The 113,387-nt window shown below is 39.0% G+C and overlaps 1 protein-coding gene and 1 long non-coding RNA gene across 6 annotated transcripts; one reads left to right on the forward strand and one right to left on the reverse strand.

Annotated features, from left to right (window-relative positions):
• Window positions 1-25,023: 25,023 nt before the first annotated feature.
• On the reverse strand, window positions 25,024-85,797 carry TAB3 (TGF-beta activated kinase 1 (MAP3K7) binding protein 3). 5 transcript variants are annotated; one of them, XM_032756703.2, is made up of 11 exons: window positions 85,648-85,797; window positions 68,915-69,017; window positions 64,987-65,071; window positions 64,636-64,739; window positions 56,998-57,189; window positions 51,307-52,753; window positions 49,975-50,135; window positions 43,752-43,845; window positions 40,165-40,248; window positions 31,231-31,332; window positions 25,024-29,051 (listed from the first exon to the last, which is right to left on the reverse strand). In XM_032756703.2, the coding sequence occupies exons 5-11, from the start codon at window positions 57,097-57,099 to the stop codon at window positions 28,903-28,905; spliced, it is 2,139 nt and encodes a 712-aa protein (XP_032612594.1). In that variant the 5' UTR covers window positions 57,100-57,189; window positions 64,636-64,739; window positions 64,987-65,071; window positions 68,915-69,017; window positions 85,648-85,797; the 3' UTR covers window positions 25,024-28,902. The 5 variants fall into 5 exon arrangements, with proteins under 5 accessions (XP_032612594.1, XP_032612596.1, XP_032612597.1 ...); XM_032756705.2 differs by lacking the exon at window positions 40,165-40,248; XM_032756706.2 differs by lacking the exon at window positions 31,231-31,332.
• Window positions 31,798-36,234, forward strand: LOC116811589 (uncharacterized). The gene is made up of 3 exons (XR_004370495.2): window positions 31,798-31,944; window positions 32,371-32,469; window positions 36,183-36,234. It is a non-coding gene; the product is annotated as an uncharacterized LOC116811589 (long non-coding RNA).
• Window positions 85,798-113,387: the final 27,590 nt, after the last annotated feature.

Below are 113,387 nucleotides of genomic sequence, written 5' to 3' on the forward strand. Positions count from 1 at the left end.
TGCCTTGTGCCTTGCCTTGCTATGCCTTGTGCCTTGCCTTGCTATGCCTTGTGCCTTGCCTTTCCTTGTGCCTTGCCTTGCCTTGCCTTAGGCCTTGTCTTGCCTTGCCTTCTGCCTTGCCTTGCCTTACATTGCTTTGTACCTTGCCCTGCCTTGCCTTTTGCCTTGCCTTGTACCTTGTCTTGCCTTGAGCATTGTGTTGCCTTTCCTTGCCTTGTGCATTGCCTTGCCTAGCCTTTTCTTGTGCCTTGCCTTGCCTTGTGCCTTGTCTTGCCTTGCCATGCCTTGCCTTGTGCCTTGGCTTGTTTTGCCATACCATGCCTGGTGTTTTGCCTTGGATTACCTTGCCTTCCCTTGCCTTGTGCCTTGCCGTGCCATGCCTTGCCTTGCTTTGTGCCTTGCCTTGCCATTTTTATTTGTTGTTGTTGTTGTTTTTGTTTGTTTTGCTTTGCCTTGCCTTTTGCCTTGCTTTGTGCCTTATCTTTCCTTTCGCCTTGCTTTCAGCCTTGCCTTGTCTTACCTTACCTTGTGCCTTGCCTTACCTTGCCTTGTGTCCTGGCTTTTCTTGCCTTGCATTCCCTTTTGCTTTGCCTTCTTTTGTGCCTTGAGTGGCCTAGCCTTGTGCCTTACTTGCCTTTCCTTGCACCTTGCCTTGGCTCGTGCCTTGCATTGACTTGCCTTGTGCCTTGTCATACCTTGCCCAGTGCCTTGCCTTGCCTTGCCTTGTTTTTTGCCTTGCCTTGTGCCTAGCCTTGCTTTGCCTTGTCTTGTGACTTGCCTTGCCTTGCCTTTTTCCTTGCCTTTCCTTGCCTTGCCTTGCCTTCTTTTGTCCCTTCTCTTCACTTGCCTTGCCTTGTGCCTTGCTTTGCTTTATGATTTGTCTTGCCTTGCCTTGCCTTGCCTTGTCCTGTGCCTTGCGCCTTGCCTTGCCTTGCCTTGTGCCGTGTATTGCCTCGACTTGTGCCTTGCTTTGTGTTGCCTATTGCCTTGGTTTCCCTGGCCTTGCCTTCTACCTTGCCTTGTTCTGCCTTGTTCCTTGCCTTTTGCCTTGCATTGCCTTGACTTGCGTCATGCCTTGTTTTTTGCTTTTCCCTGCCTTGTGCCTGGCCTTGCCTTGCCTTGCCTTGTGCTTTGACTTGCCTTGCCTTGTGCATTGCCTTGCATTGCTTTGCCTTGTGGCTTGCCTTGACTTCTGTCTTGCCTTGCCTTACATTGTCTTGCCTTGTGCCTTGCCTTGCCTTGTCTTGTACATTTCCTAGAGTTACCCTGCCTTGTGCCTTACATTGCCTTGCCTTGTGCCTTGCCTTTCCTTGCCTTACCTTGTGTCTTGCCTTTGTTTGTCTTGTGCCTTGACTTGCTTTTTCTTGCCCTGTGCCTTGCCTTGCTTGTGCCTTTTCTTAGGTCGCATTGCCTTGTGCCTTGGCTTGCCTTGCCTTGTCACTTTCCTTGCCTTTTTTTGCTTGTGCTTTGCATTGCCTTGCCTTGCGCCTTGCCTTTTGTTGCCTTGCATTATGCCTTGCCTTGCCTTGTGCCTTGCTTTGCCTTGCTTTGTGCCTTGCCTCGTCTTGTGCTTTGCCTTGCCTTCCCTTGAGTTTTGCCTTGGCTTGCCTTTCCTTGTGCCTTGTCTTGACTTGCCTTTCCTTGTACCTTGCCTTGACTTGCCTTGCTTCATTTTGTCATGTGCCTTGCCTTGTTGTTTTCCTTGCCTGACCCTGCCTGGACTTGCCTTTATTGCCTTGCCTCGTTCCTCGTTTTGCCTTGTTCTTTGCCTTGCTTTTTGCCTTGCCTTCCCTTGTACCTTGCCTTGCCTTGCCTTGTGATGCCTTGCCTTGTGCCTTGGCTTGCCTTTCCTTGTTTCTTGCCTCTCTTGCCTTGCCTTGCATTTTACTTTTCATTGCCTTGCCTTGTGTTTAGCCTTTCCCAGCCTTGTAACTTGCCTTGTCTTGCCTTGCATTGTGTTTTGCCTTGCCTTGCCTTATGCCTTGCATTGCCTTTTGCCTTGCCTAGCCTTGTGCCTTTCCTTGTCTTGTGCCTTTCCTTGTCTTGTGCCTTTCCTTGCCATGTGCCTTGCCTTGCCATGTGCTTTGCCTTGCGTTGCCTTGTGCCTAAGCTTTCCTTACCTTGTGACTTGCCTTGCCTTATGTTGTATTGTGCCTTGCCTTGCCTTGACTTCTGCCTTCTCCCTTGCCTTGACTTGCCTTACCTTGTGCCTTGCCTTGCCTTGTACCTTGCCTTTTTTTGCCTTGTATCTTGCCTTTCCTTGCCTTGTGCCTTGCATTGACTTGCCATGCCTTGTGTCTTGTCTTGTGCCTTGCCTTTCTTTTCCTTGTGTCTTACCTTGCCTTGTCTTGTGCCTTGCCTTACCTTTCCTCGTGCCTTCCCTTCCCTTGCCTTGCCTTGTGCCTTGTCTTGTGTCTTTCCTTGCCTTGCCTTGTGCCTTGCCTTGCCTTGCACCTTGTATTGACTCAGCTTGTGCCTTGCTTCGCCTTACTTTTTGTTTTACCTTCCCTTGCCCTGCCTTCTACCTTGCCTTGCCTTGTGCCTTGCCTTGCCTTGCTTTGTACCTTGCTTTGCCTTGCCTCGTTTTGTCTTGCAGCTTGCCTGACTTGCCTTGTGCCTTGCTTTGTGTTGCCTTGCCTTATCTTGCCTTGGCTTGCCTTGTGCCCTTGAATCTCCTTGCCTTGCCTGGAATTGCCTTGTTTGGAGCCTTGCCTTATGCCTTGCCTTGCCTTGTGTCATGCCTTGTGTTTTGCCTTGCCGTGCCTTCTGCCTTGCCTTGCCTTCTACCTTGCCTTGCCTTGTGCCTTGGCTTGCCTTGCCTTGTCCCTTGCTTTGCATCACTTTGCCTTGTGCCTTGCCTTGATCTGCCTTGTGCCTTGCCTTGCCTCGCCTTGCCTTCCCTTGTGCCTCGCCTTGCCTTGCACCTTACTTTGATTTGCCTTGTGTTTTGTAATGTCTTGCCTTGTGCCTTGCCTTGCCTTGCCATGTGCCTTGTGTTGCGTTGTGCCTTGCCTTGTGTTGCCTTGCCATGTGTTTTGCCTTGCCTTGTTTTGTTCCTTGCTTTGCCTGGCCGTGCCCTGCCTTCTGCCTTGACTTGCGTTGCCTTGGCCTTGCCTTGTGTTGCCTTTCCTTCTGCCTTGCCTTTCCTTGCCTTGCCTACCTTATCCCTTCTTAGCCTTGCCTTGCCTTGTGCCGTGCCTTCTCTTGCCTTGCTTTGTGCCTTGCCTTGCCTTGGTGCTTGCTTTGCCTTGCCTCGCCCTTTGTCTTGCCTTACCTTGCGTGGTGTCTTGCCTTGCATTGCCTTGCCTTGTGCTTTGCCTTGCCTTGCTTTGTGTCATGGTTTGCCTGGCCACTCCTTGTTTTGTGCCTTGCCTTGTGTTGCCTTTGGACTTGCCTTGCCTTGCCTTTTCTTGTGCTTTGCCTTCTGCCTTGCCTTGCCTTGCCTTTCCTTGTGCCTTGCATTGCCATGCCTAGTTTTTCTTTATGCCTTGCCTTGCATTGTACCTTGCCTTGCCTCGCCTAACCTTGCATTGTGCCTCGCGTTGCGACGTGCCTTGCATTGCCTTCCCTTGTGCCTTGCCTTGCCTTGCCTGGTCTTGCCTTGCCTTGTGCCTTGTCTTGCCTTGCCTTGCCATGCCTTGTGCCTTGCATTGCCTTACCTAGCCTTCCTTTGTGCCTTGCCTTGCCTTGTACCTTGCCTTGACTTGCCTTGCCATGTACCTTGCCTTGCCTAGGCTTCCATTGTGCCTTGCCTTGCCTTCTGCCTTGTCTTGTCATTGCCTTGCCTTGCCTTGTCCCTTGGCTTGCCTTGACATCCCTTGTCCCTTGTCTTGCTTTGACTTGTGCCTTGCATTGCATTGCCTTGCTTTGTGCCTTGCCTTGCCTTGTGCCTTGCCTTGCCTTGTGCCTTGCCTTGCCTCATGCCTTGCCCTGCCTTGCCTTGCCTTGTGCCTTGCATTGCCTAGTTCTGCCTTTGCCCTTGCCCTTGCCTTTGCCTTGCCCTTGCCTTGCATCTCATTCTGTCACCCAGGCTGGAGTGCCTGGGTGGTGTCATCATGGCTCACTGCGGCTGAGCCTCTGGAACCCAAGCAATTCCCCCACCTCAGCCTCTTAAGTAGCCGGGGCTACAGTTGCATGCTACCACACCCAGCGAATTTTAAAATTTTTTGTAGAGACAGGGTCCCACTATGTTTCCAAGGCTGGTCTCAAACTCCTAGACTCAAGTTATTCTTGTGCCTTGGCCACCCAAAGTTCTGAGAGTACATGTGTAAGCCACCGCATTTGGCTTCCCTGTTGTTAATTAATTCATGACTGATAAGAATTTATCTGGTGCTGCTTAGAGAACAAAAAATTGTAGAACAGTTCTATTTTTTATCTGAAATACTTGCATGTTGAGATGCCGTCCACATTTAGCCATTTAATACATAATATTGGTTAACATTTTATCAAGGAAAGCCTGCCCTAGCACCAATAGAAAAAAATGAAACAACAAACGGATGGGCTGTTAGATCTTTCAAAACTGTTTATGGGCCAGGTGCAGTGGCTCAGGCCTATAATCCCAGCACTTCGGGAGGCGGAGGCAGGAGGATTGCTTGAGCCAGGAGTTCCAGACCAGCCTGGGCAACATAGCGAGATCTGTCTCTGCAAAAATAAAAAATTAAAAACAGAAAACACTAGCTGGTCATGGTGGTGTGCACCTATAATTCTACCTGCTTGGGAGGCTGAGGTGGGAGGATTGTTTGAGCCCAGGAGTTTGAGGCTGCAGTGAGCTATGATTGCACAGCTGCATTCCAGCCTGGGCAACAGAGCCAGACCCAGACCCTGTCTCAAAAAAAAAAAAAAATGCTTAGGGAATAGTGCTCATATTGTTTCATCATTATTTGCTTGAGAGAGAATTAAAACTGGGATATTTTTGAAGAGAAATGTTGAAGGTTCACAAAAAGTACTATTATTCTTCAATTTATTACTACTTTCTGGGTGGTAGAAAAATAATCTGATAAATATTTCAGAAATTTTCCTTCAAACTTATTCATTATTCATTTAATTCAACATTCTTTTAGTAGATATTTATTGAATGCTTAGAATATGCCAAGCACTGTTTTAAACTCTTGGGACTCATTAGTGCAGAGTGGACATCCTGATTGTAAAAGGCTCTCAGCCTCCCCTCACACACCGCAGCAACTGTCTTTTAATTACTCTAGATTTTATTGTTCCTTTTGCCTCTGCATAAATATCCATGTGATACTGAAATGGTAAACATCTACTGTCCCTAATGAGACTCCAGTATCCAAGACTAAATCCTCCTTTTTAAAGAAGCAGAGTGTTTTCCTTTAGCTGCTGTGAGAAGGATTTTATAGCTCACCCTGGCATTTTTGGTAGGAAGAGAGCACTTCTAGAATGATTATGACTTGGAACACATCTTCCTTATACTCTATGATTTTTTTTTCCTGAATCCCACCATCAAATATTCTCTGAGCTATAGCAATCTTAGTTAAAATTTTTCCTCTTCACCAAAAAACACAAACTGTGTATCAAGTTCAAAGTGAGCAAAACTGATTGGTGATAAAGCAATGGTTACCCTTTCTGGAGAACTAACTCAGATGGGTAACAAAAGAGCCTTCTGAGATGCCTGAAATATTCTATATCTTGATCTGGTTGAGTATATGGGCATCTATATATGTAAAAATTTTCAGGCTGTACATTGAAGGTGTGTGTACTTTTATATATCAGTAACTTAAATAAGAAAATAGATTCTTATCCTCTCTCATTAAAATAACTCATCTGTTGCTCTCTCTCCAGTTTTTCCATTTATTTTTTCATTTTAATTTACATGTTTATTTTCAAATATCTCTTGAATATTAAACTCTTTAGTTTTTCAGCATAAATTATTAGTAATTAAAGTCCCTGGCATGAGAAAATTGTAGGGATTCTGGTCTAAGTTGTAATTATGTGGAGAATAAAGTAACAGAAACTCACATATAGATCACAAACAGAAGGCATACTCTTACGTTCCGTAAACTTGAACTCAGAGGTTTCTATTACTAAAAGGAAGATGTGGAAAATGAATCCTGAAGGACAATTAAGGGCTATACTAGACCAAGTATTTCTGGGAATTCTCAAGATCCTTTACCTGTGTCCACAGTTCTGGTGGATAAAGGGCTACCATGGCCAGATAAGCTGGGATCCCACTGCTGAACCTCTCTGTCCCCCAAGCTGAAGTTCGCAGCTGTGCCTTCATGTCCATCCGCGATGATTTCAAAGTTTCTTCACCATTTACACACACCCCTTTAAAAATAAGAGAGCACAGGGCACTTCCTCCGTCTTTCTCAGTAGTATTAATAGAATGATCCTAGAATGGGGTACTTGGGCCTAGAAACACTGCAGAATGGGGTTCCTGCATGCAGGCTTCTCCCTTAGGGCATAGCACACTTCCTTAGTGGCCCGGGCCAGGGCTGCTCTGGCACTGTTGGACAACCTGTGTTGTCCTCATACTGGGGTCAGAACCATCACTGCCTCTCAATCCTCCACTGAGACTGGCTGGCTGTATTAAGCTTCTCTTTCCTTTGTGACAAAATATCTCAGTGGCACTACCATTCATTCGTGAAATATGACTATTGTCAGCTCCCCATCCCCACCCCCAACAATCTTCTTGACTTATTGACTCAAGTATACCAGACGTTCATTCAATCGAGTCTTTTTTTTTTTTTTTTTCTTTGAGACAAGGTCTGGCTCTGTCACCCAGGCCGGAATGCAGTGGCACAATCTCGGTTCACTGCAACGTCTGCCTCCTGGGCTCAAGCCCTCCTCTCACCTCAGCCTCCCACGTAGCTGAGACCACAGGTGTATACCACCATGCCCGGTTAAATTTTGTAGACATGGGATTTCGCTATGTTGCCCAGGCTGGTCTCAAATTCGTGAGCTCAAGTTATCTTCCTGCCTCGTCCTCCCAAACTGCTGGGATTACAGGTGTGAGCCACTGCACCCAGCCTCAATCAAGTCTTTATGAAGCTCCCATTATTTGCCAGGCAATACGTACGACTGTATATGTGTATAGAAAAAACCTCATTTGGAGACATGAGTTTTTCTTTTGTCTTAAATTGCTCCTCAGCAGTGTGTAAAACAAGGGCTAGCATTAGGTAGAAAGATGTGGCTTAAATCTACTTAACAGAATATTCAAGTCCCAGCTCCATGTCAGCAAAAAAAAATGCTCAACCACTTTTTTTTTTTTTTTTTTTTGAGATGGAGTCTCACTCTGTCGCCCAGGCTGGAGTGCAGTGGCGCGATCTCGGCTCACTGCAGGCTCCGCCCCCCGGGGTTCACGCCATTCTCCTGCCTCAGCCTCCAGAGTAGCTGGGACTACAGGCGCCCGTCACCTTGCCTGGCTAATTTTTTTGTATTTTTAGTAGAGATGGGGTTTCACTGTGTTAGCCAGGATGATCTCCATCTCCTGACTTTGTGATCCACCCACCTCGGCCTCCCAAAGTGCTGGGATTACAGGCGTGAGCCACCACGCCTGGCCGTGAATTTTTTTTCATTTGATCTGTTGTGTCAAAAGCACAAACAGCACAAAAGCTATCAAAATTTAAAGGGTTAATGATGTAAGTACTTTAAGCCAAATATATTTTGATGACCATGTGACTCAACCAAATCTACGACTCACTTTCAATGCAGATACACTTAAAAATCTCAAAAAGAGACCCACTTTAGCAAAGTCAAATTTTCATGACAATTGCTTTACATCCATAGAATCTCAGGTATTTCACCAAAGTAGATGGTGTATGGCTGGTCCTGGTGGCTCATGCCTGTAATCCCAGCACTTTGGAAGGCCGAGGCAAAGGGATCTTTTGAGCCCAGGAGTTCGAGACCAGCCTGGGCAACATGGCGAAACTCTGTCTCTACCAAAAATACAAAAAATTAGTTAGGTCTGGTGGTGCGTGCCTGTGGTCCCAGCTACTTGGGAGGCTGAGATGGTAGGATCCCTTGAGCCCGGGAGGCGGAGGTTTCAGTGAGCCAAGATTGCACCACTGCACTCCAGCCTGGGCGACAGAGTGAGACCCCCCATCATAAATAAATAAATAAATAAATAAATAAATAAATAAATAAATAATAAAGTAGGTGGTGTTATCAGGAGGTCAAAATCCTAGTCCTCAGACATTTTAAAGTAAAAACTTTTGCTACTCTAGTCCAGTGGTTCTAATTCCTGTCTGGAGATCAGGATTATTAGGGAGTTTTTAAAACATTGATTCCTGGGTCCCAACAGCTATTCAACTTCTGAGTTAGGTGGCCTAGGGTGAGGTGGGAACAAGATCTAGTCATGTAAAGCATGACTGTACCTTAGATTGGGGAATAAAAATCTGCAGCTCACATTGGCTTAAAGATAATACAGGACATAAAACAACAATCCATCCATCAACTGAAATTGTATAACTCTAGCAATCTTAGGGGGCCCAATCATCAGGCAAACATCCTTCAAGATCAAACTAAAGACAAAGGGCACCTGCTCAAAAGGGTATAAAATCTCACGTTTCTGTGGCAGAGATAGGCATCTTCCATTCCATTGCTGGAGATATGTGGGGCTCCCTCAGAGAAGACTTAGAGACCAGAAATGAAATCAGTAGGTCCTTTTGTCAAAATACCCATTTGTAAGAGTTGCGTAGAGCTCAGGAGCATAAAAAAGCACTACAGGGTGGGCCCAGTGGCTCACACCTGTAATCCCAGCCCCTTGGGAGGCCGAGGCAGGCAGATCACTTGAGCTCAGGAGTTCAAAACCAGCCTGGGCAACATAGTGAGACCTTGTCCTTACAAAAAATGTAAGAATTAGCTGAATGTGGTAGCATGCGCCTATAGTCCCAGCTACTCAGGAGGCTGAGGTGCCTGACTTCATAGAGTTATGAAACTCACCTGCTACCAAAACCTGCCTGATCCTTCTTTTGTAAACAATCATAATCATTTTTAGTGTGGTTTTAAAACCATGGACTTCTCCCATAATTTAAAATTTTAAACCTATGTTTTTGGTGAAACAGCTCAAAAGACCCTAAAAATCTGACACATTTTAATTAGTATTTCATTACTTCCTTCTGAATCATGAGAGTTTTTCAAAACTATGTCATTTAAACCAGGGTATGGTGGCTTCTGCCTATAATCCCAGCTACTCAGGAGGCTGGGGTAGGAAGATTGCTTGAGCCTAGGAAGTTGAAGTTGCAGTGAGCTGAGATGGCACCACTGCACTCCAGCCTGAAGGACAGAGTGAAACCCAATCTCTTAAAAGAAAACTAAAAACAAAATGATGGAGTTCAAGTTTATGGTTAAACTTCACCAGCATGGCCAACATGGTGAAACCCCGTCTCTACTAAAAATACAAAAATTAGCTGGGCATGGTAGCAGGTGCCTGTAATCCCAGCTACTTGTGAGGCTGAGGCACAAGAATCTCTTGAACCTGGGAGGCAGAGGTTGTAATGAGCCTGAGACCACACCACTGTACTACAGCCTACACAACAGAGTAAGATTCCATCTCAAAAAAAAAAAAAAAAAAAAACTGCCCTGTTAACAAATGTTAAGTATATAATATAGCATTGTTAGCACTATGCCCTAGAGACCTCCAAAACTTAGTTTGCATAACTGAAGCTTTGTACCTTTTAACCATCACTTCCCCATTTCCTTGTTCCCCTAGCCCCTGGCAACTGCTATTCTACTCTGTGCTCTATGAGTTGACTTTTAGATTCCGCATGTAAATGAAATCATATAGTATTTGTCTTTCTGTGCCTGGCTTATTTCTCTTAACCTAATACCCTCCAGGTTCATCTGTATTGTTGCAAAGGGCAGGATTTCCTTTGTTTTTAAAGTAGAATAATATTCCGTTGCGTGTACCTGCCATAATTTCTTTGTAACATCAGAAAGCTATATTTCTTAATAGCATTTGCTATATGTGTGTCTATATACACAGTTTTACATCTTCAGTATACATTGCTTCATTCATTTGAGCTCCCTGGGAGAGGGTATGTAGAAGAATTAATTTCCAATTGGGGAGGTGAAGCATTGTCTATAAGAATTTTTATCAGGGCACACGTAATTCTGGGAAAAGTGGAAGTCTTAGCAGATAGGGTCCATCTGCCTTGTGCTCTATGTTTCTCTAAGAATGAGCAAAGATTCATATTCTTAACAGCAAAAATACATGCAAACTTGAACTCCATCGTTTTATTTTTAGTTTTTTTTTTTTTTTTTTAGAGATGGGGTCTCACTCTGTCGCTCAGGCTGGAGTGCAGTGGTGCAATGTCAGCTCACTGCAGGTTCAACCTCCTGGGCTCAAGCAATCCTCTCACCTCAGCCTCCCGCATCGCTGGGATTCTAGGCAGAAGCCACCACACCCAGGTTTTAATGCCATAGTTTTTAAAAACTTCTATGATTCAGAAAGGAGTAATGAAAGAGTTACTTTTGGTATGATGTTGAGGAAATCTCTATAATTGGGCTTAGAAATAAAAGTGGAAATTAGATTATGATTCCATTGTATTAACGTAAGTTTCACTTAGGCCTAATTTAGATTGTTGAGAGTCAGCATTACAGAGCATATATATATATATACACACATATATACATATATATATATACACACATATATACATATATATATATACACACACACATATATATATGTATATGTGTGTGTATATATATATAAAGGTTTGTAGCAGCAACATTGTGAAAACTAGAAGGCCTAGTCTGGATGCAACATTCAACATATCACTTTTGAGAACAGGTTTAATGGTTTGGGTTGCCTAAGGTAACTTGAAGTCCTTACAAACTTTTGATATTTAAACTTTTATCTTTTAAAATAATTGTAGATTCACAGAATGTAACAAACATAGTACATAGAGTCCCATGAACCCTTCTCCCAGTGGTAACATCTTTTATGACTTTAGCATAACACCATGATACTTGATATTAAAAATGGTTTCAGTTCATTCAAGGTTCGTAGCAAAGGAAACAAACGGGCCAAGTAATTTCATCTGAGATGTAATTTTATCTAGCCTCCACTGTGGAAGATTGCCTAGAAAAAGAATAGTGGTATGCTCTTTTGAGATAAATAACCCTTAGTCATGTAAAAGGTGGTAATTCGTGTATGCAAGAGAACTATTCATTAGTTAGAATATGGTTTAAGGCTCATCTGCCTGACATTTAACAAAGTGCATAATGGTTAGCTGATCAATCTGGAGTCCCCACAACTTCATATATCCTCAATTTTAATTGAGAGTCTTTTATATTCGGTTGCCTATAATTAATGTGACAATCCTTAAGTCACATAATATATTCAATTCTGTAGAATAAATTGCACTATTCTAAGAGATTATGTGGCAGTTTAAAATCTAATGAGACTCTCACACATTAATATTTCAATATAAATAATCATTAGATTCACTATTTGATATCTGCTTAATTGAAATGTATATGAATATTTTGACAAAGCAGCTTGTCCATATGGATGGATTTAAAAGAGCTAAGATTTCCAGTATCTTTTTTTTTTGACCACTTTATTAAGGTATGATTGACATCTAAAAAGCTACACATATTTAATCTTGATGAGTCTGGGGATAAATATATACCTGTGAAAGCATCACTGTCAAGGTCATCAATCTATCCAAAAGTTTCTTCGTGTGTGTGTGTGTGTGTGTGTGTGTGTGTGTGTGTGTTTTATGAGACAGGGTCTCACTCTGCCGCGTAGGCTGGAGTGCAGTGGCACAAACCATAGTTCACTGCAACCTCAAACTCCCTGGGCTCAAGCAATTCTCCCGCCTCACCCTTCCAAGTCCCTGGGACTACAGGCACACACTACCACACCTAGCTAGTTTTAATTTTTTTTTTGTAGAGACAGGATCTTCTTATGTTGCCCAGGCTGGTCTTGAACTTCTAGCCTCAAGCTATTCTCCTGCCTCAGCCTCCCAAAGTGCTGGGATTACAGGTGTGAGCCACCATTTCTGGTTGTTTGTTTTGTGGTAAGAACAAAACATAAGATCTGCCGTACAGATCACTTGAAGTCAAGAGTTTGAGACCAGCCTGGCCAAGATGGTGAAACTCCGTCTCTACTAAAAATACAAAAATTAGCTGGGCATGGTGGCAGGCGCCTGTAATCCCAGCTACTTGGGAGGCTGAGGCATGAGAATCTCTTGAACCTGGGAGGCAGAGGTTGTAATGAGCTGAGATCGTGCCACTGTACTTCAGCCTGCAGGACACAGTGAGACTCCATCTCAAAAAGAAAAAAAAAAAAAAAAACTGCTGTTAACAAATGTTAAATATGCAATACAGTAGCACTATGCTCTATAGATTTCCGAAACTTGGTTTTGTATAAGTGAAACTTTGCACCCTTTAACCATCACTTCCCCATTTCCTTGTTCCTCTAGCCCCTGGCAACTACTAATCTACTCTGTTTCTATGAGCTTGACTCTTTTAGATTCCACATATAAATGAAATCATGCAGTATTTGTCTTTCTGTATCTGGCTTATTTCTCTTAATGTAGTACCCTCCAGGTCCATCTACATTGTTGCAAAGAGCAGGGTTTTTGTTTTTGTTTTTTCATTTTTTTTTGAGACAGAGTTTCACTCTTGTCACCCAGGCTAGAGCAATATGGCAGGATCTCGGCTCGCTGCAACCTCCGCCTCCCGGGTTCAAGTTATCCTCCTGCCTCAGCCTCCTGAGTAGCTGGGATTACAGGCGCCCACCACCATGCCTAATTTTTGTATTTTTAGTAGAGACAGGGTTTCACCACATTGGCCAGGCAGGTCTCAAAGTCCTGACCTCAAGTGATCCTCCCACCTTGGCCTCCCAAAGTGCTGGGATTACAGGCATGAGCCACTGCGCCTGGCCCCGGATGTGGATATGCTAGTTTCCAATAGTAAACATGAATTGCTTTCAGGTTTCACATTTAGGTACAAAGAAAAATTATTTACCTTCTGAATGGGCACAATGAATGAAACACTATATTAACTCCTCCATTTGTGTTAAGCTCATTTTTTAAAAATACCCATATTTCTGCAAGGATAAGCATACACATATACTACATCTTTTTATGCCATATGAATTCCTATGATGGTGTTTTATTTTTGTTTTAGGGTATAGCCTGGACTATTAATGGTTAAGGATTCTATCTATGAAATCCTTGTTCCACCTACCACCTACTTGCTTTGTCATCTTCTACAAATTGCTTTATTTCTCTCAAATTCAGGCACCTCATTTTAAAAATGTAAATGATAATAGCACTCTGCCTCATTGAGTTGTTGTGAAAATTAAATGAGTTATTACAGTCAAGGCACAAAGAATAGTGCCTAGCATATTCTAACTGCTAAAAAGCTGTTAGCTATTATTATCATTATGCTATAATTACTATTTTAAAACTATCATTATTACAAAACATATGATGCAAACTGACAGAATTGATGGGCGAAATAGACAGTTATGCAATAATATTTGGAAGCTTCAGTACAACACTTTAAATCTTGGATAAAATATCTAGACAAAAGACCAATAAAGAAAGAGGCCTGAAACATTAAACCATCTAAGCCTAACAGACATATCTAGAACATTCCATTCAACAACAGCAGAAGGCACATTCTTATCCATTGCACATGGAACATTCTTCAGAATAGACCATATATTAGGCTTTACAAGTCTCAGTAGATTTAAAAAGAGTGAAATCATACAAAGTATCTTCTCTGACCATAATAGAATAAAATTAGAAATCAATAAAAGAAGGAAAACTGGAAAATTCCCAAGTATGTGGAAATCAAACAAGAACAACCAATGGGTCAAAAAAGAAATCAAAAGAAAAATTAGAAAATACTTAGAGATGAATGAAAAGTAAATCACAACATTTCAAAACTTATGGGATGCGGTGAAGGCACCCTCAGAGGGAAATTTATAGCTGTAAATGCCACTACTTGGCCAGGTGTAGTTGCTCATGCCTGTAATCCCAGCACTTTGGGAGGCCAAGATGGATGGATCACTTGAGGTCAGGAGTTCAAGACCAGCCTGGCCAACATGATGAAACCCCATCTCTACTAAAAATACAAAACTTAGCCAGATGTGGTAGTGCATGCCTGTAATCCCAGCTGCTCAAGAGGCGGAGGCATGAGAATCGCTTGAACCCAGGAGGCAGAGGTTGCAGTGAGAGCCAACATGGTGCCACTGCACTCTAGCCCAGGAGACAGTGAGATTCTGTCTCAAGAAACAATAGCAAAAACAAAAACAACAACAAAAACAAAAACAAAAACCACACAACGAAAATCTTAATAGCCTAACTTTACGCCTTGAGGAACTAGAAAAAATAGTGAATTAAACCAAAAGCTGGCAGAAGGAAGGAAATAATAATGGTTAGAGCAGAGATAACTAAAATAGAGTATAGAAAAACAAGAGAGAGACAATGAAAACAAAAGTTGGTTCTTTGAAAAGGAAAAGAAAATGGACAAACCGTAAGCTAGACTGACAACGAAAAGAGATAATATCTAAAATCAGAAATGAAGTTGGAGACATTATTACTAATATTACAGAAATAAAAAGGATTGTGAGAGAATACTATGGACAATTGCACACCAAGAAATTAGATAACCTAAATGAAATGGACAAATTCCTAGAAACACACAGGTTACCTAAGGGACTCAAGAGGAAATGTAATTTCTTATACTTACAACAGATTGAATGAGTAATCAAAAACCTTCCAAAAAGGAAACATCCAGGACTACATGGCTTTAGTGGTCAATTCTACCAAACATTTAAAGACAAATTAACACCAATTCTTCTCAAATTCTTCCAAAGAACAGAAGTGAAGGGAACACTTCCTGTCTTATTCCATTAGGCTAGCATTACCTTGATACCAAGCCAGAGAAAGACATCACGAGGAAATTACTGACCAGTATCCTTACAAATATAGATGCAAGAATCCTCAACAAAATACTAGCAAATTGAGTCCAAGAGTATATTTAAAATATTGTACACCATGACCAAGTGGGATTTATCCCAGGAATGTAAGGGTGGTTCGACGTAAGAAAAGTCAACAATGTAATACATCACATTAACAGAACAAAAGAAAAAAACATCTCAATTGATGCAGAAATAACATTTGAGAAAATCTAATACCCTTTCGTGATAAAAAAAAAACAAACACTCAAAACTGTGCATAGAAGGAAACTTCCTCAACATGGTAAAGGGCATTTATAAAAATTTCACAGCTAACATCACATCCAAATCTCATGCTCAGTTGTAATCCCCAATGTTGTGGGTGGGTTGGGGGGGGATGATGGGAGATAATTTGATCATGGGGGCAGATTTCCGCCTTGGTACTTTGGTACCGTTGTCATTATAGTGAGTGAGTGTGTTATCGTGAGATGTGGTTGTTTACAAGTATGTAGCACCACCTCCCCCTCTCTGTAACTCCTGTTCCAGCCATGTGAAGTGCTGGCTTCCCCTTTGCCTTCCACCATGAGTAAAAGCTTCCTGAGGCATCCCCAGAAACGGATGTTGCCATGCCTGTACAGCCTACCGAACTGTGAGCCAATTAAACATCTTTTCTTTACAAATTTCCCAGTCTCAGGTATTTCTCTTTTTTTTTCTTTTCCTAAGTTGGGGGACTTTTTCACTAGAATCTCTCTCTCTCTGTGTGTGTGTGTGTGTTTTAAATTTTTATTTCAATAGGTTTTAGGGGAACAGGTAGTATTTAGTTACATAGATAAGTTCTTTAGTGGTGATTTCTGAGATTTTGGTGCACCTATCACGTGAGCAGTGTACACTGTACCCAGTGTGTAGTCACCCCGCACAGCCTTTCCCCTGAGTCCCCAAAGTCCATTGTTTCATTCTTACACCTTTGCATCCTCATAGCTTAGCTCCCACTTATGAGTGAGAACATACAGAGTTTGGTTTTCCATTCCTGAGTTACTTCATTTAGGATAACGGTCTCCAATTCCATCCAGATTGCTGTGAATACCATTATTTTGTTCCTTTTTTTGGCTGAGTAGTATTCCATGGTGTGTGTGTGTGTGTGTGTGTGTGTGTGTGTGTGTGTGTATCACAGTTTCTTTATCCACTCATTGATTGATGGGCATTTGGGCTGGTTCCATATTTTTGCAGTTGCAAATTGTGCTTCTATAAACATACGTGTGCAAGTATGTTTTTCATATAATGACTTCTTTTCCTCTGGGTAGATACCCACTAGTGGGATTGCTGAGTCAAATGGTAGATCTATTTTTAGTACTTTAAGGAATCTACACGTTGTTTTCCATCGTGGTTATACTAGTTTACACTCCCACCGGCAGTGTAAAAGTGTTCCCTTTTCACCACATCCATGCTTGCATCTATTACTTGATTTTTAAAATTATGGTCATTCTTGCAGGAGTAGAGTGGTATTGCATTGTGGTTTTGATTTGCATTTCCCTGTCAGTGATATTGAGCATTTTTTCCATGTTTGTTGGCCATTTGCATATCTTCCTTTGAGAACTGTCTATTCATGTCCTTATCCCACTTTTTGATGTGATTTTTTTTTCTTGCTGTTTTGTCTCAGTTCCTTGTAGGTTCTGGATATTAGTCCTTTGTTGGGTGCATAGTTTGCGAAGATTTTCTCCCACTATGTGGGTTGTCTGTTTACTCTGCTGATTATTTCTTCTGCTGTGCAGAAGCTTTTTAGTTTAAGTCCCATCTATTTTTCTTTGTTTTGTTGCATTTGCTTTTGGGTTCTTGGTCATGAAATCTTTGCCTAGGCCAATGTATAGAAGGGTTTTTCTGATGTTATCTTCTAGAATTTTTATGGTTTCAGGTCTTAGATTTAAGTATTTGATCTACCCTTGGGTTGATTTTTGTATAAGGTGAGAGATGATGATCCAGTTTCATTCTACTACATGTGACTTGCCAATTATCCCAGCACCATTTGTTGAATAGCATGTCCTTTCTCAGGTATTTCTTTATAGCAATGTGAGAACGGGCTAACACTAGGCCAGTTGAACAAAGAGCCCAGAAATAAATCCTCATATTTACAGTCAATTGCTTTTTGACAAAGGTGCCAAGGACATATGGGGAAAGGGCAGTTTCTTCAATAAATGGTGGTGGGAAAACTGAATATCCACATACAGAAGAATGAAATTCGATCATTATCTCACTCTACATAAAAATCAACTCAATGAATTAAAGATTTAAACATAAAATCTGAAAGTGTGAAACTACCAGAAGAAAATATAGGGAAAAAGCTCCATGATATTGGTCTGGGCAATGATTTGTTTTGAATATCTTCCCCCAAACACAGGCAACAAAAGGGAAAATAGACCAAGGGATTATATCTAATTAAAAACCTTCTGCATAGCCCAGGAGACAATCAGAATGAAGAGACAACCTGGCCGGGCGTGGTGGCTCACGCTTGTAATCCCAGCACTTTGGGAGGCCAAGGCGGGCGGATCACGAGGTCAGGAGATCGAGACCACGGTGAAACCCCGTCTCTACTAAAAATACAAAAAAAAAATTAGCCGGGCGTGGTGGCGGGCGCCTGTAGTCCCAGCTACTCAGAGAGGCTGAGGCAGGAGAATGGCGTGAACCCGGGAGGCGGAGCTTGCAGTGAGCCGAGATTGCGCCACTGCACTCCAGCCTGGGCGACAGAGCGAGACTCCGTTTTAAAAAAAAAAAAAAAAAAAAGAATGAAGAGACAACCTATGGATGGGAGAAAATTATTTTCAAACCATACATTTGATCAGGGGTTAATATTCAAAATACATAAGGAATTCAGGCAACTGAATAGCAAGAAAACAACCCAATTAAAAATGGGGAAAGGAACTGAATAGACCTTTCTTTCTCTTTTTTTTTTCTTTTGAGACAGAGTCTCACTCTGTTGCCCAGGCTGGAGCTGGAGTGCAGTGGCATGATCTCAGCTCACTGCAACCTCTACCTCCCAGGTTCAAGCGATTCTCCTGCCTCAGCCTCCCAAGTATTTGGGATTACATGCACGTGCCACCACACCCGGCTAATTTTTGTAGTTTTTAGTAGAGACAGGGTTTTGCCATGTTGTCCAGGCTGGTCTCGAGCTCCTGGGCTCAAGTGATCCACCTGCCTCGGCCTCCCAAAGTGCTGGGATTACAGGCATGAGCCACCGCACTCGTCCTCAAAAAGATGAAAGATAAATGTTGGTAAAGATGTGGAGAAAAGGGAACCCTTGTACACCATTTGTGGAAATGTAAATTGGTACAGCCACTATGGAAAACAGCATGAAGGTTCCTTAAAGAATCAAATATAGAACTACCTTGTGATCCAGCAATACTACTATTGGTTATATCTGAAAATATGAAATCAGTATGTCAAAGAGATATCTGCACTCCCATGTTAATTGCAGCACTATTTACAGTAGCCAAGATATGGAATCAACCTAAGTCTCCATCAATGGATAAATGAATAAAGAAAATGTGCCATATATACACAATGGAATACTATTTAGCCTTAAAAAATAAGGAAATCCTGTCATTTGTGACGTGGATGAACCTGGGGGATATTATGTTAGGTGAAATAAGCCAGGCACAGAAAGACAAATACCACATAATCTCCCTCATATGTAGAAGCTAAAAAGGCAAATTCACAGAAGCAAAGAGAAGAATGTTGGTTACCAGAGGCCGGGGAGTGGGAAGATTGGGGAGATGTTGGTCAAAGGATGCAAAATTTCAGTTAGGAGAAATAAGTTCAAGAGATGTATTGCACCACCTGGTGACCATAGTTAACAATATATTGTATTCTTGGCCAGGCCCAGTGGCTCATGGCTGTAATCCCAGCACTTTGGGAGGCAGAGGTGGGAGGATCACTTGAGGCCAGGAGTTCAAGACCAGCCTGGTCAGCATAGTGAGACCGCCCCCCATCTCAAAACAAAACAAAGCAATATATTGTGTTCTTGAAAAATGCTGGGAGAGTGGATGTAAAGTGTTCTCACCATAAAAACGATAACTATGTGAGGTAATGCATATGTTAATTAGCTCAATTTAGCCATTCCACAATGTATACATATTTCCAGGCATCATGTACATAAGACAATTTTTATCAATTTAATAATAAATTAAGGGAAATAGGATGTGGTATGAGGTGCTTTTACTTCAGTGAATGAAATTTTTACAAGAGATATTTATGTCTACTAACAGATATTTTAGTCATTTCATACCCCTCACAAAGTCAGCATAAGTTGTTGCAAAAAAAAAAAAAAAAATCATCTCCAGTTCCCAGCTAGCCACAAGAAGGATCTGTTGTAAAAGCCTGATTATTGATAACAGGTCCTTAGTCCCAAGAGGAAGAGTCAGTGTTAAAGCCATTTCAGAAACTTTAAAATCCATAGTTTCTGATTCACGACTTTTCTGTATGGAATCTTATTCACTCCAAGCATGATATGATCCTCTGTACTGAAGTCTAGAGTTTTGTCTGTTCCAGAATGAACTTTTGTTCTTTACATTTTTTAATATCTTTGTAAGAATTTTTGCATCATCAATGGTCTGTCTTATTGATGGGATTCAAAGTGTTTGACTTCTGAAGAAATAGAAGTTTTGCCACAAATGCTTTGTATAGTTTTTCACCTGTTTGTTTCAAGTATGTGTGATAAGAGAATTAGGGGCAATAAATACCACCTTCTGGGTGTGACACACGTAAGGCTTCCTTTAATACGCATGCAAACCTGACAGGTCGGTTTGCTACTGGGTTAGGCAAATCTCTGTCCACTCCTCTTTCTTAGACATATGGCTTCTCTCCACTAGGTGCCTGTATTAGTCTGTTTTCACACTGCTATAAAGAACTACCTGAGACTGGGTAATTTATGAAGGAAAGGGGTTTAATTGACTCACAGTTCCACAGGCTTAACAGGAAGCATGGCTGGGAGGCCTCAGGAAACTTACAATCATGGCGGAAGGCAAAGGAAAAGCAAGCAACTTCTTGGTGGCAGGAGAGAGAAGAGAGTAAATGGGGAAGTGCTACACACTTTTAAAACTCACATCAGATCTCTAAGAACTCACTATCATGAGAACAGCAAGGGGGAAATCTGCTCTCATGATCTAATCACCTCCCACCAGGCCCCTCCTTCAACACATGGGGATTACAGTTTGACACGAGATTTGGGTGGGGATATAGAGCCAAACCATATCAGTGTGCTCGCGTGAGTATTGAGACTGCTAGAAGTTGCAAATTGTAAATCACAAATATCACATTTACAGGGTTTTTTTTCCTTACCGTGATACATGTGACTATGGGTGATTACCTGGCAAGTTTGAGCTAAGCCTTTATCACATAATTCACATTTGTAAGGCTCCTCACCCATATGAGTTCTTACATGAGTTTTCAGCTGGTTACAATGGGTATATACCTTTCCACAGATGTGGCCGATACGGAGTTTGACCCCTTTATGTATAGTCACATGCATTCTTAAGCTGCTGGCTTCTAAGAACACTTTCTCACACTTGTTACACATCAGCTTGGCCTTGGAATACTTCTGATCCAACTCTTTCCCCAGAGCTCTCCAGCTCATAAGGACTCTTGACACTGGCCATATTAGACAGAGTGTTCTCTCAGACTATAGCTGGGCTACAAATTTTGACATTTCCATTTCACTGTTAGAGTTTGCATAGAGACATCTTGTGTTGGAAACGTATTTCCCACAAGTGACATCAACTACAGTTCTGAATTATTTCTTTGTGCAACAACTTCTATTATGAGTGTGGACAATTCATTTACATCTAGAAATAATTCAGCATTTGCACAGTATAAAACATTACTGGGATATGGCACTATTTTCTCCTGTTCTTTGGGAGCTGAAAATCTTTTTAGTTTGAGATAATGTCTTTGCCACGGGCTCTTGTTGAGGAGTCACCTGAACTAAATCTGACATTGTTTTTATTCCATTTTTTAATTATTTAGAAGAGCTTTTTCTTTTAATTTTCAGGTGGCTTGATTTTAGTTATTTTTAGATTTGATGCCTTACAGTCAGAAAAGTGTGGCCTGTTTAATTCTGTTTTAGAAATTGAGGTTTTCTCGATTTTTTGGGGGGGGTGGTAAATGTTTGGACATTTGAAAGAACAGTTGGTTATTGGGAGGTATAAAGTTTTATTAGAGTAGATTTAACCAAACTGATAATATTCACTATTTGTCTGTTTTGCATGTTCCTTTATTTGGCCTTCATAGGTAAGATTTCTTCAGTCCTCCTGTCCCATGTTTCTTATATCTTTGTTGCTTCTCCCCTATCTGCTGTGTTTGTTTTTTCTGATATTCCTTATTGCATCTCCTGAGTCTAGATTCGCATTTATTTCTTCTATAAGTCAGCTCCTCATCTCAGTATCCCTTTCCTCTGAATTCTAGAATCTCTATTGACTCAGTTCTCTGAACTTCACTACCTGTATTTGTATTTTAGAGTTTTAGTAAAAATTAGTTTTCCTTTGAAGGAAACTTTTTTGATCTGATTGTTCCTTTTTGAGATACACAACATTGTCGTAAATTTTGTTTGGAATTCAATTTAGAAATTAAGGTTTTCTCTTTCCCTTCTGTAGAATGAGATTCTTTTTTTCAGAATGCTACATCTTCATGTACATTTGATTTTTAAACAATTTTAAATACCATGTGGGTCACATTGTTTAAATCTTTTAATATCTTAAGCAAAAGTTGTTCTACTTCTGTAGTCTTATTTTTCTTGGTTGGAAATTACTAAAAGTATTAGAAAGATCAGGAGGTTCAGTGCTTTGCTAAGCATTTCTTTTCAGCCAGTCAGTAACAGGCATCAATGGGTGCTGTTTTAAATATTTATTGTGGGGTTGAAAACTGCTCCCTGGAATCCTCATCTGGGCCAAGCAAGCTTTTCCTCTATGTTCATTGTGGCAGCTTGAAGTTACTTGGTGCCTTATGCCGCTTAACTAGGTGGCCAAACCACTCCCATTAAATGCTTTCTGTAGTGAACTGTGGTGCCAAGTGAGCCAGAAAGCAAATGCTGTAATCTACATGCTTCCTGTCCAGCACATATATCCCTTCCCATTTGCCCACGGCTCAGAGTTTGGGGGTCTTCATGGGTTCTTTTGAGGAGTCTCATAGACTTGGTTTGCAGGTTGACTTTCACTGATGGCTGGAATTGTGTGCTGGCTGACACTGGTTGCTACTGCCCTCCATACATCCCCATCTGCTTCCTGTAATTTCTGACCCTGAGAGCCTATTCTCCAGTCCTTAAAAATGCTTTTGTTAGTTACACCAGTGGAATTTGGGAAGAGAAACTCAAATCGTAATCTTAAAATCGGAGTCTTCCTGCCACATGTGACCATTTGATTCACTGTCAAAGTGTACAGAGAATGCAAGCTATTTCCATATGCTAACCCAATTTTCTCCTCCCCCAACCCCAAATACCTTCCATATATCTTTTTCTGAATCTTGCACACCCAAATCAGACCAAATGATTTAAAAGAAAACAGAATTGGGGGATAGCATTTAGAAATCGCTGTAAATGTTAGCAGTTCTTGATCAAGGGGATGGAATTGCCTGAAAACTACCTCAGTCCCCAGGAATAAATGCACATATAAGTCAAAAGAAAACAAATTAATATAGAATGTAGTAACTGGCATTTTGTTCCTACCACAGTGCAAAACTCTAGAAAGCTAGGCAGCACCACTTTTCTTGCACAATATATTATCACTGTGATGTCATGAAAGGGTGGTCAAAAGCACACCCACCAATGTTCAAGAGGAGGACAAGTGAGATGGTTTGACTGCTCTGAGAATAAGGAACTTGCAAAACAAAATCTCACTCACATATTCTATTAATATCTTTGAAATCTCCATCATAAAACATTACCTGGTCAACATTCTAGAAAAAAGGCCAAGAGGACAAAGTCAAGTCAGGAAGTCTTTGGAGGAATGCAGGTGGGAGACACACTGTGCATCTCCTACACAACAGTCCTCCAGTCTTCTGTGTGGAAAACTGAGCTGGGTAATGCCTGAAATCATTATACTGATAGTGGGATTAAAGACTAATTATGGGCCAGGTGCAGCGACCTATAATCCCAGCACTTTGGGAGGCTGAGGCGAGCAGATGGCTTGAGCTCATGAGTTCGAGACCAGCCTGGGCAATATGGCAGACCTCTCTACTAAAAATACAAAAGTTAACCGGGCATGGTGCCACACGTGTGTAATCCCAGCTACTTGGGAGGCTGAGGTGGGAGGATCATTTTAGCTTTGGAGTTTGAGGCTGCAGTGAGCCAAAATCGTGCCACTCACTGCACTGCAGCCTAGGTGACAGAGTAAAACCCTGTCTCAAAAAAAAAAAAAAAAAATCAGATATGTCTCTGAAAATGAGCACCACAGTGAACCATTGTTGTGGTAACCAAACAGACTTTAAAAGGGACAACCCAGGATGTGGGGAACAAGGGGAAGGGAAAAAAATACTGCACATACTATTTAAAAAGTTGTCTTAAAAATTATCTTTGACATTCTATGCATAATTGAACTATAAGATATGGTGGAGGATAACTCAGTAGTAGATGAGGAAATTCCCCTATAAAAATATTCCGAGACTGGTAAACATAGCAAGGCCCCATCTCTACAAAAAAAAAAAATAAGCTGGGCATGGTGGTGTGTGCCTGTGGTCCCAGCTACTGAGGAGGCTGAGGCAGGAGGATCACTTGAGCCCAGGAGTTGGAGGCTGCAGTGAGCTGTGACCATGCCACTGCACTCCAGCCTGGGTGATACAGTGAGATCTTGTCTCAAAAAAATCCAGTTAACACATGACTGGGTTTCTGACAGAGACTATGTGAATGCATATAAAGACTTAAGAGACATAATCAATTTCATGTACTCTATTTAGGCCCTAATTTGGATAAGCTTGTTAAAAAAATCCATGAAACTATTAGAGAAACTTACCACTGGATATTCAATGTTTAAATTATTAATTTTGATAAGTGTACTCTGCTTATGTTGAAAGTTTATTTACTAATGAATTGATATAATGTCTGGGATTTGTTTCAACATAATCTAGGGGGAGGTGGGATGAAAATACAGATGAAATAAGAATGCTTATACATAGATAATTTTGGAAGCTGGGTAATAAATGGGGGATCATTATTCTCTACTTGCGTATGTTTGCAATTTTTCATGTGTTAAAACAATGTAGTAGAAACGACTTTTTTTTTTTGAGACAGTTTCGCTCTGTTGCCCAGGCTGAAGTGCAGTGGCACAACCATGGCTTACTGTGACCTTGGCCTCCTGGGCTCAAGGAATCCTCCCACCTCAGCCTCCCGAGTAGCTGGGACTACAGGCCTACGCCACCATGACCAGCTAATTTGTGTATTTTTGAATAGACAAGAGTCTCACTATGTTGCCCAGACTGGTCTTGAACTCTGGGCTTAAGCGTTCCTCCCACCTCGACCTCCCAAAGTGTTGGGATTACAAGCATAAGCCACCGTGCCCAGCCTGGAAATGATTTTGAATTTAAATATGCTTAATCACTGAAAATGTTACCTACTATAATTCATTTGTGGTAATTTCTGTGTAAAAGCTGTAAAGGTTTACTACAGACCCTAACAAAGTATCAGAACATTATTTGCCTCTGAAATGACAAGGATTTTTTTAAAAAAGAAAACTACATATTCTTTTGTAAATAACATTCTAAAGTGGAATGAAAGGAAGTTCCTAACATATTCCAACTTTTATGTAAAACCTGCTTATGTATAATTTTACCAAATTTTCCAATTGGAGTAATGTGCACTTAATACCCCAAATCTTACATGTTCTAATAAAGGAAGGCAAATGTGATGATTACGTTTGAGACAGCATATTTCAGTCCAGAAATATGAGTGCTGACATTAGAACTAATTTGATACTGTAAATTTCTAACTACGCAGAAAAGATGCAGAATGTAGTGTTTGCTTTCAGTTTATTTATTTTGCAGGAATCTTTGACTTTCCGAATATGTACTGTTTGGAGGTACGATGCATGCAGAGCCTTTTAAAATGCCTTTGTACAATTTCATCTCAAAATGATTTCATTCACAGCATACACAGAAATCTAAAAGAGACATGGTATTTACAAGATTTAATAAGTTTTTTGCTGCTTTAATGAAGAAACTGATCAATTCTTTTACAGTAGGGAAAGAAACATGGACATTGGGTATCATAAATAATTCAGAATTGTTCAGTCTCAAAGTAACTTTTCATGGCTTTAGAAGTAAAATTGAGTCATCATTCTATTAATCTCTGAATGCCCAAGCCATGCAGAATCTACTTGTATTAAATATTTGGGGATGCAAATAATACAGGAAAAAAAGTCTGGTGAATGTGAAAACGTCATCAGAATTAACTTTTACAATAGGCAAATACTGTTAATTCTTTCGAAAAGATACAGTAGTGGTGCAACACAGACAGTGCCCAATTTATTCTGATTTTTAAAAGTAACATTTCAGTTGTCATTTTTCTTTCTCTACAGGTAGATATACAGACACACACGGTAACATGGACTCATTCAAGGTCTAACAATGGTACAATATTAAAATAATTCAATTTTTAACTATAAAGGGACATCTTCACATTCCAGGATACATCATTGATATTTTTAGAGGACAATTCTTCTATGCCTTATATTCTTTTTGTTTATACTGTCAGAAATACATTACAATTACCTCTTAAAGACTATATAAAATTGAATTGCCACAGAAGGTTGGATATGAACCCTAGACAACTGTGACAAAGCAATGACAAAATTTAAGGAAACAGTGATTTATTTGCATAATTAAAAAGTACTAAAATTGAGACCAGCTCCTTAAAAATTAAACTGCTTATCACACTTCCCATTTCTTCCAGGGAAATAAACAAATTAGCAACACTTTCCCCACCATCATTATTAATTTGCTCTAAAACTACATTTTTACAATGCATTTCTTTGTTTCTTTAAAGCCCCCTGCCTCTACTCTCTTCCAAACAAAGTCAGTATCAATTCAAAACATTTTACAATGCTTAAAAAGTTTCTGGCTCCTCTATTACCATTTTAAACTTTTAAAAACTACTCCAAAATTTAAGGGGCAATGTACTTTAACAAAATAGCAAACGTGCTTTCTAAAATCTCAGTTTACAAAATAGCGAAATAATGTAAAATGTATAGTCAGGCCTATATGTTACCAGATACATCAAACTAGTCATTTTAAAGAAGCAAACCTCTTACAAGAAACAAGAAGTGCACCAGCTGATCCAGCTGGCACCTCAGCAGCCAGGCATCATCCGATTTATATCCTACCACTTCCATGCCAATTGTCTGTACATACCAACTGACTACAAGATCCTTTTGAAAAGGCACCTTGAAAGTTGGGTGAATTCTTGTTCAAACTGGTCATAGGCAAAAAGCAGTCTACATATGGGACACAGTTAAACATACCAGATTTATCAGTGTCAAGTCATTTTGCCTATTTTAAAACTGAATACAGCTTATGTTGGCATATGAAACGTGCACAATTAAAAATTAACGTACAAAACGTCCTTAAAATCAATCTGATACCGCATACCCCACCCTTTACATCTATCCAATAGACTGTTTGCTCTCTTTTCCTGGCAGGTGAAAACAATGATTGACTAGGTATATCACCAAAGGATTGAAACCATGCATCTACTGTATTAACAGCTTATTAACCTTGATGTATTTTCATGCAATAGTTTTAAAGTCATCTACATGGTTTTATAAAGCATCAGACTGTTTTCGGACATGCTACTTTCATTCTCAACTGACAACTGCCAAGTTAATTGCCTCCACTTCAGCATATCAACTATGAATACTGGTAAACCTTTTAGCTAGGACACCAAGCAGTATGTATATATATATTTTCCCCTAAATTGTAACTTAAAACCAAGTGGGGTTGACCATCACTAAAGAGATATGAAACCATACAAAGGCAAAGGCATATTACAGAACAGTAGGACGGCTAGACTGTTATTGGAGACAGAGACCAGTGTTACAAAAACCTTTAAAGAACGTTGTTTTGGGGACCATGCTTTTAAGCCCATCTGCTTTCTCACCGTTATTTTCACAGTTTTGCCACAGTTGTTGTGTGAGAGATGTTTTTATCAGTGTTAATTACCACGCTTCCTTTGGGAGACTAGTGGATGTATTTTGGGGAATTTTTCACATATGAAAAAATGTTTTCAAAGCTGTAGGCAGAGTGTGAAATGATTCTGATGGAAAACTATGATGAGTTATTATGCCTTTGGTTTCATTATGCTATTAAGAGCAGCTTGTTTTTCCAGGTCTGCCAGAGATTACTGCTAAATTAGAAGCGGGGCGGGGTGTGTGTGTGTGGGGGTGTGTGTGTGTGTGTGTGTGTGTGTGTATGGGGGTTGGGGGAGAAACCTGATGGGAGCGTCTATGGATATTCCTAAGACGATATCCCTCAGGTAAAATCCTTTAGGATGGGAGAACCTACTAACTTTATTGCTGTTTATACTCACCAAAATGAGGGGAAGATTCCAAAACTCCAATTCTGAGCTAAGAAGGAACTCCAACAATGGCAGAGACCTTAATGAAATGTGCTATTAAGTTTCCAGTGATGCACCCTAGTGAGTCACATGACTTTGTATCTCTTCACTTATCCGCACCCTGAAGTTCTATTTCATAAATAAGGAGGGCTTTAAAATGACCTGAACTGCCTGTAGAAACTCAATTGACCTCTAGATACAGTTATGTTAAATTTTAAAAGTTCTGTTTCAAAGTCCTCTATATTCACCTTTCTCTTAATAATTTTTGACAATCCCTCGTTTCCCAAATAATGCAGTGTGCAACTTTGTCATTGGCCAACTGTAATTCCCCTCACACTGGTTTATTAACATATGCAAGTAAGTTTTTATTGAACAGTTAATATTGATTTCAGCTAAATTAGGATTATGGCACAAAATTTTATCTGTGCTGTAAACATCATGAATTTATCACAAAATTGGAAGGAGAGAAAAAAAAAGGCCCTATGGACTGCAAAAGTTTAAGAACCACAGCTGAAATCAAGATTTCCAAATGGATTTTGGAATGGACTTGCATTTGGCATACATTCACTGTGCTACTGGCAAAGCACAGTTTTACGAGAATATCATTTATAAAATCATACTTTGTAAGGACTTGTTATTTGGAAAACCAATGGCCTTAATAAAAACATGCAGTTAACTTAAAAAATGCATCTCTTATGTGGCATAAGTAGGTCTTAGTTACCAGTGTTGATAGAGCTTGATGAATCACTGTACAAGCCAAAGGCATCTTACCACCTCTGATTGTACTTCTAAACAAAGGCATGATATGCCTAGTTCCTGACTGCTACAAATCACATTTTAAAACATTTTCTTTGTGTGCATGTATGTGTGTTGGAAATTACCCCTGAAAAAAGCAGCAATTACAAATACCCTTAATTAATTTGCCCCCCCCCCCCCCAATATTCTAGGTGCTTTTTTTTTTTTCCTGTTGTCCTCTTTAGTAGGAAGCAACGGGAAGAAGCACGGGGAGCCTTGGTTTTCCAGAGAGCGGTGACCAGGTAAGTCTGCTCTGGGAATTCACAGTTTGCATAAACTGTAACATTTCATACTATGATTCAAAGTACTAGTTTAAAAAATAAGGGCCACTCAGCAGTAACTTTAACAGTTGGGATTCCACCACAGAAGAGCTCTTGACTTCTGTGTGTACATTCTTTCACAGAGTGAATCCTTTCCCAGTTTCAAGTATCCCTTTCTATCTCTCACTCTGTAGTGAGTTAAGAAAGGAGAAAAAAAGACCTCCCCGTTTTTCCTTTCGTGAGCACAACGACCACAAAGCCATTCCTCCTCCCCGCTGTGCAATCGAAAATGAAAAGGCTGGGTGGATGAATAGAGTCCCGAGGTTTCCTTTTCTTCTGGTGGTGCTCAAAGTTTCACTTTTAACCTGGTGCAGACTTTTCTGAATTCAGGTGTATCGTGGCATCTCGCACTGCTCACAGCGATTTAGTGCTGGGTGGTTAAGAAAGGTGCAGCTATCACAATTCCATGGAGCCCCTTCATAGTCTTCATCTCGAGGTTGTGTCCGAGGACTTTGTGTGGAGCCAGTTCGATGCTCTGAGGGAGGTTAGGATTAAGGGGGAGGGGGAAGGTAAATAGATTAAGCTTTTTCCAAGTATAATCCAAACTGAAAAGAAAAATACCACAAAAATCAAGGGAGGTAATTGCCTACTTTAATATGTAAGCCAATTAGTAAATATATCTACTGGAAATGCATAGTTGAACAAAAAGTTGATCTTTTACTTTGTTCTAATTACTTTTTTTTTTTTTTTTTGCTATAAGAAGATGGATATATGTCCAGAATAGATTGCCCTCCTAGGTCATTACCTGTAAATGGCGGAGAGTTATGCTTTATTCCAGCCAAATGAAAAAAAAGAGAAACGTTTTATAGCATGTTAAATTCTGTCACCTCTGTAAGTTTTCCCTGACTTCAGCCCACCTTGACTTTTCCTCTCTATAGTATAATACTATCCACACTATATTAAACACCTGACTAAATGTGTGCCTTCTTCCATGCCAACTTAAGCTCTACAATATGCATATATTTTATATTAATGGTTCATAAATAGCAGTGGCAGTTCATATCAAAGTTTTCCTCAGAATAGTGAAAAGAGAAAGATTCTGCAGTTCATTTTTCATAAAGCTAAATTCATTCAGTATAAAAGACTTTTATTCTCATATTCTTTCCTACATTTTTGGCATTAAAAATCCTTGATATATCAGTTTTTAAAAATGCCCATACCTGGCAACCTTATGTTGGTCCCCAGGATTTGAAAAAGATATCCAAACTTACATTCCTCTTAGGTCCTCATTCCCTCTGGCTGTGTGCTCAAAAAAGCTCTTTGCATCTAGAGTTAACCTGTAATTTCTGTCTTTTAGATCCCTATTGAGACTGAGGTCCATGAATAGGAGACTAAAGATCTCCAGATGGAATTCACCCTGGAATCTGGGGTAACTGGAAATGAGATTAAGATCTAAGGTAAGCAACACCTTTTTAAATAGGTAACAAAAGAAACAGATCTAGGGAAGCTTTGTCAGTTACTATTTTGGGCTAGGCATATCTTCCACTGGAAATTAACAAGCTGACTTCTAGTTTATCAATTTGCCTTATATGACAAATGTTATAACATTCCCCAAGAGGTAAAGAGAACTGAATTTTAGACCCTGAACCTTACCCCAAGGTATGATAATGCTCAGCCTCAAACAGGAAGGTGATCTTAGCCTTAAGATATAACAGAAAATTACTGGGTTCTTCAGCCGCTTCCTATGACTATGAATAGGAGATGGGCTTGTTTCTCTTGCTTCAACTATTGCTTTTTAACTGCCATTATCACCCACCTTGTGTTTTTTGGCTCATGACTCCAAAACATGTAGATTTAATACAGTTTTCTTTTTTGTCTCATATGGAGGAATAAAGCCTTCGGCTGGAGGAAAAATGTTTACTATGCCATTTTCTTTTTTTTTTTTTTTTTTTTTTTTTTGAGACGGAGTCTCGCTCTGTCCCCCAGGCTGGAGTGCAGTGGCGCGATCTCGGCTCACTGCAAGCTCCGCCTCCCGGGTTCATGCCATTCTCCTGCCTCAGCCTCCTGGGTAGCTGGGACTACAGGCGCCCGCCACCACGCCCGGCTAATTTTTTGTATTTTTAGTAGAGACAGGGTTTCACCGTGTTAGCCAGGATGGTCTCGATCTCCTGACCTCATGATCTGCCCGCCTCGGCCTCCCAAAGTGCTGGGATTACAGGTGTGAGCCACCGCGCCCGGCCTACTATGCCATTTTCAGAAAAAGACCTATTTTGTCTTTACCTTTTGAAAGAACAACATGCCCAAAAACGTAACACTTAAAAAAAAATTCGTATCTTACTGTTGCTGGTTTTTAATAGACATGCTCTAAAAACTCAATGTTGCTATAAGTGTAAAATATACACCAGATTTCAAAGACTTAGTATAAAAAGGATGTAAAACATCTCACTGATAATTTTATATTGATTTCATATTGAAATAATATTTTGTATATACTGAATTATATAAAATATATTAAAATTAATTTCATCTTTGCTACTAGAAAATTTTAAATTATATATGTGGCTTGCATTATATTTCTATTGGACAGCACAGCCTTAGAAACTCGGTAATGTTTTTAAAGCAAAAAATAAAGGTATGGTTTTACTTGTAATTCTACATGGATTAACATGTGTCTTTGGACATTCTGCACAAACTCTGGACACACAAGTACAAACCATCTGCAGCTGCTGCCTGGGTGTCATGGATGTCTGCCTGTACTTTGGAGGTCACGCTAATTCTTCGGGCTTTTCTCTCAATTGTGCAGGGGTCTGAGGAGTCTGCATAAGAATAAACAACGCCAGAAAGAAGTGATCCAGTCTTTCAACTGCAAGAGTGAACAAGCTCACAAGATCTTTGAAGCAACCCACACAGCTGAGTGCATTTACCCTCCCTATTACTTCATGTTACCTTTAGCAAGGGCAGGCACCATATTTAATACTGCTTTTACAATCTACACAGAGCAGTGGTTCTTACAACTTTTTCCATCTTCTTCAATTACATCTTCTCCCATTACTTAGAACAAATGCCCTATTTCACTGTTTTCTACTTTTTAATGGATTAGGGGTACAAACTCAGTGATAGCAAATAAATGTCAATGTGAAAGCAAAATTTGGGAAATTATACTTTAGCAATTATCTGATTAAGCAATAATTATTTAAAAATTATTTTAAAATTATGGGCACTATCCATACAGTAAGGCTATTATAATGATGAAATGTGATGAAAATGACAGGTTTTTTGTTTGTTTGTTTGTTTGTTTTTTTGAGACAGGGTCTTGTTCTGCTGTCCAGGCTGGAGTACAGTGGCACAATAATGGCTCACTGCAGCCTTGATCTCCTGGGCTCAAGTGATCCTCCTGCCTCAGCCTCCTGAAGTATCCAAGACTACAGGTGCATGCCACTACCACACCCAGCTAATTTTTAAAATTTTATTTTTTGTAGAGACAGGGTCTCACTATGTTGCCCAGGCTGGTCTCAAACTCCTGGCCTCAAGTGATCCTCCCACCTCAGCCTCCCAAAGTGTTGGTATTACAGGCAGGAGCCACTGTGTCTGGTGGATTTTTAAAAAATAACAGTACTTGAAAAATCAGAACCAACTCGATATTATATACTGACAACCACGTGCTCCCAAATCATTTCCTGAATTCCAATTACCTATGTGTGCAGAAGCCCAGCAGACACTTTGCAACACAGACAAGAACTGTAGGCATCTTAATATCTTGCTAGAAAATTGTTTCTATAAATTTATAGTTTATTAGTAAGTAACCCTTTGGATTAAAAATGAAAAATGGCAGCCTTTATATTATTTGCCCTTAGGAACCAAAGAAAGATCTTGCATTTTCTAATCAATTCTGAGCCCACAGTACAACTCATCTTTGGAAATCACTGCTCCAGAATCCAAAGCATGGTGCTCAGGTACGTAAACACTCCATTGTCTGAGTAAACAAAAGCAGAGTGAATGTCTCCTTAGGCTCCAAAGAATAAGGTAAAGTTCTGTTTCTTAGATTTGCAAAGTACTTCTATCGAGTCACATACCTTATCTCACTAACTCTTACAACCTTTGGAGTATTTGGCTGGATTGTCCCTCTATGGTGCTCAGATTGAGTTTGAACAAGGTCAGGTGGCCAAGATGACCAGGACCAGTGCTCAGATTGTGGGACACCAAGGTCAGTGTGCTTGCTTGCTTGCTTACTGATGAGGGTTGGGGAAACTTTGTAAGCCCACTGAAGAGCACACATACACACTGTATTGTTTAACTACAAAGTTCAATCTACCACCGTTATGAGTTACTAATAAGGGTTGGGAGACATTCTAAGCCCGCTGAAGAGCACGTACACACTGTATTGCTTAACTACAAAGTCCAATCCAAAAAGGCTTGTTCCTCTGTCTCTCTCTCTCTCTCTCCTTCGTCTCCCTCACATTCTTTCTCTAATTATCACACTTAAGATTCAGATAAACTATATTACACTTGGATTTCTGGTATATATCTGTAATAACTCCAAGACATTTATTCGATTCAATAAACCTATTCTACCAGTAATTTGTGTTTTACTGGTTTATCTATTTTCTTTTTGTATTTGAGTGGTATTGCAGGCCAATCTGTGCTAAACTATATGTACTTTTAGAAAAGGCTGATTTAGTTTCAAATACAAAATGAGAATCTGCAAGTGCTTAATGGAAAACAAACTTGATTTTATGGAGAAAACTGAATAGCTTTTATAAATCTGTGATGAAAGGCTTACCAAAAAATTATAGAATTTAATCCAGTTCTACTGTTTCTAAAAGTTTTAACAGAAAAAGATAAAAAACGGGTTAAAGACAATTTGGCATATAATAGAACCATTTATACTTTCACCAATAATATATATTATTATAGAACTACAACTACTAAATTTCTAAAATAGAAATTCATTTATAGTGAAGATGACTGTTGGAGATGGCTTCCTAGTCTATTTTTTATTAGAAGTGTACATACGTAGAGGATAAACTGCTTGGGGTAGGAGTCATGTTTTCCCTTTGTAACATCAAGCATCTACATAATTGAGCTACGCATTGAGCATTCAATACATATTTAAGAAATTGTAACCGAAATCCCATTATAACTAACTCTAAGGGACTATCGGTTTTTGCAAATTGTATTTGAGTTAAATGAGCCATAGAAAAGAGTCTTTCAGACCAGGAACAGTGACTTATGCCTGTAATCGCAGCACTTTGGGAGGCCGAGGCAGCAGGATCGCTTCAGCCCCGGAGTTTGAGACCAGCCTGGGCAACATGGCGAAACCCTGTCTCCACAAAAAATACAAAAATTAGCCGGGCGTGGTGGTGTGCGTCTGTAGTCCCAGCTACTCGGGTGGCTGAGGCAGGAGGATGGCTTGAGCCTGGGAGGTCGAGGCTGCAATGAGCTATGATCATGCCACTGCACTCCAGCCTGGGCGACAGAGCGGGACCCTGTCTCAAAACAAAAACAAACAAACAAAGTCTTTTTAGTGTAAAGGTACTTGCAGAGAGCTAGATGAAGCTTGATATTAATGGGACCACATCATGGAATATTAATGCAAGCCTTATTCAATGCCCAGCCAAGGAGGATACCAAACAGGAACCTCCCACCTCGAATACATGGTGTTGGTCCCAAAGACAGAAGGCAAAATGACTTTTTTTTTTTTTTGGAGACAGCATCTTGCTCTGTCACCCACGTTGGAGTGCAGTGGTGCGATCTCGGCTCACTGCAACCTCCACCTCCCAGGTTCAAGTGATTCTTCTGCCGCAGCCTCCCAAGTAGCTGGGATTACAGGTGCATGCCACCATGCCCAGCTAATTTTGGTATCTTTAGTAGACACGGGGTTTCACCCTGTTGGACAGGCTGGTCTCAAACTCCTGACCTCAAGTGATCCTCCCTCCCTTCCAGGCCTCCCAAAGTGCTGAGATTATAAGCATGAGCCACAACGCTGGCCTCAGAATGACATATTAACACGAACATCACCACTGCTAGAAAACCACAACCTGACTACACAGGATCTCATTACCCCAGGAAAATTTCTTGATATTACTTTTTTCATGATCTTTCATATGTATATATTCCTTTGTCAAGTATCTGTTCAAGTGTTTTACCCTTTTTTATTGAATTGTCTTTTTATTACTGTGTTGTAGAAATTCTTTATATACTCTGGATACCATCCTTCATCAGAAACATATTTTACAAATATTTTCTCCTGGTCTGTGGTTTGCCTTTTCATTTTCTTAAGTGTCACTTGATGAGCAGAAGTGTAAAACTTTAATGAAGACTAATTTATCAATTTTTTTTTTTATTGCTTCCTGTGACCTGTCCAAAAACTTTTATACCTAAATTGCAAAGATATTCTGTTCTGGAAGCTTTATAGTTTAACTTTTATACTTAGGTGTATGATCTATCTCAAATTTTTGTGTATGATGTTGAGGTAGAGATCAGACTGTGTTTCTTCCACATGGATATCCAGTTCTTGCAGCTCTGCCTGTTGAAAAAAATGTTCCTTTCTCTATTGGTTGCTTTGGTGCTTTTGTCAAATATCAAATGACAGTGTGACTAGGGGGTATAAACCTGGGCTCCCTATTCTGTTCCAATGATCTATTTCTTTATTCCTATATCAATATCACACTGTGGTTATTGTAGCTTTATAGTAAGTCCTGAAGTTGGTTAGTCTAAGACTTTTTTTTTTTTTTTTTTTTTTTTTTTTTTTTTTTTTTTTTTTTTTTGGAGACAGCTTGTCGCTCAGGCTGGAGTATAGTGCTGCAATCATGGCTCACTGCAGCCTCAACCTCCTGGACTCAAGCAATCCTCCTGCCTCAGCCACCAGAATAGCTGGGACTATAGGTGAGGCTGCAATGAGCTATTTTTAAATTAGCTCTACACTAATACACTTTTAATACACTTTTAATTACACCATGTCTGGCTAATTTTTAAATTTTTTTTTGTAGATGAGGTCTCACTATGTTGCCCAGGCTAGTCTCGAACTCCTGAGCTCAAGTGATCCTCCTGCCTTGGTCTCCCAAAATGCTAGGTTTACAGGTGTGAGCCATTGCACCGAGCCAGTCTAAGACTTCTGGCTGCTCTTTTTCAAGATTGTTTTGGATGTTCTAGGACTTTCTGTATTTCCATATGAATTTTATAATCAGTTTGTTAATTAAAAATGCACTACCACCTAATGGGGTTATAATTGGTATTACACTGTATCTATATATCAATCAACCTTGTAAGAACAGGTATCTCAAAAATATTGATTCTGTCAGTTATGAACATGGTATATCTCTCCATTTACTTAGGTCCTCTTAAATATCTTTTGACAATGTTTTATAGTTTTCAATGTATACATCTCTAGATAAATTTATTCCTAAGTGTTACATGGTTTTTGATGGTATTGTAAATGAAATTCTCTTAAATTTTATTTTCCAAGTGTTTGCTGATATTGTAAAAATATGTTTATATATTGACTTTGCATCCTGAGGCCTTGTTAAATTCACTTATTAGTTCTAATAGTTGTTTTCCAGTATCCTTAGGATTTTAAAAATAATTATGTCATCTGTAGTATATATAGTTTTATTCTTTTCCAATATTTATGCTTTTTTTTTTTTTTTTCTCTTACTGCATGGGCTAGGAACTCCAGGTACAACGCTGAATAAAGGTGGTGAGAATAGACATCCTTGCCTCGTTCCCAATGTTAGTAAGTTCGGAATTGTATTATTCAAGTAATAATGGTAGCTAAAGGTTTTTGAAAGATGTCCTTTATGAGACTGAAAGAGTTCTTTTCTATTCTTAATTTGTTAAAAGTTTTTGTCTGTCAGGAATGGCTGCTGAATTTTGTCAAATGTTTTTCCTGTATCTGGTGAAACGATCACATGCTTTTCCTCCCTTTGTTTAATATGGTAAATTACACTGGTTGGTTTCTTAATGCTTATACCAAGATTACATTCCTAAGCTAAACTCAACTTGGTCATAATGTATTATCTTTTTTTATATATTGTGACTATAAGTCAATGAGATAGAAAACAGAATTATGGATTTTTTGTTTCTATGTTCATGAGGGATATTGATCTGAAATTTTGTTTTCTTTTTGTGAGGGGCAGATACATAATGTCTTTACCAGGTTTTAGAATCAGAGTTCCGCTAGCGCCATGAAAAAAAGATGGGATACAACACCAACAGTGAACCCTTATGTAAACTATGGACTCTGAGTGATTATGAGATCTCAATGTAAGTTCATCAGTGGTAACAAACGTACCACTCTGGTGTAGGATGCTGATAATGGGGCAGGCTTTGAATTTGTAGGGGCAGGAGGTATATGGAAAATCTCTGCAACGTCCTCTCAGTACAATGAAAAGGAAATGAAAAAACAAAAAAGAAATACGGGAAGCATTCCCTCCTGTATTTTCTCAAAGAGTTTAAGATTGGTATTTTTACTTTCTTAAATATTTGGTAGAATTTACCCACCAGTGAATCTATCTGGATCTGGAGTTTTCTTTGTGGGGGAAAATTTTGATAGCGAATTCAGTTTCTTTATTTATATATATATACACACACACACACTTATTAATATTTACTGTTTTGTCTTGTTTTCAGTTTGGGTAGATTATATTGTTCAGGAAATTTGTCCACTTTAAGGTGTCAAGCTTACTGCATAAAGATGTCCATCACTTTCCCTTATTATCATTATCATTGTAATAGATAACCCATCTTTCACTTTTGATTGTGGTAATTTGTGTTCTCTTTTTTTACAGATCAGTCTACCTTGAAGTTTATTGATTTTGTTTATCTTTTCAAAGATCAGACTTGCTTTGTTAACTTTTTCTGTTTTCTAGCTCATTGACTTATCTTTCCCTTCTTCTACTTTGTTTTTACTTTGTTCTTGTCTCATTTCTTAAGGTAGAATTTTAGATATTCCTGTCTTACATGAGCATTTAAAGCTATAAATTTCCTTCTAAGCACTGCTTTAACTATTGCATAGGAAAGAATTTTGCCTTGCCCAAAGAGAGGTCTGGCTTTGTCCCTGGCTCAAAACCTTGAAATTTCCTGAGTAATGGCAGTGTCTTTGTTATTTATGGTGGGTCCCTCAGACCACATGATATGGTTTGGCTGTGTCCCCACCCAAATCTCATCTTGAATTCCCACATGTTGTGGGAGGGGCCTGGTGGGAGGTAACTGAATCATGGGGGCAGGTCTTGTGACAGTAAGTCTCATGAGATCTGATGGTTATTATAAGGGAGAGTTTTCCTGCACAAGCTCTCTTTTTAAGATGTGACCTGCTCCTCCTTGCCTTCTGCGATGATTGTGAGGCCCGCCCAGTCTTGGGTATGTCTTTATCAGCAGCGTGAAAACGGAGTAATACACCACACCTATAGGGAGTTTATGCTGAGGGATGGCTCATGATGCACGTGTTTTCTGCCATTTCGGCTCATGATGCACGTATTTTCTGCCATTTCTAATCAATTTGGTCCTGTTTCCAGGGTAAAAACTTTCCAATGCAATTCCTTTAATACAGCTCCTTGAATCAAAACTAAAGTTTGTCTGGCGATACTTCTTTAGTAGACATTCAGGCAAAATCAAGTTTAAAGACTGATTTTATGAACCCAAAAGACTAAATTGATCAATGATAACTATACACCTCAGTGACTTTCGGCAAGAAACTGCATATAATGCTGCCAAAGTGCCAAATCTGGCACTTGGCAGTCATCCACTAAGATGATTCTTTGTGCCATTTTTAGAAATCAATAGACTATTTTTTGGCCAGGTGCAGTAGCTCATGCCTGTAATCCCAGCACTTTGGGAGGCTGAGTCACTTGAGGTCAAGAGGTCAAGACCAGCCTTGCCACCACGGTGAAATGCCGTCTCTACTAAAAATACAGAAATTAGCCGGGCATGGTGGTGGGTAATCCCAGCTACTTCGGAGGCTGAGACAGGAGAATCGCTTGAACCCAGGAGGTGGAGGTTGCAGTGAGCTGAGACAGTGCCACTGCATTCCAGCCTGGGTGACAGAGAGAGTCTCCATCTCAAAAAAAAAAAAAAAAGGAAAGAAATCAATAGGCTGTTTTTAGGTGTAGATCAGATGAAACATCGATGGTAATATTAAACAATAAAAAGAAGAACAGATACTGTGTTGCAACTTATAAATGAAAAAAAAAAAACACTCTGTAATGAGCTTAATATACGTAGAAAACTATTCAACCAAAATTTAAGTAATTAGGTCAGGTAGTATTATTTAGATAGAATTTATACATTCTTTTAATTAAGTCTGATGAGATGTTAAATGTTATACTCTCTGGTAATTTTTTTCAAAAATAAGGCATTCTCCACTATTCTGTGTGTCTTCATGATCAATCTACCTTGAGTTGCTTAAGGCAAAAAGGATTAAAATATTAAGAATGAGGCAGAAAGTTAATCTACATTCAATGACTACTTATTTATGAATGAATGAATGAATGACAGGGTCTCTGTCGCCTAGGCTGGAGTACAGTGGCGCGATCTCGGCTCACTGCAACCTCCACCTCCTGGGTTCAAGTGATTCTCATGCCTTAGCCACCTGAGTAGCTGGGATTACAGGCACCCACCATCAGGCCTGGCTAATTTTTGTATTTTTAGTAGAGACGGGGTTTTGCCATGTTGGCCAGGCTAGTCTCGAACTCCTGGCCTCATGTGATCTGTCCGTCTCGGCCTCCCAAAGTGCTGGGATTGCAGGCATGAGCCACTGCGTCTGGCTTAAATGACTGAATGTGTAAGTCCAATTAAAATTAATTTTTTAAGATACGGAAATGCCAATTAAACATTTGGTACATAAAAATAAGAACACGTTTGATATCTTCGGTTTTAAATCATTTTTATGTAACAACTATCCAAAAATAATTCCTTCAAACTTTTGTTCTTGATGGGAAAATACCTAGTCGCTACTAATTGCTATGCTCCCCTTTTGAGTACACAAGGATTCTTTTGTTGTCTGAAAAATAATCTTAAGTCTATTGCAAATCTAACTAACTTTCTATTCTCACTTTAGACCTTTAAAATCCTCATTATTTTATGAGAATTATCTTTTAGGGTTATAGTTTTTACAATGCTAAGTAAATTTATAATGTTAACTATGTAATATAGTGTTTCAACTTCTGTTTGTAAAAATTATATATTCCATCAAATTACCTCTGACAGTAATTCTAAGAGTTACTAATTTCAGTACTTTTTAAAAACTAAAGTTTGGGGACATTTCATTATTGCCACATTATAACACCAATATGGTAAATTTGTTGAGACCAGTGAGCAACATGGTGAAATCCCATCTCTACAAAAAAAAAAAAAAAAAATTAGCCGGGCATGGTGGTGTGTGCCTACAGTCCCAGCTACTTGGGAGGCGGAGGCAGAAAGATTGCTGGAGCAGAAGGTCGAGGCTGCAATGAGCCAGGATCGCACCACTGCACTCTAGCTGGGGCAGCAGAATGAGACCCTGTCTCAAAAAAATAAAAATTAAAAATAATAAAAATATGGTAACTTTATGCTGAACAAGTTAACCTCTAGTGGAAATTTCTTCAGATAAATGTGAAATCCCAAATTATTTTGACATTTATTTCTATCATATTTGTGACATTTTTCATACTCACCTTTTTTAGATGGCTTGGGTGGTACAACTGGGCCAGGTTCTATGTTGTCATAAAAATTATTCATGGCTTTTGGATCAAAGTTTCCTATAAAGAAAGTAAATTCATCAGGCATTTAAGAACTCTTTTTTCCTGTTATTTGATTTTTTTTTAAAGAAAATATGTAAATAAAACACATAAGAAGGGAAAAAATGTTTTCCAGGATTTCAAAACTCATTACATAATTCTATCCTCCCAATGAAATTGTGTTTTCATCGCTATGAGAAAAGACCCAAGAAAACCACTACACAGATGTATGTCTACAATGTATTACACCTAAAGGAATATTTGTCTAATTCTAAGGCTAGTCTCCTTAGGCAGGATTAGGCATGTGGGGCATTTGGGGAGATAAATGAAGAAGAGAAAAATGAAAGGATGGTTGAACTGTTTTCTCTTTCTGCTTGTTTTGATTTTTAATGAACAAACTGTGAGAAAGAATACTTAAATAATGAAAGCTTACTTTCATATTTTTCATAATTTACCTTAAAAATTCATTATAAATTGAACTACGGAAGAAGCCAAATATAAACATTTACAAGGATTAATCAAGTTATATTTTGAGACTACTAAGCAACCTCAATAAAAGTGAAATAACATCAGCAGTTTGTGTATTCTTATTTTCAAGAAAAGGAGAATCTTATACTAAATGTTAAATGTTTCCTACAGATTTATCAATGATAAAAGGTGCCAGTTTCAGAATAGATGGAACGATACCTGAGAATTTTGTCTTGCCACAAAATTTTCACCTGTCTTCAAATGTTCATTCCCTGGTCTAGTGTCTGTACTTCAGCCACATCTCCTGCTGTGTCTCCTCCAAGGTTGGTTTTGGGTCCTGCCTTCACTTCTGTGAACCTATCACTGTGTTCTGCTTGTTCTAAACAATTACGGTTAACTGTAGCCATACTTATTTATAGAAGATGCTGTATGGTACTAATACTGATAGTTCAAATATATTAAATCTCTTCATTTCCAGATCTGCTTTTTTTTTTCCCAACAAGTTTTCCTTACCAAAAATCACAAAAAAAGCTAGTTTTCATCAAATCATGCACTGATTTGCATCTATTCTAAATGCTTATTCCCCTGCCTCCCCCCTCACCACCGAAAAAGGTTTAGATTCCTTCCCTAGCTTAAAAGTTTAGATTGGAAACTCAGTATAAAAAGTTTTCTGCAGTGTGGAAGAGGAGAATTTAGTATAAAATGGATACATTTAGATTCGTTATGAAAAGAGATTTAGAAATGCCTAAATATCTCAAAGAGCTCATTGTCCAATGCAGACAAAAAACACAGCTCTTTGCTTATAAAACCTTAATACTGGTTTCCCTTGCAGGCCCTTTCACAAATGTTTTATGCACTTGAATATGCTGTTTTAAGATAATTTTCTGAAAATAATTGCTGTGATAGCTCATAAAAGCCACAGTGCTATTTGATGTATTAATGGGATCTTTTTATGCTTTAAGAAGCTGCATATGGATTTTTTCAATTACTTGTTACAGCTCATGTTCTAATTTCTAGATCACAAAAGGCTTACTATAAGTATCCTAACCAAATGTTTTACTGTTTGTTTTGCTTCAAAGACCACACAAGTAAAAAAAATTGATGCAATCTTCTAAAATATAGTAGCAATAGTTTATGTAACTCTTACACCATGCATAGTAATTCTTTGATTGCTTCAAGTTAGTGGGCTATAGAGTGACTAGGCTTCTGAAAATAAATAACTTTAAGGGTACCTGACTAGATTGCTCAATTCTCACATTCGAATTTGCTTCTGTCTGTCGTTCAGATAATGCCATGTCTTTTGGGTTCATCTGCCACTAATCTTTAATCTCGCGCTCTGTTTTTTAGACAGAGTCTCTTTCTGTTGCCTAGGCTAGAGTGCAGTGGTGCGATCACAGCTCACTGCAGCCATAACCTCCCGGGCTCGGGTGATCCTCCTGCCTTAGCCTCCCACGTAGCTGGGATCACAGGCACACACCACCACACCTAGCTAATTTTAAAAAAATTATTTGTAGGGATGGGGTCTCCCTATGTTGCCCAGGCTGGTCTCTAACTCTTAGGCTCAAGTGATCCTCTCGCCTTGGCCTCCCAAACTGCTGGGAATACAGGCATAAGCCATTGTGCCCAGCCTACTGTTTGTTTAATCTTGCCTAAAAATGGCAGTGAGATGTTTTATTATATACTCTTAAAACACTGTAGAACCTCTTAGCTGCCATAATCAAGAAAAGTTAAGCGTGGGGGATGGGGGGGGCAGGAAAGCTGATTAATACACAGAATTGTTAAGAAAAATTACACGTCAACTTTAACGTAGCAAAACACTTGTATATAGCTATATTTTAAAGTTAGATAAAGACCTAATTTTTACGTGTCTGTTGGCTGGGGTTCCGTATTGTATTTCTTACATAAACCACACCCAGGATGACCTACAGCAGAGGTTGGCAAACCTTTTCTGTCAAGGGCCAGATAATATTTTAGACTTTGTGGACCTGTGATAGAGTCTCTGTTGCAAGCAGTCAACTGTGCTGTTTGTTGAAGCACAAAGGCAACCATAAACAATATGTAAACAAATGGGCATGGCTATCGCTCCACTAAAACTTTTATTCACAGAAACAGGCAACAGGCCCTAGTTTGCTGAAACCCCATCTATAATTTTAATTGCTTTAGAATGGAGCAAGAAAGATATTAAGAACACTTATAATGCAAGTTGAGTACAGAATCCTTTTAGACTTTTTTCAGTTGTTTTCACCCTATCTAATTCACAATCCCTATTTTTTGAGTGATTTGCCTTTGGCTTTCATAGAAAGAGCAGCTTTCTCCTTCATGTCAGTTTATGAAACATTAAATTGCAGAAATACAATAATTGGCATAAACAGGTTTGGGGACAGAATCAACTCTTGGTAAGCAGACAATTCAACCGATGGGAGCAATATTCATGGGCCTACCAGAATGCAGCCTACTAGTCAAAAGTATGCAGCAGCTGTGGACATCAGTCAGTATATTTTCCACAGAAAATGAAGACCATCTCTAATCTGGTGAGTTGGGTAAATGAAAGTTTAAGAGAGCTTCTGCTGTAGTATACTTCTGTAAAAAAATCCAAAAAACTAAAACTATGATTATAGTTGAATGTTTTCACATAACATAACATGAAAAATAATATATAGAGTTTATTTTAAAATTGAGAAATCTGATACTCTGATTTGGGATCCCTTTTTACAGATATTTAAATGTCTATCACATAATATGAACTCTACTAAGTTTTAGAATTAAAACCCATCAATTTATAAAATATTCACAGTAAATGACAAAAAGAGGATAAATGCAAAGTAACAACATAGAACAGTCTAAATGATAAGAACTTGATGAAACTGCCGAAGTAAAACTATTTTTTCATCCCCAAATCTGATCCATGACCATGGGACAGGGCGATCTCTTTACCAGGATTGTAATCTTACGGATAAAAACTGTCTCTTAAATCTACAAAACCAAAGTTATTGCTATTTAAGCAGCTTAAAATACCACACTATTACTTATGGTTTACCAAATAATCAAGTCTATACCTCTAGATTGAAGGAGGTCAACTTCTTTCAGTGTACAGTCAACATTTATCTGGAGTTGTCTGTTCATGCTTCTCAATCTTGTCATTTCCTCAGGCTAGTAAGAAAGGACCCAAAATAGCAATTGTGGGAAAGTCATTATCAAGCCCAACATTTAAGAACTGCGTTTCATGTTAATTGTAATGATTGGGTATTACCAAGAATATGGCCTTAGTCCATAAGAGGGCATGTTTAAGAAGTCCTATGTATATGTTTTTAAAGGAATAGTCGGGTAAAATGGGGACATCAAAATGGCCACATATAAACAAAATCTGCATATAAAGTGGCGAGCTGCAGTAGTGGACTGTGTTCTACTATACAAGATACTACCATTTTAATCATAGAGCACTGAGAATATTTTGTGTCTATGTTTTCATGGTAAGGGAAGCTGTAAGAATCAACCTTTTAAACGAGTCATGTCCATGATCTTAGTCTTGTCCAGCCTGGTAAAAATCACAACAGTACGGTGTTTACCAGAATTCTCTCATTCCTTCTTCTTAACAATCCTTTAAGGTAGGTACTAATATTGTGCCCAGTTTATAGATGAGGAAACTGAGACACAGAGAGGTTATATAATTTTCTTAGTTATAAAGCTAGTAATTGGTAGAGCCAGGATTTATATAAAAGACTCCTATATAAATCATATATAAATATTTTTGTCATATTTTTTCTAGATTGAAGGAGGCAGTTACTCTAGCGCATGAAAACTTCAGAAACAAATGAATTCCATTTGTTCCCCAACTTTGTTTTCTTCTGCCTCTACCTCTTCAGGCCAGCCCACTCCTTAGGCCTTTCAGGGGCACATATGAGGCACTGAAATGTGAAAAGAGTCCTAATCTTCCATTCAGTAAAGCTGTTTGGAAGCCTTTACTTCCCATGCCATTCTTAATTTATTTATAGATATACATATATATATATATATGTATATCTATAAATATATGTATATATGTATAGTAAAAAAGTCAAGTCAAAGTTTAGAATCTAGAGGCTGTAATACTGAAGCTTTCAGCACAGCCCAGGTATTAATTGCTAAGGTGATTTTAACTATAACATATGAAGTGAAAAATTAAATATCTGCTACTATAGGAAGACAGAACAAAATCCTATTCTGTTAAAAACATGTACTTTGCTAAACGCTAAATATGTTAATATGCCAGTAAAAGAAAAATGAGGAGAAAGGATATCTTAATTCATATGGTGTTAGGAGGTATTATCAGAGTAACTGAGAATGCCCATTAAATAAGCAGGTATCAAAGTTTAAAATAAGTGATAAAAGGCAGAATATAATAGCTACAATTCCACAGAATGCTAGAGGAACAAAAAAAGTCGTTTAGAAATATTTATTATGGACTGCCTTTTCTAATTCCTATGGGCTAAAACTATGTGACATTAATGTGTAAAATGCTTTGCGCTTTGCCTATCAAGCAATATTCAAATAGTTTAAAACATATACTTGAACATTTAAATTAAAGACAATGTAAGGGCTCCAAACAGTGATGCTGTCTTCCTAGGAACACATGGAAGAACCTATCGGGAAAGTCAAACACCTGAAAAGGATTATCTTTTCCATAGGTTTTAGGGAGTTGGGGGCAAGAGAGACGTTTCAGCCACAGTGGCCCAAAACAGTGAAGCGGCCACCACACAGTTGCTCATAACAAAAACATACTCTCATCAGGCCGGGTGCAGTGGCTCACTCCTGTAATCCCGGCACTTTGGGAGGCCAAGGCAGGTGGATCACTTGAGGTCAGGAGTTTGAGATCAGCCTGGCCAACATGGCAAAACCGTCTCTACCAAAAATACAAAAATTAGCTGGGCGTGGTGGTGCACGCCTGTAGTCCCAGCTACTCGAGAGGCTGAGGCACGAGAATTGCTTGAACTGGGGAGGTGGAGGTTGCAGTGAGCCCAGAATGCACCACTGCACTCCAGCCTGAGCAACAGAGGGAGACTGTCTCAGAAACAACAAACATACTCTCATCAACAGGCTCATTTCCAAAGATAGTAGAACCACTCGATCTTACCAAGGGTTTATCAGTAAGATTCCTATGTCCTTTTTCATATAGCTTCTGATTAAACTGAGGGGGAAAAAAAGCAGTTTCTGAGAAATTACTGCCATTTGTCAAAAGTAGTTTTCGTGGAGGAGGAATTTCAAAATTGGGTATGTATAATTCAAAGTTGTTTGTAAGATAAAAGGATGTTTGTAGCCAACATTTCAAAATAAAAAATGGTAAGCTTTTTTTCCAAAGCTGGCATAGACCAGCGTCAAAGACCACTGATGTTCTTTGGTGGCTGGGACTCAGTTATGCCTCTGGGACTCAAAGCTGTGGGATAGTCCAAAAACGTAATTAGAACAGGAAGAATGGGGGGGAATAACTTGAGGGAGGGGGTAATTGGCAGCTTTCTGCATATTAAAATCTTATCCTTCAAGGTAAAACTTAAATTTCCCCCTCCTCCTTGAAACTGTTTCATCTATAAACTCCATAGGTAAAAAGCTAACATTTCTATCTCAAAACTCTGAAAGTACCTATATTGTTACCATTTAGCTGGTCAACACTTCTGATTTACTGCCTTATATGTTCTCTCACACACAAATACATATAGACTCACAGATACACCTATCTCATTTCACATACAGATCTAAGACATGACATCTTTGTCAGCATTTTATACAATGCTTTGCAAATAACAGATTAAGGGAAATGACACCATCATGCATCTTGTATCTTGCACTTCTGCTCTCCTTAGAAAAAGATTATTTCACTGCTATTCTAAGTTTCTACAACCCCCCTCCCCCACATAGCTGGTCACAAATGTGCACTGCAGTATCATTAGGCAAGCAGCTTTCTAATCAATTTTGTATACACTGCCCGATAAGCAGTTTGTTTGAAAACTTGAAGGTAGCAATGTGTGCTTTAGTAGCAAAAACGTCAATTCTCTACTGGGTATTCCTATACACAAGTGGGACAATGATAAGGCTAGCCATCTACTGATCACCTACTTCATGCCAGGCTTATTACATACACTGTCTCTTTATCTTGACAATTATTATAATGTACTTGCTATAATTCTCTTTTACAGCTAGAGAAAATCAGATGCAGAGAAATCAGATATAGCCAGTGAGCGCCTGAGCAATTCTGACTCCCAAGCCTATGTGGGCTTTCGTTCCACTGTATCATGGTGCCTCAAATGAGCCTTGATGAGCAAAATGGGAAATCTGACTAAGTGATTTATTTCTTAACTTCCTACGTAAGTATAATCTTATATATGTTCCTCAAGTTCAAAGGAAGTCAAAGTACAAAATGCTTCAGATTTGTGTGTCTAAACCTCAAGCAAATTTTTCTAGTATTTTGCAACCAACACATATTTTATAAGAACACTTACTATTTGTTGGGCATTGTGTAAACTGCTTCACATATATTACCTCATATAATCCTAAGAAAAATCCCATAAGATGGGTACTATACCACACATTTTATAGATAAGAAAACAAGCATAGAGAAAGTTACTTATCCAAGGATACATGAGTGACACAAATAGAAGTAGGATTCAAACTGGCACCTGACTTGAAAGCCTACTCATGGTCTCAACCACCATATACTGTCCCTCTGCTGTGTACTACAATTGTCCTCCATTTTACACTAGGCTTGGTAATGGAAACACACGGGAAACACACTTAAATGTCTTATTTCTCAGATGTTAGCACCCACATGAACTACCAATTTCTCAATCTGGGGGATGGCTACATGGGGGTTCATTATACTATTTTATGTATCTTTGAAAGTATAATAAAAGTTTAAATTACAGCCCAGGGCAGCAGTTTCACCAACTTCTCTTTTTCCCTTCTCAAGAAGATAGATCGGGGGCCAGGTGCGGTGGCTCATGCCTGGAATCCCAGCACTTTGGGAGGCCGAGGCGGGCAGATCACAAGGTCAGGAGTTCAAGACTAGCCTGGCCAACATGGTGAAACCCCGTCTCTACTAAAGATACAAAAAATTAGCCAGGCGTGGTGGCGCACTCCTGTAATCGCAGCTACTCGGGAGGCTGAGGCAGGAGAATCGCTTGAACCTGGGAGGCGGAGGTTGCCATGAGCTGAGATTGCGCCATTGCACTCCAGCCTGGGTGACAGGGTGAGACTCTCCGTCTCAAAAAAAAAGAAAAAAGATACATCAATAAGAGCTCTGATATAAAATCTGGGGCTTTTTTTTTTTTTTTTTTTAGTACTAACCTATGCTACATTAGACAGTTCTCCACTTCCAATGAAAAACAAAAAAACCAATATTTTATTTAGCAGGGATTATCACACAGCAAGTAGTTGCTAAATAAAATGTATATGATTAAAGAAAATTACTATGCTAAGAAAATTTGTTTATGCTCTACAGGTACCTAAAGGTTTCCAAAGTACCCAACTACCACAGGTGGATTCCCATATGGGTTATGTCCTTCAATATCTACCGCAATCAGAGGATTCAATTAAGATTTCAAATGGAGAAAATGAGGCAGAAATTTGATTTATATTAACATCACCTTTCCATTAAAGATAGCTTTGTTATTTTCCAGTGCTTTAAGTAGTTAAAATCTTCCTCCTCACTTCTAATATTGACTATACACGATATTACAAAAAAGTCGTTAAATTAGTGAATATGCCTATTTCTCAAGATTCTCTTTCTCAAAAACTCCCACTTGTTCCCTGTTACCAGCAGAATAAAGTTCAAGCACCTCGACCTAGCATTCAAGGTCAAAGCCCCAGTTAACCTCTGTTAACTCTTCAGAAATCTCATGCTTATGCCAGGGAATTGTAGTTACTGTCTCCTAAAAGTCACTCTCCATCTTGACTTCAAGCCTTCATTACCTTATTGTTCTTTTCTCTTCTAAAATGCCTTCCCCTTTTCTCTCTTGCCTATTGTTTAGGGCAGTGGTTCCTCACTCTTTTTTTCCTTCAATGTAATAATTTTATGAAAATCTGATGAAAGCTATAGACCCACTTCCCATATTAAACACACTTATGAAACTCTGCATATAATTTCAGAGAATTCACAGATCCCCTTTGAAGCCAAGAACCTCAAGTAGAAACTTCTCTATGAGGGAGTGGCTGCAGACATGCTGACTGCAAGAGGCCTGACATATGCCCACTTCTCTAAACCTGTAAACTCAGAGATTGCCCTAAGTTTAGAGAGGGTAGGAAAATGAGGAAAGGCTTCATGGAAAAAGTAGAGGTTAAGTTGAGCCTTGAAGAACAGGACAGACAAGATTTACACGTGCAGAGCTTTTTAGAAGGGCATTCCAGCAGGAGGATAATGTAAGAGCAGAGAAGTGCAATGAATCTGCACAGAAACGAGTTGATGTATAAATTCTCTCATTACCCGTGAACATATACAGCACTTACCATACTGTATTATAATTATCTGTTGATGTATCTATTTTTCCCACTGGTAGGTATGTACTAAGCATCTAGCATAGTACCACACTGCATAAACTATATGCACAAAACTGCTAAATGTTGAAAGGTGAAATGATAGGTTGGATCATCGCTTGTGAAGTCACAAGATTTTAAACATGCTTCAAAATTCTCAGTTGTTGGGGATCGTTAGAACTCATATACATTAACCAACATGTTAAAACTATATTATCCGAATCTTTTCATTAGAGCAGTTCCCTTTAAGACTGCTATCAATCAATACTGTTATCTCAGTTTCTACAATTATTTATACTTAACAAAACTGCTCTGCCTTAAAATATTCTACAGTCAACACTTCCCCAAAATTCATATTGATCTATTCTAACTCATCTGAATTAATGTACTTACAAAAAAATTTTAAATGTTTAAAAATATATATATCATATGCTTAGAAGAATAAATGAATACACAAAGAATAATTCATCAAATTTTTGGTCAGGGTGCACTTTTCATTTCTATTTTGAGAGCAATTTACAAATAAATGAGATGCTATACCTTGATTATAATCATCAGTGTTTGAAAATACTGATGAGCCTATGGAATCTGCATACATGAATTATTTTGATGAGAACTACTAAAGGCAAAAGTCCTTCATCTGTTGTTTTAAAAATAAGCAACAATAACAACAACAACAAAAACCCAGAACTCTGCCAGGAATAAAACCTAAAGAAAAATAAATGACCTGACAGCCAATATCCCAACCCTCCTATTAACACATCCTAACAGATCACTTACCGTAGGGATCGCAGTGGTGCAGCTGACTCTTCTGAGCCGTCTCTGCATCAGGTCATGCTCCATACCGTTAACTTCAGACTTCAACCGCTCTAGCTCCTCTTTCTCAAGTTTCAGTTGCTTTGCTAACCTCTCCATCCTTGCTCGTTGATGTAACAGCAAGGCTACAGCATTATAGATAACGTCATTGCAGAGAACAACACTGAACAAGTGACTGGAAAATTTCGATATGCACTGCTAATGTATAAAAGACTCATCCAACTTGAGGGTTGGCATTTACTCTCATGTCTTTCTAATGCTATGCTGCCTCCATATCTGCTTCAATTTAGCCCTCTGAATGCAACCAAAGTGACATCACCTGAACATCCCTCTTGTTCTATTGTCCTACGATTCTCTTTATACTTGTGTGTGTTTTGAATAGGCTGACTACCAGGCATACCGAATAATTACTTCCCTTCTTATACACTGAAAGAAAACTAAATTCTCAGGTATCTTGAAACAATCTGAATAGACTTTTTAAAAACTCTGTATCTAATTTAGGTCTACTATTAGCTAATCCAATAATCTACTATTAGCTAATCCAGTAATTCCACTTTTATATATTATTACTTTTTAGCTAATCCAATAATTCCACTTCTTATATATTATTTATATGTAAATATCATTATGCCCTCTGGGCCATCCTCTTTAGAAAAGATTCAAATTCTTTCATTTGATGAACTTTAGTCCGTTCTCCATGAATCTCTTTTTCCTACTCTGTAGTTTGTATTTTTGACAATTTCCGTGTCACTTGTATTTTTCGCTCTATGAATATTTTTTCTAAACTAAGCCTTATTAGGCCTACACTTTCATGTTTTAAAACAAAGTCTATAGATGACTCTGAAGCACTAACTTTATTCTTTTTGTTTGTTTTGGACACAGTCTCCCTCTGTTGCCCAGGCTGGAGTGCAGTGGCGTGATCTCGCCTCACTGCAACCTCTGCCTCCGGGATTCAAGCGATTCTCCTGCCTTAGCTTCCTGAGTAGCTGGGATTACAGGCATGCACCACCACACCCAGCTAATTTTTGTATTTTTAGCAGAGGTGGGGTTTCTCCATGTTGGCCAGGCTGGTCTCAAAGTCCTGACCTCAGGTGATCCACCTGCCTCAGCCTCCCAAAGTGCTGGGATTACACGCGTGAGCCACCGCACCCGGCCACTAACTTTATTCTTAATAGCAATGCTACTGCCCAACATTTAATACTAAACATTTAATTAAAACTAAACAGCTAATATATTTCAATGGGAGATTGTTGCCTCTCCACAGAAATTAAATTTCATAAAAGGGTTAAAATTTACCTTGTGTGTAGGCATAGTCATCTGATCCAGAACTAGAACTTCTCTGATATTTATGGCTTCCCTTTTCTCCCCCAGAGCCTGGTATCACTGAAATGGGCTGAATAGGTTCTGGTGCTGCAGAGCGCTCTTCTTGGTCCACTAAATTTAAAAGATTTTCAGTCGTTGCTCGGCCTACGGTAATTTTAAAAACTGTAGTTGGGTTTGGTATCACTCGAGGAGATGGTGATGGAGTACAAGAAGGTCCAGTTGGCTGTGTATATGTAATATACACAGGATTAACACTAAATGGAGGTTTTGGTTGACTAGATATCCCTCTTGAAGGAGAACTTGAAGGTGGCGTGGTGGCTGTGTACAGTGAGTGTTGATTCCGTGGAGATGGTTGATTACTGATGGGTGAAGGACTCCTATTAATTGCTGTCCCAGGTCTTTGAGAAGGTTCAACTGTAATTTCTATCTTCTTCATGGAACCTTTGGATAAACTAGATGCTGTGTATGGAAGATAGGCTACTGAATGGCTTCCTTGTTTCTGATAGCTAGGAGGTCCTTGTTGATATGGATGGGGTGGAGTAGTTGAAGGACTAGGTGGCATAAAGATGTGGCCCAACTGAGAAGGTTGCACTTGATGCTGTGGAGAGCTGAAGGGTGAAGGACACTGAGAAGGAGGTGGTGAATGGTAAGCAGACTGAGGGATCTGCTGCTGTTTGGGAGAATACTGAGAAGGTTGATAGTTCTGTTGGTGTGGATAAACAGGTAAAGGACGCTGGCTATAGTGAGGCACTGGGCCCTGTGGTGAGGACTGCCACGGCGTACTCTGAGGAGTTTGTCTTCCTGATGAACTCTGAGATGTCTGTCTAATATAAATAGAACCAGGAGACCCATAGAGATTGCTTGGAATTTGTGGAAGAATTTGTAAAGCTCTTGGTACAGTCTGTCCAGAAGGGAGATTCTGGGATACTGTAACAGTAATTGGATTTGTACTATACCGAGGTATGTGCATGTATGAAGGAGGTGGCGGTGGTGGTGAAGGCCCTTGCATAGCAGACGGATTCATTCCTGTTTGCATGGAAGATGGCTGTTGAGGTGGCTGTGAAGGAGGAGTAGCTGCACTTCTGTTCTGTTCATTCATAAAAAATGGATTGTAGCTGGGAGTAGCAGCAACAACAGCTGGAGCTGAGTGTGGTTCTTGAACTAAACATATCAGCTGTTTACCTGCTGCATGCTGAGGATCAATATGTCCATCACTTGAGCTATGTACCAGTGTTCGACCACCATTAAGTTGGGCTCCATCTCCTGGGTGATAGCTACTAGGAGAATGGATACCCAGGTTAATATGTAAAAGGCGATTTCTATTCATCCTATTGTCATCTGGACTATGGTATTCCATATATAAGTATTTGCTACTCTCCTGGGAAAGGGCTCGGCAACAGGCTTCAAGATTGTTGTTATTCTAGGGGAGAAAAATGGTAAAAGTAACATTGGCAACATTAACAAATTCTAACAGTGGAAGTCAGGCTTTGCCAGAGAGTTATGCAAATACTACTGTCACAGAAAAGAGAGCAGTATTTTAACCACAAAAAACTTCATGATCATCTATCCTGAAAAGGAGATCCCAAATGATTCATATTATTTTACAAACATTTAGCTCACATTACTAGTACTACCACTACTGCTACTGCTACAGAAATGTAAAGTACCTACTAATGAACACTGTGACTCAACCCCAAGTTTTCTGACTCCAAATCCAGGACTCATTTTATACTTGTTGCATCTCAACAAATTAAAATGTTGGGCTTATCTCGGATTCACCACAATTGCTGCAATATAAGTATAAGTAATATCCATTATTAATATTTAAATTGATAAAAAACATAAAAATAACCATGCTTTAGTTTTTAAAAGGCACTAAAACCACAAAAGGAGAAAAAGAATTACAATAAAATTCCTCAAGAGTTAAAACAATAAAAATTCTAAAGCAGCCCTCATTTTTCTTTTACCTAAATTTATCCTTGAATAACTTCAACTGTCTGAACCATTATATAAGATTTAAGCAAAACGAATCAGTATCAAAAAAGTCCATAACTTGAACTATGTCTCCATGACTTTGCCCGAGTTAGGGTAATTTAATTAAAAACCTGGTGTCGACTGCCTTAATTAAATTCATTCATACTCTCACAGTCTCAAAAGTTTCTACCCGCTGAAAGGTGTCTTGGTATACTTTCAAAATCACTGAAAGATTTGAATTGTTTAATTCTACACACTCACAAAGAAGGTAATAGCAAACTGACACTTTTGAAGTTCCAACTGACAGTAATCAGACTAATAAAAGGTTCCCTCTTTGTAAAATGTTAATTTATCATAAAGCAGTTTTCTATGGAAATACAGAATTTCAAACTATTTTACTAGTGTAAAACACATATTATCCACTACTTTTGAAGTAATCCATAAAAGTTTCCCAATTATTGTGACATTCTCTGTAGTTCATAAATATACACACGGATATGTACATGTATAGATATTACTATATATTTATTTTAGGAAAAGTACATTTTATATAAAAATGAAAGGAAATAATTCATTTCTGCTGAGAACCAAATGAAGTTAAACCTAAAACAGGACCCATAATGTTGTAATTTTAGAGTTGGGAGAACTCCTATTAGAGTTCATCTGCTCCAATTCAACACACATTTACAGATGAGGAAAAAGATGCCTGGGAAGTTACATGGCTTGACAATAGGCACTTAACTAGTTAACAGAAAAGCCAATTCTAGATTCTTATTCTCCTGAGTCCCAATGCTCTTTCCACACGGTAATTTCAAGGGAAAGGATGTCTGGCCAAAAGGACATTATTAAACTGGAGCTTTAGGAAGTTTAAAAAAAAGTCAAGCAAATCTTTGCAAAATGAATTCTTAGAAATTTAATGAATTGGCTTTATTAAAACTCTATAGATCATTTTTAACCTTTTCTTTATATAAAGTTTTTGATACTAAAATTCAAATACTTTAAAAAATGAGATCATGTGTGTAAAACATTAACATTCTACCCAGATGATAGTAACAAATGGTAATTATAATCAATATAGAAAATTTAAAATTCAAATACTTTTAAAAATACTTTGAGTCACAGAAAGATGTATTAATTGGAGAAAATCATTACAACTCAAAGATTTGAATTATTTTTACCTTGCTTGAAAATCGTATTGAGCAAGGAAGGGAAGATATTAAAAGCAAATTTGGAGCCAAAGGATTCAAAGTGATTGCCAACTAGAATGTGTCACTGACAGACATCTGAAGGAAAAAAATATGGAAGGTGAAATAAAGTATATATATATATATATATATATATATATATATATATTTTTTTTTTTTAATAGACCTATGGATTAGGGGAAAACAAAAACTAGGGTGTTTCATTTGAAACATAAGGTAGTCATGGATACTTTACCATCTGATATTTTTATTATTAATAACCCTGAAATTCCATGTTCTCTACACTGAGTTAGCCTACTTAGTATTGTCACAAAAAGGATCCAAATTCAAAATGATATAAAGTTGGAATTGTTAGCATGTCTATAGTGACAAGTTGAGTAAATTTTCCTATGAAGAAAAATTAAAAACCGGCCAGGTGCGGTGGCTCACGCTTGTAATCCCAGCGCTTTGGGAGGCCGAGGCGGGCGGATCACGAGGTCAGGAGATCGAGACCATGGTGAAACCCCGTCTCTACTAAAAATACAAAAAAAAATTAGCCGAGTGTGTTGGCCGGCGCCTATAGTCCCAGCTACTCGGAGAGGCTGAGGCAGGAGAATAGCGTGAACCCGGGAGGCGGAGCTTGCAGTGAGCTGAGATCGCGCCACTGCACTCCAGCCTGGGTGACAGAGAGAGACTCCGTCTCAAAAAAAGAAAAAACCACAAAACCAAGATATTAAAGTATTATTTTTTACAGAAGTACTGTACAAAGAAAACTACCAGAATAGATTCTAATGTCACATTTGACTGTTAAGTGTCTTTAAAGAAAAATAAGGATAAAAAATGTATCAAACAGTAAACATGAAGAAGAAATCAAAATCATTTCAGAGGTAAGAATTTTTAAGACATATAATAAACACTTTTGAAAGGAATGAGGCAAAAAAGCATCATATTCTTAAAAAGTGATCCTAAATTGAGGATGATACCCCAGAGTGAGGCTCTAAGGCTTGCACATTAAATGCAAACTACTGAGCCTCGTACATTTTAATGTGAATAAAGCAGTTTTCCAGAGCCAGTAGGTGGTAAATCTCCATACCAATATATTTTATTAATCCCAAAGGAAGAAAAAAGTGAAAGACTTAGGACAGTGTAATTATCAACAAATGTTCACTGAGCTGAATTTAAAGTTCTATTCCTTCAGTTTAGTTAAATGGTCATGAAAAATGCAGGTAATAATGGGCTAAGTGAAATAAAACAAGGTCAGGGCTAGGTTGGGCCCTAAGATAGGTGAGGAAGGTGATTGCTAGGAAGAGGTTTAAACTAAAAGCTTCATCCTTACTTGGTTTCAGTCCGGTGGGAAGTGTCTTTGCTCTACCAGAAACCAAAATGGGGCTAAAGTAAAGAGCTGAGATTCAGGCTGGGAATGCGTGTGAGAAAAAGCAAAGGCAAGCTGTAACACAAAAACCATAAGCCCAAAGCTCTAAACTAGTAAAGGGCTTGCAAACAAAGGAAGCACCTCTGTTACCATCATTGTTCTGTGAGTCTCTATTTATAATTAACCACACCTGCATATAGGTTTAGGTTATATCCTGAGCTGCTCACACTGCCATAAGGTAGAGTTTGAACATGAGTACTGACTGTGTGTGAGGACGACCAGTGAGCATGGTAGAAGTACTGCTGCCCAAAGTTAAGCAAACAGGTAAATGCCATAACCCAAAACACTAAGCTCCTGTGAAGAATGATATAAAACACAACAAGGGGACAGTGGGATAGGGAGATGGGGTACAGGGAAAGTGGCAGGCCTGCTTCTCTGTTTGTTGTCCCCTGAGTGGGAAAGACACATTCTATCTTAGAGATGAGATTTAATTCAATGTAAGACACACAGCAAGACAAAGGTAATGTGAGTGAAAGTGGGCTTACATTTAAAATTAGGTATCAGTAAGGATTTAGCATTAGAAAAACAGGAAGTGGATTATCCACAGACTTTTAAAAAAAGACTCAAAAGTGTATAGTCTAAGAAGTTAAAATGATAAATTTGAGATTCAAAATTCAACTCTAAGGACTTAGGGACTGATAGTACAACCCAAAAACTTCAAAAAGTGAAACATAAGGAGAATCTGTTTTTCTTATTACATGCTTTTATTCTCTTCTCCAATCTGTGGTTCTCAATGGTGGGAGATTTTGCCTCCCATGAGACATCTGGCAATGTCTAAAGACATTTTCAGTTGTCACAACTGCGGGGATGCTATTGGTGTTTACTGGGTAGAGGCCTTGGATGCCTAGAAAGTTTAGTAATTCTACAATGCACAAGGCCAACTCCCACAACAGAGAATTATCCAGGCTAGACTGTCAACAGTGCCAAGGTTGAGGGGAAATCCTGCTCTAAATGTTCCCCCCGACCACACACACACACACAGAAAACATACCTGGGTTCTAATTACATCACACATCACCAGCTCTAATAGGAAAAACTAGAACTTAATATCACTATCACTGGTAGGTAACTTACCTGTAACATGCACTGAGACACCACGCCCTCTGGAATTTCAGGGAAACGTTGTCGAAGATCATGGAGAACCTGAATATCAAGCTGTGGGCTGCTTTGCGCCATGCCAGAGCAAATGGTGGCCAAGTTTCTCTTAGGAAATGGATGTTAACCGGCTTTCCAAAAGTAATGATCTTCTAGCACCACAGTCATTTTCTATTTAAAAAAAAAAAAAAAAAAAAGTATGGTTAAGTCTAGTTACATATTTTACTTTATTCCTATTGATCCTATACATCTCAGTAGTGGTGGCATCTCCTCTAAGGAGGCTTCCACTGACACTCCTTCTTAGTCCTGCTGCCTTGCCTCTCCCCTCCACGATGCTGCCAAAGCAGGCTGTGCTTATCCTCACAGAAACACTAAACATGCTATACTGAAACCATCTATGCACCTAACGGTCTCACGTATTTAAAAAACAAACAAAAAACAAAAACCTGAAGCCCCACATGGAATATAGCTCATTATTAAAGACAGTGAGGAAGTACTCAAGAAGTGATGGGAACATATAAGGACCTGGAAGTCAACTTGAAGAGGTGCACTCACTGGCCACATTTGCAACAATTTGAATACCAAAATAATAAAAGACAGTAATGAGTTATAAACCTGTAGAAAAGAGGGAGCCATGTGTCCGTATCAATGAAGATAGCTAAATACATACCTACAAAAATAGGGGAGAAGGGAAGTCCCTGCTTACAGTAAAATCCAATTGGTAAACATGCAGGAGTGCTGGAGCTGGAAAAATCATCATTTTGCAGCCATCATAGTATAGACTGCTTCAAGCAAGTATCATCAATGGATGCTAAATCTAGGGGAAAATCTGGATGAAGAGCAGGAAATACACACAGTTTTAAAAGTGTGTACCCAAAGCTTATTAGTTGCAAAGGGGAAAAATTTAATTATACAGTGGACAAATTGAACAACATCTTGACTGGGTGATCAAAATGATGAACATCACCAATGAGGGCCAGATGGACTGCACAGGCCTCCAGATGTGACACCATGAGAAGAACACATCATTTTATAGTATTACAGTCAGGAATGCATAACCTGAAACTAATCATGAGGAAATAGAACGTTTCTCATTTTGGGTTTTTCTACTAAAAAGTGAAGGGGAAAGGAAATGTCATTTTAAGACAAAGGTTTGAAAAATGTCCCAGGTTAAAAAAGAGAGAGCCATGACAACTAAATCTTTTACCTGATCCTGATCCTATACTAAAAGGGAAAACTGTTATAAAATAAATGAGTGGATCCATTGACCAAAGTGAAATGTTGATGGTAGATTAGAAGTATTCTATCAATGTTAAATGTATTGAATTTGCTGTTTTCTGAATTGATAACTGTGCTGTGGTTACATAAGAGAATATTCCTATTTTTAGGTATTAGACAATGAAGCATTCAGTGGTAAAGGGCATGCAACTTACTCTCAAATACTTCAGAAAAAAAATATATGTACGTGTGTGTACATACAAACGTGTCTACATGCACACATGCATGTGTGCACAGACAACTATAAAGCAAACAGGAAAATGTTAACAATAGGTAAATTTAGGTAAAGGGTATGTGGTGTTCTTTCTCCTATTTTTATTCTCATAATTCCTGTCAGTTTAAAATTATTTCCAAATAAAAAGTAAAAATGAAAACAAAAACCAGCTAACCGAACAAAAGCTTGTAGCTCTACTCAAGGTCTGTGCCTTTTTCACCACTGTATTTACAGAGCCCAACCCCATGTCTACTCAAGTATCTGTTAAATGATGAATCAATTTCACTATACTAAACCAGTCTACCTAATAAGATAGATTTGGATAAAACACTATTCATATTCAAAGAAAAATACATAGACAAGCCTTTTAGATGACTCTTGTCTCCCCATCTCCTGCCATCCCCCACCCAGCAAATGTCAGGGGAGTGGAGTCACCTATATAGGGCAATTTGTGAATGCTTAGGGAAAAAAATTGGTTTAGGCTACTAAATCAATGGGTATATTTTTCCAGTTTGTCCCTTTTGAAAATTCCAAATCTGAAATACTAAGAGATGCTATCAGATTAACAGTCCAGGATTTAATTTAAAATGTAAGTTATTTCAAAGTCCTTAGTGTTAATTTAACTTTTTTCTGAATGGGGTTTGAATTATCTATCTTCCATTTTCACAGTAAAGCAATTTATAATTTCCACTGGCCAAAGGAGTCCTAGCTAGATGTATAATCTTACCAAGTCACTGAAGCTCTAAAGCAGCATTGTCCAGTAAAAATATGTGAGTCATATGTATAATTTTAAATGTTCTAGTGGCCAACTTAGAAACAGGTGAAATTAATTGTAACATTTAACCCATGTCAAAAGTATTGTTTTAAATGTAATCTACATAAAATCAGTTATTTTATATATATTTTTCAAATGATATCTTTGAAATCCAGTGTATATTTTATACTTACAGCACATCTTAATTCACACTGGTCCCATTTCCAGTGCTCAGTAGCCACCTGTAGTTAGTGGCTACTTTACTGGACAGTGCAGCTCTAAGGCTTTAGGATCTTCATTTAAATAATAGTTGACAACCTACAACTCTTAGATTCCTTAATTCAACATCTCCTTTGAGGGTATACAATTGAGTAGGCACATGGCCTAGCACAGGCTAGGTGTTCAATAAATATTTATTAGGAGAAATGGGGAGAAAAACGGAATTCACTGAATTCAATGGTAGGGATGACCTTAACTAATCAAATCTGCTTGTATTTACAGAAATAACAATTTTCCTAACAGGAAGTGATCCCAATATTTTAGGTGCTAAACCACATTCAGAACACTTCATGGCTATTTAATCAAACCTTCAATAAAGAGCTTCTGAAGCAGCCAAAGGCCTAACTCCAGCTTTCCCAGTGGCTCCCAAAAACGGTTTTATTCATTTCCCAACCTTAATTACAAGCCTTTAAAATACAAGGGCAATACCATTGTCTTTTTTATGAGATAGAAGAAAAGGCAAGAAGAATGAAAACAAGGACAGACAGGTTTCAGGTGTCAAAAGCATAGGCTCCATATACTTCAGAGATCTTGAGAGCGGCCAGCTCTCACCTGGCTTTGTCAGAGCCTTCAGAAACCTCAGATGCTACTGAATCCAAGGTTACCATTATTTTTATCACTATAATTAGCTACAATTTACTGGTAGCTAATAATATGCCCTCAAAGGTAGTTATGATCATCTCCATTTTACAAATAAGAAAATGAACTCAAAGAATGAACATATGGCAGAATCATGACTCAAATCCACGCCTGCCTGCTTGCTCCAAAGTCTGTGTTCTTTCCACTGTGTCACTAGTAGGTATCAGAGACATTTCTAATGAGTGCCTTCCTTTGACTGGCTAAGGAGCAAACCCTCATAAAGTTTATCATTCAAATAGGGAGCTAAAGGTGTGTGGTGAGGTGGAAGACTGAGAGGGAAGGAAAAAATAATTCTTGTACAAATAAGTTAGCTGTTTAAAAACACAAGAAGAAAATGCCTTTTTAAAAAATGGTTATAAATACTTGACTTTGAAGAAACATGTTAAAGCATCTTTCAAATGGAAGCCAACAGCTTACAAAAATGGCTACCATCTGAAAAGATGATTAATAGTAGACTGACTTTTCACAAGAAATAGCAATCTAAATTGGTAAACACATATCCTTCTTAAGGGATTATGTATGTAATCTTAATAGTGGTTAGCATTCTGCCCTGTACAAACATTCACTCAGATCAGCACTGACATGAATAATCATTTAGTATTTCACAGTAATATATAACACTCTCAAACTTAATTTTTTGATAACTATATCATGTTAAAATACTTTAAAAAAGCAATTTCCATTTTGCTCACTGGGAGGCTGTTTACAAACAGAAAATATTCCAGCCAATAAATTAAGTCAATGATACAGTTTGGATGTTTGTCCCCTCCAAATCTCATGTTGAAATGTGATTCCCAATGTTGGAGGTGGGGCCTGATGGGAGGTGACTGGATGATAGGGGCAGATCCCTTGTGAATGGTTTAGCACCATCCTAGGTGAGTCCTTGTTCCGTTCACTCAAGATCTGATTGTTTAAAACTCTAGGACCTCTCCCTCACCCGCCTTGCTCCCGCTCTCGCCATGTTACATGCCTGCTCTTGCTTCACCATCTGCCATGATTGTAAGCTTCCTGAGGCTCTCACCAGAAGCTGGGCAGATATTGGTGCCATGCTTATGCAGCCTGTAGAATCCTGAGCCAATTAAACCTCTATTCTTTATAAATTACCCTGCCTCAGGTGTTTCTTTACAGTGACATAAGAATGGCCTAATATAGTCAGTTTCCTTTAAAAACAAAGTTTTACAGTAAAGTATTATGCTGTACTTTTGTATTTAATCCAATAGAAACAAAATGAAAACATTGTCATATAGTGTCATATTATAGATGTGGCTACCATGCAGATCAAAGCATATAATCTATTCTTGTCCATATATATCAATGTAGGCAACAACTACTAAGCAAAATACACATTGAGTTTGTTTCTTAACATTATAATGGGCTATTTTTTATACAATAAGTGCTGAATGATGATTTGTCACTTTAAAACCAGACAGAGGACTCAAGCAGTATCTAAGCTGTACAGGCTAGGCTCAGGCATGACCAAACTCCTGGGACACCCTTGAAACACCCCCATTAAAGTCCAGATGGCCACAGCTGTGGATTGTGGAGCTGTGTAGGCGGTAACCCTAGATCAAGAAAGAAGAAATACTAAAGACATAAACCCTATGATCATCACACAGTTCAGGGGCCACATGAACCAAGAGATTCTGCAGAGTTTTAAGCCTTTATTGCATGTCAGCTTTGTGAGGATTCTTTTCTTAAAGGCAAAACAGACTATGGGGCCCAGATGCTATGCTTAGCAGTGGAATCAGAGGCTTCCTTCAGTGGTGCAGCTACCTCCCTAATTCAAGACTGCTGGTAACACAAGGCACAGTGGTTTCTGTTCCTGAAAAAGCAGTTGCTAGGATGTCTCCCAACAGAATTGCTCCTCCCTATCAGAGAGGAAGCTCCCCCAGAGCTCTGCTCTAATGCCACAATTCCCCACACCCTAGAAAATGATGTCGACATCTGGTGCTTTGTTTCCACAGTTTTTCCTGAGCTCAGCAAATAAACAGGGTGGTCCCTTTATGGCCCAGAGTGTTTTACCTCTGTCAGAATTTTAGGTCACTTCCTAAAACAGTTATATCAGAGGTTGCAAACCAATGGTCTGTGGGATGAATTCAGCCCACAGATCTGCCTGATTTGGCCGCCACAGTGTGTTTTTGTTTGTTTGTTTGTTTTTAAGTTGAGCTACATTTAAAACTGGGAGATTTCACATAAAAATGTACATATCTAGCTTTTCTCTGAAAAATCACATGATCTAGCAACTGCAGGCAACAACTGGCTGAAGCTAAGGTACCACTCCCCTTTTAGAAAGGACAGTTTGCCTAGTTCCTATACACCATTGCTGATTCCAAACACTGCAGCCTGGCCTTGCTTCACTCATCTAGATACCTGCTGGGTTTGTGACACCCGAAATGTGTTCTGCAGAAAGGTTTAAAGATACAATGGTAAGTATCAGTGTACTCTAGTGTGTCTCAACGGCATACTATTGATGCAATAATTTGGGGCACAAGAATTCCTTGTCATGCAAGACTATCCCAGGCAATGAAAGGTATTTAGCATCCTGGCCCCTCCCATAAAATCTCAGTAGCACCCCCAAGTGGCCTCTAGAGAGGCAATACTTTCTTGGGCTGACAGCCACTGCTAGCATATTAAGGTAATGAGGTGAGTGAGCATTTCCCAGGTTTGAAGAAAAGTTGTTAGCCTTGTCTTGAGAGAAATTTTAGGATTGCAAAATAAAAGAATCATTAATTTTTCTGGTTGGTCTGGCGCAGTAATAATTGTTGAACAAAACATAGTATGTATATGAGTATAAAGCTTTCAAACTTTCATCTATTTTTTTGCTGCTTTGGAGGTTTTGATTTTAGATCATATCTACTGAGCCGTATCTGTGTATCAAGTACTGTGCTAACTGCTTTACCTCATTTAATCCCTAAAATACTTCCATGAGAGAGGTAATATTATCATCCACATTTTACAAATAAGGAAACTGGAAGTTCAGGGAGGGCAAATAAATGGCCTGTGGTTACACAGTCAACCAGTAGCAAAGCTAGGATACAAATTTAAGGTTATGCTCTTAACCATTATTCTTCTGTACTACTGGCTACCTGGTAAGACTCTGATGATGTCATAACTCTTAACAACAGTTTAAAGCAAACCTTGCTTTTAAAACAGAAGAGTTTTTGTACTAGAGTGTGAATTCTTCAAGTTAAACAGTAACAAAAAGTGGCTGATATTGAGGCATAACAAATGGTCTTTTACTGGCAGAGATAAGAGTTCCATTTTCAGGATTTTTCATGCATATATGTAAAGGTGCTACCAAATAACAAGGGAGAGAGGAATACAATAGTTATTATTTCCCCTAAATAAGCCTTCTAAATAATTTATGAAACAGTCATCCTATAGGATTTTTATTACAGTAGAGACCATTTTGAAATAGTCACATATTCACTGCATCTATCTCATATTCTGTAAGTCTCAGGAAATATACTATGAGACTGAAATAATAATATTAAAATAATCCTCAAAAACATTTTCAATTTAAATATGGCCTCCAGAAACAATATATTCATATTTAATTTAAACTTAACACCCCCCACAAAGAATATGTTAGCTGCCACATTAAAATTATACATAAAAATATTTATAAATATGCATAAATATATAGACTATACACACAGAAATTTCAGCTGAGAGGACACAGAGGCAAGAATACCCCAGTAGCAATGAGCACACCCAGCACCCGGTTCTTGATTTCTAATTGCATTCTCTCTTTAATAAAGGGAACCAAGGCCCTGTGGAGAAATGGATGATTCTAAAACTGGGGCAGGGAATATATAGGATGAGCCTGGAGCATCTTGTAGTACCAGAAAGTAACGAAGTACTAAAAAATCAAAATCCCATGATGATGAGGGCATGTCGAAATGACACAGGAGCCAACTGAAGGAGCTCCCAATGGTCAAAGCTGGAAAAATTTGAACACCAAAATAAATAAAGTAGTATTATATTATGATCCAACGTATAAAATAAATAGCCATGAGCCCATACTGATATAAAGAAATGACTGAATGAATGAATGATAAATGAGGGGTGGGGGGAGCCTCCCACGAAGAAAATCCCAAACAATTTACATAGATAATTCACCTCAAGGAGGTGGAGCATAACCTCCCACCTCTTAAGTGTGGACTGCACACAGTGACTGCTTTCCAAAGACCACAATACAGGAAAGGGGTGTTTAAAAAAAAAAAAAAAGATTACAGTGAAGAAACCTGTCAAACACGTTCTCAGCCAGGTGATCAAGGTCAACATCAACAGTGATAAGTCATGTTCATAGTATGGACTGTTTGTATGATGTGATGAGAATCTGAGAATGGCACTTTATCTTTGTGGTCTTCCTCCTCAAAACCCATAACCCCATTCTACCCATGAGAAAACCATCTGACACATCCCAATTGAGTGATAGTCTACAAAATACCTGATCAGTACTCCTCAAAAACAAAAGTCTGAGAAACTGTCACAGCCAAGAGGAGTCTAAGGAGACATAACAACCAACTGTGATGGGGTTTCCTGGATGGAATCCTGAAAGAGGAAAAAAAACATGTTCAGTAAAAGTTAAGGAAATCTGAATATAGACTTCAGTTAATAATAATGTTTCAATATTGGTTCACTAATTTTAACAAACGTACCATGCTAATGTAAGCTGTTAATAATAGGGGAAACTGAGTGCAGGGTATATGGGGACTCCCTGTACCATCTTCTCAATTTTTCTGTAAAACTTAAACTGTTCTAAAAAATAGAGTTATTTAAAATTAGAAAAAAAAAATACCTCAAGATGGTTTATCGACCCTGGCACAGAAATTTAATTCACATCTCCAGCTCTGAAAGCAACTTCTTTTCAGTAGTCTAGAAATCTGAGAAAACGAAAAGATGGTTATCTTTTTGCTAACTTCCCAACTCAATATGGAAAATAACAAAAAACTAGTAGACTTCTGGTGCCTCAAAGTAACAGCAGACAGGATGCTAGACCACACTTTCAGGGCAGGTTGGCTCTTTCCCAAGTATCCTTACAAGCTGAATCTTCTTTTCTTTTAGGTCAAAAATATATTCTACAGCAACTAAATTCTACATGATCCCACAGAAGAAAGCAAAGGTTCAAAAAGAAAAACAAGTCCACTGCTTATTTTCTTAAGTCAACACCTGGTTCTGACTTAGCATCCTGAGCCTCCATTCTATTTAGAAAAGAGATTAAGCCCAGGCCTATGAAGCATGCATATAATTTTTTTTTTTTTTTTTTTTTTTGAGACAGGCTAGAGTATAGTGGCAAACTCACGGCTCACTGCAGCCTCAACCTCCTAGGCTCAAGTGATCCTCCCATCTCAACTGCCCAAGTAGCTGGGACTATAGTTGTGCACCACCATACCTGGCTAATTTTTTTATTTTTCATAGAGATGGGGTTTCACCATATTGCCCAAGCTGGTCTCAAACTCCTGGGCTCAAGTGATCCACCCACCTGGGCCTCCCAAAGTGTTGGGATTACAGGTTTGAGCCACCACGCCCGGCCTATATGATTTTTAATTGCATAGCACAAAGTGTGTATAACTTTTTGAAAAATGCTACCTCTATTATAAACTCTGTTTTCTGTTTAGTTCTGTTTAGTGAAAAGCTATATATATATATATATATATAGAGAGAGAGAGAGAGAATAGTAACCTTATTCACTTATTTTGACAGATGAGCACTCTCTCTCCCCATTTAGAGATTATCCGCATTCTCAGTAAACCTAGTAATTCAATGTTAATATTATCATTTTAGGGCATATATTGGCTTTTATCAAAGCTATCATACATACAAATTTCTAGTTGATCTCCTGAGTCAACTTCATTTTACAACCACAGTAGAGCTAAAATAACATACCCTGTTTATATCATATATTTAATTTTGCAGTTTACCAAACTTTCTTATTTTTTAATTTCTCTTTGATTATCCAAAAAAAAAAATGAACTTCAAGTATGAGCAAGAAGCACTGTGCACTGACATAAATGCTGTTTCTACCATGTGTAATATTTTTTTCTACTTTCTGATAAAACAATGCGAAATCCATCCCACATTTTTTTTTTTTTTTGAGAGGGAGTTTTGCTCTGTTACCCAGGCTGGAGTGCAATGGCAAGATCTCGGCTCACTGCAACCTCCGCCTCCTGGGTTCAAGCGATTCTCCTGCCTCAGCCTCCCAAGTGGCTGGGATTACAGGCACCCTCCATCATGCCTGGCTAATTTTTGTATTTTTGTAGAGATGGGGTTTCACCATTTTGGCCAGGCTGGTCTTAAACTCCTGACCTCAGGAGATCTGCCCACCTTGGCCTCCCAAAGTGCTGGGATTACAGATGTGAGCCACTGCGCCCAGCCTTTTGTTTGTTTTTTTGCCATCCCACATTCATGTTAACCCCCTCCTAAATGCCTACAAAGTTTTCTCCCTTTCGTAAATGCCTATAAAAGTCACTGTGTGTTGATTATCACTTTCAGCACTTAGTATATTAACTTTTTATTCTCCTCTAGGATTTTTCACTATAAATCTTGAGAACGAGAACCAAACATGCTCTTTTGGCTACAGTGCCTTCCTTGTACACACTAAATATTCAATATAAATGACAAAATATAGGCCTTGAAAATAACTGGAAATCTAATTTGCTCTGGTCAAGGTGTTTCAAGGTCTTAGTTGCATCAATTCCTAAATGACATTATTTTAAAAGAAAGACAGAACAACCTATTGGTGACATATGCCAGAGGCAGATCATCTGCACATTTTATTACTTAAAGAGATTACTTAGAACAGTGTTTTTCAAATGGTGGGTTTTGACCTATTAATGTATTGTATAACAAATGTACTAGGTGATGACTATAAGGGGAAAAGAAAAAGAAATAACAAAATATCGAAGTGTTTCACACACATTAATGGCAAATACTAATTCAAAAAACTTGTTTCAGGTATGTGCATATGTACTAGATCACGATTAAAATGTATTTCTTACTGTGGGTTTGAGAAATAGTGACTTCAAATATAGTGATATATTTTAAGTTATACAAGGAAAAATATTACTACTTTTCTTGTTACCTTCTTCTAAATAGATGGCAGCTTTCTGATTAAGAAGCAAAATGGAAGTACTGGAGAAACTCTCTGGATATGAAAGTTGAAATGACTTAACTCTCACGTTATGAATTTCTGTGTGATTTCTCTCAAGTGCAGCCTAGATGTGTTCATGTAGCATCCTCACATACCTATAGGAGGCTCCTGCCTTCTAATATATTTAAAAGATTTTTTTAAAAATGAATAATCAGTCTCATTAACCCTGAAATCCAAGATCACAACTATGGGAATTTCCTAGTGGAAGAGTTTGAAAGATTAACAGAAATGCTATTTATAATCATTAACTACACAATTTCTAATCCATTGCCCATTCATTTAATAAAATCTAAGCTTGGCGATACAGAAGACCCATGTCCTCGTAGTGAGAGAAACACACTGGCAGTTATAATAGAGTGGGGTTGAGTTCTATAATAAGTAGTCAGAAAAAGAAACAATGAAGGTAGAACAAAGAGAAGGAGAGCTGAGGAAAGCTTCAGGGAAGAGATAACATTTAAGCCGGATTACAAAAAATAGGTTTTTTTGTTTAAAATAAAAACAATAGAATTATAAAGCTGGAAGAAACTCCACATCATCTAACCCAGTAGTTCCCAACCAGGGGTGACTTTTCCCTGCAAGGGACATTTGGCAACGTCTGAAGATATTTTTGGTTGTCATACTGAGGAAAGGTGCTACTGACATCTGACAGGCAGAGTCCAGAGATGCTGCTAAACATCCTACACTGCACAGGACAGCCCCTGACAACAGAAAATTATGCAGCCCAAAATGCCAATAGTGCCAAATCTGAGAAACCCTGAACTCAACCCAAATACAAACACTTCACACAAGAAGATAACTAAAGGCTGGAGGGATTTTAAAACTTGTTAAAAGCCAAGATTATTAAACGGGTGTCACAACATCTTGCCTAAGTATTTAATTCACAGCACATACCCATGCTGGATACTAGGAAACAGATGTTATAAAAAGTGGGAACATTTTCATAAGGTAGAAAGATAAACTAGATGTAGAAATCACGGCTGATATTGTTATGTAGTCTTTCCTGATACAGATCTACCAATGGCTCAAAGCAAGAATTATGGTTACAATACCACTAACAAAATTATACCGTTATTTGTTCATAATACTGTATTTACCATCTGCTTAATTCAGTTATTCAACATGGATTTGAGAATAAGAAAAATTACAAAAGCTAGGAAGTTGGAAGATTTGTATATCCCACACACATCTAGTTATTTCTTGGGGACAGATCTTTCAATCTCCACCAGCTCCAATGCTGGGGATCTGGCACCTGAGTAGGATTAGCCCCTTTTATTCAAAATAAACTGCTAAATTACCCTTTTATTTTCTGGTGAGGTTTCTAATAGCAAATGAATTGTCCAAAGAACTTGTAACTCCCACTAGCAGTAGTAGTAGTACTAGTACTAGTAGTAGCAGTAGCAGTAGCAGCTGCTGTTCTTAGGGCCTAAATCTAAACACATGAAATCACTTGGACATCTTTTATTTTGTCATCCTTGCTCTTAAATGCACAAAGGACACGGAATATAAATGGAGGGGAGGGTGTAAACATGTTAACAGTAATACAGATTCATTTTCAAAAAAGAAATATACTCCTTACCTCCAATTTTTCAACTGGTGAAAATTCAACTAAGATAATTCGTCCAGTTTGACACGACACAATCCACGGTCAAAAACTTGAAGAAAAGGCTGAAGACAGTGTCCTGAAAAACAAAAGGCTAATGAGGTAAGATTCAAACTGTGAAAGCTTTAAATAGAACAGTGTGAGCAAGTGATATAGTGTATGAATAAAAGGTCATGAAAAAGCAGGCAGCCATTTTACTACATGAAATTTCAGTGAATGAAATTTATGTTTAATTGATACTAAGAGAAAGTTTTCCTGACTGCCTGAGCCAGCCTGCTCCTCTCTCGTCACCTCGAGTGCCTAAGGTAGAGCGTTACAACAGCAGAGGGGACGAACAAAGCTTTCCTGAGATTTTAGCTTTAGAGAAAGCTACCAAGAGGAGCTTTAGCTGCATCCCTGGAAAACCATCAGGAGTCCCTGCAGCTTCCCAAGATGTACTAGTCATTAAAATTTAATGAATTTGATTGCAAAACTGTGCTGAGGCCCTTTTAGGGCCATAGGTCTTTAAAATTTAAAGGACTCCGTGGTGAGTCTGATTTAGTCTCTGGTAAAATAGAGGAACTTCTTAAAATTCCCATACCCCAAGTAAGCACCACACCCGCACCGCAAGCCCACAATAATGAAGAGAGTATACAATCTTTTCTTCTGGTTTTTTTGTTTGTTTGTTTTTCCCTGCTACCCTACCTTTTCTCAATAGGATTGGAACTGTTCACTCAGGATTGGAAGACCTTCCCCATGACCCAACCCACAAAAATTACTAATCTAACATTCAGGAATAGCTTTAACTTCTTCAAGAATCACTTTATCATAAGCCTTAGTAAAACAATAGAGTTATACATTTAACAATTCAATAAATGACTACATATTTCAGGTTAACCTAATAGCTCTTGTGAATGAGAAAGCAGTTTGTCCATACATAAATATTTCAGCTAATAATAGCAGAAGTGACCAAATTGAACAATCACAATTTTGCAACCTTTAATTACATAACTAATTCATGCACCAGTAATCAATGGATGGTAAAAGCATTAGGTAAAAGGTTGGGCTTCACAAAGGGATCAAACTGTCACCACTTGAACCCTCTGATGAATCTTCACAATACTTGAGGTGAAATGACCAGATGATATGTGCCTCCAGATGTGATGTAATATGAAGTGACCACAAGCACTCTTGCCCACCCCTCCAAGAAAATATATTCTGAACCTAATTAAGCATATAGATCTAATTTCCGGTCCATATGAAATAAGAGGATAAAGAAACAAGTTAAATACCTCACCAGAATGGCATAGTCTGAGGATGAAAAAAAGCAGACAGGATTGTTATAAATTATAAGAGAATTAAGAGACTTAAGGGGTATAACCAAATACAATGAGTAGATCCTGTTGCAAACAAACCAACTATCAAAAAAAGAATTTTTTTTAGACAATTAGGGAAATTTAAGGATGGACTAAGTACAGGTGACCCTTGAACAGCACAGGTTTGAATTATGTGGGTCTACTTATATGTGGATTTTTTTCAATTAAAAAAAAAAGTTACATCAAGTGTGCCTGCCTCTCCTTCCACCTCCTCCCCGTTTTCTGCCTCTGCCATGCCTGAGACAGCAAGGCCAACCCCACCTCTTCCTCCACCTCCTCAGCCTCTTCAACATGAAGATGACAACGATGAAGACCTTTATGATGATCTACTTCCACTTAATGAGTAGTAAATATATTTTTCTATTTTAACATTTTCTTTTCTCTAGCTTACTTTATTGTAAGGATACAGTAATATATGTAACATACAAAATATGTTAATTGTTTATATTACTGATAAGAATTCTGTTCAACAGTAGGCTATTAGTAGTTAAGTTTTGGGGGAGTCAAAAGTGGCACATTGGCTAGGTACAGTAGCTCACGCCTGTAATCCTAGTACTTTGGGAAGGCAAGGCGGGAGGATCCCTTGATCCCAGGAGTTCAAGACTGGCCTGGGCAACATGAGGAGACCCTATCTCCACAAAACAATATAAAAAAGTAGTCAGGTGTGGTGGTGCATGCTCATGGTCCCAGCTACTCAGGAAGCTGAGGTGGAAGGATCACTTGAGCCCAGGGGATTGAGGCTGCAGTGAGCCATGATCATGCCACTGCACTCCAGCCTGGGGGACAGAGTGAGACCCTGTCTCAAAACAACGACAACAACAACAAAAGTTCAGGTGGATTTTTGACTCTGCAGGCAGTCAGCACTCCTAACTTCGGCTTTGTTCATGGGTCAACTGTATTGTATGTGCTATTAAGAACTGTATTGTATGTGCTGTGTAAGATAATAACATTGTAGTTACGTAAGAAAATGTGTTGTTTTAGAGATGTTAAATTATTGGGGAGTGAAATTATGTCTTGGCTATGCCTTAAATTCTTGGAAAAAAGAGGAGTAAGGAGATGAAACTAGTATGGTAAAACGTACATAACTGTAGCATCAGAGGTTCATTGGACCTTTCATTTGTGTACATTTAGAAATGTTCAAATAAAACGTTCAAATGTCAAGTACCTACAAATAAACAAGGGTATTTGACATTCACAGGCCTAACGTAAGATAATTGTTCAAGGCTATCATTACAAGTGAGTAGCAAGGATGTTGCTGGATGCTGAAAACAATGATTTGAAAATGAGATATGAGGGCGGTTCAGAAGCAGAATCACCACTAGAAGTATAGGAGCATTGACTATTGCTGGGAAAGAAGTACAAGGCAGATAAGCTTTTTGCCCTTCTTAAGATTCAGAAGGATAAGGCAAACAAGACTGGCTAGGATTTCATCAAGAGTGACTGGAGAGGCAACAAAGGAAGCCTTGAGTGCCAAGAAACACAGCAAATGAACTGGAAAGCAAAGATGCATCTCTTTTAGAACTGGAAAAATTGAGACATGTCTAAAAAGAGAGAAACGGACTATATGTGTAGGGATGAGAAAGGACTAGTGACACAGCAAGCTTTCTAACAGGGCAGAGAGGTTGGCAAATTCCAGAGCTGGTGGTACCATGTTCTAGAAATGGGGTGGGAGGCGGTGAGGATGAGACATGAAGGAGTAATCTCCCAATTGTCTCAATCTTCAGGACATGAGTCATGGGGTCAGGATATTATATGACTTACAGAAAGAAGAAAGCATAACATGATAAAACTGGGAAGTCAGTGAGCATCTGCAGACAAGAGTTACCTGGCCATTATAGCTGAAACACAATGTTGTAATAGTAATAGACAAAGAACATACGCCATTCACCAGGTGTGGGACTACAGACGAGTTACTTAACCTCTTAGGCCCGGTTTCCTAATCCTTTGCTTAATATCACACCTATCATATACTTACCTCACAAGGCTGCTGTGGGTTATTAATTTACATAGAAGGAAAAAAGTTTGTAAAGCACAATGTTCATTGATTAGGTTGTTTGAGGGTTCTCATATGGCAGAAATCTAGGAATCTCAGCAGAATTGCCTTTTTTTTTCCTATTTCACAAGGGCAGATATATATTATACCTACATATAGGTATGCTAAGACAGAAGTTGTGATTGCAAAAGTGTAACTAGGAAAGTATTCTCTTCCATGAGAGGAAAAAACTTTAGTTGATATTATGCATCCTAATTTCAATAGCAGTTAAGAGGGATTTCATATTTTGAGTCATTCCAGATGTAGCTGAAATTTAAATAAACCTGTCCATTGTCATGGTCTAGCAATTGACCAAGGTTGAAGAGACTTAAAATATTGCTGAGTGTTTAGGAAACAATTTACTTATATTTACGCACATACAATGTAATCTTTCAATTAAAAATGTATATAATTATACAAGTGAGTACAGCTATATAAAACAAAGCTTAAACAGAACTAGGGCTGAGTCTGAAGTCTTAGAGAAAATGACAGTCTTTGCCACTTCTAAGAAAATCCTGCCCATAAAGAGCCAACAAAGCACCTCCCTATCTGAAGGCAAGGAATAGGGTTGGTCAAAATATAAGAAATGCCTTTCTTAAAAGTGTCAAAGAGCCAAAACAGAAGGACAAAAGGGAAAATCCTCTTCACCCACTTTCGGGTTGGGACCCTGAAGGGCTGCACCTTAGAAATAAGGGTGAACCACAATGAATCAATTCATACACTGAATGCGATGTGGCCTTGAGTCATCTGGTTGGCCCAGGAAGGTCTCTAAAGCTGAGATTTGATTAAGCAACTCTGGATTTTCTGGATTCCCTTAAGCAGATGTACACACACACACATACACTCCTTTCTGAAAAACTATCATCCTTGGTCTCAAATGATTTTTCAAATACAATGCCCAGCATGCAATTAAAGACAATCAGGCACACGAGGAAACATGATAAGATGATCAGAACAGACTCAGAAGGACTCCAAGTATTGGAATTATCAGACATGGATTTTAAATTATGCTTGCTATGTTCAAGGAGATGAAAGCCAAACTTAAAAATCTCAGCAATGACCTAGAAATCATAAAATGTGACACAGCAGAATTTGGGTGTTTTTGAGACCGGGTCTCGCTCTGTCACCCAGGCTGGAATGCGGTGGCGTGATCACGGCTCACTGCAGCCTTGACCTCCGGGGCTCAGGTGATCTTCCCACCTCAGTCTCCTGAGTAGCTGAGACTATAGGCATGCACCAGCATGCCCAGCTAATTTTTGTATTTTTTTTTTGTAGAGATGGGGTTTTGCCATGTTGCCCGGGCTACACAGCAGATTTTTAAAAGAAGCAAAGAATAATTTTATTACTGAGAAATGTAAAAACCGAAATTAAGAATTCAATAAACAGGTCTAACAGCCAATAGACACTGTTGAGACAGTGAACCAAAAGATGTCTAGTATTCCACTGAGGAGAGAATATCCTTCAAGAAAAAAATTAAAATACAGGCTCAGACAAATAAAAACAGAGTTCATCTCCAGCAAACCCTAAGAATGAAGCAAAAGAAAACTGCCTCAAGATGGAAGATCACAGATAGAGAGAGGAATGAAGACCCATGAAGTTCAAATAAGCATGTGAAATCTAAACGAATATTGACTGTATAAAATAATGTCTTGTAAGGTTTAAAATACATACAGAAAATTAAATTACAGGACAACAATATGTATGTCACAAGGTAGGTAAATGGAACTAAGGTGCTTTAATATTCTTGCTTCAACTAGGAGGAAGGTAGAAGTATCAGTTAACACTAGACTTTGATAAGTGAAGAATACATGCTATAAATGCTAGGGTAATCACAAAAAGAATAAAAATGAATAAGTGATATCTGAAGTAATAGAGGAAAAAGATATAAAAATAGTCAAATAAAAGGCAAGGGGAAAAAGAAATACAGAGCTAGTAGAATAAAAATGCAATGCTGTACTTAACCCCAAAATGTCAATAATTATATTAAGTATAAATGAATCAAATGTTTCAAAAAAGAACAATTATCAGATTGGGTTAAAAAAACATCTACAAATATATGTTGCTTTCAAGAGCCCCATCTAAAACTTAAGAATACAGAAAGGTTAAAAGTAAAAGGATAAACATATATCATGCAAACATTAGCTAAAATAAAGATGGTATTGCTATATTAAAGATGGTGTTGCTATATTAGTTTCAGACAAAATAGAATCAAAGAAAAAGGATCACTAGAGTTAAAAAGAGTCCCTTCATAGTCATAAAATGCTTAATTCACCAGAACAATATAACGAACTAAATTTGTATGCAGTTGATAACATGGACTCAAATTATATATAAAGCAAAGGTTGACAAAACTTCTCGGAGAATTAGACATGCATTAGTATCTCAGGGGCAAATTTTAAGACATCTCTTGGCTGGGTGTGGTGGTTCATGCCTGCAATCCTAGCACTTTGGGAGGCCAAGGCAGGCGAATCATTTGAGGTTCGAGACCAGTCTGGTCAACATGGTGAAACCCCGTCTCTACTAAAAATACAAAAATTACAAAAATTAGCCAGGTGTGGTGGCACGTGCCTGTAGTCCCAGCTACATGGGAGGCTGAGGCAGGAGAATTGCTTGAATCCGGGAGGCAGGGGTTGCAGTGAGCTGAGATCGCACCACTGTACACTCCAGCCTGGGCAACAGGGCAAGACTCCATCTCAAAAAAAAAAAAAAAAGAAAGAAAGAAAGAAAGAAAAGATATCTCTCTCAGTAGTTAAAAGAATAAGCAGACCAAAAAAGTTAGTAGGGACAGAGATACAATACAATTACCAAACTTGATCAATGGACATACATAGAATGCTGTATCCAGTAACTGCAGAATATATGCTTTTCGAGTGCTTACATATTTGCAAAAACTGTCCACATGCTAAGCCATAAAGTAAGTCTCAGGGCATTTTAAAAGATTGAAATAACTCAAAGAAAGTTCTCTAAGGAAAATGTGTTAAAGCCAGAAACAAAATACAAAAAATACACAGTTAGAAAATTCTCATATTACTGGAAATTAAGAAATATACTTTTAAAAAACCCATGGATCAAAAAAGAAATTACAGTGGGAATTTTAAAATATTGTGAAATAATGAAAATATTACATCTCAAAAATGATGGGATGCAGGTAAAGCAATACTTGAAAATGAAATGTATAGCTTTAAATATGTATGTCAGGAAGGAAACAAGGGTTAAACACCTACCTACCCATCTCAAGAAGTTAGAAAGAAAAAGAGCAAAGTAATTCCTAAAAAGGTATATAAAATATACCTGAATATAAAAGCAGATATTAACAAAACAAACACTTGAAGAATACTATTAGTATTTTTAAAACTGCATCTGTAATTAAAAGCTTTCCCCACAAAGAAAATTCTAGGCCTAAATGGCTTCACTGCTAAAATCTATCATGTATTTAAAGAAAAAATAAAACCAAACTTAACCTAAACTCTTCCAGAGAATCAAAAAGCACGTATCTTCCTTAGCTCATTTTACAAGGCTACTAAAGCCTGACAAGGACAGTACAAGAAAAACAAAATTTCAGGCCAATCCCACTCACGAACAAAGATCTAAAATTCCAAAGTAAAATTAGAGGAAAATGTGATGTTGACCATGCTAGGTTTATTTCTGGAATGCAGTTTATTTAGCATTAGGAAATCAATCAATATAATTTGACTTGAGGAATATCCTATAGTTATATTAACAATAGGAAAAACATTTGATAAAATCCAGTATCTATTCATGATGTAAGCTCCTAACAAACTAAGGACAGAACGAAACTTCCTTAATCTGATGATAGCTAGAAGAAAATTAAAGTAAACATCATATTTGATGGAGAAATGTTCAAAGTTTTCCTTTCAAGAAAGGAAACAAGACAATAGCGCCACTATTACTACTTCTATTCCGCATTATAATCGAAATACTAGCCAGTACAGTAAGATAAGAAACAAAAGTATAACATTTCGAAAGGAAGAAACAAGACTTTATTTGCAGATAAGAAGATTGAATACATAGTAAAAGATCAAATACATACTCTAAAGATATATGACTAAAAGTTTAGCAAAATTGTTAGATACAAGGTCAGTATAAAGATATAAACAAAATAATGGCTATAAACATTTACAATATCAAAAAATATCAAATATCTACAAATAAAACTCTCAAAAGTTGTGAACAATCTTCTGGAGAAAATCACAACCATTACTGAAAGAAATTAAAGACCTAAATAAATGGAGTAATGTATCATGTTCATGAATTAGAAAATGATAAAGATGTCAATTCTTCCCAAATTGATCTCTAGATTCCATGCAGTTCCAATCAGAGTAGCAACAGGTTTTGTGGGTGTGTGTGGAAAATGACAAGATGATATTAAAATCAAAGAAATGTGCAAAGGGCCAAGAATAGCGAAGATGCTTTCGAAGGACAATGTGGAAGAACTTGTTCTACTAGATACCAAGTTTTATGATAAAACTATAATAAACAAGACAATGTGGCATCAGTACAAGTAGAGACAAACAGACCAAAGGAACAGAACAGAAAGCACAGAAACAGAACCACAGATATATGGACATTTGATTCCTGACAATAGCAGGGAAATGGTGTGCTGGGAAAATTAGCTATCCATATAGGAAAAAACAGCATTATCCCCTACCTCACACAAAATACAAAAATCAATTTCAGGTATATGCTAGATCTATATGTGAAAGCCAAAACAATAAAGCTTCTAGATGAGAGAATACCTTGGGGGTAATCTTATGAGAATACCATGAAATAGAAAAAGCATGCCACACAGTGGGAGAAGATATTTACAACCAGCAAGGGCTCATTTCCAGCATATAGTAAAAAACTCCTACAAATCGGCAAGTCAAAAAGACAAGGAAGTACATGACACATTTTTGAAGGAATTCCTCCCAAAATAGTCATGAAAGCACAAACCTGTTACCTGGAAGATTTAGTTAAAAATACTAACATTCTCCCTGAGATTTAGAGAATATTAACTTTTAACTACATATTAATATTAAAAAAAAAATTTAACTGCTCATATTTCAATAAACCAGTTCTCCCATTCCTTATCCAATCTAAACTGTAAAAGAAATAATTACTCTTGAAAAGTCCTGTTGAAGAAATCTTTGCCTACTCCAAGGTCACAAAGACATTCTCCACAAACTGAGATCTACCTACATATCCCTCAACAATAATATATAATGATCTATTCATACAGTGGAATAGTATACAGTAATGAGAACGAACAGTCTACAACTACATACAATATAAATACATCTCAAATTCACAATGTTGCATAAAAGAAGTCAGAGACAAAAGAGTCCATTTAGATAAAGTACAAAAGTAGGCAAAACTAATCTGTGGTGTTAAAAGTTAGGAAAATATGCAGGGATGGGGGTGGAGGGGGGTAAGGTAGTAAGAATTTCTTGATCTGGGTGCTAGTACACAAGTGTGCTCAGTTGGTGAAAATTCACTGAGTTGTTCACTACCGTACTTTCTGTGTACTTTCTGCATATTAAGCTTCAGTAAGAGGTTTTTTTTTTTTTTTAACTGTAAAGGAGTACATTTTTCAAAATTGTTTAGAGAATATGAGAACAAAAAAGTTTGAAGTTCATTGCTTCGGGGTAAAGCACAAAAATCAGATAATCAAATTTTAAAAAGCAATATACTAATTACCAAAAATATACAACAGGTGTCAAATCAACTAGTGACTCTCAAACTTACAGTAATATTGGTTTGAAACTATTTGAACCCAATTGATAAACTGACTTATATCTAGACTTAGTGACTAGTGTTGATTCATAAAGATTTCAGATAAGCAACTTGATCTTGTAGGTTTTTGTTAAACGAGAGGGTTTTTACATCTTAGAAGTTAACTAACAACTAGATTTACACATCTAGTCAAACTCCCTAATTTTACAAATGAAGAAACCGAGGTCTTTTGAAGTTGAGTGATTTCTTCAAGGTCATAAGAAGCTCTGAATATGTCTAAACAATTCAAATTATTTAATTAAGTTCACCTCCTCCCAATTTTCTGTAACTTCTAGGGGATTTCCACCTACCAAGAGAGTTTGTTTACTGGCAGTGTCTCTCAATACACACTATAGTCAACTGAAACATTTTTATCCAAACAACTCAAAATTAATTTCTTTGCCATCCATGACTAATAACCAAATGCTATTTCTGTGGCATAAAAGACTTTGTAAAAGCAAAGTTCATGATGTGCAGCCTAACAGATAACTTGCTGTTTACACTAAATGATGACTTTGACATCAAACTGAAGACGTGTGAAAAGTTAGAGTAACAATGGCACCTGTTACGTATGGTATCCCTGAAAAAAAACAAAAAGACTCGATTGTTGCCACAAATCAAAACCAAGGATTTTCTAAAAGTGCATATAAACAAATGTTCTAAATTACTGAAATTATACTAGCTTAGTATTAATTTATTAAATCAATCATAACTATGATGAGTACTAAAAAATTAAATTCTCCAATTCATTTCAATTAGCTTCTATATCCAAGAAGTATGCTTAACACTTTTAACAGGAAGAATGACCTGTCATTTTGAAATCAAATCCATCAAAAGTGAATAGTGCATAAAATAACTCACTTAGTCCCATGAAAACACAGTTTTAAATTATAAAAATGCTTTAGCCTACACTCCATCACCATAGTGTTCTTTCCACTGTAATAGGACTCTCCTTTTATTTCAACCTATAAAGTTCAGTGCCAAGATAAATCCCTGGACTTGCCATCCCTAGAGGAAACACCTAGCCTTTGAGTATGTGCAGAAAACTTAAAACTAAAACAGAAAATGGTTTTATAGCCACAGAAATCTATTCACTAAAGAACTGGAGGTCTCCATGATATAAAAACAAATAATTAAAAATGACTTAACAACTAAGTGCAACATGGTATCCTGGAACAGCAAAAGGACATTAGTGAGATTCTGGTAAAATCGAGTAAAATCTACAGTCTCACTAACGATAATGTACCAATGTTAATGTCTTAGTTTAGACAAATGTACCAGGATTATATATACTTGGGTGAAGAGTATATGGGAATTCTGTACAATCTTTGCAACTTCATTGTAAGTCTAAAATTATTCCAAAATAAAAAGCTTATTTAAAAAGAAATGACTTAGCAAAAACTACTAAAAGTTGAGAAATTTGTACCTCAATTCTGACTCAATTAAATGCCCACAGTCAATATCTTTCTTCAAATGATGATCTCCATCAACACAAGGCCTAAATGGGGAAATGGAGTGGGTTCACAGAAGAATGCTATTTCTCCAACATTAAAAAATAAAATAAACCCCCCTAAACCCCTCAAAAAATACTTCAGGCAGGAATGAAAAGTCTGAAACCATTCCTCAGTAGAAAGGAAAGAGAAGAATCCTATTTAGTGCAAAATATGTGGGCAGTGGACAGCCAAGCAGACAAAGGTATTCTAGAGATCCTAGACCAGTCAAGCTGAATAATTAAAAAATACGTAACATTTCTTATGCACTCACTTATGGGTCAGGTGCTATTTTAAACGCTACACATGTACTAACACATTTAATCCTCTCAAGAACCCCAAAAGGGAGGCACTACTTTTATCTACATTTTACAGATGAGAAGTTCTGTAAGTAATGGAACAGAGATTTGAAGATAAGCACTCTGAGTGGACAGTCCATGCGCTTAACCACTATACTATACAGCCTTTTGAGGAGCCAAGCCAGAAAAAAGCTACTGCCTTCTAAAGACCAGTCTCCACTACTTACCCTCAGCCTCCACCAGAGGGGAGAGTTCTCTTCCCAAGGCTTGACGGTCCTTGCTAGGACTGCAAAGGAAGATAGCCCTACTGCCGTATCTGCAAGATTGTGTTCATAATCTTTCAGTACTTGATGTACTCAGTGCATGTTCCTGCTGAGACACTGTTACACATAAAAGTTAGTTTTTATAATACTATCAGTATTCAAATTCAGATATGTTGGGCTGGCTGGGGAATCTGAACACTATTATGTGACATTTTTCTGTGGGAAAATGGTGCTGCTTAAAAAAAAGTCTTACCAATGGATCATTAGAAATTGAGGCTCCCCCTGCACAGACTCTAGCCTTTAGATACCAAGATAATTGTATTTTAATAAAGACATTGCAATTACTCAAATAATCTAGTTTTGCTCAAACATCAAAAAGGCATAGTTCTTTATACCTAACAAAATGAAGGGTATTACTGAAAAAAATAAGCTTAATATTCTATGAATTTCCTGCACTATGGCCAATTGTGGATGTACCCAGCAGTTAACACACTGCTCTCTCCCTGAACCTTTCAAATAAACTCTGCATTAAAAAATTGCTACCAGGTAAACAAATATATCTTTCATGCCCACACCCCAGAACAGAAGGCGTATCATCTTTGAAAGTAGCTGAAGTAATAACAGTAATAGTAGTAATGATGACGACAACGTAATAATAAGAACTAACTCTTTTTGAGTATTCACCATTGCTAGGCATGTTTTAAATACGATACATCCTCTGGCTCATTTAATCCTTATATGAGGTAGGTACCACATTATCCCTTCAAAAATGAGGGAACAGGTCAGAGATTAAGTAATTTGCCCACGAACACAGAGCTAGTTAGTGTCAGATCTGAACATCTGAGCATTTTACCCCAGAGATCATATTTTCAACCTCTGCACTCTGTGTGTAATTAAATAACTTGGTAAACTCTTAAAATGAACACAGCGTGCTTACTGACAGTCATTTTTCAAACGAAAGAGTGGTTTGGAAACCAAAAAAAAAAAAAAAACCCATCTTGCCCTTTATTAGGAGTATTTCCTTCAACCAAGATAAGACTGAACACATTTATGGAAAACAAATTTAAAATATACTTAGCTTTGTTTTTATCACCTTCAAATCCTTCACTTAATTGTCTGAACATCACAAACAGTGGTAACAGTATGTAACCTCAACACGCTAACACTTTATTTTAAAATCTTGAAGTAAAACAAACACACTGTCCCATGTTTACACTAAATAAACGAGGGTAAAATAACGCAAGAGGTCCAATACCTTTGAAAAGTTTCAAATCAGCAGTAATTCATGGTGGGAACAAGATATTCCTTTTATGAAAAACCAAAACTATGCTCTTTCAGCAAAACTGCAAGATTTGCCTGCTTTAATGACAATATTAGGCTGAGATGGACTAACTTAAATTTTATTTCAAAACATGTGCCTAAATTTAGAAATTCTTCATTGACAATCTAAAAAGCCTATCAGTTTATCTCCCACAAGAGCCATCTGATCCACATAAATCTAATTCCGGACAGCTAAAGGTGTACTATTAATACCTACCATTTCAGTGAATAATTAACAAAAAGCAGGCAACCCTCAACAATTTCTGGAGCACAAGCTGATTTTTAAAATCATCTATTTGAAACTCAGACTTTGCCTTTCCAGGAGACAATGATCAATATGCTAGGTTTCCAAGCCAGCTCACAAAAGCCTAAATGTCCAAAAGGTTACAGAAGTATAACAAAACACAGAACCTGTGTGGGCAATGTTTCTACAGGAAAATCAATTTAGCATTCCAGCTTAGGATAACAGCAACTACTCCTGACCCATTTAGCCCTGGAGGTAGAAAAAGGAAATCTTCCCTCCCATAACTGGAAGTCTGAGCTTCCCTAGGACCACAGACCTCGGCTTCCACTATGAAGGAGGGCAAAAAGGCTGAGCTGGGGTGGGAGAAGATCCAGGGATGAGGAAGGCAAGACCAACTGGGAAAGAAGGATGGGGGGGGGGGGATGGCAGCTGAAAGGAGTGAGGAAACAGTGCGAAGACGGCGGGCTGCTGAAGAGGATGAGTGTACAGTGCCTGTTCCTGCAGCACGTGGGCTTTTACCAACTTTCCTCCTTGGTGCTTAAGGAGAGGAAAGAAGAGGAGAAACCATTGGAGGGTCTTGACGGTGCCTGCCTCACTCTGGCTATTCTCATCCTCCTTTTCAAGAAAGAACAGGGTGGGTTAAGAGGTCTTATCCACATCCCTCTTGACCTAGAGCACGGGAACGTGGAGAAGGGACTTGGAGGAGTTTTGGTGCCTTCCTTGTTAGCAGCCACCCTATCAAAGACTTCAGTGTCAATGGAAAACTAAAGGTGCCAGGTAAATGGCAGGAACAGCATCAGAAGGAGAGGATGGAAAGTAGAGAAATTTGAAGCAGGGAGGGAAGTAGGATGTTAGAGTTGGACAAATAGAACTGTCCATGAATTAAACTATAATAAATGTTCTTATTTAGGATTAATTCAGTTTGACAGTTCCAAATATTTCATCAGGTCCATTTCACTTTTAGAGAAATAAATATTTGTGGCCATGGTAATAATTTGAGGTTTACTATATAGAAGGTATGAAAATAAACTTATAAGTAGATATGAGGCAATTTCCTGGTGTTTTATCTTTATACGGTGGCAATATAAATCATTTCAGAAAGGCTTTATTTACTTGGTAAGCATTCAGTTACATTATCATTTGTTGATTTTTTTCACCCTAATAAATAGCCCAAATACCATGAGTAATTATTTTCACAAGTAAGGAAGTATATTTTATTTAACTCTTTCTTGGGAGTATAACTATATTTAAAAACTTATTCAGACCACAGATTGCCCATCAAGATGCCAAGGGATTATTTAAAACAGTCTCAAAAGCCACATAATACACACACATGCTGATGTGTACTGAGGAACACAGGACTTCTTTTTCTGTTTCCATGAAGACAGGACTATTTAACTGAAGGCCCCCAAACAATGTACTTCTTAAAAGATGAAGCAGCAAACCCCAAATTTCAAAACGTTTCTAGAACTTTCAGCCAGAGATAATTAACTAGGCAGCTAAACCTGACCAAATGACTTGGTGGAGGATGACTACCAGACATTTAGTATCTTTTTCTCCTTTTTTTCTGATTTCTGTGGCTGTTCTTCCACTTCAGCTCTACTCAGATGTGGAGCCCTTCTCTTGAGCAGGCTCTGCAGCACATAAGAAATGCAACAGCAGAGACCAGTGGGAGATAAAAGTGACCACTGGCAAGATGTTCCTGCTGTTTCATCAACACCTCAGATACTGCCTGGGAACCTGTTAAGGTCTTTCATTCCCTTGCCCCATAGCAGATTACGGTGGATCCCAGAAGAGCTGCCGTCTTTTCTGCAAATCATGAATAGGGTCCAAAACCTTTGTATCAAATTATTAAAGAGAAGAAAAACAGGGTCAGCTGTCAAGTACTCCACTTGCTGGAGAAGGCAGGGATGTGTATGTGTACCTCCAAACTCTGATAAAGCAAATTCAAACCCCTATAGATAGTTGCCATTTAATAATGTAATTTGAAATACTATTCAGGACCAGAATAAACAAAATATTTGTTCTTTGAAGTATCTTGGGCATGCTGACACAAGAGGCAAAGTTACTGAAAATATCTGAATTTCAGATAGGTCACTACCAGCTATTAGGAATCTCTTTACAGATCAGCAGACTTCTAGCTCAAATGTTACCTCTGGCTAGAAAATGGATGCATCTGAAAAGAAAAAAAAACCTTGAGATTATCTGGAGCCAAGGACACTGAAAGCTTTCAAGATTACCAACAGAACTGAAAGGTTTCTTTGTAACACAAATTTCCATTTTCATAAAATTTGTATCAGTCAGCACAAAAACTTATGCAGAGTATGGTGAAAGAACACACGCTCTAGAATCAGACCTACATGAGTTTGAGTTCTAGCTCTGCAATTTACCAGCTATATCATCTCCTCAGGGAAGTCGCCAAAGAATATTGGAGGTTAGTATTGTTCTGTGCAATTGGGATAACATTATCTTTAGCATAGGGTAGCTGTGAGGATCTCCAGTGCCTGAATATAATCGACGTTAGCTCTGTTTGCTCCAATAAACTGTACACAATGTGGTATCTATAACTGAGGAGAAGACTCCTTCACATAAACATATGGAAGAAAATTCAGGGTGATTGAATGCAGATTATGTTCTTTCAGATGTGAACATGAAAATCACATATTTAATATTTACCTTCACTGAAGTCTAACTTTCCCTTGATTAAGCCAGTTGTAAGCAAGTGGGGGCGGGGGCTGTCCCTACGGTTGTAAAGATTCGTATCACACACTGACTAAAAAGCATGTATATGTATGTGCCTGTATTCTTCCGGTGTTCATAAAAACACACCATCACAAAACTTACCATGGGTGATGAGGCCCTTTATAATTTAACACTGTGCAAAATTAAACTCTCATCTCAAAAAAACCTTTCTTCTTCCACGTGTTCTTGTATACTACTGCAAATCACTGCTAAAGCAAAGAAAAAAGTAAATTCTCTTATCCTTTCAAAATGAAAAAGTGCGCAAAGAAAGCTCAGTCTGCCAAACTGCTCCCTTTTCTCATTCATTCTTGTTCTTTTAGAAACCAGAAGTAAATATACTGTATGCCAAAATGACTGCCTGATTGACAAACGTCACTGAAGAAACACATTGAACTGACAAGCCCGGTCTGGACCAAAGGTGGCAAGTTTTCTTAAATAATTTAAATAAGTTACATTTCAGTAGAAACAGAAGGCTTTACACTTTAACACATTAACAAACTTTGGATTTTTTTATGCAGCTTACTTTATGCCTCACCTGTCCCTCACCCTTCAAATCCTGCTTTTACGCACTTTATGAGCTGGCACACGGTAGTAAACTACAGAACTCCAACTGGGAATAACTCTAATCTGTTGTTGGACCTCAGAGGACTGCTTGTGTGATCTTTAAAGGAAAGCAGTGTTTTCTCCTTACTCAACGCCTACCAACAGTCATCTGTAAACCTCCTCTCCAACAATTCTTACTATACTGCTACTAACCTTCACATCTCTCAACACCCTCAACGGCCCCCACGCTGGTGCTGCTAGTCCTCATCCTCAAACACCTTCCTGGGGGCTTAAAGCCGGTTCACAGAGGCTCACTCTCCGCAATGCCTAGGGTCCGGCGAGGAAGGGCATCGTCCCCTCCGTTTGGGGGACCAAGGCCAACCAAGTCGACACCCCACCCCAGCCACTCCCTCTCCCCTCGGCCTCTCGGGGCGTCTGGGGCGGGCGCGGACGCGCCAGGCCCTGCGCAAACCTCCGGCAGCCCCGCAGTTCCCGCTGTCAGCAGCAGTCCCGGGCCGGGCTGAGTCCCCGGGACACCCGCAGTTGCGCACACGCCCACCGTCTCAGGCGCAGGGTCACTGGGACGATCCTGGGGGCGCCCCCGACGTCCCCGCTCGGGCAGGTGCCGGGCCTCCCCGCGGACACTCACCAGGCGGCTGCTGCTCTCTGGCCGCCGCCGCCGCCGCCTCGCCCTCACGCCCGTCGCCTGCTCCCGCGGGGGGTCCGGGCCGGCGCCGCTTCCCCGCCCGAACCCCCAGGGTACGCGCCGTGCGGGGCCGGGATCCGGTGTGAGCCGCCGCCGCCGCCGCCCCCTTTCCTCCCTCCTCCCTCAGTGCGTCCCTCCCACCGAGGCCCGCCTCGTATTTCCTAGATCCGGTCTGAGCGAGAGCTTGGCAAGCAAGCTCTGGCTTCAGGGCTTCCGTCGGGCGCCGTCGCTCGCCAGGCACAAAGATGGCGCCGCCGGGTACCGCCAAGGGCGATCTCGCGAGGCTTCCCGCACAGGAACAGGAGGGCGGGGTCCCAAAGGAAAGGTGATAAGTTAGGGAAGCCTGAGCAAACGCTTCCCATATCGGAAATGGGCAGTACCAGTTACCGAGGAAGTTACTGCGCCTGCGTGCGCGGGTAATGACGCGTGCCCGGAACGGCCCCTAAAGTAGGACCTAGTTCTCCAGGTTTTACCTGTTTCCACTAGTGGCGCGGGGCGGGGTAATGAAACCCAGTCAAGAAACCCAGTAAAGGGCTTGGCAGGACCAGGCACCAGGTGAGAGGCGTCCCTTAAGGCTTGGTCATCCCTCAGGAGCCCGAATGGCCAACACACTTTTTGCGTCCCCGGGAGTCTTCCAACCCTTTGCTTGTCCTTATGGGTTGTGTCACCGAGTATTCTGTGCAAAGCCTCAGCTGCACCTTCTTCATCCTGTTATGGGTTCACATTATTAATCAAGAGCTTCTTGCTTTGTGCTTGCAGATGGCCTCACAGCTGGCAGCCACAGTCCTCCTGTTTCCCACATCACCATCTAACTTTCTCTTTCATTTTTGGTGCTACATGAGCCATCTGATACTAATAATTCTTTTTCCTATTTTATTTTTTCTTGCTCATTCATTCAAACGTGTGTTGTTCAGTTTCCTATGTGCCAGCTACTGAGGAAATGCTGTGATCTCAGGGAGCTATTGGTCTGGGATGGAGATGAATGAGAAAAAACAATGATGACACTTTAGCACAGTAAGTTCTATGACAGAAATGAGTACAGAGAGGAGTGACAGATATGAGGGGGGGAGGATATCCTAAAATACAGCAAAGAGGAAATTCCTTTTTTTTGAGACCGCGTCTCACTCTGTTGCCTAGGCTGGAGTGCAGTGGTGTGATCTCAGCTCACTCCAACCTCAGCTTCCCAGGTTCAAGTGATTCTCGTGCCTCAGCCTCCCGAGTAGCTGGGACTACAGGTGTGTGCCACCATGCCTAGCTGATTAGTTTTGGTAGAGACAGGGTTTCTCCTGTTGACCAGGCTGGTTTCGAACTCCTAACCTCAGGTGATCTGCCCACCTTGGCCTCCCAAAGTACTGGGATTACAGATGGTGAGCCACCGCGCCCAGCCAAAGAGAAAATTCTTGAGCGGTGTCTGACGGGCATAGGATTTAGTCCAGTGAATCACTCAGGGTGATAGCAGGAAACAAACCACCCCGATTATTTCAACTAAGAGAATTTAATATCAAGAATTGATTATTAGGCAACTGATAAGGTCAGAGAGAACTCTTAATGTATCACAGAGGTAGCAACTGCAGGAAGCAGCTACTATGCCTAGAGCTAGGAGGAGGAAGGGAAGAGGTTGGGATTATTACAATTTAGACGTTTAGAGGAGTTGCCTTGTGGAGGTAAAACTCAGACCTCTGAGAAAGGAGCAGCATCTGCTGGTGCTCGTGTCTCTGAGTGGGGCTCAAAACGTTGTCTCTGCAAGTGTGGGGAAACTGCAAAGGATCCAACTGCTGTTATGGGAAGGAAGTTCTCCTGTCCCTCTGGGAGCTTCCAATCTCCCTCTAGCCTGGGGATGAGAATGTGACACCTGGACTGGAGCTGAACTTGACCCACATCCTGAAGTAGAGCAGCTCCAGTGTCAAGAGCCACTCATTTTGGAAGCTGGATGTGGTCAGAAAGGGGGTCATTCACTCCTATCACACACCCCACATAGTGGGGCCCATCGTGCTGAAACATTTGTAGAAAACCTGCTTCAAGTTCAGGTTTTGGACCAAGCAGAGCAGCCCCAGCCAACTCACAAACCCATGAATGAGAAATAAATGCTTATTGTAGCATGGCACTGAGACTTTTGCTTATTACGTGGCAAAAGTGGACTAATACAGCAGCTCTGTTCCAAAAAGTGAGCCACGGTTTAGTCTCCCTGTGTCTTCTTGCTCCACCATTCCTAGACTGTTGTCCTAGTCTACATGGTCCAGAATGGCTCAGCACGACGTCACATTTCAGTCATCAAGGGTGTGAAAGCCTACCCATTTCCTTTAAGGGCATGACCCAGAAGTTGTTACCATCAACTTATGTTCACAACCCATTGGCCAGAACTTAATCACGTTACTGCATCTACCTGCAAGGGAGACTGTGAAATGTGGTCTTATTCTGAGCAGTCCTGTAACTAGCTAAACATTCCATGACTTTGGAAAAAAACATTGAGGGGACAACCAGAAGCCCCATAAAATTATCAAAACCCAGACCTTATTTGAAGTTATATCTTGTCCTCTCTCCCAGTTGGATCCCACCACCGATGAGGAGCTTGGAGTCAAGGAAGCAGGTGTAACCCTTCTCTTTCCATCCCTTAGGCTTCTACTTCTCCTACCCCATCTTGCTAACCATAGCTGTATCTCCTCCAGGGATGAAGAGGATAGAAATGGAGGTGGCAAGGTGTTGCTTTACTGATTCTTTCATAAGATGGCTTTGTCCTCTCTGGACATGGCAAATGCGAAAATTGGCTCTTTGTTGATTTCTTCTGTGAGTTCTTCTTAGGGTCCCACTGGGAAGATTCAGGAGTACCTCTCAGAACACAAATGAAGCACTTTCTTCCATCTAGCCTCTCTCTCCTCAGCCCTTTGTCTCTCTTACTTTTCAATGCTGCTGTAAGTCCTCTATTGGTTGTCAATGCCTTCTATGTGACTGGCATCCAAATGCTGGCTCTCATAGGGTGAGTATGATTGTTCAGGACCCGCTTCACTGCACATTTCTTAAATACGGACTCAATCCTTTTAAACTTCTCCTCAGCCCCATCTCTTGTGGAATACCCACAGTTTCTTACTGCCAGTATCGCTTCACCAACTGGCAAGCCCTTTGGCAGGCACAAGCAAATGGCTCAAGCTATTTTGCCTTCTGAGACACTCACCTGATCCATGAGAAGTTCACATGTCCTTGCCATGCTGAACAACAGACATGCTGCCTTGTCATTGCTGCTCCAGCAAGTTTTCTGCCTTCAGAATTCTGACAAGAGGCAGTCTCAGTGTCTATACTGACATGGGCCTCCAAACTCCAGGGATACATAGCAGGCTCTCTCTAAAACTTTCTCTCCAGGTTGGACCTACAGATAGCTTCAGTTCAGTAACCAAGCATCTGGAGGGTGATATGTCTTGAAGAGATTCTTAATCAGCTCTCATAGGCCACCTCACTCTCATTTTTCTCATTGGCTTCCCCTATTTCAATGGGAGAGAAAATGTACACCCCCTTGAAGGTAATAGCTAATAAACCTCTCCCTTGTAGTCTTCTCTTATTTAGGCTGAAGAAAGTGTTTGAGTGAGGTCATAGAACCGGTTTTGTCACCGCTTGGTGAGTCCTGTAGAGAAGTGCCTAGGAGCTCTCTTTGGAATGTGATAGTACTTAGTATGCATTCTTTTCACCTGTATCATCAGACACATCTTATGTACCGTTTCAGATATTTGTAGCCTCACCTGTTGTATCAATATTCCATTGTCCTCTAATGAACCACTTCAAAACATAGTCTAAAATAATAATCATGTTATTTGCTCATTATGCTGTGGATCAGCAAATTGGGGTGGGCTCAGCCAGGCAGTTTTTCTTCTGGTCTCACATGGGGTCACTCATGGTAAAAAGAATAGAGGCTATTCATGGGACCGACAACATTCAGTGTCACCCCCAACTCCACAAGGTATGGTCTAAAAGCTAAAAAGTGAGCTGGGCCTTTCGTGGACCATTTCATGAGGCTGTCTGCTTCTACAGGATGAGGTCTATGATACCAGCAGTTCTTATTGTCGTGTGCAACTCCTTTGCGGTAAAATGCGTCCATTGGTTTAAGGCAATACTTTGTGGGATACCATGTTACTAGATGACCATTTGTAAACTCCTGAATGGTGGTGCTCATGGGGAAACTGTGGATAGGTAAGCCAAACTCATATTCAGAGTGTGAATCAGTTCGGGCAAGAATGAACTGCATTCCCCACACCCCATGTGGAAGGGATCCAAAGTAATCAATCTGCCAAAGTGGCTGGTCTCCTTGAGAAATGATGCTGTACTGTGGGCTCAGTGTTGATCTCTGCTGCTGGTAGGTCGGGCCAGTAATAGCTAATTGAGCCTTGGTAAGAGGGAACCCTTGCTGGGCCTGAAGGGTAACACTGCATTCCATTGAGAGGCTCCGTTGCCCCTTTGCTTTCCCTTCTTATAGTGCAAGTCTAAGAGAAGCCTTGTCAGTGATGGACTACTCAGGCTGCTTGATGCCAGGCAATCTGAAGTTGTGGTGCCAACTGTTTATAGGCATTGTCTGGGACCTTGGGGTTAATTAGATATAACAATTCTTCTATGAAGGGGAGAAGTCCTATGGGAAGCTGAAATTGGGTGCAGCTTTTCTCTTTGGTAAAAGGGCAGATCCCTAGTTCCAATTAGCTTTTTGCCTGTAACCCAACATGAGTTCTCAGGATCACATTTAGACAAATCTGTTCTTTGTACTAAAATACCCTATTTAAATTATGTTAATATTCTGTGTAGACCCCTTGATTGATTTTTACTTTGTGATTTCGTGATTCTCAATGAAAAAGGGGTTTCTCATAATCTAATTTTTTTCTGTATATTCTACCCCCTACTCTGCTTCCCACCTAACCTTCATTTAGTACTTGCCCCTGTACTGGCCAGTACCTTAAATAACAAGTGTCAGAATGCCTTTTGAGCTTGCTAGAAGAATTAAGAGCAACCTACTCTAATTTTCCGTATCATAAGCACAACAAACAACTGAATTGAGCCCTCTTATACCAAGACACTGAAAGAGGGAATATAAAATTATTAATTAGTTCTATATCATGACTATAGTGGGGACTCTGTCTAAAGAGCAGCACCAACCCAAAGGTAGTGAACTGAGGGATAAAGGCAGAGATAGAAGAACTAGGTTTGGAGGATATCATTTGTACTCCTGCATCATGCAGTACTTAAAACCAGCCCTATCTTCTATACTATTTAGTTGCATGATCTCTTTTCCTTTTGCATAAGCCTGTTTGAGATACGTTTTCTGTCACTTGCAAAGAAAAGATTCTAAATGAATATATCATAAATGAATGAGCATAAGAAATGAATGGTTTGAATACTCAAGATCATGACTGAGTATAGGGAAGGTGATATGGTTTGGCTCTGTGTCCCCACCCAAATCTCATCTTGAATTGTACTCCTATAATTCCCACGTGTTGTGGGAGGGACCTGGTAGGAGATCATTGAATCATGAGGGTGGTTTCCCCCATACTGTATTCCTGATAGTGAATAAGTCTTACGAGATCTGATGGTGTGATAAGGGGAAACCGTTTCGCTTGGCTCTCATTCTCTCTCTTGCCGCCACCATGTGAGACGTGCCTTTTACCTTCCACCATGATTGTGAGGCCTCCCCAGCCACATGGACCGGTAAGTCCAATAAACCTCTTTATTTTGTGAATTGCTCAGTCTTGGGTATCTCTTTATTAGCAGCATGGAAATTGACTAATACAGAAGGCAAAGTGACCAAAAATATTTATATTGTTTCACTAAAATGAATCCAATTTTTGCCTAGTGCTTAGGGCTCAACATGTAATAAATACTCAAGACATAAGTGCTCAATAAGCATGTGTTAAATTAATTGTAATTCTACAAAAGGAAACACACCTGGAGAACCTAAGGTGACACAGTGAGTGGACAGGGGCAGGATTTAAACCCCTCCCCACCAAAAGTAAATGATTTATGAATCAATACTGCTTACAAAATATCATAGCCGAGAGTGTTCTTTGCTTTTGGGAAGACTGTAGACTACCTTTCAATAAACATAAAAAATGGCTTGTTTTAGTAGCTTTTTTTCCTGATGGTCTTGAGGTTTTCCTGAACCACAGCGTTTCCTTTCCATAGTAAACATGTAATAGTACAAAGAGACATTTGACAGATGAAAATTGAGGTTAAGAGAATTGCCCAAGGTAATAGGTAACTGGTCCAGCCAAGATGGGAATTCAGCCCTTCCCTTCCCAAATGCAATGAGCTCTCTGCCAGGAACATCAGAAACAGTAAGTGTCATTTATTCATAGCCTTAGGGATTAATTCATCGTTCAACATACATTTATTGAGCCACATTCTGAGGATACCGAGATGAATAAGACAAAGTCCATGGCTTCAAGGTATTTGCAGCCTATTAGAAAGAATGTCACATAAACAAATAAGCATAATGGAATGTAGCAAATGAAGCCATAGCTCATGCCTTTGGTGTTCTAGAAGCTATGGGTCTGGAGGAAGTGTTTGGGAGAGTGGGGGTTGGGAAAAGTTATGGGTGGGAGAGAGTTAGTTGTCTGCATTTGTCCTGAAGGAGGTCATGTGTAAACTCATAATAAAAATGAGTAAATATATGTCCAGTTATTATAAATAAAATAAATTCAAAATTAAGGTTTATTATTATTTCCATCTTGCTTAGGATAAATTATGTAAAGAATTTTTTAACATCTTTTTTTTTTTTTTTTTTTTGAGACGGAGTCTTGCTCTGTCGCCCAGACTGGAGTGTAATGGCACGATCTTAGCTCATTGCAACCTCTGCCTCCCGGGTTCAAGCGATCCTCCTGCTTCTGCCTCCTGAGTAGTTGGGATTACAGGCGTTAGCCATCATACCTGGCTAATTTTTGTGTTTTTAGTTGAGACGGGATTTCGCTATGTTGGTCAGGCTGGTCTCGAACTCCTGACCTCAGGTGATCCACCCTCCTCGGCCTCCCAAAGTGCTGAGATTACAGGCGTGAGCCACCACGCCCGGCTAACGTCTCCTTTTACTACTCAAAAAGATGATTTGCTTACTCCCACATCTCATGCTCTCAATCAGAGAGTGATGACACCATAAGAACTCTTTCTAACTTCTTTTTCTACAATCTTCTGACTCACTGTTGTGAGCTCAGAGATGTGAGAGGGAACAGTTGGGAGATGCTAAATCATGGTGCATGAGAGTGAGTCCTCTTGATATTCCTTAGACAAGGAATAGTCTTGGAGTAGCCGATAAAGTGCATGCATAGATCTTTCAAACCCAGATGGGTTAAAAACCAGTTTCAGGCTGGGCATGTTGGCTCACACCTATAATTCCAACTCTTTGGGAGGCTGAGATGGGAGGATCACTTGGGTCCAGGAGTTCAAGACCAGCCTGGGCAACACAGCAAGACCTTGCCTCTACAAAAAATTAAAAACTTAGCCAGGCATGGTAGCACTTACCTGTGGTCCCAGCTATTTGGGTGGCTGAAATGGAAGGATTGCTTGAGGTTGGGAGGTTGAGTCCATATGAGTCATGATCATGCCACTACACTCCAGCCTGGGTGACAGAACAAGACCCTGCCTCAAAATGAAATTCCAAAAAACGAAAAAAACCCACTAGTTTCAAACCCATATTATGGTCCATGTGTGTAATGTCCAAAAGACATGCTGAAGAATAATAGTTGACAATACTTAATTTGGCATATTTGGTTAGAAAATTATAAATAAAGCATATTGACTTATAGTCAAAAGTCAGTGGATAATTATTTAAAATATTACATTTAATTGCCTATAATTCTATTATTATAAAACAGTCACTTTCCTTTTTACTCATTCATTCATTCAACAAATATATAAGGAGGCTCTGTGATGTTATGTCTTATGCTAGAAGCCAGGGTCATAGCAGTGAACAAAGATCTGTGGTTATAGCTTTCCATTTAAAGGGATGGATACACAAACAAGTACAATAAAGTGTAGTAAGGGTAGGTATGAGGAGCACCTAGTAGAGATACCTAATTTGGACTGAGGGACTCATGAAAGGCTTCATGGAGAAAATGACATCTAAATTGAAGGAAGTGACAGGATCATTTACTTTTACAAATGCAGTAATACTTTTATCAGTTAGTAGGCTAATAGAACCCCAAAGAAATCCTCAAAATTTAGTGACTTAAAGAACACAATTATTTTTCCCTAACATAATAGTCTAGGTCAGGTGTTCTCCACATGGTGATCTAGGGACCCAGGGTCCTCTTGCTTTGTGCCTCTATAACTTCTATAGCCTTGTTACCTACGAGATTGAGGTTGGATTGCCACAAACGGACATCAGCTAGTAGATGACCAAAAATGTGTAAAGGAGGCACCTGGCCGGGGGGTATCACACATCCCTTCTACTCATATCTCATTGACTAGAATTTAATAATATGACTACGTCTAACTTTATATGCGTAGGAAGCAGGTTAGAATGGATTTTGGTGAACAGTTACCGGAATTCACCATGATGGTATATGTAAAATCTTTTTGTAGATTCTTTACTTTTCTTCGTATCAAACATTTTCCATGTTTCTTCATAGTCTTCATTAATGTAGTAGGTTTTATTATTCTTCAATAAATTTGCTTCCCTTCTCCTCTGGGTCCATCTCTATAGAACCTCTTCTGGGGGAGGGGCCTCCCCGAAGGAGTAGTATCTGTCCCATTGATAGCAGGCTTGGTCATGTGACTTTCTTTGGCCAGTGGAATTTGTCCAGAAATGAAATATTCCAATTCTGAACATAAGCTTGAAGACCTGTTATTCTGTTCTACTTTTTATCTACTGCCATGAGACCAACATGGGGACTGGTCCTTCCAACTGGGTCCTAGGATGAAGCAGAACTATAGCTAACCTGCAAAGGGTAGGTAATGTGAGTGAGAAATAAATCTGTGATAAATCACTGAGATTTGGGAATCATCTGTTACCACAGCATTATCTAGCAAAAGCTTACTGAATTAATAATGTCTACATTGTTCCATTGTGGTTTACACACCAATTTTTTAAGCCACTTAAAAAATATTGGATATTTAAGTAGTTTCCAATTTTCTGCTATTATACGTCATGCTAAAATTGACATCTTTATGCAAATATTATATTTCTTTTATATTATCTTCCAAAGACACATTTTTCAGATTAAAAAATTGAGTCAACATATATGACTATCATTATTGCTCTTGTTTCTAAGAGGGTTATATTGTCTGTGTATTAAGACAGGGTACAGCAATAAACACAGAAACTAATACTTTCAAAAAAGGAAAAATTAAACAGGAAATTGATTTCACAAATAATGAAGAAGCTGAGAAGTCAGTGATGAAACTACTCTGAGATTGGCAACAGCAGAAAGATGCTGCCATCCCTAGGGATAGGAAACATTTATTTGGAGGAGGTGGTTTTACCAGATTCCAGAATCCAGGGCAATTTAAAGGGAACCTGAACCATGGCTATGTCTGCCTGGTCAGAATTGTCCAGTAGTAGCTGGGACCATCAAGGGAGGTTTGGCTTGGCAAAAGCTAAATCCATGGAAGAGATGCTTTAAGAATCAGAAAAAGAGGAAGAAAAATACTGCAAACTCTTCCCTCTTGCTCTCCAATCTCTCCAATCTTGTGCCTGTACCATTGCTATAGTTTGAATATTTGTGTCCCCTTCAAAATTCATGTTGGGACTTAAACCCCAATGTGGTAGTATTAAGAAGTGGGGTTTTTAGGAGGTGATTAAGTCATGAAGACAGACCCCTCATGAATGGGATTATCAACTTTATGAAAGGGCTGTAGTGAACTACCTAGCTTTTGCTTATCTGTCTCTTCTGCCATGTGAGTGGGGAACGTTTGTCCTTTTTGCCCTTCTGCTCTTCTGCCATGTGAGGACGTAGCAAAAAGGCCCTTACCAGCCACCAAATAGCAGCTCTTTGATCTTGCACTTTCCAGCCACACATAGAACAAACTCATCAGTCACCAACGAAGAAAACTTCAAAATACAAGCCTGTTACTACATACATCTCAAAGTCCAGGATCTCTGAATGATGTGCTGATGTGCAGTCCTCTACATCAGGCTCAGATGTGTCTCCGTGTGATCCTGTGATTTATAAAAAGTGAGACAAGTTATGTGCCCCATCCACAACATAATGGTGGACTAGGAACAAGGTAACAAGAACAGAAACACTGATGTTGGAAAGGGAAAAGGGGAACCACTCAGCAGTCATTATTTATGGTAATTATTAAGTCCTACTGGCTTGGAAATGCAAAAGCTCCTTGTCCTAACATTGGATTGAATTTCTTAGTTAGCTCATCTGACAGCTCTTAGCTCTGCTCTCTTAAGAAAACTCCTTGTCCATTGTCCTTTATGGACCTTGTCTCTGCTCTCTGGAAGGTTCATTTTCATTGATTATTATGGCCACATTTGCAGTGGGCTGTTCTTGGGGATTGCTCAGCTTTCACAGCCTGTTTCCTACTGAGAAGTTTGGGGGGTCCTAACACTACATGAGGGCTCTAATCATGATAGGCATTTGCAAACCAGCCTTTTGGTTTCTGTGGCTTTTGGATTCCCTCTACTACTTAATAGGATTCTGGTCTATTTGCTACTTGCCAATTACATATAGAAGTAACCATAGTCTAAGAGCTCTTCCAGGTAAATTCTTTTGCTGTCACTGTTCTCTGTGCTGATTCATCTTCCTCTCATTGAACTTAATAGTTGCTTCCTTAGGTTCTTCTTAATAGGTTTGTATGAGAAGTTGACATACTTAACATGATCTCTACCTCTGCTCTGGTTCTCAGTTACTGGTCAAAAGGAAGATGTGTGAGGAGCCACAATATTATTTCCTGCCAAGTCTTCCTTTGCTGCAGCCTCTTTAAGCTGCTTTACTCTGAAGTTGCAGAAAGCAGATGGTTTTTTCAATTGCGTAGGACTCTGAAATTGCAGGCCACGGGCAAAGAATGTACCCTTGACAGAGCTATGTTCCCTCCATTTTTTGTTGCTTTCTGTCTAACTCTCACCAGTGTCCATCATTCTATAGGATGTTGTTAAAAGTACTAAGATGCAGCATACATTCCCCCAACATTTAGAATCTTTCTTATCATTTACCCCAATGCCATTGCTGGCTATGCTCATGAGTTGTCTTCTAAGATCTTGCTGACCTTTGTTAATAATGTGCCTAGCTAAAATTTCTATTTCCGTGGAAGAAAGAGAAAATGGATATTGGGGAAGAACTAGCATGCTCACACAAATGCCTATTGATTTGGACAGGTTCTTAATTCCATTCCATAAAGTGAGTCAGCAACTTGCAGAAGGCATGGGGCCAATGAAATAGAAAGCTGGCACCCTCAGATTGCCATACAGTACAGTATGAAAGGACTCACTGTAAAAAGGAAACCCAGACAGTCTCCTCCTCGCCAAAACAAAAAATTGTGGCTAAATTTTTGCTAGTTTTGATATGACTAGTATAGATGCCTAAAGATTATCTTATAACTAGCAAAAACCTGACTTTCTGGTTCATGTCAAAAACTAAATAAAAAAGAAATTAATTTTGAAAGTCTAACAAAACAGCTACCTGCTGATTTTAAAAGCTATAAAGGTGAGAAAAGCCATGCACTATTATAATTTTTTCAATATGGTTGTCGGATTGCTGAAGTTACTTCTGAAATTCTTTTGTTTCCTTTTAGAAATATTCAATGTTGATTTGGAGCTTGTAACATATTCTAAATACCTCATGATATTTCTTTCCTTCTTACATTATAAAATAAACCTTTAAAGAGAATAAAAAATTATCGATTGTCACAGAGATTTTTCCTTCTCAGCATGTTCATATTATTTATTATGTCATTTTCTTGATGTTCATTTCATCTGATAAATGCACTCCAGATTCCTTCATTTCTAGCACTAAAAATACCTTTATTAGTTCGCACTGTCAAAATACAAATTAAATATCAATTTTATTTAAAAATGGGAATAATGGCTATTCTAAGAAATTCTGGGACAAAGCCAATAGACTTTGAGAAATGCATATTGCTATAGTTTTTTATACCAATAGAAATAGAAGAAATTTTGCCTATTTGTTCACTGCTACATACCTGGTGCCCAGAATAGTACTTGGTGCACACTCAATAAATATTTACTGAATTAATAAATTGAAATCAATGAATTTCCTTTTAATAATTCTAAAATACACCGGAAATATTTAACTAAAGTAGTCAAAAGAGAATTAGGTCTTTTCAAGTCTAAAGAGGAGACAGCATGATGTGATTATATAGTGATGGCCCTCCAAAACTCCAAGTGGACATCTCGGCCCAGGCAACATAGACTGGATCGCTAATGGCACTGAGCACTGTTTTTGCCTAGACTGGAAACTAGCCTAAGGGGCCTTTCCTGTGTGTCCTTTCTCCTGATCCCAAACTTAATTTCTGCTCAAGTGTCTAAGGGGTACAAGTAGGAGTAGAGGTCTTTTTCTTAGCTGAATAAGGAGTGAGGAAAAGAAGAAATATGGCCCATTTGTCATCACCAGTCACAGAAAGAGGTCATGAGTAAGATTCTGAGCAGGCAGGGCATGGTGGCTCACACCTGTAATCCCAGCACTTGGGGAGGCCAAGGCAGGTGGATTACTTGAGGTCAGGAGTTCGAGACCAGCCTGGCCAACATGGTAAAACCCCATCTCTGCTAAATACAAAAATTAGCCGGGTGAGGCTGAGGCACGAGGATTGCTTGAACCTGAGAGGCAGAGGTATCAGTGAGCCGAGATCATGCCACTGCACTCCAGCCTGGATGACAGAGCAAGACCCCGTCTCTAAATAAATAAATAAATAAATAAAGATTCTGAGCAAAAAAACCTCCGAAAAGGGAATTCAGAGGGAGAGGAATCCCAATGGCTTATATACAGAACCATTTAACTTCCTAGTTTATCATGCAAGCTGAGATAATTGATTTGAGGTCTTTGCTTTTTTCTCAAAGAGGCGTTCAGTGCTGTAACTTTTATTCCAGGCACTGCTTTAGGTACATCGCACAAATTTTAATGTCATATTTTTGTTTTTATATAATTAAAAATTCTAATTTCTCCTTTGATCCATAAGTTATTTAAAGTTGTGTTATTTGAGGATTTTCCAGAGATCTTTCTGTTACTATTTTCTAATTGAATTTCACTGTGGTTATAGAACATATCTCAAAATTTGGATCCTTTTAAATTCATTGGGACTTGCTTTGCAGCCCAGAATGCGGTCTATCTTGCTAAAATATTCCACGTGTATTTGAAAAGAATGTGTATTCTGCTCTTGGTACACAGAATGTTTTATAAATGTTAATTAGGTCACTTTAGTTCATAGTATTATTCAAGTTTCCTACATAGTTGCTGATTTTCTGTTTACTTGTTTTTTCTGCTTACTCTGGATTGATTATTGAGAGGGTTGTTTCAATCTCCAACTGTAAATGTGGAATTATCTATTCCACCTTTCAGTTCTATCAGTTTTTGTTTCATGTATTTTGAAGCTCTGTTATTAAGTTTATAAATACTTAGTATTACTATGTACTCCTCATGAATTGACCCCTTTATCATTATGGAATGACCATCTTTATCCGTTATATTCTTTGCTCTGAAATCCACTTTTGCGTTAATATAGCCACTCCAGCTTTATTTTTACTAGTGTTAGTGTGGTATGTATTTTCCCATGCTTTTATTTTTAACCTTATTTACATCTTTAAAATCAAAGTGGATTTCTTCTAAGCAGCATATTTGGGTCTTGCTTTTTCATCCAATCTGATGATCTCAAAAATTATTAGAAGTTCTTTTCATATTTAGTTTGTATTACAAACTTTTAAAAGTTTTTTAATATGTGTGTATGTATATGTTGTATCTGTGTATGTATATGCAGATGTATATATTTTATAAATAAAGGTATGCATATATGTTGGAAAGTGTCATCAAAAATCTTTTTATTCACAGGGTAAACAGTAAACAAAGCATGGAGACCACAGCTTTAGGGGGAATGTGAACAAGTGACCAGTACTTATTTCAGTGAAGAAAAATAAGGACTGAGGGGTGAGACAGAGTCTGGACATCACACAACTCTAGTTGAGTAGCATCCCTCTATCATATATGTGAATGGTATTCCCTGGAATTGTGTTAAGCTATGGCTTTTGCCAGAGGATCCATTTGGAGGAAAGAATAACAGAGCCGTGTGTGAAAGAGGCTTTGAAGGGTCTGTTCCCAAGTGGACCTAAGGCCAAGCAAGCTGTCCCAACATACATCATTGGTCATGAGTCCAGAAGGATTGTCCAGTGGAGGGAGATATGTATATTGGGGAAAGGACTGGAGGGAAGAGGGCAAGACAGAAAAGATCTAGAAAGCTGCATAGGGGGTCCTTCTAGTCTATGGCTAAATCTAAGTTATGCATGTTCATTGTTTAAATACATAGTGTGACCAAAAGTTGGAAAGGCAAAAGGTTAAATTACCATCTCTGAAAAGGAGATATTTTATAAAAGCTAATGCTTACAAAACATGCTGTTAAAATAGTTCACTTAGATAACAAGTATATTCTGCTGAAGAATATTGGTAATAATAGTTCTAAGAACTAAATGTGTATGTGAACTGTCTAAAGATTACCTCACTCAACATCAGATTTCTTGAATTTATTTTTTGAACTTCCAAAAGCAATCTAAAGCCTGCTCTTTTCCAAGTTGTGGACTGAAGGTGTGAATTTCCCTCAGCCCTTGTAGGGAAGCACTTTGGAATTCATTTCCCTGACATGAGATTGCTTTCTCCAAAGCAATTTTGGAGGGAACATTAAGTGCTATAGAACTAGAATTGGAGAAATGGGCCCCACAAAATGTTTTTAATCAGAGTAGGAGCACATTTAATCACTGTGTAGTAGAAGACTTTAAAGGAACAACCCTTTGTTTAAGAGACTTATTGACTGGGAAGTTAATTTAAACTGGTCTTCTCCTCCTCTTTGGCTTTCCATTTTGGAACTGTTTGGCCAAGGTTGAGCTCAATATTTTATTTTTATTTGGTAGTTATTCTACAGCCCACCATTGCCACTCCCTTTAGCATCTTCATCCTTTGAACTATAAATGGAAATTCTCATGTTTTGGTTTTTGTTTTTGCAAGTTATACTTGTCTCTGACAATTCCCTTTTCATTTGAGAAAAGCCAGAGTGGCACTGTGTATTTTCAGTCATATTCCCCCTGGTATCAAATGTCACAGCTGGGTTGCAAGAAGGTTTATTTGTATTATCATAGCATTTCCTTTAGATCTCAAGAGGCCTCTATCTCTAAAATCGCTTGTCTACAGGAACTTCAGGGAGAATAATTTGACCTTTTGGAAAGTAAACTTTCCAACTGAGTATCTCCCTGTGGATCTAGGTTCAGATGGTTGTGCATGCGCGTGCGTGCGTGTGTGGCTTGAGCTTTTAGGTTAATATAGATTCTGACTTTTCAAAGTGATATAGTGTGTCTTTGATTTCCCAAACAGAAAGAGCTTTTGTTGATTGTGATAATGAGTAAACTATAAATATTGTGGCAGAATAATATATTGAGATCATAATGTACGTTCTTTCTTCTTGTTTTTTCCTCCTTCATTCCAGAAAGTTAGTAATTCTTTTTGTGCACCTTCCCAGAGGAGGGTTTGTATTTTATTTGTAGGCAGAAATAGGGTAACTAACTATCCCAGTTTGCTCAGGACTTGTAGGGGGGTTTGAGAGGGGAACAGTTCCTAGCACATGAGACTTTCAGTACTGAAGCCAGGAAAATCCCAGGCAAGCCAGGACAAGTTGGTCGCCCTAAGCAGAAGTCATGTACGAGATCCTTCCCATCTGGATTTTTTTCTAAACCCTGAGCTCATTGAAGAGAGGTGCCCTTAAAGGTAAATGGGGAGAGGAATACCATGTTTATGTAAATTTCTTATTGAAATATAACATACAAATTAAAAATGCACACATCATAAGTGTGCAGTTCTACAAATTTTCACCAAGTAAACACACATGTAAGTAATATCCAGATCAAGAAAGAGAATATTTTCAGGATCCCTGAAGCCCCCTTGTGTATTCTTTTAGTCACCACCCCCTTGAATAACCATTATCCTTACTTAAAATATTTTAGATTAGTTTTGCCTGGTTTTAAAATTTATTTCAATGGAAACATACAGTTTACAATCTCATTTCCAGTTTCTTTCATTCAACATTATGTTTGTGAGATTCATCTATGTTGTTGTATGTTATCTAGTTTGGTCAATTCTTATTGTTATGTATATCCCATTATATGACCATATCACTCTCTTAATCCTTTTCTGCTACTATAATAGAATACCACAGACTGGATAATTTATAAAGAAAACAAGTCTATTTGGCACTTCTGGAGGCTGGAAGTCCAAGATTAAGGGGCTGTTTCTGGTGAGGGCCTTCTTGCTGTGTCATATCATGGCAGAAGGGCAAGCAAGCATGTGAGACAGAGAAAGGAAATCAGACCAAACTTGCTTTTGTAACAAATTCAGTCTCATGATAACTAGCCCACTCCCATGATAACAGCAGTAATCCATTCATGAAAGTATAAACCCAAAATAAAATTCTAAGCTCTACAATTGACCACCCCCCACCTCCTTGGCCAAGAGCATTCCAAAGTAAACCTGAAAATCTAATTCAGGCCATGATGGGAAGTGAGGGTCAGGCATATTATACCCTCCTCCCTTTGGAATTGAGGCACAACTGACCAGCACTAACATTAAAACAGAGATCTTAAGACTGACCAAACAGACTGTAGCAATAAGATACATCACATGACAGATAGCAGGATCTGAAAGAAATCAAAGTATTTTACCCTGAAATATATTTCTTTGACATATTTAAAAATGGTTCTGCAAAGCTGTCTGTTGTGGGGAAAATCTACATTCCGTAGAGAGTCTCCTTCCCTTTCCAGGTCTTTTCCTGACCCAGGAGAGATTAAGAGTCTGGCACCTCTTTAAGTCCGATAAGAAACATTTACCATCTACTCTCTCTGAAACCTGCTACCTGGAGGCTTCATCTGCATAATAAGAACCTTGGTCTCCACAACCCCTTACCACAACCCCGACATTCCTTTTTATTGATTTCAGGCCTTTAGGTGAACTCAACCAATTGCCAATCAGAAAATCTTGGAATCTGCTTATGACCTAGAACCCCCTCACCCCCACCCACCCCACCTCCCCTTCAAGTTATCTCACCTTTCCAGACAAAACCAATGTATGCTATACATGCATTGATTAACTCCTATCTCCCTAAAATGTATAAAATCAAGCTGTAACCCCACCATCTCGGGCACATGTTCTCAGAGACCTCCTGAGGCTGTGTCATGGGCGTGCCCTTAACCTTCTAAATTGATTGAAACTTGTCTCAGATACTTTTTGGTTTACAAAGGCAGAGCCCTCATGGCCTAATCAACTCTTAAAAGTCCCACCTGTGTTATAATAGCAATTACGTTTCAATCTGTGTTTTGGAGGGGACATTCAAACCATAGCAACCACAATTTACTTATCTATTCTATTTTTGATGAACATTGTTTCCACTTTGGGACTATTATAAATAGTACTACTGTGGATATATTAAAATCAGGAAAAGATGCACAGGGCAGAGTGTGGAAGGATTCCCAAGGATTCCAAACGTGAAGCTCCCATTGTTCTCGGGATGCATTACTCTCATGACAGCAATGTGTAACGATACCCAGAAAGGATTGCCAACAATATTCTATGCAAACTGTCAACCTAGGAAGCTCACTTCAGCTTTTATATCCAGAGTTTTTATTGGGGCTTCATTGTGTAGGCTGATTGAGTTGTGGTTGAATTCAATCTCCAGCTCCCACCCCCATCACATAATTAACCTTTCTGGTATGTCTAGCCTCCACCAAAAGACTATCCAGTGTGGCTTGCCCTACCCTGAGTCATCTCCTTAGCATGAACTATTGGGTGTGGTCCAAGTGGCTGACCATGGATAACAAAGACAGTCCCATTACTCCAAAAATTCCAAGGCTTTAGAGGTTACCTTCAAGAGCCAGGACAAAGGCCAGACCACTTTTTGAGCAAGGCCAGATTCCTTACTACACAGGACCCTTTCCCCTTTTTCTATAAGACTCTTGGATTCTGATATAACAATGAGAGAGGAGCTAGTCTAATAATGATTGGGATCATCTGCCCAGTGGGAATGGAGACCCAAAACAGAATTTAAGGTGATTTATAGAAAACAAAGCAATACCATGTTTCCTATATATGTGATATAGCAGAATAGTATTTTGCAATATAAACCAATGTGTTTTTCATTATTGGTGATTACTTTTTACCCCACAGCCCTCCCCTTATTAAAATGAACAGAAAAAAAAAGAGAATCATTTACTTTTGCGCTACAAAATAGGCTTTTGAAGCTCTTTGTGGAACTTATATTTATGAAAGAAAAGATTTTGGGGCTGCAGGAGCCTGAGTATTTTGAGTATCAAAACCCAAGGTCCTGAAGGCTTCAGGGTAGACACAGAAAGATCTGGAAAAAGACCAGATCAATAATAGCTGCTTAAAGCTATATAAAGTTTTCCCAGGACTAGCAGAGAGGAGACTCAGAGGGGAAAAAAGAACCCTATAAATGTATTCCTAAGAAGGGGATCAATTACCTGCATGCACTCTCTCTACCCCCACCTAGGTTCTCTAAATAAACGTGGGCACTAGGAAGGGGGTTTTCTGTCCTTTGTCAAAGAGTAGAAGTAGAATACACACAAGTAGTGTACCCACCCTGGGCCATTGGCAAGAATAGAGCTACCTGCAAGAAATTGGAACCCTGAATATGATCTCTGCCTGGGAGTGGGTACAAATTTGTAATACCTTGGATACATATAAATATATATATGTATATATGTGTGTATATATATATAGTGTGTGTGTGTGTGTGTGTGTGTGTGTGTGTGTGTGTGTGTGTGTAGAGAGAGAGAGACAGACGGAGTTTTATCATGTTGCCCAGGCTGTTCTCAAATTCCTGGGCTCAAGCAGTCCTCCCACCTCAGCCTTATCTAGCCTTTCAATGAAGTAGGAGTAAAAGGGACTTTAACATCTTGCCAGGCAACAATAATTACTGTGAGTTAAAGCAGTGTAAACTCTCAGCATGTCACCTTGCCCACAATGAAAACAATTTTTCACATTATGCAGAGTCCATTCAGGCCTCCCAAAGCAAAAGAGCCCTCAAAGAAGAATTTTAGCCTCTGTTTCAAGCACTTAGGCTTTGTTTCAAGATTTCAACAATCTCTGGAATAATTTTTTAGGCAGATTTCATGGTCAATCTACTTGAGCTGTTCCTTTCACCAGAAGTCTTTGCAAGAGGAAAACTCTTCCCCAAAACATGGTCCAAGATGGAGGCATAGCCTAACATAAGGAGAGATACAGCATAAGATTTCTTTCCCAATTCCAGAGAAAATTAATCTCAGGGAGCACGGCTCTTTTCCTATTCCCATATATATTGGCATGCTCATCTTGAAAGGTAATCTACTATAGGAAAAGACCAAGGACTTTGAAATCAAACATTATAGCACCAAAGAGTGATTTTCAAAAGTTAAAAACATGACTCTCATACAAATATAAAATGGAAATATGTCAGAGATTTTATTCAAGTCATGAATGAGGGAATCAATAAGATGGTAAGTTAACCAAAATGCTCTTCTGTGGAAATTATCTTCCATGAGAGTCCTCTGTGTGTCCTGGGTTGAGGAGATGTTATAATTGGATGGCTTAACATTTGTCTTTGGTCTGGCCTTGCAAATTTCATAAATTCAAGATCAATTTTAAGTACATTTCTCAGCAAAGGATACTCATAGTCCAAGGTATTAGAAATTTGTACCCATTCCCAGGAGTGGTTCAAAGAGCATTTTGACTACTGGCATATTTATAGTCACGGGGAAAGCCACTTTGAAATAAATGTACTAAGTTAGAGACAAAACTTGTTAATATCCAAACAGCAATGAAACCGTTCCTTTGGGGTTATATTTTCTACTGGACATAAAAATTAACATATAACTACAAAGTCTGAGACCTTAATTAATAGTAAATGGCAAAGTTGCCCACAGATACATCTCCCTTGATAATTAAATAATGCTTGGGTAATCCTGTCAATACCCCAGGGTGACATTAAAACATCATATAATCCGATTTCCTCCCTTATTTCACAAGTTTTAAATATGTATCTTAACAATAGCTAGGATATCTAACTACACAATATACTAGCTTTTGAACAATTACCTAATTTCTCTGAGACTCAATTTCTTCATCTGTAAAATCGAGATAATAATATCTGCCTTGCCTGATTATCTTTTCTTACTCTCCAACTAATGGGAGACTAAGTAGAGATAATCCCTGGGTAGACATAAGACGGAGTTGGGTAACTTTCACACTCATGACTAGGAGGAGAAACCTTTGGGTCCTAGGGTCAGGCACCAGGGTCTAGGTCACCATATCTGGGAGTGGGAAACCTTGAAAGGAAACAAAGTAAAAAGGAGCGGCAAATCTAAAGAGGAGTCAAAAGGAGAAGAAACCCAGAGATAAAGCCAAGAACATGTGTCAGCCAAAGTCACACACAAGTTTGGAGTTCAAAAAATAAAATGCTAAGAGAAAGGAGACAAAAATGAAATGTGAACTTGAGTCACAGAATGTGGCAGCTTTTGTACTATTCAGTGTTGCCTATGGTGTGGGATGGCCTATCCTTGAAGATTAAGGTTATCCTTGGACAATGAATAGTGTAAAGGTTAAAGATAATTTATGCCAGCCTCCTTGTTTCATCTCTAAAAATAGCAGGTGTTTAATAAATGGTAGTGATTATACTTTTTATCTGCTTTTCTCTCAGTGGAGGTTGTAAGTGAAGCAGTTATCTTTAAAAAGAAACTATGAGAATAAAAGTCTCTGTGACTTGTTTAGTATAGAAGAGATTCATATTACTGACGAAAATGAGGTGGACATCTGTTGTTTTTGCCTGCTGTGGCAAACAAGGTATGCCATTTGCATCTTCTTTAAAGAAAAAAAACTTGTTAATCAGCTGCAGAGTGCAGTTAGCTGATAGCCCCCAACTGCAGTGTCTTCAGGATCTGCCTCAGCACATAATTGTGAGGCCCTGCTTCCTGGGCAAGCATAATGTGGCCACAATGACGTGGCCATTTCTGCTGAACACAGGTCTTCATTAACAGGCAATCTTTTTTCAGAGCTCCCCACTGGGTTGGCTGAGCCTTCGTCAGATCTGCATTGCCGTCTGAGGCTTTCTCTGCCTATTTCTACTTCCTCTCTCATTTTTTTTTTGATAGATGTCAGATTTGCATCACCATCTTAAGGCTTTGTATGTTTATCCTGCTTTCTACTTCTTTGTTTTCTGCTAAACCTCTCAATAAACTTTTTGCACTCCTCATTCCATCTTACCGTTTACTTCCCAGAGGACCTGAACAGATGCAGTTGGTACTGGAAGTGGTCTGAGAAATCAGGAGAAACGATGGGGAATGGTGACTGAGTCACTCGCCACCTGATTGGCAATGAGGAACCCATGCTGGGAGGTATGATGGACCCTGGCCTAATCTTGCAGTCTAATTGCTATGATTTCCACTGGTAGTGATTTGAGAAAAAAATTCTGACGGAGGGAAATGCTCTGGCTGGTGTAAGGATTTGAAAATTCCATGGTAGGGGGAGGTAGGGGTGGAGGTGTGTGGTCATATTACATATAAGAACAGTGGAATTGCCTGGTTGCTATTAAGATTCAATGACACCCTACAGAGAGATAATGAAATACTGAGGGAACTTAGTAAACAATTGAAAAACAGGTGTGAAGGCCAGAAGTCCTTTTTCGTAGTTTACAAAGAGGCCCTTATCTCCAGAAGTGGGATAGCAGAAAAAGCTGAGGACAAAACTCAATAATTAATAGTTATATTCATTGACCTTCAGAAATGATTGAGTGTTCAGCTGAGGGAGTTTATTATACAAAAGTCGGAGCCCTGTTTGGGGCAAACTTGGACTCTGGTACATGGGATGAGGACATGTGGGTGGATGCTCTTGATGATTTTGGCTCCCCAGTCTCTTTAAACCCTGAGAACCTTCACAGGGGCCCACCTCTCCCTATTACAAGCTAGCATGCTCCCTCTTACCCTCCAGTGTAGAAAGATACACCAGCACTATCTTCTTCCCCACAAGGCTATAGAGGCTGCTCTCAGGATCTGTCTCCACTGTATCTCCTGATTGCCATGGCAATAACTAGGATTATGTTATGTATCTATTGGGAAAGTGCTGGGTCTGATAAGGGAGGAAAGGGAATTTACCCCAAAGGAGCTGCAAGACCTGTCAAGCATGCACTGACAAGAGCTGGGGAAGTACTTACCAATTGGCTGGATTTTGAGGGTAATTGATCGATGGGGCTGAAAACTATGACTGGATAAGGGAGGGTTTATTGACTTGATGGTACTTTCTTGGGACACGCAGGCAAGGACCTCGGGCGTGGGGTAAAGTCACTGCTGGGTGGCTCCAGAGAAAGCGGCAGCCTAAACTGAGCAAAATTGAAGTGTCTAAATTGCTATAACAAACTGTAGAGCAAGCAATAAAGAGTCTGAGATAAGTGGGCAGACAGGAATGCATATATTATGCAAGGCCAAAAGGTCCACCAGTGGATTATGCCCAGAGGACACAGTACTTGCCAAGGCCATCAGAAATGTGCTGGTGAGATGGCCATCCATCAGCACCATTAAGACATTTAGTGGTAGCTTCTGCTGCATGCACGCCTGGGTTAAATCAGGGAGTCTGTCGCAAAACTTGGTTTGTTGATAGCAATAGGGATGATGGGACTCAAAAGCAAGAGGCCAGGTGGTGGTGGCATTAATCACCAGAAGCCATGGGGGTGCAATTATCATTATGACCAGAAAGATTGAAATGACTGCCAAAGGGCCTTAACTAGCAGATAATTGTGAAGAGGGTTAAAAACTACAGCTCCCTAAGGGCAAAACCAATGGGCATACAACCAGGATGCTGGTTAATCAAAAGGATGCAAAAATGTACGCATAGAAGGCTTAGAGTGTCCATTCAATAGAAAGTCCTGACACATTGCCCATTTCCTGAGTCTGAGCCAGATTTTAGGACCAAAACCCATTGACTAAAGAGATGATCAGGGAACCAGGTCTCCAGGTCCCCAGGAGGAAGGACACTGAAACACTATGACAGTGTAGAGTGTGACAATTCCACCAGTCCTTTCCCAACGGGACTGTTATTAACTTAGATGACTGTTACATTGGGGAAAGGGAAATATGCAGACAATTTGAGGACTGTTGGACAGAGGATCTTAGTTGACATTGAGGTCTAGACACTCTAAGCATCATCATGGCCCCCTGTTAGAGTGGAGGCATATGGGAGCCAAAGTCTAGCTTACTGATTTTGTGGACTCACCTGGTGGTTATTTGCCTAGTCTCTGTATAATTGGGATGGATATACTTGGCAATTGATTTAACCCCCACATTGGGTACTTGGCCTGTGTAGGGCCAACAGCTATCATAGTAGGGAAGGCCAAGTGGATGAAACATACCTCTTTCTCTGTCACCCCAACCCCCAAGCAGCCAAGGTAGTAACTCAAATATAATATCACATCCTGGGGGATTGCAAGAATTATTGCTGCCCTTAAGAATCTAAAAAGATCTCATGAATTATTTTATTTGCTAGTGTGGCCTCTGCAGAAACTGAATGGATCCTGGGGCATGATCACAGATTGTTCCAAGCAATAAGCCCATCCACAGCTGCCAGACTGAACATGGTATCCATGTTAGAACAGATTAATGTGGCTTCAGGTAAATGATAGGCAGCCATTGATTTGGCATGTGTTTTCTTTTCTATCCCAGTCAGGAAAGAGAATCAGAAACAGTTCTCATTTATCTGGAATGGACAAACTATGCAGTCACAGTTTTGCCACAAGGCTTTCTTAACTTGTCTGTCCTCTGTCATAACGTAGGCCAAAGAGATCTGGGCAGTCCCACAGAATATCACATTGACCCATTATATTGATGACATTATGCTGATTGAGAAAAGTGAGGAAGAGGTGGCCAGCTGGAATCTTATACTTCAGTAAAATTTTTAAGGGTCCAGTGCTTGGGCACACTGAGACATCCTCTGTAAAGTAAACTAATTGTTGCGTCTTATATCACTCCCACAAAGAAGGAATCATAACACCTGGTGATCTCTTTGGGTTCTGGAGACAATACCTTTCATCCCTAGGAATAGCATTTTAGGCATGTACTGGGTGACACAAAACACTACCACCTTTGAGTGAATCTAGAGCCTGAAAGGGCTATGTAGCAAGTCCAGGCTATAGTGCAATCAGCCCTACAGATCCAGTAGACCCGATGGCACTGGAGGTGTTGGTGGTGGAAAAAGATATAGTACGGAATTTATGCCAAGACAGATATGATCCCCAAGACTATGAGGTGGATGCAATAACTGGATAGGACTTTGGATTTATCTTTCTTAGAGAGGGTGTGTGTGTGTGTGTGTGTATTTGAAGATTATACAGTCATGTGTCACTTAACAACGTGGACATATTCTGATAAATGTGTTGTAAGGTAATTAGTGTACTTACACAAACCCAGATGGTACAGCCTACTACACACCTAGGTTATATGGTATAGCCTATTGCTCACAGGCTACACACCTCCATGGCATGTGACTGTACTGAATACTGTAGTCAGTTATAACACAGTGGTAAGTGTTTGTGTATCTAAACATATCTAAACACAGAAAAGGTATAGTAGAAATACAGTATAAAAGATAAAAAATAGTACACCTGTATAGGACACTTACCATGAATGGAGCTAGCAGGACTGGAGTTGCTCTGAGTGAGACAGTGAGTGAGTGGTGAGGAAATGTGAAGGCTTAGGACATCACTGTACACGACTACAGACTTTATAAACACTGTACACTTAGGCTACGCTAAATTTATAAAATATTTTTTACTTTATAAACTTAATTTTTAAAAACTTTTTGGCTCTTTTGTAAAATACTTAGCTTAAAATACAAACACATGGTACAGCTCTGCAAAAATATTTTCTTTCTTTATACCCTTATTCTACAAGCTATTTCTATTTTAAATTTTTTTATTTTTTACTTCTTAAACTTTTTTGTTAAAGACCAAGACAGAGCACACACGTTAGCCTAGGCCTACACAGGGTCAGGATAATTAATATCACTCTCTTCCACCTTCACATCTTGTCCCACCGGAAATTCTTCAGAGGCAATTAACATGCAGGGAGCTGTCATCCCCTATAATAACAATGCCTTCTTCTGTACTACCTCCTGAAGGACTTGCCTGAGGCTGTTTTACAGTTAACTATTTTTTTTACAAGTAGAAAGAGTACACTGTAAAATAACAATAAAAAGTGTAGTATAGTAAACATATAACCCAGTTACATAGTCATTTATTATCATTATCAAGTGTTACGTATTGTACGTCATTGTATGTGCTATGCTTTTATAAGACTGGTACGCAGTAGGTTTGCTTACAGCAGCGTCACCACAAACACGTGAGGAATGTGTTATGAAAGCTGAGAAGTCACCAGGTGATAGGAATTTCTCAGCTCCATTATAATCTGATGAGACTACTGTAGTATATATGGCTCATCATTGACGAAAATGTCACATGACTGCACATTGATATCTACTCTCTACTTCCTGTTTACTAATAGAACCTACAACAAATTTTAGGGAGGCACATGGATGTCTGAAATAAAGACTAAATTTCTCAGCCTCATTTGCAGTTAGGTGAACTTTTGACTAAGTTCTGGTCAACAGACTACAAGTTTAAGTGCCATTGTAAAAGGGAGAGTAAATGCCTTCAGTTCTTCTGCTGCCTGGAAACTGGATGTGAAGACTGAAGCTGAAGCAACTGTCTTGAACCGTAAATGTGGTAGCGTGTTTTAAGGATGGTTAAACAGCAAATTACACAGAGCACAGGTCCCAGATAATAGTCTCCCTGCCAGCTCAAGATTGCTTAGGACTCCACTTATGTGAAAGAGAAATAAACTTCAATTGGTTTTAAGCTAATGTTACTTTGGGGTTTTGTCACTCACAGCCAATCCTAATCATGATATAGGATTATTTGCCCAAAACAATTGTGGTGTTTTAGAGTAATTGATCTTAAGAAGTATTTACTGTATTTCTGATAATTAGATAACAGAACTGCCTATTGATATTGCTGCCAGTTCATGTGAATAAAAAAAGTACTGATCTTTCTATTCTACAATGGGAGTTAAAGTGAGAGGGTATGATTCTAAGTTATCTAAAAGGTTTGCAAATAGTCAAGACACAAAGCAAGGGAAGGGAGGTAGAATGCAGTCTTATATTACATCACTTTAAACCATTGATTGTCTGACCCCCAGACCTTTAAGAGAATACAGTTGTGTTGTTTTAAGCAAAAAAAAAAAAAAAATCTCATCATTGATTGGCCGGGGGCAGTGGCTCATGCCTGTAGTCTCACCTACTTGGGAGGCTGAGATAGGAGGATCCTTTGAACTCAGGAGTTCAGGGCCAGGCTGGACAACAAAGCCGGAGCCTGCCTTTAAAATTTTTAAAATTTTTTTTGATTTATCTGTTAGGGGGCCATTAGGACAGACCCCAAGTCTCACAATAGTGCTGAGGCTATGGGTCTAGTAAGTATGAATAATCAGTGGTCCATATTGAGATCACAGAATTGTTATTCCTATCTGTCAGTGAATGGTTAAGGAGCAGTCAATTAAATTAGACCTGCAATTGACTCATATTTCTTAATAGATTATTGGCAAAAATTATAAATGAGTATATCAGTGGCCGCTCATGCCCATGTGAAATATTGTCTGCACAATCTGACACATATAGTTTTTCAAGTAGGAGCAGACACTGAATTTAAATTCAGTGATCAGCAGACCAATAGGTCTGTAGTTTGGGCTGAATTAGAGAAATGTCCATAAAAATAATGATACTATGTGAAAGCCTCATCAGGAATGCAATTTAAGAGGGTTAATAAAATTATAAGCAGTTGCTTTGGATTATGAAAGATGAGTAAAGGAAACTTTCTGGGTGTCAGCTGAAATCTGAACACGCTGCTTCAATCTCACTCACCAGATTCAAAATATGGATTCACAGGGTCCTCTAAACTATGTTCATTAGTGCCTACAGAGGCCTAACTTGGGTCAATTGTGTAATGTAACAAGGACATGTTTTACATATGCATTTTTTTAACTTAAAGCATTTTAAAACTTATTACTTTAGTTAAGCATTTCTTATGCAATAAGTTTGTAATAAGAGTTACCTTTAATAACCTCCTCCAAGGTGACCTCTTCTGTATGTCTTTTCACATGACACCACATTATCCTAGTTAAGGTTATGTTTTGTTTTGTTTTGTTGCATCCCAACGGTGCTTGTCAAACCAGAAACTGGAAGGTCAAGGCCCACATTTACCAACACCTGAAACACGATTTTAATTGTCAATGGTCTGTTGTTAGAAATGAAAGGGGAAGCTCCTCTCTTTGGGTATTCAGGGCAATTTCAGGAAAGAGTAGGAAATTGCCAATGAAATTTGAAAAAGAAATCCCTTGCTCTCCATTATTTTTCTCGGCCTTTTTTTTTTTTTTTTTCTTTTTTCAGAATTTTTTTTTGTATGGTAAGAGTGTAGATGGATAGGTGGCA

Source organism: Hylobates moloch, unplaced genomic scaffold, assembly GCF_009828535.3.
Source record: "Hylobates moloch isolate HMO894 unplaced genomic scaffold, HMol_V3 SCAFFOLD_7, whole genome shotgun sequence".
In the NCBI taxonomy this organism is placed as follows: domain Eukaryota; kingdom Metazoa; phylum Chordata; class Mammalia; order Primates; family Hylobatidae; genus Hylobates; species Hylobates moloch.

What these genes read in the sequence shown, in the direction of transcription:
- TAB3 (XM_058441624.1), bottom strand. Translation starts at nt 57,099, where the DNA reads ATGGCGCAAAGCAGCCCACAGCTTGATATTCAGGTTCTCCATGATCTT. An exon ending in TGTCTCAGTGCATGTTACAG is followed by an intron (nt 52,754 to 56,997) that starts GTAAGTTACCTA and finishes TTTCTCCCCTAG; the next exon opens with AATAACAACAATCTTGAAGC. An exon ending in ACCCAAGCCATCTAAAAAAG is followed by an intron (nt 34,003 to 40,164) that starts GTGAGTATGAAA and finishes GTTTTGAGACAG; the next exon opens with GGTCCCGCTCTGTCGCCCAG.